General features: G+C 36.9%; 1 protein-coding gene, 1 long non-coding RNA gene and 1 pseudogene across 3 annotated transcripts; 2 read left to right on the top strand and 1 right to left on the bottom strand.

Moving 5' to 3' along the window:
* Positions 1-26,582: 26,582 nt before the first annotated feature.
* On the bottom strand, positions 26,583-41,069 carry LOC119036285 (uncharacterized). 2 transcript variants are annotated; one of them, XR_005079965.2, is made up of 3 exons: positions 40,927-41,069; positions 37,944-38,085; positions 26,583-27,340 (listed from the first exon to the last, which is right to left on the bottom strand). It is a non-coding gene; the product is annotated as an uncharacterized LOC119036285 (long non-coding RNA). The 2 variants fall into 2 exon arrangements; XR_005079964.2 differs by lacking the exon at positions 26,583-27,340 and adding an exon at positions 35,707-36,126.
* Positions 41,070-41,183: 114 nt separating this feature from the next.
* Positions 41,184-103,596, top strand: ABCA5 (ATP binding cassette subfamily A member 5). The gene is made up of 39 exons (XM_053656456.1): positions 41,184-41,378; positions 47,959-48,075; positions 49,881-50,085; positions 52,816-52,977; positions 53,840-53,928; positions 55,872-56,101; positions 57,673-57,814; positions 58,723-58,911; positions 60,351-60,498; positions 63,138-63,306; positions 64,398-64,456; positions 67,178-67,288; positions 68,470-68,645; positions 69,112-69,231; positions 70,289-70,427; positions 71,678-71,768; positions 71,958-72,097; positions 73,021-73,140; positions 76,179-76,380; positions 79,022-79,191; positions 81,397-81,524; positions 81,934-82,071; positions 83,360-83,473; positions 86,084-86,254; positions 88,434-88,547; positions 88,949-89,083; positions 92,017-92,091; positions 92,627-92,718; positions 94,563-94,689; positions 96,507-96,621; positions 96,724-96,815; positions 97,626-97,801; positions 98,152-98,227; positions 98,342-98,436; positions 99,226-99,345; positions 100,667-100,816; positions 101,429-101,508; positions 102,742-102,797; positions 103,297-103,596. Exons 2-39 carry the CDS (start codon positions 47,974-47,976, stop codon positions 103,402-103,404), a joined length of 4,926 nt encoding a protein of 1,641 aa, XP_053512431.1. The 5' UTR covers positions 41,184-41,378; positions 47,959-47,973; the 3' UTR covers positions 103,405-103,596.
* Positions 103,597-127,053: 23,457 nt separating this feature from the next.
* Positions 127,054-127,789, top strand: LOC119036254 (spindle and kinetochore-associated protein 1-like; annotated as a pseudogene).
* Positions 127,790-134,299: the final 6,510 nt, after the last annotated feature.

Here is a 134,299-nt window from a genome sequence, read left to right as displayed (position 1 = left end):
GCTATGTTGTAAGCAGAATAACAGAGATCCGTGAGATTGGACTCTACAGCCTCTGGATTTCTATTTTAGAGACCATTTCTGACAGCCTTACCTTACCGACATGTAGATGGGAAATGAAGATAATCTCAAAACTTGCAAGTTTGCTGAAGACAACTGGAGATTTCTATTTTATAGAGCCCCATTTATCTTTTTGTTTCTGACTTTTTAAATCCAAATTAATATCAAACTGCATTTATTAAATGGTTTTTGGGCCTATTGCCAAATTGGGTACTATTCATATAAAGAAACAGGAGTACGGTAACACCATCTGGCACTGTGAATAAATTTTGGGATTCTTGTGGAAATTTCAAAGACATTTTTCAAAGAAAAATATAGGAAATGTCATATAACTTTCTTAAACTTATTTCCATGAGATCCATGATTTAGGAAGCTTTTTCCACAGGTTTTCAATAGACACTGAATTTTTTTTTTAATACCCAAATAGTGCTTTATGTAAAAATACAATTCTTGGCTCTGAACTTTTAGTCACTCATTGATTCTGGTAAGCTAGAGCTTCTAGTTGAAGTTATTTAAAATGTGCTATGTAAAAAATCTTTAAAGGTGTTAGAAACTTCATAATATTAGTTCTTACTGCATCTTAACCAGGTAGCAAGCCAAAGTTCATCCTGGTTTACAGTTAGGAAAACTAGTACATCTACAATATACATCTGCAACTTTGTGGATAGAATCAAGAAAGGAAGCAGAGTATGACTGTGACATCCAACTATCTACCAAGCTAGGATTAAAAAACAACTATTGTAACACAGGACGTGAGTAAGAAGTCATCTTCAATGTAAATAAGATGTTCTATTTATTCTTGTATCTAAAATACCTGTCTCCACCTGGCTGGTGTAGCTCAGTGGATTGAGCGTGGGCCTGCGAGCCACACGATCGCGGTTCGATTCCCAGTCAGGGCACATGCCCGGGTTGTAGGCCGGTTCCCTGCAGGCCAGTTCCCAGCAGGGGATGCACAAAAAAGGAAACCATACATTGATGTTTCTCTCCCTCTCTCCTTCCCCCCCTTCCCCTCTAAAGATAAATAAATAATAAAAAAAAAATACCTGTCTCCCTGTTTATCAACATTGGAGGAGTCAAGCTGATTCAGATTTTTTGATTCCTGGTTTGGACTCCCGCCGCTTGTAATTACTAGTTCTGTGACGTGGGCTAAATAAACAGCTCACTACTCTGTGCCTCAGTTTCTTTTCTGTATAACGGCGACGAGAATAGTACTGACCTCACAGGGTGGTTGAGACAATGAAGTGAATTAATATACTCAAAGCTCTAAGAAGGGTGCCTGGTCTCTGATGTGTGCTCAGTGGCCGTTAGCTATTGAGGCTTTTGGTTATTATTATTTCTATGAAGTTTCCAGGCATTGAAGTAGAAGAACACTGGGATGTAAGAGCATTGTGTCCTACCAAGTGATAAGGAAAAAAAAACTTTTAAGATGGGAGCTAAGAAAGCTTTGAAATTAGAAGACTGTTACCACCACATAAGGAAATATAAATAGAAATGCCTAGTTTAATGGAAGGGAAAAGGAGAAGAAATATTTTAATATTATTGTAGGAAGTTGGAACACTGTTGGATGCTTGTTAAGAGGAAATGGAGGCCATCTGGAGAGAACAATTCCATTCCACATTGTGGAATGGATGTAAAGGACAGCTGAATAGCTAAGGCATGAATTATGTAGGCCTTTGGCCATACACTGTCACAGATTAACATAGCAAACAGCAGGGAGCATAGGGGTAGTTAATGAGAGGTGGAAAGAGTTGTCAGTCTTCAAAGGTCAGTTTTTATATCATTTTCCTCACTAAAGAAATAACACTGATAACATTATTTTGGTTCTTTCTAATTGTCTGAATGCATTAGAACCTTAATTATATAGATCCTTCCATTTTTTCTATATATTATATTTATTGCCTTTGTATTAACTTTTGTCTCATAACCATTACTAGTGGTTGCTGCATTTTAGCTCAATTTTAAAATTTATATTAGGCATATTTTTAGAATCACCAAAATATGTTTTCCCAGTAGCCTAGTAAACCTAATAACTAAACAGTAGGGAGGTTTAAGTGTGTTAACCTAAAAACTAAACAGTAAAGGGGGGGTTAATAATAAAATAAATTTTATTATTATTTAAAAATAGAGAAACTCTTATCAAGATTTATTGCCTGATCTATGTTTTTAAAAAATTGTTTAATGCCTATGAAAGATGATCCACTAGAACCAGAAAAAAAATTAGATAATTTTTTAATCTAAATTATTTTACTTTCCATCATGAGTTTAAAAACTTACATAAAAATAAATAGTCCTCCTTTATCAAAATTAAGAGAAGTCCAACCCTGGCTGGTATGGCTCAGTGGATTGACTGCTGGCCTGCAAACCAAAGGGTCACTGGTTCTATTCCCAGTCAGGGCACATGCCTAGGTTCCCCACTTGGGGGCAACCACAGATTGATGTTCCTCTCCCTCTTCCTCCTCCCTTCTCCTCTTTCTAAAAATAAATAAATAAAATATTTTTAAGGAGCTGAAACAAAAAAGAAGTCCAGAGTTGAGTAAGATTCTTCATCATTTCAAAAGGGTGGGATTATATTGAAATTTTAATTAGTATTCAATGACAGGCAGCCCGTAGGTAGTGCGTTCTGTTGCTTTCCTTCCACAGTGTTTCTCCAGTTGTTATGGATTCTAAAGCTAAGTTTTAACTCAACTAAAAGTGTATGCAGGGTGGGCAAAAGTAGGTTTACTATGGTGAGCATGCAGAACAGTTTATTCTTGTACCGCCGTGTAGTAATTCTTGTATTATTTTCCATACAAACAACTGCAAACCTACTTTTGCCCCTTCCTGTACATTCCACTTTTACCTATAATTCATCCGAATGAATTACTTTAGGAATTTATGATTAGTGCTCACTTTGAGCAGATCATATGTGAGACAAATTATTTCCTGTTCACAGTGACTGAGAATCCTTCAAAGAAAAAAGTCTGCAGCACGAGCTGAGCGAGTATCTCTCAGTGAACCTTCAGGGGGAAAATGAATAGAGCCTAGTGTCTTAAAACAACCTTTTAAAAATGTCATAAGGGAGATGAAGAGCTGTGCCGTGGCAGATGACATTCCAGTTATCTCTTCAATCAATTTTGTATAATGTTTTAGAAGCAGAACAACACGTAATATGAAATCATTTTTCAAGATGCTATATGTACACACTCTTTGTTCTATTTCTGTATTCATTAGAACAATTTAAGTGATGCGCTTATAATATTCCAAGAACAAAGACCAATTTCCCTGAAGGTTATGAGAACTCCTGAATTTTACAAATGCAAAAAAAAAACCAAATTATTTTCATGTTGTCACATTTAGATAATGGAGTGAGCTTGATTTACAATCTCCATGATGAATCTCAGGAAGTCTGCCCACTGCGTATATTCAGAAAGTGGATGTAGACAGTTCTTAACAACGTTGGCAAGTAGTAATTAACAGCGAGTCTTGTAGAAGATGGAGGGCTGAAAGGATTTGGGCATTGGCTTCTGAACAGGAGGCCTTTAACTCCTGGGAAAACAGGTATCCAGTTGATCTGTTAATGATCCTTAGTCTAAGTTTCAGGATTGAGACATGAATCTCTTTGTGACTGAAATGAACCACCTGTTGTCTTCAGATAAAAGTGAGGAAAAGGTCGAGTAAGGACAATATAGTCCTCCTTTTGGCACCTCCTAGCCCCTTTGCCTGTTTCGTTTTACTTTGGGGGGAGGCGTAGGGCAGCGAGTAGAAATGCCTCACATTTGGACCTCCCACGGTGACCGTACACATGCCCATGGCACGCATTTGAGCACACAGTAGCCACACGGAAGATCCCAGAGTTCACAAGTAGCCCCGTATTTTTGCTCCCTTGTTCTTTCTTGAATGTTTACATGGTTTTATTTGATCTTTAATTGTACCTATGGTGCCCTGGGGGAGAACTATTTCCCTCACAACATACACAGAAACAGTGTTCGTATTTCAGGGGTCAGAGGTACCTGACAAATAATCCAATGTGGAAATCTATGAATTTCAAGAGGCCCGGATACTTTACAGCTTTTCTCCCTTTTCACGGAATCTAACCTGAATGAACAGACTTTCTCTGCACACTCTAAGTTCCCCATCTTTGGGGGCACAGTCCTGCTTAAACTTGTTTCTGTCACATTCCACACAGAGGGCAGAGTTCTGAATGTGTACACACTCTACGCTTGCCCGGTTTCTTGTTATGTAATAGCTGGAAATGCCCTTGTGTGCCTGCATATAAACTACAAGAAGGAGGAGAATAGTGCAACACTAAGCCTTAATATAATTTCTACCAAAAAAAGAGAAAGAAAGAAAAACCCTTAGTAGGTACCTCTCAGTGGTTAAGCACAAGCAGAAAGGCACTTTGGCCCAATCTGCTAAAGCTTGGGACTCCATTAGAAGATCACAGAGGAAAAATCGAGAAAAGAAAGGGTCTGAGTTTATAAACCCTTGTCTGTTAAACCTCGATGCAGAGAACTAGGGCTGGTTTGAAGGTTTTCATGGGCTTTATTAGCTTAATAGTTGGAAAGTTACTCTCAGATTCCAGCTGCTCAGAAACCAATAGGCTCATTCAGATATATCCAACTATTGGAGTCGCCTCATTTAGTGACTAAATTTGGGGGCGGGAAGAAAGGAAAAACAAAACTGCAAGAATCTGCACTGGGACTGAAAGAATGCTTTTATGCCAGCTGGTATAAGACTTTAGTTATAACTTCACAGGTGGGCCAAACAGATGAAGAGGAGTATGGATGGCTGTAGAGATCAGGCCAGACTGCCTCTTGAGTTCTGCCACTGGTTTTAATGGTGTTTTCACTTAATTGTTCATTTTATTCTGCTTAGGAGAGAAGATGGAGTAGAGATAAGAAGTGAGTTCGGGCATCTCACTTGATAATCTTGTTCTTCCCGAAAGGTTGACCTATCCATTGTGAACAGGAAGGGACTTTGCTTGTAAGATCAATTTCAGCTATCTATATTTAGGTGGGTTGTGATCATGGCGATCATTTTCCTTAAAGTTGCATTTGAACTTCCTTTTCTTATCTATATACTTTGAAAATACAAGAGGCCCCAGCATCATGGTGTTGTAGCTGAATTGGACCTCGGGTAAAGGAAAGGATGGCTGAGGAGTGGGCGAGGGTCCCAGCAAAACCCTGGTCATAACATTAAGGCTAACTAATTCTTTCAGTTGTATACTCTCTTAATGCTTTGCTGGCCTTGTATGTTTTTTTGGAAGTAGGCTGGATAGAATGATAAACAAAGAAATAAGCATCCTCATAATCTATCTCTTCAATCACATTGATCTTCATCTCACTAATCCTGGCTGCCTCATTCTCTTCCCAGTCTCAAGGGCAGAGTTTCTCAACCTTGGCACTGTTGACATTTTGCATCAATAATTCTTTGATGTAGGGTGCTGTCCTTTGCATCTGTGGCCTCTCCCCACTGGGTGCTAATAGCAGCCACATAGACATGGCACCCAAAAATGTCTGGGGGCAAAATTGCCCCTGATGACCACTGCTCCAGGATGAACAGACTTTCCAAGACAGTCCCAATGTACACATGATTTCTCAAGTGCATAGCATTCCCTTTCATCCTCAGAAGTGTTATGATTTGGACAGAGAATTAAATGGCCACACAACATATCTCAGTAAATAGCAACTCCACGTTCCCAATTGCTCATGCTGAAACTTTGGAGATGTTCTTAATTCCTCTCATTCTCTCCATGCTCCTGGTCAAACATTAGCAAATCCAGTTGAATAAAAACTACTTTGAATGAAGTGTAGTGTCCAGCACTTCTTTGCAGCCACATCTACAGATACCACACTGGTCCGAGCCACCTATTCTGTCCCCTAGAAGAGTCCACACCCTTCTTCATGCTGTTCTCAGCACAGCCGCCAAAGTTACCGTGTTTAGTTAGGTCGCATCACGCTATTCCTCTGCTCACAATCTCTCCATGGCTTCCCATTCCAATCTTAGTGAAAGCCAAGGTGATTACACTAGCCTGTAAGTAGCCTTGCAGGATCTATCTGACCACCACCTTCTCACTCCGGTTAGCTTCTGTGACCTGAGCCCTTTGAGCTCACTGTCCCAGCTCTACTGGCTTCTGCTAATCCTTGAACACCCAGCATGTCCTGTTTCAGGGCTTTCCTCTGTCAGTTCCTTCTACCTACAGCCTTCCCCCTCTCCTACTCTAGATATCCACATAGCTTGCTCCTTCATTTTTTAAATCTATGTTATCAGTCTCACAATGATGCCTTCTTTGACTGCCCTATTTAAAATCACAGCCTGATTCATTTCCCTGATTTATTTTTTGCCATAGCCCTTATCATTACCTGACACTAAAATTCTATTCATTTATTGACTTACTTCCTCCTTGACTGTGTGACTCTCAGTATGCAAACTCTAAGAGACTAAGGACTTTCCTCTTTGTTCACTGTCCCATATTCAGTGTCTTTAGCAGTTTTCCAAGGTAATACACAGTAGCACTCAATAAATGTTGAATGAGTGCAATAGTGAATTTATTGAATACTTATTTTTCTTCTAGGCTATAAGCTGTGTTCACAAGTGAGTCAATACACTTAGGATCTAGCCGAGGACACATGCATGTAAATAAAAAAGCACTGAAGAGTGAGAGACATCTGCAATAAAGAGAAGAATATATGGATGTAGTGTAGAGAAATAGATAGGAGTTGGTGGAGCACAAGCCATTGCAGTGTGTTGCAGAGAAAGTAGAGGTAGTGAAGGAATAATACTTAAGACACCCTTTTTAATACTAATGTAGTATAAATAGCAATGCGAAGCCACAGTGTGTACCAGTGGCTCCTTGTGTGTACAGCTACATCTGCAGTGTGGCATTCTAAGTCTTTAGCATGGTAGGTAAAACTCATCATAATCTGGGCCCTGTCCACACTTATCTATTGCTACCTTTCTGCTAACCAGAGTAGTAGGCACAAGATGTGTTTCCAGCACTGTCAGGCTCTTCCTTGTCCTGGAATGCCCTCCCCCACTACATGGTCTTCCTGACGTGTGTCAGGACTCAGCTGAAATGGATTAGCCTCTGCGAAGCCTTCCTTGATGTCACCTTTCACGTAGGCGAATTATCACACAAAAGGCAGGAGGCAGCTGCATCAGACAGCCCGGAAGAGTTATGGGTTTATTTCTAAAGAGAACCTATGGTGAAGGTTTGAAACAGTGCAAAAAAAACAGATAAATACCATCAATCAACACTCGCATGAACTTTGAATAATTGTAGTCTAAGATCCATATTCCCAGACCAAGAAGAAGTAATAAATTTGTTGTAGGTCAATGTAAACAAGGAGACAGAACAGCACCAGAACCTAGACAATAAAAAAAGAGAAAGATTGGTACCAGATTGAAACATTTGCCTCATCTGCCTGAGGTTAAAACTGAGGACTGGAATTAAGTTCTAGACCACACTATGCTTATGACTATATCTTGGGTTGGCTAAAGTCCATTTAATTTTTCCCATAAAAGACACATTCTTCATTTTCACCAGTAACTTTATTGATTTGGATATTTTGAGTATGTCTGTTATCTCCTGCTATTGGCTTCTAGCAGGTAGAGGCCAGGGGTGCTGCTAAACATCTTCCAATGCATAAGACAGCCCTACAGCAAAGAATTATTTGGCCAAAATCTCAACAGTACCAAGAAACCTTGCAAACCACTTTTGAAATGTTTGATCAGTCACAGCACCTTCTCTATATACTACACAAATCCTTTTTTTTGCATTTTAGTTGCATTTTAAAGAATATTAGGTTAAAATGTTGTATATCTTCTTCCATTTACAACATTAAAATGGCTGCACAAAAATTCACTAATATTAATGTTTATTTTTTAAATGCATGCTGTTATGTCAACTGTCACAATACAATCTAACAAAATTGTTTCAAAGATAACTAAGCACTACTAGAGCCATTGTATAGAAAAAAACTAAGCCAACTTTTGGGCCAACCCACTATTAATTATAGTTACTGTGTGTGTACACACATACACATATGGCCTGTCCAAAAGGTTCCCAGCCACATAATAGGAAAAATAGAGACAGTTATTGAAGAAGATACAAGAAATATTGTACATAGGACAATGATACAGTCCCCTTCAAAGTAGGCACCTTGGGACCTCACACAGTTCTCCCAATCACCATCAGCTTCACTATCATATTTTCCTCATTGACGATCTGAAATCTCTCCCCTTTCAAAGGTGATTTTAGTTTGGGGAAAAGCCAGAAATTGCAGGGTGCTAAGTCACCTGTGTGATTTGATGTTTTGCCAAAAAACTCCATGAGATCTGATGCATGAGTGGCACATTGTTATGATGAAGCTGCCAATCACCAGTTGCCCAAAGCTGTGGCCTTCTGAATCATCCAAACAGTTTCCACAGAGGAATGTTCAAGCCTAATGCAAAATTTGATTCAGATTCATTGCCCTACTCAGTCATTTTGAATGCGACAGCCACACAGTACACATGCTCACTCAATAGCATCTACTGCCCCCACTGACTAGTGCAGTGAAGTCATCATTGTTCACACATGCACATTGCAGTCTACTATCCTTGGCTGCCAGGTTACTTCCAGGTTGCACAAACCATCCTCATTATATTAACAATGGCTGGACTTTTTCTGGTCAGACTTCATATTTATCTATCTACACAAACACATATACACTTGAGTTAAATGTCTAGTAAAGTTTCTTTTATGTTTTGAGTTTTATGACTTAAAACTACTAATTCCTATTATCATGATAAAGTTGTGGCTTGAAAGTGCACATTTGAGTATTAAAGGTGAATACAACCATTAAAGGTAGACCAGAGCAGTGGTTGCAATAGTGATTCCAGTGACTAGAGTTGAACCATTTGGGTCAACAGCATGCATTAGACTAGTATCTCTCTAGTACCTGCTAGTTTTTTAATATTTACTCAACAATTGAAGAATTCAATATTCACTTCAACATTCAGTGGAATAATTCAATAACTGAAGATATAAATGTCAGGCATTCTTTTGGTCATATAACATTCTCAGAAACCTATGATTTAAGTTGTATTTTTACCCCTGAAGCACCTTGACCTGTGAGCAAGAAGAGTCCAGATCCAAACCCAAGTCTTTCCAAGTCAAAACTCGTTCTTAACTGCTAGGTATATCTGCCTCTGTGCAACATCTCTGGTTGATTTTTATTTTGGACATTTGTGTCTTAATTACAGGTAATCTTTTGCATCAAATTTATATAGAGTTTGATGGTAATCTATGTATCACGAATGATGATCAGTCACAGAAGTTATCTATTCAATTTATAATTGTTACACCTTAGACTTATTGAGATCAGTGAAATGGCTAATAACAATGTTTGAGGCCTGTTACCTTGGGCAGTTGTACTGCAGGCTTGGTATTGAATCACATAATGTGCCTTTGTGAAACAGAACAGTTATAAGAACAGTATCAGCAATTCCTGAAGGAAGATTCCAAGAAGTAGCTGACAAGACCTAGAAAACTCCCCTGGGTACCATGGATTTTATTTAACATGAAAATAACAAAGCAATTAATTTTTGTAACTGAATTCCTTAATTACACATAATTTCTATTTTTTACTTTTTATTTAAAAGTTTACACCCTTGATTTTTTGCAAATATGTGAAAGTATTGGTGCAAATGGAAAAAGAGGCAGATGATCTGCAAAAACATAATAGTTTTGGTCCTGGGATAGCAAGACAGCTAGGATGATTTTTTTCTTGCTCAAGAAATGTTCAGGTTCTGGCCAAGGTGGAGGTGTAAATAGAAATGCTTGCTTCCTCACACAACCAAAAGCAGGATAACAACCAATTTAAAAACAACAAACAACCAGAGTGCCAGAACAATCAAACTGCATGGAACTCCAACAACCACAGAGTTAAAGAAACATTCTTCCAGACCAGTAGGAGGGGTGGACATAGGAGACAGGCAGCAGAGCAGAGAGGACTTGGTGAGGGGGTAGACCTTGAGGATGAAGGGGGGCGGGCTGATGGGAAACTAAAGACTCAAAACCTCAAGCTATAAAATACTGTGGAGGTTGCAACAGCGGGAGAAATTCCAGTCTCACAGGAAAATTCATTGCAAAGTGGGGCTAGAGTGGAGCAAATGAGAGGCATTTCCCCCTCTATGATCCTTCACTGACAGACAGTGCCACACCACATCAAAGAGGGTTGCCCCGCCCTGACAAATACCTAAGGCTCTGCCCCCTTACTACATAACAGATGTGCTGAGACAAAGAAATCTTGGTCAAGATCAAGACTCCAGAAAAATAACTAAGCAATGAAGTGATAGACAACCTACCTGATAAAAAGTTCAAAACACTGGTAATCAGGATGCTTGCAGAATTGATTGAGCTGAGTTGCAAAATGAAGGAAGAAATGAAGGCTACCCAAAGTGAAGTAAAGCAAAACGTACAGGGGGCCAATAGTGAAGGAAAGGAAACCAGGACTCAAATCAACGATTTAGAACAAAAGGAAAAATAAACATCCAAGCAGAACAAAATGAAGAAACAAGAATTCAAAAACTGAGGAGAGGCTTAGAAACCTATGGCACAACTTTAAGGGCTACAACATCTGAATCATAGGGGTGCCACAAGTAGAAGAGGAAGACCAAGGAATCGAAAACTTATTTGAAGAAATGGTGAAGGAAACTCTCCCCAATCTAGCAAAAAATATATAGACTTCTAGGAAGTTCAGGAAGCTCAGAGAATCACAAAGAAATTGGACCAAAGGAAGCACACACCAAGGCAGATCATAATTAAGTTACTCAAGATTAAAGATAAAGAGGGAATCTTAAAAGCAGCAAGAGAAAGGTAGGATGCAAGTAGGAACGCACCAAGGCACATCAAGATTACACTAGCCAAGATTTAAATGAAGGGGAGAATCGTAGAAGCAGCAAGAGATAAGGGGACAGTCACCTACAAAGGAGTTCCCATAATACTATTAGCTGATTTCTCAAAAGAAACCTTGCAGGCAACAAAGGGCTAGAAAGAAATATGTGAAGTCATGAAAAGCAATGACCTACATTCAAGATTATTCTACCCAGCAAAGCTAGGTAGGCAAATAAAGTCCTTCCTAGATAAGGTCAAGTTAAAGGAGTTCATCATCACCAAGCTCTCATTATATGAAATGTTAAAGAAACTTATCTAAGAAATAGAAGAATCTCAAAAACTATGAACAGTAAAATGACAGCAAACTTGTAACTATCAACAACTAAACCTAAAAATCAAAATAGAAAACAAAAACTAAGCAAACAACTCGAACAGAAACAGAACCAGAGAACTGGAGATCACATGGAGGGTTATCAGTGGTGGGGGCAGGGAATAGGAGGGGGAAGGTACAGGGAATAAGACATAATTGGTAGGCATAAAATAGATGGGGGGAGGTTATGAATAGTATAGGAAATGAAGAAGCCAAAGAACTTATAGGTACAACCCATGGACATGAACTAAGGGAGAGACAAATGCTGGAAGGGGTGGGGTGCAGGGCATACTGGGGATAAAGAGGAGAAAAATTGGCAAAACTGTAACAGCATAATCAATAGAATATACTTAAAGATAAAATAAATAAATTTTCAGTATTATGGTTTAATGGTTTTCATTTTTAAAAGAAACAAATGTAAAATAAATAACACTTATTGACTATTCAATGCATAGAAGAACATAATGGGTTGCAGTCTATATTACTATTTATAGGATGTTATGCAAGTCAATTTTGTACATTTGGAATATTTTACTATGCATTAAATATAATTAGAACTTTGGATCCTAAAATATATATTCTAAATGTTTTTGCCTCAGTCTTTCATTAATTTTAAAATAGGATTTTCCAACCTATTTTAAGTAGGCCTATAATTTGTGTCTTGGATGATACTTATGCTAAAGGCAAATTTGCTTTTATTCCCTCCAGCTGTTCTTTCTTCTTTGCCTCCTTGCAACAACAGGCCTTCTCCCATTATAAAACCTACGCAACTCGCTGTTACTTCGGTGTCTTCCCCACCTTCCAGGATTCTCCCCAACTTTCCTGAACCCCTCCCCCCAAAAAACCCTAGTAAGATAGACCAAAGATCCATGGATGACCTCTGTGAAAAAACTATACTACAAGTTATTACCATCTCATCTTCCAATATTATCTGTTGAGGGCAAACCACCTGTTACAGGTTGTTCTGAAAAAGAAATGTTCAAGTCTTCACCTCTGTGAATTTGAGCTTTTGTGGAAATAAGGTTTTTGCAGACAACAATCAAGGTAAGACTAGGTCATTTTGGATTAATGTGGACCTTAACCCAATGTTATCCTTAAAAAGTAGGGAAATTTGGATTCCCAGAAGACACACAGAGAGAAGAACGCCCCAGGAGAACAAAGGCAGAGACTGGAGTGATGGAATGCCAAGGATTGCTAGCAGCCCAGAGGCTGCGAAGAAGCAAAGAAGCGAATGTAGGGAGGGAGGGATCTTTCTAAGGCACTTTACTCCACATGTGCTTTGCTCCTTGGCCTCTGCCATTTGCCATCTAGGGCAACAGAACTGAACCCACATGTGAGGGGTCAGCACATGTCTTCTCTAGGTAAAAAAATATCTTTGGTGCTCTGATGTAAAGCTTGGCTAAATTTTTTTTGAAATTAAAAAATACATAAAAATCTAAAGAAAAAAACGTTATTTCTATCACCTACAACTATCTACTATTTATATCCTCTAACATTTTTTGCTACATTTTAAAAAATGATTCATGCCCCTTTGAAGTAATTGAGGCAAGAAAGAAATCTAGAAATCCAAGCATTTAAGAACTTGTGTTGTCAATATTAAACAACATTCTAGACACCACTGGTTCATATGCAACTTTTTTATATATGAGCAGATAAAATATCACCGATGGATGGGTACCTAGATAGAAAGATAAAAAATACCTTCGGAAAAATGGAAACTATAAATGCTATTGTAATTAAAATATTAAACTTTCTTGAATTTAATGTAATCAAGATAGAAGGAAGTGAAATTGAGGGAGTTGTCAAATTTTGCATGTCTCTTTATCAAAGGAAAACTCATTTCCTAAAATTTATCTCTAAGGTTAATAAAAACAAAACACAGGTGTCAACATTAAAAACATTAAGATATTGGAGTCGTGACATGCTTCAAGTTTAGAAAGTATTTATCAACTATCTGAGTGAAGGATAGGGATAGTCTTCCTCTCTTCTTTCCTGTTGTGAATGATATCATTTTTTTATCATCCAGGTTATTGCAAGCACATTCAGTTCTTTCCAGTTCTTATGGTCGTTTTGCTCTCTGTTCAAATAGATTCAAAGTAAACACCATGATTTCACTTCTTGATTCTCTGTTCCTGAATTCTTTAAACATCTGAATTTTATCAAGGCTTCAGAAGGACTCATGGGTGTTATTTCCCTAAGTAATTTCATGATTGAAAATATGACCTTTTAAGTCAAATGACATACTAACTGAAATGGAATATTCTTGACAACACTTTCTTTCAGCAAGAGATTTATAGGTTGCTAATCCTCAAAATTCAATATCCACAGACATCTCCTGGGAACTTGTTAAAGATGCAGATTCAATGGGTTTCGCATTGGGCCTGAGATTCTGCATTTCTAACAAGTACCCAGGTGTTGCCCATGCTACTCACTTGTGCCACTTTGAGTAGCACAGTTGTGGGCTTTGTTTTATTGTATTGGGATCCCAGATGCTGCTATAGAGTAGTTTAACACCAGCTTTATTCCTCCCTTGAAGATGACTTGCTTTTTCTGCCTGAATGCATGAAGAATTCTTCTATCTTTAACATTCAGTCATATTGGATTTGAGCATTCTCTATCAGACTAACAAGAAAAAATGTGTTCTTTTAAATTTGGAGATGTGTTCTTAATTTAAAGTATATTCTTCTTGAAGTATATATTCAAATACATCTTCTGTATCATCTGATGGGGTCCCTATTTCATGGAGAGAAGTTATTCTTATAGGACTTTTCTTATTTGTCTGCGCTGTGGATCTTTTAGGGTCATTTCTATTGCGTTATTCTCTGTATTTTTATATGCATGCAATCACTCTGATTATCCAAAGCTGCTCTATGTCACTAATTTTCAGTAACTCCTTCTCTATCAATTGTTATTTTTAACGTTTTTACTTAGTTTTGTTATTACCGTATTTTGCCACGTATAATGCACAACCATGTTTTGTGTTCCTTCTACACAGAATTATTACACTCATGGCATGTAATCATTATACCCATGTTTAAAGTGCATCCTATTTTCTCCTCAAAAAGTCAGACAAAAAAATATACATTATACACGGTAAAATACGGTATATTGTATTTGACCTTGTTATGGTTTTTCTTATGTATTACCCCTTTTATTCTGTTCTTGACATATTTTCCTCTAAGGTGTTCTGTGCCTTTTTATGCTGTGTCCCCTCTTCCCCTCATATATTTGCACAGTTACCGAGGTATTGCTTTGACTAAGGTTTGAGTGCCCCTGTTCCACTTGAAATAATGTGGTGAGTTCTCGACAATATTTTTTCACAGTGCATTACACCTGCTTATCCGATCGTTGGACCATGTTCCTCAAATCAGAGTGTAGTCCCGGAGTCTCATTAGAGAAAGTGGGATCCATTGTTCATTTATTGATTTCAGATTCTCATCAACAGCAGCACAATGTTGTGAGTCATGGAAAATATGTAGATTTGGTTATTCAGATAACCAAATATATTTTTCATATACATAGGTGGGCTCCATCCACAGTTCCTGGGTCCCGGCCCCCCCAGTCCCTGTGATTTCCTAAGCGATAAGAGCAATGGAAGCATCTTTTGTTTAATTTTGGTCTCCTGTCCTTCGTTTCTACAAATACTTTGGATTCACATAGATGAAATGGGTGTCTTGTTATTCATAGCAGGTCCCTTTTCACCAAAACTGGGTTTGTGCTAATGAGGTGACTTTGGGAACTAGTTCCCAGTGGAACTAAGAATACAGGGTTGGGATTTTTAGTCCTACCTCCTGATTTCTGGGGAGAGGAGAGGGGCTGGAGGAACCGATTACCAATGACCTATAATTTAACCAACCGTGCCTATGTAATGAAGCCTTCATAAAAACAAAAAAAAAGAGAGAGAGAAAGAGAAAGAGAAGGTTCAGAGCATTTAGAGGTTGGGGAACCGGAATGCTTCTCTCTTCCACCATATGAAGCCTAGAACTCCATAATGACAGAAGTCTCCTTGTTTGGTACCTTGCCTTCTGTATCTCTTTATTTACCTATTGACAAGTATCCTTTAATATCTTTTGTAATAAACTGGTAATCTAGTGAGTAAATAGATTTCCTGAATTTTGTGATCTACTCTAGCAGATTATTCAAACCTAAGGAGGGGGTCACGGGAACCTTTGATGCATAGCCAGTTGGTTAGAGATACAGGTAACCCTGGACTTGTGACTGGAGTCGGAATTCTAAGACAGGGTTCCTGGGAACCTCCAATCTGTAGCCAGTTGGTCAACACAGGTAACTAACACCCTGTACTTGGAGTTGGCGTCTGAAGTGGAGGGTGGTCTTGTGTGACTGGGCCCTTTACCTTTGGAATCTGATGCTATCTCTGGATAGAACCGAGATGAATTCTAAAACAACCAGCTGGTGTCCTGAGTATTGCTTAGTGATGTGGGGGAAAACATCACACACACACACACACACACACACACACACACACACACACACACGTTGGAATTGGGTACAAAACCCAAAATTAACCGGTTTACTAATCCTCAGTTCAAAGAAAAAAATATAAAGTGAATGATCCAACTCAAGTAGGCAGTCTCCAGATTTGGGGGGAAAATTTTCCACTAAGGCTTTTTTGGGTGGGGTGATGGGTGGGGCAGTCCTAGGAGCAGGTTAGAGCTGAGGCCTTCTTGGTTTTCCTCTGCAGACTCTTCTATCTCTTGTTGACCTTTTCGTTGTGGATTGAAGTTGACGATTTTTTTCTTCCTGGTGATCCTTTTAAAATTTAAGTGAGGTCCAACACCCTGGCTGGTGTAGCTCAGTGGATTGAGCACAGGCCTGTGAAGCAAAGGGTTGCTGGTTTGATTCCCAGTCAGGGCACATGCCTGGGTTGCAGGCCAGGTCCCCAGTGGGGGACACATGAGAGGCAACCACACATAGATGTTTCTCTCGCACTTTCTCCTTCCCTTTCCCTCTCTCTAAAAGGAAATTTTAAAAAATATTTTAAAATTTAAATGAGGTCCTATCACTTTGTTATTTACAATTCTCCAGTGGCTCCTGATCTCTCCGAAAATGAAAGCAGAAGACCTTACTCTGGCTCACTGGATCCATAACGATCTGTCTCTGTCCTCACTTCCATTACCTCCTTGACCTTGTCTGTTCTCATTCTGCTGAGGCCAGCCGGCCTTATTAGTCCTCAAGCACACCAAGTCTTTCTGCCTCAGGGCTTCCTACCTGGAACATTCTCCCCTCCCCCACCCCACTCCATATCCTGAGGGCTTGCTCCTTCTTTTTCTTTAAATCTTAGTTCAAATATCCCCTCAAAGTGACCTCTGTACAAGCTACTTTGAACTACAGTCCTCAATTCTTTCCCTTCTTATTGTTTTCATTTTTCTCCTTAGCACCTATTACTTTCTAATATGCCCTATCATTTATTTCTTCAATCTAATCACCAGCTGTCCCTCCTACTCTGCTCCCTGCGCTCTTCCAAGGTAAGCTTCATGAAGGCAGAGGTTTTTCTGGCTAAAATAGTACCTGGCACATGGAGAGTATTTAACGAATGTTGGTTGAATCTCTGTATTTGTTTTCATTGTTTATTTTGCTTATCATGACATCGAGGGAGAGAAAGCCTTTTTTCTCCTGCCCCTTTAACTCTTCTCACTTAATCTGTAGAAACTACAACTTAATTTATCTTGATAAAGGTCAAGTCTGGTTGTTCTTAGGAAACCTGTTCCAGTGTGTCATAAGCTCGTAATCAGAATTCCTTCCTATTTATTCAAACTATATCTTTAACCAGAGCCAGATCAGGTTTCTTTGTTCAATGGAGTAACATAGAAATACACACCTAAATAAAATATCCTTCATTTCTCTGCTTTGCAGGGTGGTAAGCTAGGCTAGGAGGGAACAATTAGAGGGCAGCGGGAAGTTATTTTGACTCCCTTGTTTTCATTCTTGTATTTACCACTCCTTCTTATATTTCCCCCATGGTGATAAAGGCCATTTTGTTAACTAATCAGCAAGTGGGTGACTTCTGTAAATGGCAGGACCGTGAGCAGAGAAGCCGGGGCCCTTCAGACACCACTGCCTGTTTTTCCAAGTGGTTTTCTTGAGCTTCTGCATCTCCAGGCACCTCAGGTGGTGCCTAAATCTCTGCTAACCCCTTCCAGATTTTTTAAGTATTTAACATGAAATCTAAACAAGATTTTAAGTGACATGAATATTTGAACATTTATAACAAAATATATGTAGTTAAATGAATCCTAAGTCCTCCTCTCAAGTATACCATAGTCTTAATTGTCATCAAACCATTTCGGCCGACTTTTATGTTCTTTTGGATTCTTACCAGTTAGCGGTGAAGAAGACACTTGTGAACTAGGATCAAAGCTCACTTGGTCCGTAGAATAAATATGAATCATTATCATCATGATGGCTCAGGCCCTTTGCCAAGTGCTTAACATGCATCGCCTTTTAGTCAGTCCTCACAGTCATCTACTGACTTAAGTAAATGAAAGGATAATTCTTAAAGGCTAAAATCATGACTCTAGTACAAATATAAACTGAACACATGCCCAAGGTTGTATTTAACTTATTAATTAATGAGGAAACCAATAAGATGTTATAACTGATTCAAAGGAAAATTCAAAGAACTACATATACTGAGGCGATCGGGACTGCTGCAATGAATTTATGAATGAATGAAAACAGATTACTATCCAAAGGCAGTGATCAACTGCATTTCAGTGGACACAACTTGCCTATCTAGGGACAAGGATCATTTGAATTATAATCATATTTCACATCTTCGGAAGTTATAAAACAGCTCAAAGACAAAGGTAGAGATAACCCAGGAGGATTTTCCAGACAGGACACCCAGTGCTTTGGCCATTTCAAAGTCTTTCATTGTTGTTGTTTCAGCATTTTTTTGACAGTGTTATTCCAACTTCATACACTTTAGAACTCAATACATAAAAATAAAAGATTAGTGTAATATATATATATATGATATTCTATATTTGGAAAACAAAAAATGATCTTTAAATAAAGCAAATAATAACATAATATTATATCTGGATCAGATATTCCAGATCAAATTGCACATATTATAGACAAAAAAAAAAAAAACAAAGTTAAATAATTTGCCAAAAACTCATAAATCTGGTGGTTGGCAAGACCAAGGGAAAAAAACAAAGAAACTAGGACTTTCTCTTAGAGTATTACCAATATAAACAGAAACACAAATTTTAAAAACTTGTATTAAAATTATCTTTAAATACAGGAGTGGACACAAGTAGGTTTACATTTGCAAGTACCTAAGTTTATTCCTGTATTATTTATTATTATATTAACCTACTTTTGCCCATTAAGTGTATACTATACTTAATGAATTGCCCCTCCTAGATACAAATGAATCAATGCAAACATCAGTTAGGAAAATTCCTTAAGATCATAGTTCAGGATAAGATCAAAGACTGCATTGGTATCAGAAAGCCTATCTTCTCCCAGCAGGGCAAACGTGACAAAGTCCCACTGCTTAAATACACAGATGGTATATTCATTTTAAAATTATGAATATGTTCTCTATCCATAACTTTTCACTGAATGGATTATTGTTTGATTCAGTATACTTGCAAGGAGACATTCTCTGAAAAGACATACTCATTAAAGCCATTTTCCTTTTAATTAAAATAAAGTACTCCCTTGCCTTAAGAATATATTATCAGAGATTACTTCAATTACAGACTTGAACACTGATGTAGTATATTAAGGATGTGTTTGACATTTAATCCAACAGACAGTTCAGCTAAGTGTTACAATATTCAAATTAAAAATCAAGTCACGATTTGACTCACATATATAAAAAATGAGTTGTTTTTCTTAGCTACTTAGACTACTGAAATGCAATATAGGTAATCAACATAGCTTCATTTAACATAGTTTAGCAAGTGGGAAATTCCTGGAAACCCACTGATCTGCTTATTCAGACTGGCATTTCCAAAATAGCAGTAAGCGAGTAGATATTATGACTTACCATTGAGGGAAATAAGCCAAGGCTCCTGCGATGGACTGAGTCACATAACTCTGTTCTTTGGACTCATCCAATCTATGTCCTATGTTCTATTATTCCAAAACCATTCCCTTTGACCCCGAGAAAGTATGTTTTTTCCTTTGATCCAAGTAGCAACTGATCAGTCAACAGTAGCCCTGAAGAAAGACTGTTTCACTATTATGTGATCTAAAGGCTCGCTCACATCTGGTGAAGGAAAAGGGGTGTTGCAACCTCCCTTTGGAACAGAGATTGCCTGTCCTGTGCTAACCCATGTGTGGCTCTCAGTGATTCTTAGAAAATCACTTGGGCTGGCAAGGGCACCAACTTTCCAAACAATGAGATTTTCTTTCCAGGTATATCTTACATTTGGAAAAACTGCTATGACATCTGTACAGCGGGTCTTCAAATAACAGTTTTATTGAACATTGTTTCACTGTAACGTTGATGAAATGCTGTAGAAACCTAATTCTTGTTTATATCAATTAGCCTACAGTAAAACTGTGTTAAATTTTATTTCATTAACTGTCACCTCACTGCAGTTCCAAGAACCTATCGACAACATTAAATGAGGACTAACTGTATTTGTAATTTTGATTGGTCTTCCATCCAGTAGCATGCTGAATTTTACGTACTGCAATTTGAATTTTATATTGAAAACTTGGAGTCTGTAGAAAAACTGTCATTAAAATTACAAACTGGGATTTGAGAGTGTAGAATATAGAGGTTTAATGAAACTGAGATTTAATCATGAGAAGAGAATCATGACTTTTAAGTCCTGGGTTACTGATTCAGTAAACACAGAGGCCTCCTGAGTTCTGGGTTCTGTGTACAGCTGGTGAAGGTCATAGGACTTCCTATTATCCTGAAGCTTTTTCTACATTGTTGTTACAACGACTGAAAAGGAGATACCTCCTTGTAGATTTAAATTTGCCTCGTAGTAGCTGTGAGAGCTTGGGGGAGTTACTAAAATGCTCTGTTCCTTAGTTTCCTCTTTTGTAAATTGGGGATAATAAGGCTCACTGCCTACTAGAAGGGTTATGAAGATTAAATAAGTTAATGTTTGTTATATGCTTAGGACAGAGTCAAGAACATAGTAAGCATCATGCAATACATAACTTAGACAAATAAACTCATAATCCTGAGGTAATGTTGGAATCCATCTGGTGCCAACACATAGAAAGGAAGTTGAGACCAAGGAAGAAGACAAGTAAGGGCTTTGTGACAGAAGTTAAAAGTCACCCCCATGTGACCTGAATCTTGCTCTATGGACTCCTATGCTCTACTCCTCATAAATTTACAAGCTAGAAATCCATCTTTGTGAAAAATCAGGCCTTCTAAGTTTTGGCATTGAAATCCTTGCATCTTTACTTTTTTTTTAAATATAATTTTCCCTAATCTTATTATAAAAAAGACAAGAGATAACAAGTGTCGGCGAGGCTGTGGAGAAAAGGAACCCTATGCACTATTGTTGGGCATGTTAACTGGTACTTCCTTCATGGAAAACAGTATGGAGGTTCCTTAAAAAGTTAAAAATGAAACCACCATATGATCCAGCAATTCCTCCTCTAGGGATATACTATTAGGAAATGAAATCATCTCAAAGATGTGCACCCTCATGTCCACTGCAGCATCATTTACATTAGCCAAGATACGGGAAGAACCTGAGCCCGTGAATGGATGAATGAATGAAGAAAATGGTTTACTACCTTAATTTATATAATGTATACGTGCAATGGTGTACTATGCAGCCATAAAAAGGAAATTTCTCCATTTGTGACAACACAGATGAATCTTTACTTTTTCCTATTTACATTCTCTCATCGGGTGATCTCATCCAGTCTTATGGCTACAATTTAATAAGATCTAAATTTATATCTCCTACCTGGATTTGTGCCCTGAGTTCTAGATTCCTACTTAACACCAACAATGTAAAGTATTTATTAATAAATACCAGTAATATGACTAATGATATTAATAGTTTATTAAAATTTATTGTTAATTTAGCCATTTTATTTTATTCATAAGTTTTGTTTTTTAATTTTAATTATTTATTTTTAGGAAGAGAGAAGACATTGAGAAAGATGGGGAGAGAGAAACAGTAACTAACATGAGAGAGAAACATTGTTAGTCGCCTCTTGCGCGCCCCCAAATAGGGACCTGGCCTGAAACCCAGGCATGTGCCCTGACTGGGAATTGAGCCCATGACTTTCCAGTGGTGGAATGATGCCCAACCCACTGAGCCACACCCATTTATTCCCATAAATGTCAGGGAATAACATATATGTTTTTAAAAATATTTTTATTTCATAAAATGCATGATTACACATATAAATGTATTATATTTTATACTATATATTTTAATTTATTGCATTTGTATTAATGGCATTGCCTTTTATTTATTAATAATTTAATATTCAATATTAAATTCCTTGTAGTCCTTCCTAAACCAACTGCTCCTGTGGTATTTCCCATCTCATTAATGGCATCTGTTCCACCACTTGTTTAAGCCAACAACCTTGAAGATGGCTTTGACTACCCTCTTTTGCTCACTAGCCCATATCCAATTCATGAATAAACCTACAGTCTCTACCTTCAACATTTACCCAGAATTGACTTTTGTCACTACCTCCACAGCAGCTTGGTCCAAGCCATCATCATACTAACTTATTACTGTAACCAGTAATATCAGAACAGAATAAATTTTTCTATTTCTCTATCACAGAACATTAAATAACTATTTTGTAAGTTTTGATGAGTGTAAAACATTATGGTGAATGATGACATTAACAGATCTCCAGACTTGCTGTAAAGCACTTGATTTCTAAAATATTCATGTCAATAACATTTTATTTATACATATTTAACCTGGGCCAGTCTGTGTATATATTGCAATTTGACACATTCCTGTGCAACTCTTACTGTCATAATACAACAAACAAACTTAAACTAATTATTTCTAGCATGTGTTTTTATAAAACAGTAAAATAATAAACTTTTGGCTTTTTCCATGATTTCCCTCTAGGAAATCTCAAAGATAGTTTTTGTATAAAAGATGTCCTGAAATTTAATTTTTTTTCTATATTTCATGTTGAGTTGTGGAGAGGCAATTTAAAATATTCTCAAAGGAAATTTAGGGACTTGATTAAGACCAGATAATGAACACCTAAGAAACTATCTCCAGAACTGTAAGAAATGAATTTCTATTTTTTATTTAAAAAATAAATATTTAAACAAGCATAGAATAAACACAGAATGCTAGTATTACTGCAAAGAACCTTAGCTCTTTAATAAGTGAGAACCTTTATTTTTCTTTTCTTAAATAATCAATAATATGATAAAGTCAATATAAAGCCCCAAAATTATTCTGGTAAGACACAGAGTCTTCGCCATGTAAGCAGATTACACATAAGGTAAACAAACTTTGACATTATAAGTAAAGGTACTAATCAGTAAACCAAGGAAGCAAACCCATCAGAATTGAGAAAATTTTGTTATAATTATTAATATTTCATAGCTTTTATCAAGACTCAGTTAAGTTTTCTGCTTAATTATGCTCTTTCCTATTGTGGAACCAACTGATATTTTATGATAGTAGTTCTCTCTTGGGGTATCTGTGATGTCAAACTAGTACTAATATAATGATAATACTAGGATGATATTAATGTCAGTATGCAATGTGCTCATCATTGCTTTCTTCAAGTACATCAATCGATAACTAACTTTTCAATTAGCAGACTAGCATCACTCATGAATATACATAACACAGCTTTCTGAAGCTACATAGTTAAAGCCCGAATGTCTGTGTTCCCCCAATGCCTATATCAAAGTCCTATCCCCCAATGTGATGGTATCAGTAAGTGGTGTCCTTCTGGAGGTTATTAGGTCATGAGGGTGGAGCCCTCATGAATGGGATTCACACCCTTAGAAAAGAGACCCCAGAGAGGTCTCCACCCTTTCTGCCATGTGAGGCTGCAATGAAAATGGCCATCTGTGAACCAGGAAGCGGGTTCTCACCAGACATCTGTCAGGGCCTTGATCTTGGACTTCCTAGCCCCCAGAACTGTGAAAAATAGAAGTCTGGTTTAAGCCACTGAGTGTATAGTATTTTTTTAAGATTTTACTTATTTATCTTTAGGGGGGAAGGGAAGGAGAGAGGGAGAGAAACATCAATGTATGGTTGCCTTTCATGCATCCCCTGCTGGGAACTGGCCTACAGGGAACCAGCCTGCAACCCCAGTATGTGCCCTGACTGGGAATCGAACCACGGTTGTTTGGTTCACAGGCCTGCACTCAATCCACTGAGCTACACCAGCCAGGGCTAGTGTATGATAATTTTTTTGGCATTCCTGAACAGACTAAGACATACATCTCTTACATATTCTTAAAGTAGCAAAAAAACTGACTATGTGTGTTAATATAACCCCAAACTATAGCATCTCCATAGAAAAATGAAAAGCCAGATGATGTAATGATTATCGATTAATGAACTCAATTTGATATCAGTCCTAGGTTTGAGGTTTGGATTTGGGTGGCTCTGAATTCAGTAATAAACTAGTGAGGTCATTGACTTTATTTGACATTTACAATATTAGATTAAATTTTCAGCCAGAGAGCAAAATGGGAACTATACAGAGAATAGTAAGTACTCATAAAAGTAAATTAGACCCACAAACACCTGAATTTAAGACCCTCTTATATCTGCTCTCTGTAATATATCTATTTATTTAGGAATGAGCCAACATACCTACTTGATTACCAGAAGATTCTCAACTAAGTAACAAAGTAGCAAAACTACTGATTAAATCTTATAAGCCTAAAATAAAATAACTATGAGATATTTGCATAGATCACTTTTTCCATGCAAATGCTTAGACATTCTTTTCTGAATATGCTCATATAGAAAGACTTAGGAGATTAAGGGAAAGGGTGTAAGATGAAAAGAATACCAATCCGCAAGAACAAAAGTCATGTTTAAGCACAGACCACATTAATAAAAGTTTATTTTCAGAAGGGATCATAACAAACTTAAGGAGAGGGAGCAGGAAAGAGCTTTCTTTATCAGAGTAAGATCTGGTTCATATTTATTTCCCTTGAAGGCTACAATTCGACTGTGTTTAGAGAATCTGAGGATTCCCTATACTGGAAATAAGGCAAGGTATTATTAGACACAAAAGAAAAACAGCTGTTTGTGTGTTCACTCAGCAGTCTCGTCTGTGAAGAAACACACATTAGGTTTACAAGTTGTAATTTAAATAATCCAATGTTAAGGACTAAATCAACACAGAATTAGTTCTCTGGATTTTCCTATCTCCAGCGTGTAACCATGGGCAGAATGAGGATATAATGCCCCATCTGGGTTTACAGGAAAAGATAGAGTAAAAATAAATAAATAAAGTCCTAAGTTATTTGCATAAAATTTTATTATAAAATTCTTTGATTACTCTTATTAAGATAGTTGGTGGGGCCCTGGCTGGTGTAGCTCAGTGGCCCTGTAGCTGGTGAGCACAGACCTGCGAACGAGACGATAGCAGTCCGATTCCCAGACAGGGCACATGCCTGGGTTGCAGGCCAGTTCCCAGCAGGGGACGCATGAGAGGCAACCATACATTAATGTTTCTCTCCCTCTCTCCTTTCCTTCCCCTCTAAAGATAAATAAATAAAATCTTAAAAAAAAAAAAGATAGTTGGTGTGTTTCCTATTAGCTCTCCTGTCTTTTAGTCTGCATTTATATATTTTGTACTTTGAAAAAAGATTTTTATATTATCAACATAACATATGCTTATTATAGAAAATTTGAAAGAAATGGTATAATCCTGCTACCCAGACATCATGACTGTTAAAATTTTGTTATATATTCCTTAATGATTTTCTCTATACATTTATACATCTGTTTTATGTATAGTTGATATCATAGCACATAACTAATTTTCATCTTACATTTAAAAATATAAGCATATTCCCATGGTTAGAAACACTTCAGAAAAAACCTTTTATTGATTGTTTAATTTTCTATTTATGTTTTACCACAACACTCTCAACTACTAATATATTTGAACACTGTGTTTATTTTCTTAGTCTAAAATTTAAAATAATATAATTTCTAACATAAAATGTCGTCTTTAAAGTGACTATTTTTTAAGCTTTCATCTAGGGCTACTTTTTCTTTTTTTTTTTTTAACATTTTGTTCACTTATCTTAGAGGGGAAGGGAAAGAGAGAGGGAGAGAAATGTCAATGTGTGGTTGCTTGTCGTGCATTCCCTGCTGGGACCTGGCCTGCAACCCAGGCATGTGCCCTGACTGGGAATCGAACCGCGATCCTTTGGTTCGCAGGCCCCGTAGGGCTACTTTTTCTCCATTACCTCTCCACACGCTGTACCCCCACCTATACCACACACAGGATGCATTCCTAGAAGTTGAATTACTGGGTCAAAGGGGATGAACATTGCTTTGAACTGAACTGTGTCCCCCTAAAATTCATAAACTGAAGCTCCTACCCCCAATGTAATCGCATCAGGAGACAGAGCCTCTAGGAGGTAATTAAGGCTAAATGAGGTCGTCAGGGCAGGGTGGAATCCCACTGGAGTTGGGCCTTATGAGAGAAGGACCTGAGAGCAATCTCGCTCCCCTCCGTGAGCATAGGGAGCGAGGGCATCGGCCCACCAAGCAGGCTCTCGGAGGAACCGATTATGCTGGCACTCGCCTTTCCCAGCCTCCAGAACTGTGAGAAATAGGTTTCTGTTGTTTAAGTCTCCTACTCTATGGTATTTTGTTATGGCAGTCTGAGCAGACGATACAAACATTTTAAAAGTTACTGACTCATATTCATAAATTACTTTGCTGAAAGGTGTTACTGGTATAGACCACTCCAGCAGTGTATAAAGAGCCCCACTGCTCTTGTACCCTTACTTGCATATTTAAACTTTTTTAAATTTTATTTTTTAATACAGATCTATTTATCTATCTATCTATCTATCTATCTATCTATCTATCTATCTATCTATCCATCCTCTTAAAGTTTTTTGAAGCTTGTTCTTTTAACATTTCATTTCATCAAATTAGACTTAGCTTCCATGGAATTCTTTCATGGATGTACCACTATATTTTGAAATTCCCAGTGTCAGTAATATTTCATAGAGATAAAAATGTCCATGCAGGAATCCCAAAACAAAGCCAACAAACACATAAGAAAAAAATTTAAAACTTTCCATCATTTTATTGTCTCCACTTTTATATTTGTAGGAAAGAAAAGCTAAGAACTAAGACTTGAGGTGGTTTTAGGGCCATTTATTTATAAGATCAACATTCAAAGACCTATGATATAGGTCCTTTTCAATTTAAAACCCTCACCTACTTTGCGGAAAAAAAAAAAAGATGGTCATTTTTGTTAGAAAACAGTAATACAGAAAAATGGCTATAGAAACAAAGTATATGCTCCCTCAGTAATTTCTCTTAGCATGCTTCTAAATAAAGCCATGGTAGCAGAACACCCTTTTCCCCCCTGTGCACCCTAAATTGCTATTTGTTCATGTAGAGTAATTTTCTCTCCTTCGGCACGCAACAGAAACCAGTGACTGAAGAAGCAGAATGAAATTAAGAACTAAATTCCTCTCCCCATCCACTCCTGTACTGAGAACATTATGCTGTGCTCTGTGGAGAATGCAAATATTTACAGCATAAGTTAATGTGCCACTAACTAGTGAAAGAAATTTGCCCATTATTGCCACTGACAATTACCTTGCGGATAAATTCAGGGTTGTGACTTCATGTCTGACTCACTTTTCCATTCTCACTCCATCCTTCACTCACCTGCTCCATTCAGTATTACTTTACAGCACATCGTGCACTGGTTTCCCAACTTTGCCCTGAGTTGGCACCAAGGGAGTGGGAATGAAAATATCTTTCACGTCAGTCTGTCTTGCCTCACAGCATTCTCAAGCTGTTTTCCCCCATTTTAGCATTTTCAAGGGCAGTTCTGTCCTCTGAAAGCTGGTTGGGTTTCCATGGAAGAGGTGCCTGCAGAGCCGATCATTGAAAAAAGAAGAGAGAAAATTAAATTCTCCTGTGCTGACTTAATGACAGAAGAGGGCAATCCAATGTCAAACAAAGGCTATTTCAAAAGTCGATCTTAATGAATATTTGTTTTATAGAAAACCCAGCCATAATGCCCTTAGCCCAGGAAATTGTTCTTATGGGCTTGGAGTTTGCATCTTAAGGTTATTTTTATAGCATCTATGTTGGTTTTCAATTGCCATAAATAGAGGAAAAAAAACCCAACAAACCACTGCGTTGAGGAATTGGAATGATAATTTGAGCAGACTGATGAGTGGGTAGGCTATGGAATAAAAATGCCAGCTCTTCATATAGAAAAAATGTTCTATTTCAGAAAAAACAAAACTTCTGTGGTTCTAAAAAAGTCATTTCGATGCTGCTTGTTTTGTTCAGCAGTGCAGGTATAGCGAGTCTAACTTCTCAAATGTCTCATGCTCTTTAAATTGAACAGAAAAAAATATGTAATTAGGTGTGTATAATTTACTTGGAATGAAATTCAGTTCAAATCTAATTTTTCCTCCATGCCCCTTGTAGTGGAAAATGCCAGTTTTTTTAAGTCTTATAGGAGAATGATGTTTCCTTATATTGGGATCCAATACAATTGAAGTCACTCTGGAAAATAATGTTCATGTAGTTTCAATGGAGACTTTTAGAAAAGACTTGTGTCTCATGCAAAGAACATTTTGATTCCTATTGGAAGTCAGGTGGTGTTTCTCATCTTTCTGTTGACAGGTATCCCTCTCCTAGAGGGTAGCCCAGGAAAGCTGCAATTCCCCTGCACTTGGACTAGGAGCTAGAGAGTGAGTGCACTGGGGATTCCGCCAAAAGAGGAAACCTCTAACAGCATATCAACGTGCCATAAAATAGTAAGTCACAGCTTTATCAAGACTGCTTAAGACAATGTGTTTTAGACAAATTAGAAATGACTAGGCCCTGATCTAAAAGAAAAATAATAACCATATTGCAAGATCACTCTGTGCCAGGCTGTATACTACCTGGGTCACTTGTATTACATCATGAAATTCTCATAACCACCCTGCAAAATAGTTACTATTATTATTTCCATTTAAAGGGTGAAGTTACTGAGACTGAGAGATGTTAATTTATTTCCCCAAGATCACACAGCCATGATGTGTTAGAACTGTGATTTGGATCTACAATTTGGAAACCACTTTATTGCCCCTGATTCTCCACAAAGTCTTTGAGGTTATAAGCAGCATGTCTGTGATGGAGGAGTTGAAATATAACATTTCTGTGACCCCCATATTATTAAGGTATATTTTGTTCCCTATAAAGGAGCTGAAGGTATAAATTTGACACTTTGGAATAAGTACATGTTTTAAAGATTTCACCATGCTTGATTTTTTAAACTGGCAAATGGTCTTAGTTTCCCTAATGTAGCTGTGAATGTAGGGCCCAGGGCCTCTTGTTGTCTTTTAAATGCTTTGCAGTTCTGTAAATTGCAGGAAAGTTGGGATAATGCAGATGCTTCTCGTCTCTATAAAGGCAAATGAATTTCATCCAGAGGAATACAGATGATCTTCATTTTGTATTTGTATATAAATTCATGATTGCCCCACCAAGGTTTTTTTTCCCTTTAACACTTCCTTCCCTCTGAGTATCTATTACAGGGCCAACTCCAGCCCAAACTTTGTCTTTGTCTGGTCCACTAAGAATGATGTTTGCATTTTTAGTGAACAAAAAATATTTTGTGTCATGTAAACATTGTACAAAATTCAGCTTTAGTGACCACAAGTAAAGTCTGATTGGAACAGCCACGCTAATTAGTTTACATATTTTCTATGGCTGCTTTCCCGCTACAACAGCAGAGTTGAGTAGTCACTACTACAGAGACCAGGTTCAACCTTCTTGGCCTTTACCTCCTCCCTACTCATCTACACATTTTGACTCTTTCCTGGATCTGCCCTGACCAGACTCCCAGCAACTGAAAGTATTCTGAAATCGCCTTTGTTCTTTGAGCTCCCAAAACACTGGACAGCCCCATCAGGAGAGGAGGTGTGGGTGGGGCTACCAGCAACCGCTGCTGTCTGTTTTGTTCCTGGGGTTATTTCCTCCCCCCCCAACATTGTCTCTGCTTCACTGACCTCTTTTGGCCAAACCATTGCTGCCTACCTTTGCCTCCTCCCTAATCCAGCTCTGTAGTATTACAAAAAAAATCACATTCATTTGCTACTATTCTAGTGTGAACCACATTAATTTAAAAAGTTACATAAATTTGATTTTGCTCTTTACTTATGTATCTATATAAAATCCCAGATTTTGCCCTTGGCCTACAAAGCCTAACGGGCCTATCTCTAAACCTTTACCGAAAAAGTTCGTCTACTCCTGGTCTATACGTGATGGGTACTATTCTAGCCCCTGGGGATAAAATAGTACTTGTAGGGACCAACAAAAAAAGTACATATTGTCCCTCTTAAAAGAAAAACTGAAAGAAAACAAATGGATAATTATGTATGTGCAGGAGACTATGCGGGTTCTTAGATAATACACACCACAGTGTTTGGGGTAAAGGTGTATGAAGTGTGCAACTTACTCTCAAATGGTTCAATTGAAACAGTGTATGTCTGTCTACAAAATTTTGAGGGCGAGTACTAATTTATTTAGCACTGAAAATTTTTCATTTCAATTTTATTTTTACCAGTGACATTTCTTTTGTCAATGTAGATACTACGTAGGTGTTATTTCTCACTCTCTCTCTCCCCTTCCTTCCTCCTTTTCTTCTTCTCTTTGCTATTGTAGTTTTCTCCTTGTCTTTGGTTTTCTTCATTTTTAATTAGAAGTATCCAGATATAGGTTTCTTTTTTAAAATGTATCCTGTTGAGGACTCATATTATTCCAAGGCTGTGTTTTTGTTTTCGAGGAATTCTCTGCCATTTCCCCTTTGAATAGTGCCTCCCTTTATTACCTCTTTTCTCTCTCTTTGGAACTTCTATTAGCTGTATGTTGGACCTTCTTATTTTCTTCCACATCACTTAACTTTGCTTTTATAATCTCCATTTTAAAAAATCCTCTGTGCTGTAATTTCCTTGAATTCATTTTCTGATTTAATAATCATTTCTCTTGATGTTTCTAGTCCATCTGTTTAACCTATTTGTTGAGGTAGTTCCTCTTTTTTATTTTAAGATTTTATTTATCTTTAGAGGGGAAGGGAAGAAGAGAGGGAGAGAAATATCAATGTATGGTTGCTTCTCATACATGCCCTGCTGGGAACTGGCCTGCAACCCAGGCATGTGCCCTGACTGGGAATTGAACTTTGATCTTCTGGTTCGCAGGCCTGTGTCCCATCCACTGAGCTACACCAGCCAGGGCAAGGTAGTTCCTCTTTTTAAAAAATAAAATATAAGCTCAATTTATATATCTTTATCATTTTATTTCCAGTATCTAAAATAGTGCTAGAATTTTGTAAATGTTCAATAAATATTTGTTTAAAAAATTAGCCCTGGCCAAGTAGCTCAGTTGGTTACAGCACTGTCCCAATACACCCAGACTGTACATTTGATTCCCAGTCAGGGCACATACCAGAATCAACCAATGAGTGCATAAATGAGTGGAACAACAAATTGATGTTTCTCTCTCTCCCCCTTTCTCTCTCTCTAAAAATCAACAAATAAATCTTTTTAAAAATTAATGAATCCACAAAGTTCTATTCTTTTCCAGATATTTCTATTTTCATCTAATCTGGTGCTTTCATTTTATTTTTTTATTTTCTTTTTTAAATGTATTTTATTGATTATGCTATTACAGTTGTCCCATTTCCCCCACCTTCACTCCCATTTGCCCTGCACACCCCCTCCCACCCACATTTCCTGCCTTTAGTTCATGTCCATGTGTCATAAGTTCTTTAGCTTCTACATTTCCCACACTATTCTTGCCCTCCCCCTGCCTATTTTCTACCTACCATCTATGCTACTTATTCTCTGTACCTTTTTCCCCTCTCTCCCCCTCCCACTCCCCTGTTGATAACCTTTCATGTGATCTCCATTTCTCTGGTTCTGTTCCTGTTCTAATTGTTTGCTTAGTTTGTTTTTGTTTTAGGTGTGGTTGTTAATAACTTTGAGTTTGTTGTTATTTTACCATTAATAGTTTTGATCTTCTTTTTCTTAGATAAATCCCTTTAACATTTTCTATAATAAGGGCTTGCTGATGATTAACTCCTTTAACTTGACCTTATCTGAGAAGCACTTTCATTCTGCCCTCCTATTCTAAATGAAAACTTTGCTGGATAGATCAGTCTTGGATGTAGGTCCTTGCATTTCATGACTTGGAATACTTCTTTCCAGCCCCTTCTTGCCTGTAAGGTCTCTTTTGAGAAATCAGTTGACAGTCTCATGGAAACTCCTTTGTAGGTGACTGTCCCCTTATATTTTGCTGCTTCTAGAATTCTCTCCTTCATTTTAATATTGGGAAGTGTAATTATGATGTGCCATGGTGCGTTCATCCTTGGGTCCACCTTCTTTGGGACTCTCTGAGCTTCCTGGACTTCCTGGATGTCTATTTCCTTTGCCAGATTGGGCAAGTTCTCTTTTATTATTTGTTCAAATAACTTTTCCACTTGCTCTTCTTCTCTTTCTGGCACCCCTATAATTCAGATGTTGGAACGTTTAAAGATGTCCTGGAGGTTCCTAAGCCTCTCCTCATTGTTTTGAATTCTTGTTTCTTCATTCTTCTCTGTTTGGATGTTTCTTCCTTCTAGTCCACTCCATTGATTTGAGTCCCAGTTTCCTTTCCACCATTATTGGTTCCCTGTACATTTTCCTTATTTCACTTAGTGTAGCCTTCATTTTTTCATCTAATTGCAACCAAAATCAACCAATTCTGTGAGCATCCTTCAAAATCAGTGTTTTGAACTGTGCACCTAATAGGTTGGCTATCTCTTCACTGTTTAGTTGTGTTTTTTCTGGAGTTTGATCTATTCTTTCATATGGGCCAATTTTTTTGTTTGTCTTGACATGCCTGTTATGTAGTGAGGAGCGGAGCCTTAGATATTCACCAGGGTGGGGCAACCCACATCATTGGGTTGTGACACTGTATGTGGGGGAGGGGTACAAAAGGGAACAATGGCACTTGCTCAGCTCTCTGCCAGATTTCAGTCACTTCCCCTGCTTTTCATAAGCAAAGTGGGCCCTCCTGATGCTGATCCCTGTATAGTTGGGTTTGTATACATTCTAGGACCCTGCCGGTCTCTCCAGCGAACCCTCCTGTGAGGCTGGAAGTTTCTCCCACTGCTGCCTCAACCCCCAAAGGTGTTTTCAATCAGTGAAAACCAAAGGTGTTTTGGTTTGAGGCTTTATTGCACCTCGCCAGGACCCAGATTGTGCAGTTCGTCCTGCTCCCTGGTTGTTTCTACTGGTTTATCTGCATGTGAATGTGGGACTGCCCGCTCCACCAGCCACTGCCTTGCCAGCCAGCTGCAGCCTTGTGTGCCCCGCTCCACAATCCGCAGCCTCACTGGGTCCACCAGCTGCCACCTCGCCTCGAGTCCTCTCTGCTCTGCTGCCTGTCTCCACCCCTCCTACAGGTCTGGATGAAAGTTTCTTCTTTAATTCTTTGGTTGTAGGACTTCCATGCAGTTCGATTTTGTCAGTTCTGGTTGTTTTTTTGTTTTTAAATTGTTGTTGTCCTTCTCTTGGTTGTTCAAGGAAGTACAGTGTGTCTACCCATGCCTCCATCTTGGCCAGAAGCTATCTTTTCTTTTATATTTTTAACTTTTTTTGTAGTCACTCCAGGTTGTTTAATTAACTGAAGTTATTGGGTACAAATATTTTTCAGTTTGATGTATCTGCCAGTTCTTCCTTGTGGTAGATTGTTCCTTTATGTGGTATGTGAAATTTTTTAAAGATTTTATTTATTTATCTTTAGAGGGGAAGCAAAGGAGAGAGAGAGGGAAACATCAATGTGTGGTTGCCTCCCATGCGTCCCCTTCTGGGAACTGGCCTGCAACCCAGGCATGTGCCCCGACTGGGAATCGAACCGCAATTTTTTGGTTCGCAGGCCCACACTCAATCCACTGAGCTACACCAGCCAGGGCTGGGGGTATGCACGTTTTGAGAGTTCATCTTCAGTGAATGCTACTTTCCACCTCCACCCAACCTACTACTGTGTAAAAGATAAGAGTGACAACTTCATTAACTTTCAAGTAGAAAACCTCTTTAGAGTTCTAACTTATACAGGAATTCCAGTTTTAGCTCCTCCCTAACTGGCTTTAGGGCCACATTTCTTGTTCCTACATGGGGTTAAAAACTCAACTTCTGGCCCCTACTTTGAATTTCTTCTTCATGTCTGGTATCTGAAGATTTGCTTTCTCAATTTTGAGCTCAGATTTATACATTAAAATAGGTATGCTATGTTCATTGTTTCTGTTAAGTTTGGAGGAGGTGGGAAGTCTTATGCCATGAATGTCATTTCTAGGTAGAAATATGATTTTGGTTCCATAGTTTTTGCTGTTTAATGTTAACCCAAATTACCCAAGACCTTATCACTAAGTAAGAATCATCATCTCGTTTTTTATTCTTAGAGTTTGGCAATGTTCTTATGCACATTACCATTCAAATCAACTCTGTGAATAATATTCTGTGAAATATTTTAGGAAATGTAAAGATGACTAAGATGGGCTCTGCATTCAAGAGGCAAACATTACTTAGTACAGAGATTAAGAAGTGTTCATATAGAATCATAAGGCAGAAAGTCTTTAAGTGCCATAGAGATGCACACAGATTTAGAATAATGCCTGCTACAATACATACATTATGAAACAGAATACTAAGCTTGTTAAAAGAATGAAAAGGAAATAGGAAAAAGGCATTTTTTGGTAGTAAGAGAAAAATTTCATGGAAAAGATGTAAGTTGAAATTTGCCTTGAAGACTGAGTGGGAGTTCTAAATGTAATATGGAGGGTAAGTGCTAGATGAGAGGGAGTGGTTCTTCAGGTTGAGGGAAAAGCATACGTTTAAATAAGAAAACAGGAGGGTGGAGAGCATAAACAGGGAACAACAAGTAGTCCAACTTACCAGATTAGATGTTAGAATGATAGTATTAATAGAAAGTAAAAATAAAGGAAATGAAAATAAAGCATGGGTGGGGATGACTTAGAACAGGACGGGCAGGTATGTACAGATAATTTACTTTTAAATTTATTACTGTCTTACATATACAAAAGGGAAGGAAGACTTCGGGCTCAATTTCTAAGCTTAAATTGAAGAACCAGGGTCACATAAACTTTGGTTTGGGGAATTCTCAATGTCTTGACCTAAATGAAAACAGCATTTTTTTTGTCTCTCAGGTGTACAAGTGCCATCTAGTGGTAGAAGAGCGGTACCACGTGAATGAAATTACAGAAAATATTACCTCTTTATTTTTTCACTTGCCACTTATAATTAGCTAATAAAAGTAGGCCATGTTAACTGGGCCTGGAAATAAAGTAATCTAAAACAATATTGTTTTATGGTTGGATTATTAAAATGTGGGGTCAGATAAAAATGGATTATAGACAAAGAGCTTATTAACTATAAAACAGTTGCAAATTTCATATCAGGGATTTCATTCACATCAAATTGCATTTTGGAATGAACCTTAAAGCAGGATTTATTTACTTTTTAACACTGATGAGAGAGAGAGAAGCTGAGATCTGGGTAGGATGCTCTAACCAACTGAGCTACCTGGCCAGGGCCTATTATGTTTTCAGAGCTAGGTGACAGGTGTAAATGAGGAAGAGGCTGAAATGCAGAAGGTAACAGTGTTCCACCAGAATACTCTCGACTTCCTCTTCACGTAACTCCTACTTAGCCTTCAGATCTTAATATAGATGTGACTTCCTCTGGACAATATTCCTTAAACTCTCAGGTCTGTATTAGATGAATCACTTATGTCTTCCTGCCAACACCGATCCCCAGGATGCTTCTCACCACAGTCCATTGTCACTTCCCATTTTTATCTACAGCCCTCATTACAGTCTAAATTTCTTAACAGCTGGTGCCGCATCTGTTTTATTTACTCTTTTATTCCTAATACTTAGGATAGTAGCTGACATACAGGGTGGGGCAAATGTAGGTTTACAGTTGTAAGTATGCGAAAGTTTATTCCTGAATTATTTATTGATTATTGTATTGTTTTCCATATGAACAACTGTAAACCTACTTTAGCTCCATCTGTCTACTAGGCACTCCACAAATATTATTTGCAGAATGAATGGATAAAACAATGAAAAGTTTCACTGTCATGGAAAATGTGCAAGGAACAAATATTGAAAGTTACTATCAATAAAGCTTAAATGAAAAAATATTTTCAGGAAAATTATTAGTAACCTTTTTTATTTATTGCATATCCATTCCCTATAGGATTATAATTTCTTTGTGATCTTTGGTGCTTTGTAGTATTCAGAGTACTTAATTTCTCTCCACCTGAATGAAGAAACAACAGTACATGGCTCACACTGTCACTGCAGAGATTAAATAAAAGACTACCTATAAAGCACACAGAACGATGTATAGCACGTGTTATGTCCTTAATAGTTGGCTTTTATTATTTCACACACCTCATCTCAAAAACTGTGAAGCAACACAGAGTCCAAGAAGGAAGGTATTTTAAAATCCAATTTCACAAATTAGAAAATTAGTGATTATAGAGACTAATGATGCATGAGTGATTGTGCAGCCTCATCCGCTATTAAATTTCTGAACCCATAATATTTAAGTAACAGTTCGTTGTCCCTTCTATGGCATAATGTTGCTAACCTACAGGGAGACAAGAAAATAAAGGACATTTCGATGTTAAATAATAGCAGCTCCTTTGCAAAGAATGAAAACAAAGTGGTAAAAGCTATATTATTTTTCTATTGCTGCTCTTAAAAATGACCACAATCTTAGTGACTTAAAACAACACACTTTTATTATATTATGGTTCAGTAGGTTAGAAGTCCAACACACAGTTCTCTCTAGGAAAAATCAAGGTGTGGCAGGGTTGCATTTGTTTCTCGAGGCTCTAGGAGAGGTTTCCTCATTTTTTCCACTGTCTGGAGGCCACCTACCTTCCCTCCTCCACCTTCGTTGCCAGCAATGATGGGTTGAGTGAGAACACAGCATCACTCTGACTTTCTCTTATGCCTCCCTCTTCTGCATTTAAGGACCCTTGGGATTACACTGGGCCCACCTAGATAATCCAGGATAATCTCCCTATTTAAACATCAGCTGATTAGCAAACTTCATCCACTTTTTCCATGTAAGGTAACCTATTCACAGGTTCCAGGGATAAGGATGCGGACATCTTTGAGTGGACAAGGGTCATTATTCTGCCTATTCCTATTGTAGAGGACTAGTGAAGTCTATGGGAGATACTGACCAGGGGATCCCCCAAATGAAAGGGCTGGTGATGGTGGGCACGGTTTTTCAACCAAAAGTGTTAGAGGTATCACTGTAAGCTACCTACTATATTATTAACTCACATTGATCTTGGCAGACACTAAAACCTCTGGATGTTTTTCACATGGCTAAACCAGAATCTATCCAATTTGGAGTTCTCAGTTTTATTTTTCAATTTGAATAAATGTAGGGATTTTCATATGTTTCTATTAAATTTTATCTTTAGATTTTAGCAGAGTTTAAATTGTTAGTATAATTTTGTTTCCTGATTCTGACTTCAGCCAGCCATACTTTCTAGGCTATATAGGTTTTATTCATCTTCTGATTTGACCATAATGATCATTATGGCCTCACCTATAAAACTGGTGAAAAATTATAAACAAAAAAAAATTATAAACAAAAGTTTGGCTACAATTATCCAACTAACTTTGACTTTACCTAATTGTAATTATATCAAGCCCTTATTTTAAAGTCCCACCTACAAATATCATGGAAGAATAAATGCTTTGCTGCAATTAATTTATATCAAGACTGTACAATTTCCATTTTCATTGAAAAATAAAATCAAACTCCTATAAATGTTCATAAAATATATTTAATTACATACTCTGGAATTTTACTTCTCTGTTTTAAAGTTTTTAGTGTCTATCTTCTTAAACAATTTTTTAAAGCAGGTGATCTATCATCTTTTTCATTTTTTATAGTTTCTTTGAACTTAACAGCAACGGGTCTCAGGTTACCTGTAAACAGCTGTGGGATGTAATTTGTGCCTGGAACACATGAACTTATTGGAAACAGATAGGTGTTTGCTTACTATCTCCTCGCCTATCTCAAGTTTCAGTTCTCTTTCTACATTGTTTCACCTTTACAACTTTAAAGTCTATTTTCCTTACTGAGTAGAGAAAGAACACACAAATAGTGTCAAGTCTCTTTTTGAGCCTTTGCATTATATCTTAGGTAAGCTAATAATTTTGTATTTATTAAAACCTATTCAGGCTTATTTCCCTCTGCCCACTACAGTTAAAAAATTCTCCCCATCTTTTCCTCTTGAAGATACCAGGTAATTCCAGCCCCGAGTAATTCCTCTGTATTACTCTATATTTTGCACCACATAGTTTAAAAGTGAAACAAATATTATCTCCTATTTGATACTTTTTTTTTTGGTCTCTCAGAATAAATGTTGATTTCTTTACCTGTTTTTGTTTGGCTGTAAAGTTGGGATTCTGGCTAAACCAGAAGGCTAGGTGCATCATGTACTCTTGTGGGTTGGTTGACTTTTTAGACATCACATTTGTCAAGGTAGTCTTCAATGATTAATCTCCTTGAATAATTTTTCTGTTTGGAGAAATACAAAAAAATATTTTGAAATCTTTTAAGTGTAATAAAGCAACAACAACAACATTAGTAGTAGTAATAAAAGCCAAACTAAAACTACTTTCAGAGGTCATTCTCTGCTTCAACCCTCCACCCAGTATTAATGAATCATTTCCCTAGGCAATTAAATAACCATCTCTGCCACATTTGAAATGGTAGTTTGGGATTCTATTGTTAACATTGTGGAATTCTTTTTCTACTTTCTCAGTCAAGTCTGTGTTGTTTTTTTTTATGTGTTTTGCCCTGTTCTAGAAAAAAGTACCAACTTGAAATTACACCTAATTTCAAGCCCTGAATTCAAGCCCTAATTTAAATCCTGATTTTAGGAACCACATCATTCTCTTGGCACTTTATTTTTAGCTTGCAGAAATGGCAAATGTTTAAAAACAATTCATAATGGTGTTTAACAATAATAAATTTTAAAAATGGCAATGGAATTTTCAATGTATTGATAATCATACAAAATAATGTATTGATTAGATATCAGGAATACATTGCCCCTACAATTTAGAAATCTTGCTCTTAATTTTGGCTAAAAAAATCATAAGAAACCCATTAAATAAGTCAAGTACAAAATCAACACAAACAGAACCCACTGTTCAGCAGAAGGTTATACTGTACATTGGTATTTTGGGTAGCAGATCTGATTCTCTTTTGCATTAAATACTGTCAAAATTTTGGTTCACTATTTATTTTGTCCCACAAGGCAACCTGTTAAATCTCAATCTATGACTTCTATGATCAATGTATTCCCATGCGATTTGTCTTAAGAATCTGTTAATGAGGTATGGGGATTTAGGTTGCCACCATGACAACCAGGCATCATGGCTTGTTTGCTATTTCCTAGACACAGAAACTCAGAGAGCAACATCTTCCCCGTAGATGTGTATTTAATAGTTGGACCTGGTAACTATGGAAATGTAGATTGGAATTATGTGGCTAAATTGTTTACAAGGTTCATGCAATCTGATAGGCATCCCACTCAAAAAGAAAGTATGTCATAGCCAATACAATACTCGGGGCAGTCTTTTTTAGCATTCTGTTATGTTGTTCCCACGGCCACAAGATCATTGTAGGTTTGTCACTCATTCCTTAAGAATTTCCTTTCCCTTATTTAAAGGTCTATTTTGTTGAGTTTGTGGGGATAATAATGACAACAGTATTTGCATACTCTTGTACATGTGCTTTCTCATCAGTAGTAAGATCAACAACATTCATTGCACACTATGATACATAAAATCTAGAAATGTATAATGGTATAAGAAAAAGCTCTTAATCCCATACTAGTTAAAATTTAATTGAAGAAAGTACATAAATAAAATGATATGGACAAGGCGTTGTGCTGTTGGGGGGAAACGGAAATAATTTTGTCTGGGGGGGGGATGAGATTTTTACAAAATCATTGGTTTTTGGTCCTGTTATCTTGAAGCAAGAGTTAGAGGCATAAGCAAACAGAATGAATAATGGAGAACAGCCGAAGAATAAGAAACTCGGGAAACAAATGCCTTGAATAGTGGTAGAAAAATGAGTAAAATACTGATGTTAAAGCAAGTTAAGGCTACAAGTCAGAAGTATAATTGGATGGCTGGGTGTGAATTAATAATTCAATAACATTTTTTACCAAGTTTATCTTTGATCTACATTTATTAATTTGCCCACAAATTTAAGGCCATTAGAAATGCATTCTTCTCATAGTCAATACTGTTGAGATAATGGAGTGTGGGGCCAGGTAGCTGGTTGGGGCAGGGAGGGGACCACAACTCTGTGGAATGTATGCTTTTCCACCACTTTGCTCTACAACTGAAACTGGTGCAGAATGGTAGTAAATGCAAACTGTGATGGAAAAATCTAAATAAAATGCAAAAAAGATAAATTCTGAATTTGTAACAAAAATGTTCTAGGTATTTCAAAAGAAAAAAAATAGACTATGACTACTTTTCATTACCTGCCTTCTGCCGTATTCTGGTGTAGTTTCTATGACAGTCTATTTCCTTTCCCCCAACTTCCACTGCCAGATTTTTAATCATCATGGATTCTTGCTAAAGCTCTTTGAATTTCCTACTCAATACATATTTGATAGAATAAACAAAACTTGATTTTTTTTTTTGGTAGAACTTGGCATTTCGACTGGTTGGGAGATTTGGCTTAAATTTGAGAAAAACAAGATAAGTTTAAAAATATGCAATGTACATAGAATCGACAGAAATTAAAGAAATAATAAATTATATTACCCAAAGTAAAAAACTGAGAAAAGAAATGTGGCCATACAGAAACCAGAAGAGGAAAGAAAATCAGTGATGCTAAACGTTGTGAGCTTTTCTTTCACGAAAACATTTGACTACCATTTAGGTCACTTTGGGTAATAAAACTCAAAACATCAGTTTATATTTTTAGCGAAAACAAGGTGATAGAGACCCTCTCAAGGATACCATGTGCCTCAGGCCGTTTTTGAAAGTCAGGATCTGCCACTTTCCCAGACTCTCAAGAAAACAGTTCAGAAACTGAAAGCATCCTCAACGTCCAGATGTTCTAGGTCGGTGTCTGATTCGAGGCCGACGCAGCAGTTATGAAAACGAGGTCACTGCACCCCAGACGCTGCGCAGAGAAGGGGCTGCGGAGTGAATCAAAATGCAATCCTGGGAGAGGACCGTTCAAACGCCCAGAAAACTTGTAAGAACGTATTCTTAAAACTAGATGGCACGGGGAAGCAGCTGTGGCGAGGGCTGCAGGCCAAGGCCACAAGGGTTCGGACTCACACACCAGCTCCAGACTACAAGCCAGTTGCTTCGGCCTGTGCCTCACCGGGGAGTGTGGGTAGGTCTCCACAGAGCAATCACATCACGCGGGACTCCCAAGGGTCCACGGCTCCACGACTCCAGGGCGTGCTGGATCTGCGTAAGCGCCTGCCCCGCTGGTTGCGCCCCTCAGAGCCCCGCCCCCAGGAGCAAGCCACGCCCTGAGTCAAGGCCTTCCCAGCCTGCGCTGGTCCCGGTGGGCGGAGCAGCGTCCTGGGCCACGCCACGTCCTCTAGGAGTCCCGCCCCCAGGTGAGTTCAGCTGGAGGCGGAGCCAGGCTTCCACCACCCAGCACCTCTTTCTCGGAGTGTAGCCAGCCCTGCAGCTCTGGGGTGCACGGCGGGGTGCAGCGGTGGGAACGCGCGCATGCGCGTGCACGGGCCTGCACCCTCACATACTTTTCTCGCAGACTGAGCGCGTCCAGGCCTGTCACCGCTGCTGATCCGGCCGGACCCTAAGGTGAGGGTGGATCCGAGGGCAGTGGTGTTTTTGCCTCACTGGGAAAACCGCTCCTGGGGGCCCAAAGGGGTTTAGCCTGGCTGTCGGAGGCGGCCGTTGAAGGGCTGTCGTGAGAGTGGAGGCGATAGGGGGAAGGTTCGGGGGTCTAAGGTGTGGAGGCAGCGGGCCTCGGAAGGAGGCCTAGCCAGCGAGCCCAGTCTCCGGGGAGCAATCCCAGTGCGCAGGAAGCACAGTTGGATGCGGTTTGCTCTTCCCAGGGGGATGGTGTGCGGATGCTGAGGGGGTCCGTCCAGGACTCAGGACCCGGGACCGGCCGTGGGGCACCTGCGAGGCTGCGTCTGGCTGGACGTGGTGGTGTCCATCCTCAGGAATTGGTGACTGATGGAAGATATTGTGCAGTCAGGTCCCCTCTGAGCAGCAGGATCATTAATTAGCGTATTCGTTATTCCTAAGGGTTCGTGCTCATCACCAGTGTGCATGCAGAGGGAGTTGGGTGATGTGAAAATGCGCACATCTCGTGACACGGTTTGGGGGGAAGATACCCTGATTCCGAAACCCCAAAGAAAGGCCCCTCGCGTGCAAATATTTCAGTATATATGAAAGTTAGGCAGGCTGGAGGCATTGAGCTCGGTTTAAGGCGATAGTAGCCCGAGGAAGGTTTGTCTTGGGCTCCCGAGGCTTAGATGTGCATTTTTAAATAAACAAGTCTTAAAGAAGGAAGACATTCACTTCTGCTTTCCATCAAGGACATTCTGAAGGAACAGAAGGGTACAAAACTATACATTGGACTCCCGAGTATGAGCCACACTTGATATTCACTCTTTTAATCACAACAGCAGCTTTGAGAGGGTGGAGGGGTTATTCTAATTGTGCAGATATAGAAAATGAGCCGCCAAGAGGTTAAGTTGCTTGTGGAGGTCTCAATCCAGGGATGCCAGACTCTAAATTCTTTATATTTTGTGTCTGCCCAAAGAGAGATATTACATGTTTTCAGGGAAAACTCCAGACAAGAGAGCATTAATTTAATTAGGGCAATTAGGGCTCTTGGGGTATTTGGGTTTAAATCAAACTAATAATGCATTAATTTTTTAATATGTGCTATTTAAGTGTATTTGTCTTTGAAAGGGTTTGTAGTATAGGGAAATCTTGCATTCAAGGTAAAAACAAACTTATTAGTAAATCCCATGTTTATTTGAACGTCTTACTTTGTAAATACTAAACTATGTGCCAAGAGTACCAAAATGAATACACTTTATAATCTCTGCCCTTGAATTTAATTCAGAAAATGATCTTACAAAATAATTCTGTAATATTTAAGTAGTAATCTTCACAGGTGTGTGGATTAACTGGATTTAAATAGTCGTAAGCACAAGCTTTTAGGATCCATTAAAAAAGGTGTTGGGTAGCTTATCATGTACCATTGCATTATTATTTTTCCATTCAGCAAGAAATGCTGCCATAAAATTTAGGTTAAATCATATTGACAATTAGTATTTTGTTGTACTCTTTACACTTCCTTCAGTGAATTTTAAAATAGTAGAGAACATTTTTAATGTATTCCCTGTTTAGTTGAAAGGCTTGATTTTATGTTGCTTTTATTTCATTAGTTGAGAAGCCAGTGTGGGCAGGATTTCTTTCAAGTCACCTGCCAAGTGTGTTCTTACCCTCTTACTCCGAAAAATAAATGTTAAGTTAAAAGTACAGGATGGGGCAAAAGTAGGTTTACAGTTGTTCTAAAGAAAATAATACAATAATAAATAAGAATATAAGAATAAACTGTTTCATGGACTCACAACTGTACACCTACTTTGGCCCTGTCCTGCATAGAAAAATAACAGATTTCATATAAGCATTTATGGCTCAAAGTTCTAATGGACAGAGTTTTCCGTTTAATAACATTACATTAGGCATAGCTTTAGGTAAATGGGTAGAAGGATTAGTAGGGTATTTGAGAAATTTCTAATAGCTTCACTTTTCTCAGTGGAATAGGAATCAGATCATAATCTGAGGGTGATTCTGCAGGTGGATGCTTGGAGGTTTGGGGGTTTGGGCAAGTGCATGGACCAGTGAAATGTGTGATTGCCAAGCAATGAAACAATCACACCGAGGTATGAAAAGCCTGATAATGGGGTGCTGTATACGAGTACACAAAACTGTGTCTGCTTTGGTTTGGCAAGATAGGTATTTCACAACCCATTTCCATGACCTGTTTTTACAGTTGTCTGGACCATACAAATTCGCTTTGCCTGTGCCTCTGCCATAGTGCAGGTATCCTTGTTCTTTATGCAAGTTAAGCCCTTCCAGGAGTTGAGCTTTTCCATTCTTTTTTCTCTGCCTGGAATTTGCTTTCCAGTCTTTTTCAAGCTCTTCTCCCCACCTTACACTGATCACATTATATTAAATTTTATGTATCTGCAAAATCAGTGACAGAGTCTAACTTAATTTTTGTCAGTATGTTTAGTGCATAAGTTTCTCAGTAAATGTTAAATGAATTTGCCACTTTTCTTCTTTCTTATTCCTTTAATCCATAACAGGGGTCAGTAGAGAGCCAGATAGTAAATATTTTAGGTTTTGCAGACCATCTGGTCTCTGTTTCAGTTACTTAACTCTGCTGTTTAGCACCAAAGCAGTCATACACAATAAAGAAATAAATGAGCATGTCTGTGTTCCAATAACACTTTATTTATAGATGTGAAATTGAAATTTGAATTTCACATAATTTTTACATGTCACAAATTATTATTCTTTGATCCTCCCCACCATTAAAAAATGTGAAGCAACACTCAACTCAGACTGTGCAAAACGGGCCGGATTTAACCACCACCTGCTCCACGGTAATTTGCAGGCCTTCGATCTATGTACAAGGACACTCAGCAAGCACTGATAAACTGATGTGCAGGAAGGCAATATTGGTTATAATATTGCCATCAGTGTTAGAGAAGCAAAGATAAATAAAGCAGGTTTTTTGTGTTTTGTTCTTGTCAAGGATCTCATGATCAAGTTCAAGATTAAGACATGTAAACAAATAGTGCTGACAATTTGGTAACTGCAGTTACAGTTTATTGGATATGGATGTGGAACAAAAGAGTGATTTAATCAGCTTTGTTTGTGTGGACTGGAAGTAACCACTTAACAGTCATCTGTTGGAGACAGGGAACAGGTTCAGCCTTTCTGGGGAGCTTTCAAGCTTGCTCAGGTGGTTGACCACATCTGTTAACCAGGAGGCTATGAACATCAGGATGATTTCCATTTCTTTGTATGCTGTAATCTGACTTCATTCCTCAGAAATAAAACTAATGCAGTCCAAATGATTTTTCCCCTAACAGTTATTTCTAAAGGTCATGTACATTTTGTATTGCTTTGAGAAAGGTGAAATATGTTTCACAGCACATCAGTGTAGTAAGTAATACTTCCTTAATAAATTAATAAATGAATTTGATACTGAATTTTGGATCATGTAACTTCTAGTCTTTAAATCCATTATTAATATATTACAAAAGGAAGGTGGGCTTTAGTAGGCTTTCAATTTTCTTGCAATTTATTGGGTTTATGGTGAATTTTTTTTCTAGGAAAACATTCACCTAGAAAAGTTACATATTCGATGAATTCTTCAATGATATTAGATGTTTAAAATGTATCTAATTATGATTTAAAGCTGTACAGCACACTTAATGCATTCCCCAGGTATGCTGTGAAGCAGTGAAAAGTAACTTAAAAAATTTTTTAAAATTTGGCCCTGGCTGGTGTAGCTCAGTGGATTGAGCCAGGCCTGTGAACCAAACAACCGTGGTTCGATTCCCGGTCAGGGCACATGCCTGGGTTGCAGACCAGTTGCCAGCAGGGGACGCACTAGGGGCAACCACACATTGATGTTTCTCTCCCTCTCCTTCCCCTCTAAAGATAAAGAAATAAAATCTTTAAAAATTTTTTTTAATTTGTATACTCTTATTTCTGTCTTTGTCATTGTTCTTTACCAGTTAAGCACTGGGTTTGTTAAAGAGTTTTAAAGATACTGCATTGGTAAGAGTTCGAGTTAGAACCATATCAAATATTTTAAGTTCTAAAAATTATGTTTAAAAAGCTATTAGACGTTTTACTGCATTTCAGTCCTGAACTTGTATTTCAAGGATCATCTTCTAGTGTATGTTGGAAAAGAGAGGGTCTCATGTATGTTCTCTGCCCAGAGAGCTGCTCTTCAGTGTTACGTGGTCCTCTCCACCATGTCTGACTCGGCCATGTGCTATGCGAACTGTATGACCACAGAGCGAACTCCTGGATATGGTCTGTTGATTCTGCTGCCACTTCCAGCCAGTGCTAACCTGTGGCACAGTCCAGGCATTCTTTACTACCTCCCCTTTTTACTCTTTTGAAAATCTCCACTTGCTGAAGCCCTTTTTAATAGCTGCTTTAAAGTTTTTGTCAGATAATTCCCAAATCTTGGCATTGGCTTCTATGGATTTTCATTTCTTAAAACACTCAATATGTTCCACATAATTCATTTGCCAAATAATTTTGGATTGTAAGGAACTTTTGAGCTTTGTTTTATTCTGGTGGAGAGTGTTGATATTTTCTTTTAGCCTGCCGTCAACCCAGTTAGGTTCAGGTTGCAGGTTTCTGCCCACACTCTTTCAGCTGTGGCTCTAATTTCAGTTTTGTTTTTCCCTTCTTTTTGTTGCACAAATATAATTTGCCTTTCTTGCATGAGAGCATACATGTGGAAGTGCTGGAAGTAAGGGGGCCACTTAGTTATCAGCTCTTGCTGCATCAAGTACTAAAATTATTTTCTGTGGAGATACAGGCATTCCTTGGCAAGTTTTGTATCGTGCTATTGGCATGTCACCAAAGACCAAGTTTGCCACCATCCATAGGCTGTTAAACACTTGCTAAATTAGTTTATCCCTTCGTCTACCCATTATTAATCTCAGAAATATTTCTGAAGAGGAGTTTGAAGTGGGAAACATTGTTCAGTGTAGGATTTTGGAGAATTCTCTGAGGGTTGGGAGGGAGACTTCACTCCCAATGTTTGCCTAAGCTATCTTTTTAATTGACTTTATTGCTGTTCAAGTACATTAGTCTGCATTCTACCCCCATCACTCCTCCCCCACCGCAGCTGTCCCCCCTCCCTCCCCTATTCCACTCCCCTTGTTTTTGTCCTTTATGGTTGTTCCTAAAATTCCTTCTCCCCTTACCTTCATTATCCCCTCCCACCTCCCCTCTTGCCTTAAGCTATTTTCTGTCCAAAATGCCTTCCATCCACGTCTTGAGCTAGTAGAATTCTACTTATCTTTCAGTGCTTGTTTGAATGTTCTTTCCTTTAAATAGCCATCCCTTGCTTCCATCAACTAAGGACCCCACCTGCACGCCCACCCCAGCTCCCTCAGCCAGCACTTCTCACGGCATCTGTCACTTGGATGGAAAGTAGCCTACTTCATATCCTCTCTCATTTTGCCTCTCAAACTGTGGTCCAGGTGCCACCATCAAAATCACCTGGTTGTTTATTAAAAATTCAAATTCATTGACCGTTCTCAGACTTAATCGAGGGGAACCCATATAAAGTGGATTTTACAAATTTCTTAGGTGGTTTTTATATGCTGTAAGGTCTGGAAACATTCTTTTATCTTCTCAGCTCCCTAAAGAATGGACAAGCACATGAAGTAGTCAGTAGGCATTCATGGAATGAATGAATGCATGAGTAAATAAATTCCAGTCATAAGAAATAAGCACTAAGACCATGTAGCAAGAACATTCCTAAAGACTTTGACTTATAGCTTTGTTGGTATAGATTTCACTCCAAAGGGTTTGCAGTGCAGTTTGGATCTGTCCCATGTATGACACCCCGTGACAGGTCTGGATCTGGGCAGTGGTCTAACATCTGTTCAGTTCCTCAAGTCTGTGGTACCCAGAATAGGATTAGATGCATGTATGCTCAGTTTGGGGGTTAGTCCAGGTGATAATAAATTACTGTTTCTTTCCTGAGCTCCTTTTTATTTTCCCCTCCCTACTACTTTCCTCTTTTCCATCCTCCAGCCAGAAATCTGTGGTTCATTTGCATCATTGGGCTACACACATCTGCAACCACATCCACTGCATGAACCCAGGGGCCTCTGGTGGGAAGTAGAGGAGAAAACAGTAGGATTTGGCCCCACCCTTTTGGAACCATAGTTCCACTTACTGGAGAGAAAGGTTCCCCTGCTTTCGAGTTTGGGCTGCATTAAACTTTTGTTACTGCAGTCTGGCACTACTGTCGTGGGATTACTTGGGGACAGGGTCACAAGAGAAAGTAGAAAAGAAAAAAGATGGGTGCCCTGGTGCTTGCTTCCAGTGCATTCCAGGGAAAAAGTATAAGTCCAGTAGTTATAATTCCGCTTCCCTCTTGTTTCACATGCTACACTACGATTTACTTTTCAGGGCCTTCAAATTGGCGTTACATGCATTCTGTCCAGGTAGGACAGACAACCTGCAGTGTGTTTAAGTTCATCTAACTTGAGATTAAGCCGTCTCTCTGTTTTGGCATTGAAATTGGCACATTCTTAACTATGTGGTTCCATTTTTTTTTTCAAATCTGCCCCCCCTTTCATAGACTGATTCAGAGAACATGGCTACTGCAATTAGGGAGGTGGGAGTTTGGAGACAGACCAGAACACTCCTGCTGAAGAATTACCTAATTAAATGCAGGACTAAAAAAAGTAGTGTTCAGGTAAGTTAAATGTTTTTCTTTTTTATGCCTTATTGCAGTTTATTGTGCTTCTGTCTTTAAGAGATGCTTATTTTGCTGTATATATTTTAATCATAATTTCATATTTTTAGATTCCTTTAGTTTGCTTGTGAAGTAAAAAGCAAAGTAAAGTTTAGCCACAGGAAAGTACCCAAATTACCAATTTTCTAAATGTTAAAAATTCTGATGGTTCTTAAATTTAATTAATTTCTGATATTAGTGCTTAATTTTGAACTTTTAGGCATGCATTTCCCAAGTTGCATGAAATGAAAAATAAATTTCACAGACAATATTACAATGTTGTAGAACATCATTTTATAGTTTTTTCCTCATAGTTTCCCAACTTTTGGCCTCTGGATTGAATTGTTTAATGTTACCAAAAGTATGTCATATGTTTGTTTAAAGTAATATTTTAAAGCATACATTACTCAAAAGTTAAAAGAAAGTAAGAACTCTGGCTAACCAGTTATTAATAATTTTAAAGGATGAAAATATATTGTTTATCTTTTCCTGAAACCCAACAGAACAATTAAATAGTAAGATGAAATAATAGATAATTCATCTCTATTAAAGTGGATGATTCAGTTTATTTAGGTATTATTACACCATGAGTTTTAACTTAGAATTAAATAAAGATGTTTTCATGGTGATCCTTATTAAGGATGTTTGGTAAGTTATTTTAAATAAAGTTATATATGAGTGAGTATATTATGTTTTATATTTTATTGTATTTTACATTTATATGTTTACATCTTAGTTTGCATCTTTTTATTCTGTAACTTCAATTTTAAAATATTGGGTTAGCCAAAAAGTCTGTTTAGTTTTTTGTCCATAAAATAAAAGATACATTTTTCGTTTTCTCCAATAACGTTATTGATTTTAGTATTTTGAGTATGTCAGCTGTGTCCTGCGTGGTATAATGTTGAATGTTCTCAATTAATGTCTTAATTCGATCGCTGTCAACTTTAAGGGGTCTGCCTGACTGTAGAGCATGGTCCACTGAGAAATCCCCGGCACGGAACTCTGCAGACCACTTTTGACGCATCCGATCAGTCACAGCACCTTCTCCATACACCGCACAAGTCTTTTTCCTGTGTTTCAGTTGGCATTTTGACCCTTCTTGAAATAATAAAGCATATGTGCAGAAAATGTAATATATTGTCTTCCATTTTTCGATATTAAAATGGCTACGTAAAAATTCACCACTTTTGATACTTTTTTTTAAAACACACACTCATCTGACAGCTGTCACAAGATAATCTAACAAAATTGTTTTAAAAGAAGTAAAAGATAACTATGTGCTGCTAGAGTCATTTTACAGAAAAAAACCAAATGAACCTTTTTGGGCAGCCCAATATTGCAGTAAAAGTAAATGGAAAGGAAAATTAATATGCCTGTTGAGTTAGGTGAGATGATCAACACAGTATTTCTTTTTTTTTCCATTTTTTAAAATTTTATTTTATTTAATTATTTTTCAACTACAGTTTTCTGTCTTTTACTCCCATCCCAGCCCACCCCTCCCAGTGCTCCCCACCTCCCTCCCATTTCCACCCCCCTTAGTTGTTGTCCATGTGTCCTTTATACTAGTTCCTGTAAATCCTTCCCCTTTTTCCCCTGAAATTCAACACAGTATTTCTTTTAGGATAGAATTGCTTTTACTTTTTGCACTTAAGAACCAAATTTCTCATGTTTTTTTCTTAGTATTAGTTATATTATTTGCATAGAAATCTTGATGAATTTTGTTACCATTGTTACACCTCATAATCATTTTCTTTTCTTTATTATAGGAAATTCTATTTCCACTATTTTTTTTATTCTGGTTAATATTAATTAGCATGATGCATCCAAATAAGAAATACGAAGAAGTGCCTGATATGGAACTTAACTCTATGGACAAATCCATTCTCTCTAATGTAATTCTTGGATATACTCCAGCGACAAATGTTACAAGAAACATCATGCAAAAGGTTTCTACTGATCACCTGTCTGATGGTATTGTGAGCTTCTGTATATATTCTGTTACAAAAAGCTTCTGCAGTATTTTCCCACTTGCTTTATTGAGTAAATAATATTCTTAACTCTTAGACATGCCCCTTCACCAAAGTATATTTTTATAAAAATATTAAAATCATTTAGTTCTCCTGCCTTATTTTTCTTGTGAAGCCCGTAATTTATATTTTTTATAATAGAAAGCATAATTTCTTTGTTTGCTTACTTATGTATTTAATCCTCACCCAAGGGCATGGTTTATTGATTTTAGAGCAAGGGGGAGGGAGGGAGAGGGAGGGAGAGAATTACCGCTGTGAGAGAGAAACATTGACTGGTTGTTCTTTACATGTGCCCTGACTAGGGATTGAACCCCCCAACCTAGGTATGTGCCATAACTGGGAATCAAACCTGTGACCTTTTGGTCTACAGGATGATACTCCAACCAACTGAGCTACCCTCTCCAGGGCTAGTTTTATGGTTTAGTAGTTTATATTTAATTCTTAGGCCATTTATAAAATAAGTATATTTATACAGGATAAAACACCGGTGGCAGACACAAGTCCCATGGACTGAATCTGGCCCCTACCTTGTTTTATCCGGCCTGGCACCTTGTTTCCACCCATCAGCAGTGTGGAGCTCTTTGCCCCTAGTTAAGGAATAGTTACATTTATACAGTCCTAAAATTACATTCAGCTCTTTGAAGACAATTGCAAGGCTGATGCAGAAAATGAATTTGACACCTCTGGGATAAAAGATTTGAAGGAACATTTCATTTTGATTCTGTCTCATATATAATTAAGAAGCTGGAAATATATGATTAAGATTATAAAGCAGTGACCTTTTCATACTGCCATGCTTATTTCTGGAGGTATATGGTGTAAACCAAAGAAGTACTTAGTTTTGGAGACTATGGCTGTTGCTAAGTACCTAAGTCTATTTTCCTCAGTTTGTACTTCTCACAAAGAAATGTACTAGAAAACAGTGTAATCAGTGAGGTCCTAATGGGTCTAAAGTGGCTGAGAAAGAACCTAAGACAGGAACTGGAGAAAGTGACAGAAATATTCATACTGTGGTGATTGATTTCATGAAATGCTCAACTGTAGAAAGTAACAGATTAACAGGTCTTCTATAGGGTAGTTATAATCAACTTCTAGTCTGTTTTATCACATTATTAGATAGTGTGTCATTGAATAGAAGATGTTTCTACAGTCAGGAGTCAAACAAGTTTTCCCCCCCTGATTTTTTTTGCTTATTGATACTTAATATTTTTTATCAAACACGTATCTTATTGGTATGTAACATGTTTGTTGGTTTATCATATGAAGCACAAGTAGCATGGATAACTATAAGAATTTAGCATACGAGCTCAAAAGCTGATGAGAAATGTCAAGGACAAAATTCATTGGTAAGTCTTAGTAGGAGAAAACACATACACCAAAGAAATTCAAGTCAATGTGTATCCACTTAAGTGCCAAAATAGCAGAAACATTTGTAGGTTTTTTAGAAGTTCTGTCTTTTTAATAACAGAACTGTCCAAAAGTGGGTTACACATACATACACGGTAACACGACTGAGCGGATGTTGAATTTAACACCCTTTTCATCCAAATCAGTCCTGAAGTTGCATGTCTTCCTTAAAAGTCTAGAAAATCACAATTTAACATGTAAGTAATACTTTATAAGTGACAAAGCATTTTCATATTTGCGGCTACACTTCAAATGAACATCCCACTGTGATCAGGTAGGAATTGTGGATGAGGATACTCCAGTTTAGAGAATTGTTTACCTGTGCTCGCACAGCGAATAAGTAATAAAATTACATACTGATCCTGTGTTCTTTCCATTTCACCACATGTTCTGAAGCCCTGTACATAAAACTAGTTTCTTATAGATAAAATCTCAAGAAAATATTTGAACATTAGGGTTATCTGATGTGAGAGGAGCTGAATGATGACTATGGTATATTCTTTATATATCTTCCAAGAAAAGAACAAACAATATTGGGTTTAAGTGGCAATTTTTACTCAAAGAAGGATTGTATCATAGTTACTAAATTATACTCTTAGTATCTGAGAAGGATTATGGGATTTTCTTCATAAGAAGAAATATTTGATAAGCCAATCAGAGAAACACAAGTACCATATGATTTTACTCATATGTGGAACCTAATGAACAAACTGAACTAGCAAGCAAAATAGCGACAGAATCATAGCGAATGGACAGCTTTGGGTGGGGGGTTAGGGGTGGAGGGATCCAGCAAAAAAGAAAAAAGAAGAACTTGGGGATGAGGACAACAGTATAGTGATTGGGGGGTGGCGGAGAGAGAGGCAGGTAAGTGTGGGGGGATAGATGGTAATGGGAAAAAATACAATTAAAATATTTGAAAGTAAAATATCTACTCATTGATCAAGGAGTTATTTGTATAGGTTTACCTGGAGGTAGGTAAGTGAACTGCTCCTATTACGTATGAAGTATGTACTTTTATACTAATAACATGTGTTACACTGACATAATATACGTAATTAAATGACAGTTAAATAGTATGTAAAATTTACTATTTGGTTTTTTTTTTAGTGTTTTTTAGAAGGGCTCTGATCATTCTCCAAGAAGCTAGAGCATAAAATAAATGTTTATAAAATATGACATAGATCAAATACAATGGTAAATTTGGTCTATTGTATTAGGTGAACTATTTCAATTTGTGAGTTAACTATATTGTTGTAATATTTTATAGTCATAATTACTGAAGAATATACAAGTGAAAAAGAGTTGCTAGCATCCAGCCTTTCTAAGAGCAACAACTTTGTAGGTGTGATTTTCAAAGACTTCATGTCCTACGAACTCCGTTTTTTTCCTGATATGATACCAGTATCTTCAATTTACATGGATTCAAGAGGTAAACAGCTCTAAAAAATAATTGAAAATCAGTTAAATGCATGTTTCTGCTGCTCTTAGTTCATATGCAAAATTTTAATGGGGTCCAGCATTGGCATTTTTTTAAACATACTTTTTCAGATAAGAAAACTGTCAAGTGTAGCATAAAAATATAAATATACTTAAATAACTACCTATCTATGTCTGCATATATAACAGTTTATATAGCATCCATTTTCATTTAATACATTTATATAATTACAGTAACAAAATGAAAATGTATCTTGAAATATATGATTCTATAAATCTGTATTTTTTCCCTATATAGTTATTTTCAGAAATGGTATATTATGTATCTAAAATTTCAAAGTTTTCCACTAGCAAACTTTATTAGTTTTATGTTTGAAGCATGGAAAATAGCCTTCAGTGCTTAAACTAATGAAGAGATGTTACTAACAATAAAAATTTGTTGAGCAATGTTGAAGTCACTGTGCTAATTACTGAATTTTTTCCTTAGAGAATTTTTTTCTATTGTCTTAACCCAGACTTGTCTTTGCATCTGGAAATGCTTCGAAGCTGTCATTGTAGAATAACTTATCTTAAAACAGAAAAGTGACTTATTTTAGATAACCGTGTTTACAATTAATTTCTTTCCACTTGTTTTCATTTACTATTCATTATCCTAACACATGTTAACATATTTCAGAAATTTCAAATAATCAGGAGTGTGATATTATTTGCCTTTGAAAGATAATTGCTTATTTTCTTTAGTCCTGTATAGATTGAGTGGTCCTTTTACTTTGGTAAGCCCCCATAAGTTATCTTTAAAAAATGGCATTTGCAAGTCTTGCAAAATCTTATGTCTCACATTTGCCCCCCCATAGCTGGCTGTTCAAAATCATGTGAGGCTGTTCGATTCTGGTCCTCAGGATTCACAGTTTTACAAGCATCCATAGATGCTGCCATTATACAGGTAACTATGATCAAGGAAGAAAAATAAAGCCAAACTGTTTTAACAATTAAGCCCTATGTCTTTACAACAGGATTTGGTTTGACTGCTATCAAATGTATAAAAGACATAACTTATTACAACTCTTTTAAGAAAAAAAAGATAAAAAGGGGGAGGGATTTGGAGGAACAAATAGGAAGGACACAGGGATGAGAATTAAGGGGGGTGGAAATGGGAGGAAGGTGGGGAGCAAGGGGCGGGGGAGGGAATGGGATGGGAAAAATAGACAAAAAACTATACTTGAAAAATAACTAAATAAAATTAATTATAAAAAAAGAAAAAAGATAAGGAAGAAGTGATAGTTTCTGTTTTAATGTTTTTGAAACCCACATTTATTGGATGGTTTCTAAGTGTATGATTCAGCATTCTACACATCTGTATTATTTTCATCTGGGTTGACCACAGGCAGTATTTATGAAAGATCTATATTTGCAGATGTTTCCCCTCAAATAAAAATAACTTAAAGAAAGTGCATATCTCTGTCTTAATTACAGTAATAGGTTTTATTTTTTAATTTAAGAAATGTGTCACTTATTTGCCAAACATTATTCTAAGTTATGTACTAATATTAACCAGTTTAATCTTTACCAACCTCATGAGATTGGTGCTGTTATGCCCATTTTATATGTGAAACTGAAGCACAGAAAAATTAAGTTATTTTTCCAAAACTTAGTTAATTAATTTCAAAACTAGTTCAAACTCTGGCTTTTTGGCTCCCAATACTTTTTTTTAAATACCATACTGCTAGTAGGATTGCATATACATGACAGTTATATTTTATTTTATTATTTTTAAAAGATTTTATTTATTTATTTATCTTTAGAGGGGAAGGGAAGGAGCGAGGGAGAGAAATATCAATGTATGGTTGCCTCTTGTGCGTCCCCTGGTGGGAACTAGCCTGCAACCCAGGAATATGCTCTGACTGGGAATCGAACCTCGATCCTCTGGTTCGCAGGCCCATACCCAATCCACTAAGCTACACCAGCCAGGGCATGACAGTTATATTTTAAAGACATTCTTATACCTGATCCAGTGTTTCACATTTTTGTAAAAATGAATAAGGGACCTTGAGCAGAAGACCTATCTCTCATATTTGTCAGATTCCTACATAATAAAATGATTATAATAATGCTTTGTTTAACAGGGTTGTTATAAGAAACAAATGAGATGATATATATAGAATTGTCTTATAAACTCTCACACATGGTATATGTATTACAGATATGTAATATTACACAAACGCAATAGTACAAAAGTTTAACGTAAAGACTATATACCACTTTGCAGGTGTTTTAGTGCTTATTTATGTTTGGGCCAAAGACCTTAACCATCTTCAAACCAGACCACCCTGGTTTGAATAGGCCAAGCAGATGTCATTTTAGACATTCAGTTGAATATTAGGTAGAAGTATCACAGGGCATAGCTTTATTCTATTTATACATGCTGAACATATGTATTTTTAAAACAATAGAAGGGCATACTATACACTTTTTAAAAAATACTATTTAAGAACATTTTTAATGAGAGTCATTCTTTCATGGTACTAACAATCATTCTTTAATTCCTCAATTTTATAAATGCATATTTTTGTTAATATACCTAAATAATTGCCTGCTTAAAATAATAATTGTGAAATTTTATTTTCTTTGACAAATTATTTTATCAAAACTTGTATACTTCCCAACTTTAGACTTTAAACTTGATGGTCTGTTTCCAGAATAAATAAAATCAATATTCTGCTCTGTTGTGATGTTGTGGTCAATTACTTTATTTCAGGTGTATAACTTCTTGAGGATTGTATATGTATTAGGTTATTGACTATATTTTTGTGTGTATTTATCACACTTTGTTAAGGACTATCGTCAGAACAAAATTAATCAAATGTATTTACCGTTTTTCAATTATAGTTGAAGACCAATGTTTCTTTGTGGAAGGAGCTGGAGTCAACGAAAGCTGTTATTATGGGAGAAACTGCCATTGTAGAAATAGATACCTTTCCCCGAGGAGTAATTTTAATATACTTAATAATAGCATTTTCACCCTTTGGATACTTTTTGGCAATTCATATCGTGGCAGAAAAAGAGAAAAAGTTAAAAGAATTTTTAAAGATAATGGGACTTCATGACACTGCCTTTTGGTATGTTATTAAAAGTTTACTCAATATGATTAATAACCATATTAAATATACAAATATTCAGAATTTTAATTTTGTTATTCACCTGGCTTGGTAAGAGGGCTACTGACCCTGTTTTCTTACAATGATTGTCTTTGTCTTAAAATTTGAAACTATTGAATAAGCTTCAGCAATTGATTGCCTTGTTTTAACATAAGAAAATTGAGATTTGTACCGTATGGTAACATGACATGTTTAACTTTATTTCACATTTTGTTTGCATAGATGAAGTGTGCACCATGCATTTCAGGGTATTTTACAGTGCATAGAATATATGAGGACTTGGAAAGCTAGAAATTAATTGCCTGGTGTAATCCTCCCCCAATATCATAATATATATGTTATTTAAAATTTAGTGGAAATGATTGAAGTTTGCATATGTAATTTATAGGCTTTTTTTCACCTGAGAAAAAAGTTATTTGTGTGAATTAAAATGAAAATATACAAATAATTTATGAAGAAACAAAGAAAAATGTTTTTACAAGTGAGCGATTTTTTCTACAATGATAATTTTATAGAGACATGAATTTTTGTTAGTAATTCTAGGCCTATTTTTCTTACTTTCCCCAATATGTTGTAAGATTTATTTTGACCTTATTTAGGGAGAAAAACTAATGTATTTTTGGAGAAAAATTAATAAGTATGTGAGTTGGCAGTATAGTCCATTTCACAAAATTTTATCCCATTTAGCCCAAAGCAACGATTAATTATAACACTTTACCTAATGGGAATGTTGTATACAACATATTTTCTTTGTTCCTTTTTTTCTCCTGTCATTTTAGTAGTGATTGGTTTTTAAGATGCGTTGGATTATTAAGGTGCTTTGTGAGGACACTGTAGCTGGACGAGTTTAGGCAAATCAATCTTTCAGTACCTCAGTTTTACCTCTGTAGAATAATGCATTCAGTGTTGGTAATTTAGATGTTCTTTCTCCCTGTTTCAGTGATTTTTATGGTAGCATACATTAAATCATGATCTACTAATTTGAACAATAAAGATAAAATGAAAATAAATGCTGTAGAAATTCCACTGAGCCCTAATTGAAGGAGAATTTTCTAGCAAATATAGTGAATCCATTGTTGATCTTCTTGATCTGATGTGTAAATATGTAGTCATTATATTATTGATTGGTGAGGTAGTACTTATTGTTTAAACTGCCATAAGTTATCAAAGGTTTCATTGTAGCACATGCCATAAAGAAAATTGTTAGTGACTCTTGCATTTTAAGAAAATCAGAAATGTTTTGTGTTATTGAACTTTTGAAATGTTAAAGTTAATCATGAATTGTTATTAATTTGTTTTTTGACACTTGCAAAGATAATTACCATTTCTTATATGTATCAGAATATAAATTAACTACTACTGTATTTTAATTATAAGAGCATCAATTTTCAATAAAAGAACAAATGAACAGATTGACTTAATTTTAAAGATAATGTGGCTGAAATAAAGATGAAATTTTATTTAATGTGATTTGTTTTTAACTTTTAAAACCTATGCTTTTAACTGTAAATGTGTTTGCATTCTCCTTTTAGGCTCTCCTGGGTTCTTCTCTACACAAGTTTGATTTTTCTTATGTCCATTCTTATGGCAGTCATTGCAACAGCTTCTTCATTATTCCCTCAAAGTAGCTGCATTGTGATATTTCTACTTTTTTTCCTGTATGGTCAGTCATCTGTAAGTATTTTAACTTGAGGTGGGAATACAGAACTGCCAAAATATCTGATTAATATAGCAAAGTCTTATTCTTTATTTATAGTCAATTTCCCAAGAAAGAAAGATTGTTACAAGGCTGCTGATAAATGACTTACATATAGCATCATTATACCTCCATATTTTTAGGAAAGGTACAAAATAGTCTCAGATTTAAATATTACGTATTTTCATCTAATTTATTTTCACATACAAATCCTTTGAGTCTGTCTTTTACTATCTTCACGTAACATGTGCTTTTAAGAGTGTGTAGTAGTGGACTTGTTACGCCTTTGTTTTCCTGAAATTCTCACTGTTTCAAGTTAATTTATTTTACAGGATGATGTCATATAGAGATATGTCTTTGTAAATACAGCTCTTAGGTATTCATTTGGTATATTGGCTGAATGCTGGCTGTTAATGACCAGCCTTTAAGTGGTTCCTGTTTCCATTCTGATTGGTTTATGGACCCATGCTGTACTAGTTGTTAAATATCTGACTATCACCTGTTTTCTTCAACATAATAATTTACATATTATGTGTATACTTCTCTATATAACTGCCCAGTTTTTAACTGGTTTTGTTTCATATCGATGCATAAAATTTTAAAGATGGTTCCTGTATTTAAAAGCTCATTTAAAGCTTTTAAAAAGCTTTATTGTTTTTTCGTGTATGTATTGCATCTAACCGCAGAAATGCATAGCTGTTTATGGTTTGTAGTACAGGTGATCATGTTTGCCTGTTATATAGATAAAACTCGTCAGTTTAAATTTTTAAATGTATGTTACTATTTTTATGAAAATAAAATACCAGAGCATTCAGAAATTAATTGTATTCATCTTAATACCAGTGTATGTGAACAAAGTATTAACCTTAACATTTATATTTTATAGGTATTTTTTGCTTTAATGCTGACACCGATTTTTAAAAAGTCAAAACATGTGGGAATAGTTGAATTTTTAGTCACTGTGGCTTTTGGATTTGTTGGCCTTTTGATAGTCTTCGTGGAAAGTTTCCCCAAATCGTTAGTGTGGCTTCTGAGTCCTTTCTGTCAGTGTACTTTTTTGATTGGAATTGCACAGGTAGGTGGTACGTTCATGTTGCCTTCATGAAACATTTTCCATTTCATACAACATGTTACACTACCATGAATACTACCTCTGATTTGGAAAAAATTGTTTTCTCGACATGAGAAAAGAATGATATTTGAATACTGTAGGATATTTTATATTGGTTTCATTTATTTCTTCTCCATTTTTAATTTATATTCTCTCCCTTTTTAATTTGTACCCTCTGTTTATAAATTCTCCACTTTCTACTTCAATGTATCTCAGCAATCTAGTCCATTGCACTAACTCAGTTGTTGGAAGTCATTAGTTTAAGCATCAGGTAGTTTAGATTGCTTTGTGGCCTCGTACCTTGCTGCCTGATGTAAAATAATCTCAGACATGTGCCTGGAGAAGATTCTGTATGGAGCAGAACAAATTTTTCATGACTGTAAGAGTAAAATAAGTAGACCTGGTGGATTATTGCCCAAGATTCATGGGCTTGTCATTCACCTAAATAATATTTAGATTTATAAATTTGATTTTTATTAGTCTTTAAAGGAACTGTCAGGTTCTTAGGGAGAAATTCTTATAAGGAAATGTTTTATGTAACAGAATTAATTTGGTTAATGTAACTACTTAGTATGAGATTATTCATGTCGGCTAGGTAGAATATTCTTATTTGTGAGAATTAAGATAGATTATTTATAACAATATTGAGTGAAGTGAATTTTAATTACTTATGACATAAGAGTTGATGTTACACATTTTGGAAATCCACTGAGTCCCCTTGACTTTGGAAGGTAGAATTATAGATTCATAGGTCTTTGTTGTGAGTGGAAGGGACTTTTCATCTCCCTTCATTTCGTAGATGAGCAGTCTGGAATTCAGAATGGTACATTCAAGTTTATTCACTTAATGACAGGTCTAGGACCTAAATGAAGCACCAAACTCTGGTATTTTTTTTCTGCTCTATCACATATGTTTTCTCTGAATAACTTAATATTTGTGTTAGTGATTATGTTAATTAATTATAGTGCCTTCTGTTTTTTTAATATTGAAAAGATGCTGACCATACTTTTGTCCTCTAATGCTTAATTTGTTTGCCTTCTTTATGGACCATAACCCTTTTGTTTGCATTAGTTAGTATTAACATCGTACTTTATATTTATTTCATTTAATAGTAATAGAATTAAATGCCTCAAAGAGGGGATGTATACGACATACTGGTTTTAGAAGCACAAAATTAAAGACATGATTGAAATGGATTGCTGTGATAAACTCATAGTTTGTTAACGTTCTTACTGTTTTCCTTATAAATTTATATTTCTAATTTGGTAGACTCGAATCTGTTAAGAGGCCCAGTTTGACTACTGTCACTCTGGCTATAAGTAGTAACTCTAGGCAGTGTTAACTTTTGCTTATCGGTATTTTATCATTTTTATATAATAAAGTTGCTCTTTCTGTTTTTTCAGGTCATGCATTTGGAAGATATTAATGAAGGTGCTTTATTTTCTAATTTGACTGAAGGCCCATATCCTCTAATTATTACTATTATTGTGCTAGCATTTAATAGCATAATCTATGTGCTCTTGGCTGTTTATCTTGATCAAGTCATTCCAGGTAGGCAGATGATTGGTTTTACCTTTAAAGATTTTTTTAGGATTTTTTTGTCCACATAGGGTCAAGTTCATTTTAATTTTTTCTAGCCAGAGTACCCAACTTACATTCATGTTAAAGCTTTTAATATGTATATTTTATACCTTATGTCTTAACTACTAGTGAACATAGGAAGATTGTGTAAAAAGAGAGCAGTTTGTGTTGAAAGTTGGAGGTCCCTCACTGAACTTCTTAACTTCCTTATGTCTGTCTTCTTTGGCTAAAGTGTTTCATAATTTTACCCTCTGAGGTCCAGAACTATGATGCAGTCTTGCATCTCCTAACATTCCCCTCATCTCCTTCCTGCCTCTGTAGCAGCGATTTTCAACCATTGTGCCACAAGAATATTTAAAACGTGCAATATTTGACTGTTTAATCAGGGGCACTGACCTCTTTTCCCTTAGATTGTCAAATAAAAAATGACTACAGACAATATAACAATAACCATATGGTGTGAATGAATCAAAATTAGACCTATTTTTTTGTCAAATCAGAAAAAAATTTTTTTGATGTGCTGCAGAATTTTAGTAATTAGTTTGATGTGTGCCATGAGATAAACATGGCTGAAAATCACTGATCTCCTACTAAATGTCCAGTACCCTGTTAACATTTTTCTCAAGTTCCTCATTACTTTTGTCTCTGTTCCAGACCTGCATTGTTTTGTACAGTAACTGATTGACACATGTGGCTTTTAATTTTTTTTTTCTTTTTTTAAATTCTTATCCGAGGACATGCTCATTGATTTTAGAGAGAAGGGAAGAGGGAGAGGGAGAGAAACAGCAATCAATTGCTCTTGCACGCATGCCAACTGGGGACTAACCTCGCAACCTGGGCATCTGCCCTGACCCGGAAGTGAACCTGAGACCTCTTGGTTTACAGGAAGATGCTCCAACGAACTGAGCCACACTAACCAGGGTTGTGGCTTTTGAATTTTAAATTAATTAGAATTAAATAAATTAACACTTTATTTCCTCATAGTACAAGTCACACTGCAAGTGCTAGTAGCCACATGCGATTGTACCATATTCATTGTAGACTTAGGACATTTGCATCATTACAGAAAGTTGTATTGGGCAGCACTGGTCTAGACTTGTAATACTGCTTATCTAATTACCTAACTTAGATCTAAGAACTTCACCATTCCCTTTAATCAAATTAATCACCTCTCAAAAAACTTAGTGGGCATATCCTTACTAGATAGGTGTACTAATTAAATAGAAACTCATTATATTTTAATATCTTCCACAATACTTTTATGTATTTAATCTTTCCTTATCATTATCCCCTTCCTTATTATATTTAATATTCATTTGTACAGTCTTACTAACCTATTTAAACACACTTCCGGCATATCAGGTTCTTTTTAGCTACTCATATCAGAAAATCTAATTGGCTTAAACAAGAAGGATTTAGAGGGTGTACAAGAAGGAAATCAATTGTTTGACTTAAAAGGAAGTTGAGAGATAGGATGGGCTTCAAGCTGTTTGACTTGCTCAACTGTGTCATTGAGGACCCACTTTCTCCATGCTTTTGGCACCTTTGTCTCAGAGTCTGGCAGATTTGCCTTCCTCGTGGCCGCAGGGTGTTACACTTCTGTGTTCATGGCCAGTGGGAGAGGGAGAACGCACCTTCCCCCCAACTAAGCCCTTTGCTTCTGTCTTATTGGTTACATGTTTCTATCTGGAGCAGTAACAGCTACTAGAGCTTGCCAAGAACCGATTAGGTTGATTAGAATCTTCTGTGTAATTGGGATCAGATTTCTTTGAAACAGGTGGCCATCTAGAAGAGTAGTAGATATTTAAAGAATGAGTGTTAACCCTGGCTGGCGTGGCTCAGTGGATTGCATGCTAGCCTGTGAGCTACAGGGTTACTGGTTCAATTCCCAGTTAGGGCACGTGCCTGGGTTGTGGGCTACGTCAGGTCCCCAACAGGGAGTGCTCAAGTGGCAACCACACATCGATGTTTCTCACCCTCTGTTTTTCCCTACCTTCCCCTCTCGCTAAAATAAACAAATAAAATCTTATAAAATTAGAGAGTGTTGGTTTTGGGGAAGAAAGGGGGGGGGAAATGGGTACATGCTATCTGGGCAACTATCACTGTCTGCCATATACATAAGTCTGTATCTGTCCTGTTGCTGTATTAGTCTCCTAATTCTAAAAAGTCTTCTCTATGAACTATGTTTATTTTTCTAAACAGCTCCTATTTTCAAAGATTAAGATGATATATTTAGGCTTCGAGGATATGTCTCCTATCCAGATATAAGCTTTTCCTCTTCTGGGCTCTTACTAGCATTTTGGATGCTATGCCTCATGTTCTGCGTTGTGTTTTAGCCACTTAGTGTATATGTACATTCATAAAGATTTAAGTTCCTTTGGGCAGGAAATTTACTCACCTGTACATTCCCAGGCACTCTTAGCAACTCTAAAACTATTTATGGACTGACGTATTTGTCAATAGAACTTATCTTTCACACAATATGGATTTAGTACTTTATATCTGAACTTTGCATTTAGGTTGTTATATATTTCACATACTGCCTTTATGATTTGAAAACTCATTTTTCAGAAATAATTTATGATAACTCAGTTTTTTAATTTTTTCAGGGGAATTCGGCTTACGGAGACCATCTTTATATTTTCTGAAGCCATCCTATTGGTCAAAGAACAAAAGAAATTATAAGGAGTTATCTGAGGGCAATGTTAATGGGAATATTAGTTTTAGTGAAATTGTTGAGCCTGTTTCTTCAGAATTTACAGGAAAAGAAGCCATAAGGTATGATTCAGTCTTTGACAATTTAGGCATAAGAATTGCTGATGGGACATGCCCCATTTAAATCCTGTCTCTTACATAACATATGTAAGTAATGTATGTTTTTTAAAACAGCATTAATAAGGGCTACTTGTACTTTAAGTTCTTATTTTCTTTGCAACCATTTAGAAAAAGGTTGCTGCTAGATTTGAAATGTTATGTGTCATAGAAAAAATTTGAAAGTAATAAAACTAGGTTTTGACTGAGTTATTTTAAATTTTCTCTGTTTTGTCAATCAAAACATAATAAATATTAAGTTTATAATTTGATTCAGGATATGTTGTCTAGATTATATAACATTAAATCATCCTCTGTTTTCATCCTAATTTCATAGACTTTTAGGTATTGTGACATAATTAGAGTATCAGTTTAATTTCTAAAGACCAAAGAAATTAATCACTATCTTTACCAGGTCAGTCAAAACCAACTTAAAAAATAACAATTAGAAAGCAAAAAGAAATAAAAATTACAGGAAAAGTGAAGTATCATTTATTATTTAAGTTTAACAAAAAATATATATATAAGCGAGGGAGAATGAAATACTTAGGATATAATTAGCGGGCCAGCAGTCTGCCCTCTCAAGACTAAAATTCAAACTGGTTAATAAAACTTATGTAAAACATTTAAAGTGGAATGAGAGAATCACTTCACATTTATAGACAGTTTGAAATGTGTACTGATGTGAATAAATAGCAATTGGTTTTTAACTTCCCTTAACTGATGTAATGAGTATTTGATTAGTTGCAAGCAGAAAAATATCAAAAGATGAAAACAAATCTCTAAATTGCTTGAGTCAAATGCTTCACTTTGTTTTTAGAAGTTGGCTCATGGAAAATGAATGAATGACATTTAAAATGGAGAGGCATACTGTATTTTTCTCTTGTAGTTTCTTTAAACCACTTTTATAATTATTGTCAACTCTGGTTAATTATTTTAGTAGGAAGGTACTTTATTAGTATTCTTATGAAATATCACAGATTTGATAAAAATGTACATGGAGACACACATTTATAAATTGCTTCAAATACTTAAAAGTAGAAAATGGTGTTTTTCAGAATCAGTGGTGTTCAGAAGACATACAGAAAGAAAGGTGAAAACGTGGAGGCTTTGAGAAGTAAGTAGCTTTACTATTCTGTCTACAGTATTAAAGTACAAATGGAAAAGCAATTTGCATAATTTGTGGGAAATTCAAACAACTTTATCACAATTTTCTCTTTTTCTTTTAGGGATAGTTATATTTATTTGTGTGATTAATATTCATAATAAAACTAATATCAAAGTAGTAAAAGAAAAAAGTAATATCAAGATGAAGAATATTCAACTATTTGAACAAATCTATGTCCATTTTCCTTTTATTATCATGCATGTGTTTATGGATTGGTTGCTTTTTTTTTCTTTTGACCCACAGAGAGTTTCTCAGCCTCACCACTACTGCTATCTTGGATCTAATAATTCTTTTTTGTGAGGGGCTGTCCTGTGAATTGTAGAATGTGAAGCAGTTTGTCAGTCTGGGTTCTTCAGAACCAACAATATGTATAGTTCTCTACACACATACAGAGAGCGAGTGAGCTGGTTGGGAGAGGGCAGGAGGGAAGAAGGGACATTATTTTTAAGGAATTGGTTCATATGATTGTTTCTGGCAAATTTGAAATCTGTAGGGCAAGCTGGCAACTTGGAAACTCAGGCAGTAGTTGAGGTTGCAGTCTCGAGTCCAAAATTCATAGGGCAGGCAGGTGGGAAACTCAGATTTCAGAGGAAATCTGTGCTACGATACTGAGTTAGATTTCTCCTCCAGGAAACCCGTTTTTGCTCTTTGGGCCTTTGACTGATTGGATGGAGTTCACCAGTGTTACTGTGGTTAGTCTTTTTTTAAAAGATTTTATGTATGTATTTTTAGAGAGGGGACGAGAGGAAGAAAGAGAGGGAAAGAAACAATGTGTGGTTGCCTCTCACATGGCCCCCACCTGGGAACCTGGCCCGTGACCCAGGCATGTGCCCTGACTGGGAATCAAACTAACAACCCTTTGGTTCACAGGCTGGTGCTCTATCCACTGAGCTACACCAGCTAGGGCTCTCCCACTGTTTTTTATTACATGCTATGACTTTTCATTTTTATCCCATTTGTCTTTTATTCTCTTTCCTGAGTTTTTTTTATACTTCTGTCTCTCTCTGCTGTAGTCTAGGTATTTTCTCCTGACTTTTTTGTAACCTTTCATCTTTTCTTTTTTTAAAATTTATTTATATTCATTGTTATTCAAGTACAGTTTTCTGTCTTTTACTCCCATCCCAGCCCACCCCCTCAGTGCTTCCCACCTCTCTCCCATATCCACCCCCCACAGTTTTCGTCCATGTGTCCTTTATACTTGTTCCTGTAAAGCCTTCACCTTTTCCCCTGAAATTCTCTCCCCTCTCGTCCCTGTCCGCCTGTTCTGTATTTCAGGGTCTTTGGTTGTATTTTGCTTGCTTGTTTGTTTTGTTGTTTAGGTTCCTGTTAAAGATGAGATCATATGGTATTTGTCTTTTACCACCTGGCTTATTTCACTCAGCATAATGCTTTCCAGTTCCATCCATGTTGTTGCAAAAGGTGGTAGCTCCTTCTTTCTTTCTGCTGCATAGAATTCCACTGTGTAAATGTACCATAGTTTTTTGATCCATTCATTTACTGATGGGCACCTAGGTTGCTTCCAACTCTTGGCTATTGTAAATTGTGCTGACTTTTCTTATTGTTCACTAATTTTCTCTATAGTTGGGTATAATCTGCTGATAAACTATATTTAAAATTTTTATTTCACTTTTACAGTTTTTATCTTTCTGCCATGTTCTTTTATATTGTTTTTAGTTCTCTGCCAGCATTCTCTTGTGAACATGATACCATATGATTTTTAAATCACCTCTAAATCTTTTTCTATTGGTTTTTGGTCTTACTGTGCTTTCTCCTACCTGGTTAATTTTGGCTAAGTGCTACATATTGTGTACAAATAATTATAGACATAATTCGATGCACTGGATAATATAATCTCTGAGAGAGGACTCATTTTTGCTTCTGGTCTGCAGAGATACTAAATCCTAGACCACCTTCATTAAAGGAGAGGCTGTATTTGCAGCGGTGGGCAAAAGTGGTTTACAGTTATAATACAAATACAATAATTAAGAGACAAAAACACAAAAATGAACTATTTTGTGCACTCACAACGTGACTACTTTTGCGCACCCCTGTGTTTGAAAATGGGTTTCCAGATCCCTGCTTTCTGTCTTCCTTCACAATTGATTCATCCATCCAGCGACATCTTTAAGTTCCGTTTTTCTTTATTTATATTAAACCATTCAGGCATTAACTTAGCTGTTTCCATGCTATTGGTCAGTGTCTAGTATTTTTGCCAATATATTTAACATGCCTATAAATATCCTTGGGGACAAACTTTTGTTTGTTGATCAGTGATAATTGCCATGGAAGTTCCCAAGACTAGGTAGGTGTACAGACCTGCCTCCAATATTTTATACACCCTCTAAATCAGTGTAACAAAAGGAAGTTTACTTTTATTACTTAGTGTTCATACTATTGACCAGAATAGAGAATTATTATGCAATAATATTGCATAATATGCACTTAAATATTATGCAGTTAAATATTGTGCATTATTATGCAATAATATTGCATAATATTATGCACTTAAATATTGTACAGTTAAATATTATGCAATTAAGTATGCTGGTAACTATAAATCTGGCTTTAAATTTATTGACTTATTTCAAGATTGCTCAAGTAGTATGAATGATCTTGTACAGCTCAACAGAAATAAAAATTGTATTTGAATCTTCTTTTTTCCTGAACTAGATTTGTCATTTGATATATACGAGGGTCAGATTACTGCGTTACTTGGCCACAGTGGAACAGGAAAGAGTACACTGATGAATATTCTTTGCGGACTATGCCCACCTTCTGATGGTGAGAGTTTTCTGATGTAAAAAAAAAACTCTGACTCGTTTTATTAGTGTTATTAACCAAGGTGTCAGTCACAGCATAATTATCCTTGAAATATGTACTGATGGATTTTTGTCAATGATTTGGGACCAACTTCTGTGTCTACAAAGGTGTTTTATCTTTTTTGGGTGATACACATTTGTTTCTCAAAGCAAGTAAAAGATGATTCAGTCATGTTTAACGAAGTAAAAAGGTTCTAATTTTGCACCTTTTTTATCAGACATTTTGTGTGTGTGTTGATTTTTCATTTTCAATGAAGGATAAATAAGTAACTAATTGGATATTAAATGAGACTTACAGACATTTCAGGTTGAGAAAACAGACACAGATTTCTAATTATACTATAGTAGTTCAAAAGGAAAGAATAATACATGTCAATACGATCTCCAAAATGAGGATTTTAGGAACAATATCTCAAACATGTAATTGTTACATGTGATTGCCCTACAGGTAAGAATTCAACCTGGCAGTTCCATATTTCCACAATAAGCAAAGAGAGTGGCAGTACAATATTTTACTTTAGAAAGGGTCAAATTTCCATGTATTGAATCTGCATCTTTTTAAATGTGGTTTAACTTTCAAAATTTTGTTGCTTATTTGTAACTGTGTCCCTCTCTCATGGTAGTATACATTTATATAAGAATGTATGATTTTTGTTTTGATCCTACATACATTATCACATTGGTTTAACAGTTCTTGAGTGGGATGTATTTGTATTAAGTTTATATAAGAAGAGGCTGGAATTCAGATTAAGTGATTTCTCAAGATCACTCTGCTAGTTATTAGGGGAATATGTATATCTCTTTGTTCTCTCTACTATTGTGTAATGCCTGGGAATGAAGGAAAATTGTTACTGGAATGAAAGTGTCAATAATGTACCAGTTAAACTTCTGGTTCCGTGCTCTTTCTATTGTGTATTATGTCCTGAAAATGAGGGAACATGAGATTGGAGTATAAGTGGGAGTAAATCACTAACAGTATGAAAATGAGGGTACATTGTATTTTCCAAATTTATATTAATTAATTCTTATCTTATATGTCTACTACATATAAGTAATTGGAGATTATTAGTATATATCAAAGCATGTATGGTTTTTAATACTTAATATGTTTAATATGAATTCATAGATACATTTCGGTTTCAGGGTTTGCATCGATATATGGACACAGTGTCTCAGAAATAGATGAAATGTTTGAAGCAAGAAAAATGATTGGCATTTGTCCACAGTTGGATATACACTTTGATGTGTTGACAGTAGAAGAAAACTTATCCATTTTGGCTTCAATCAAAGGAATACCAGCTAATAATATAATACAAGAAGTATGTCATTCATATTGAAACCTTTGCTTTTATTTCCTGTAAATCAATACCCTTTTATAGTAACTTACATAATAAATCTTTTTATAACCTGTTCTGAGTCAGTAAACAAAATTATTACAAAGAATTAGAATTTTAAGTAAAAGTTTTTACGCACGTGAAATTGTCACTGTTTTATCGGGAGGCTACTAGTGTTTAGGTATTTCTTTTCTTTCTCATCACCCACACGGCCTTTGCACTGATCCTCCTCCCCACTACCCAGGAACTCACACAAAGGTAAAACAGACCTTTCCAGCAGGAGTCTTTTTATCTGTTATTTCAAAATTACATATGAGTATTGCCGATGAAATTCTACACTAAAACAGCATTTTAAAAGTTGATATTAAAATTGGAACACTCAAACTAATATTGATAATTATGTAAATGGTGTGGTTTCAAAAATAACCTTGTTCATGCTTTGCTTTTACAGGTGCAGAAGGTTTTGCTGGACTTAGACATGCAGGCTATCAAAGATAATCAAGCTAAAAAGTTAAGTGGTGGTCAGAAACGAAAACTGTCCTTAGGACTTGCTGTTCTTGGGAATCCAAAGGTAAACAAATACTATTGTCACTGATGAGATCATTTTTAATTGTCAAATTAAAAAAAGGTAGGTTGTAGGAAGATACATACACACACATTACGAAATTTAAACATACCAAAAATGCTATATGTTATTATAAATGTAATTGTAGTCATAAGGTTTTAAAATTGTAGTCAGAAAGGTACATAACATCTTCGTGATAGTGTCCACCTTTAGGAAGAAGAATGGGAAGGATGGCCTTTAGTTATATCTACAGTGTTTTGTTTCTCTGAAAAAAGATCTGAGGAAAATATGGCCAGAAATAACATTTGTTAAATTTTGCTGGTGGCTATAACAGTACTGTTCTATTATTCTCTACAATTTTCCCTATATCTATAATAGTTCATAGTAAACTTTTTGAAATGGAATAAAATCAAAGGAATAGTTTAAGTTTTTCACCATCCTTCTGATTTAATTTTGTAGGTGTCTCTTTTGTGCTGTTCTCTGTCCTGTAGAAGTGGAACTAGTTGATACCCTGCTTTGCAAGGAGCTAGGAAGCTGCTGTGCACATAGGTGCCTGCAGCCGGGAGAGCTGATGGTCCCTACCAGCCTTTCACTTTGGCCCTTGCTGCTGCAGTTCGGGGCTGACTCTGGGTTCTGGCTTTACAAGTTCATTTATCTTCCTCCCAACCCTCACCATGATGCTTTGAAATTTAAAATGCACATTAAATAAATCGCTTCCCTTGGACTAATACAGGATATATTTTTCTAATAAGCAGTTGATATATTTACAGAATTTAATTGTTCGATAAAGCAGTATCCTTAATGTTTTGTTTTTATTTATCTCATTGTTAGTACATTTATATATATTATAGACATTAGTCTTTTATAATTAAACCAAGGAAAACATGCATAAGCCAAACTGATAATTTTTAAAATCTATGCTTATATGAGTGAAATACTCAGATCTAGTAGATTTCCAATTGGAAATAATAATTAGAAATGGGGAAACTTTTCAGTCCCCATAAGTTTTAGATATTTTAGTTTTCACGAGGATTCCCTGCCCTCTCGGCTCTGTTTCACGCAGATACTATTGCTAGATGAACCCACAGCTGGAATGGACCCCTGTTCTCGTCATATTGTTTGGAATCTTCTAAAATACAGAAAATCTAATCGAGTTACAGTGTTTAGTACTCATTTCATGGATGAAGCTGACATTCTTGCTGGTGAGATTTTTACTTTATTTTTGAAGGATAAGGCCATGGGGCCAAATGGAGATTGGACATAGAGATGCCAAATTTTGAGGAATGAAGAAGCTGATGCTTTTAACAAAAAAAGGTTTAAAATTTTTTTAATTACATTTATTTGTGTTGGGGAGGCTCTCAGACTACTCAAGGTTAAATCATTTGCTAGAAGAACTCACAAGAATCAGCACAGTCATACTCGTGCATATGAGTTAATTACAGTGAGACTAAAAGGTACAAAGCAAAGTCAGGACCTAGAAAAGGAAAGCAGGACAAAGTCCAAAGGAAACGAGACAAACTTCCAAGAATCCTCTCCTATCGGAGTCACATAGGATATGCTTAATTTGCCCAGTAGTACATGTTAAGAACATGTGTGAAATGTGTACTAGGGAAGCTCGTTAAGACTCAAGGCCTAAGGTTTTCATTGGGCGTGGTTATGTAGGCACCCTCTGCCTAGTGTTTACCCAGATTACAGACTCCGGGAACAAAAGCAGGTGCTACGAAGACTCTACATTGCTCGTGAAGTTTAAGTACAGTGAGCCACCCTTATCTGTTTTGGGAATGGTGGGAACACTCCTAAAATCCAGGTTTCCAGACACCAGTTAAGAACCAACATTGTAAGCAGGCCTTTCTAATAATAATAGTCTCAGGTCTGCTATGTTAACTGTTTTTTGCACAATTCTCAACACAAACACATGTATAACAAGAAAAAATCCAACACATGATTTTAATAACTGACAAGATCCAGGAGTTTGAAATTCAAGAGCAGCATCTTTCTGTTTATAATATATAAATAGAAAACTTTGGCATGCCATTCATTTTTTCAGTAGTATTTTTGTTTTAAAAAAACTAATTTATTTTTTCCCCTTTTTATTATTGTTTTTACCTTTGGTTACAAAAGAAATTGTGAAAGTGCTTGCATTAGTAAAGTCTTAGGAAAAGACAGATATTTGGAATAGTTTCAGGAAAGTAGACTCTAGTGTTAGACAGCCCAGGTACACTTCATGGCTTTGACATTTAATATGTGATACATGGATGAATTGGATATTTTCTCATTGCCTCAGTGGACCCATCTGAAAAACAGGTGATGCTAATCTAGTATCTCCCTCATAAGGTTGTGACAATCCAATCAGCCAATACATTGGTTCTCATATGCTAATCCATAAAATGTGAATGTCAATTATTAGTGCTGTAACTAATTTAAAAATTGACGTGCAAATCTCTGTTTGCAGATAGGAAAGCTGTCATATCACAAGGAATGTTGAAATGTGTTGGTTCCTCACTGTTTCTCAAAAGTAAATGGGGGATTGGCTACCGCCTGAGGTATCTATTCATTCTTTATTAGCTCTATTCTATATCATATTCTTGATCTATTGGTACTATATTTAGGGCTTGCCATAATGTGCTTTGGCCCATTTTTATGGCACTCACTTTAATTGGAAGCATTCAGAGTTTACTTTTGGTTATTTGCTGAGTAATCATAAAAAATTACGGTTTTTGTTTTTTTTCTAGCATGTACATAGACAGATACTGTGCCACGGAATCTCTCTCTTCTCTTGTTAAACAACATATACCTGGAGCTACTTTACTACAGCAGAATGACCAACAGCTTGTGTATAGCTTGCCTTTAAAGGACATGGACAAATTTCCAGGTATTACTTTCAATATCTTGGTTGTTAAACCAGGATTTGCATTGGGAATAGCCATTCTTGCTTTACCTTGTTTACTCTTCTGTGCAATATTTACATGCTCCCAGGTGGCCAGAGTTAATAATCCGTTTCTGCTTTATTTTGCTTTAGCAGATCAGAAGTACTACTAGCTAACATGTTTCTTTTTTCACAGACGGCATGCAGGAAGTTGTAACTAGTATGTTAAGTAAATAATTGTGTTTGCTTTGTTGTCAGGAGAGAAATTGCTCCATTTACTTGTGTGTATACATGTACATATATTCACACACATGTATGTGTATATACACATGCACATATATACATACACACATAAAATTGTGTATGTTCTCAAGTTCTTTTCCATTTTCTTGGTTTCAAATAAAATCCATGATTTTATGGTAAACCACTGAATTATTTTAACTGTGGCCCTAGTTTTCCCCTTTATAATGAGGAAGGAACTCAAACTCAGTCTCCTGTATCTGTTTAGGGATCTCTTAAAAACCAAAAGGATATTATTAATATGCGTATATGTGCAGAATTTCCATAGCATTTATCTTGTAGTCAGAAATGTTTTGTGTTAATTGGTTTCCTTCAAGGATTAAAACAAAACCATTAACTGGATTGAAGTACCTATGCCAACTTAGTATACCCTGCCTGTCATTCTGTCTGTAAAATATTTCCTTTAATTCATAATATGATAAATATCTAACAGGTATATTTCTACAAACAACATTCCTTGGAGTTCTTACCAATTAAAAAGAATGTTAAAAGGGCCCCAAGGCCAAAAACTTTGAGAACCACTGTGCCAGCAGAGTAAATTTAGACATATCCTGTTTTTAAAGAACATTTTTAGAATAATTCATGATAGTATGCTTAACTACACAACATTCTGTCATGTTCTCTTCTAGGTTTATTTTCTGCTCTAGACACACATTCAAGTTTGGGTGTTATTTCTTATGGTGTCTCCATGACAACTTTGGAAGATGTATTCTTAAAGCTAGAAGTTGAAGCAGAAATTGACCAAGCAGGTAAAAACAAAAGTAACAAAACATTTTAGGCAGTGCACCAGACAGATGGCAAGTGAGACAAGTAGTTATATAAACATGTGAAATTTATGTTTTAGGGAAGGAAGGGCTGAAATCAACAGGTAAATAAGTCATTGAGGTATTTACTAATAGTGATAGGAGTTATGAAGGAAATAATAGGGTGGTCTTGGGAGGCAGATAACTTAGATTGTTGAGATGAAGCTTAAACTGAGACCTGGAAGGCAAGAAAAATCCGGGTGAAGATTTTATTGCAGAGCTTTCCAGATAAAGGGAACCGCTACTGCAAAGGTGTTACTTGAGGAATGAGCTGAATGTCTTCCATGACTGAAAAGGGCACCAGGGAAGGAGTTTAGTGAGCCAGGAAGGTCAGAGGGGTCAGCAAGGGCACACATCATCCTTGAACACCTGGAAAAGAATTTGGGTTGTTTTCTTTGTGCAGCGTGAAGCTATCAGAGAACTTTAAAGCAAAGGAGTAAATGGTGATTGTTGAATGATGAGTGAATTATGAAGGAAGTGTGGGAGCAGGAAGACCTGTTCGAAAACTTAGCTTCAACTAGGATGGCAGTGAAAATAGAGAAACGTGAACAGATTTGGGTTATAGTGGTGATACTGGTGATGACTGCTGATGGATTAAGTGTTAGGAGTTGGGGAAAGGGAAGAATCAGGAACAATTTCTAGCTTTTGGCTTGAGAACTGGGAATGGAATTGCCATTCCCTAAGAATGGGGAAGGAGCAGGTTTGTGCAAAGATGGAGTTTGGGCATGAATTTTGGCTTATTGTTTGAGATGCTTATTAGACATACAAGTGCAGACGTATAGTGGGCAGTTGGGTTAACATACTTGTAGCTAAGTGAAAACTATAAATTCTGGAGTTACCCATATATAAATGGTGCCATGGGATTGACTGGAATCACCTAGGTACAGAGTAGAGATAAGAGTAGAGGGGCAAGCCCCGAGGTTGAACAATGAAGGGCCAAAAGGGACTGACTGAGAAGGAGCCAAAAAATGTGTTAAAAGGTGTTAAGAGGAAGTGGGCAGTTATGTGTTGACTGCTGTGAAGAGTAAGATGAGAACACAAGAGTTTTTGGTAAAATAGAAGACACTGAGGCATGTGGTAGTGTGAAAGCCAGTGGTAACCTGGACAAGAGCCATCTCAGTGCAGTCAAGGTCAAAGCTGAATCTGTATAGTTTAAGGTGAGATTGTGAGTTGAGACCTGTAATGATTGAAGCAGCAGGACAGTGCAGTGGAAGGTCGGGGGAGAAAAGGAAACAGGGGTGCTTCCCTCAAACATGGAGACAGTAGAAAAGTCAAGTTTATGATGAGGACATAATATCAGATCATAGTCAAAGGGAAATTTCACATAAAAATTTTGGATCTTATGCAGTTGGAGAGATAACAAGATCTTAAATGTGAGTATACATCCAGTTTGATGAAAGTGAGTAGAGACAGAGGAAATAAAGGAGGTTAGAAGTCAGGATGTAGAATGCATTATCAGTGAATATGTTTGTAGTGACTAGGATAACGGGAGAGAATTAGATGGAGAAGATGCTTGTACGTACAGTGCTTGTACGTAAGTATTTTGAGGTATGTGAGGTAGTTTTTAGAAATGTTTCAGTAGTGGGAATGAAGCTAAGAAGGATGTGTTCTATTTAGGTAGTACTGGTTCTTTTTCCCATAGTACCATTAAGTCCACCATAAAAAATAAATTTACTTCTAACACCACCTTGCCTTTAGTCTGGCCGAATTTAAGTGTTAGTATACATCAAATTTATGGAGGGTGAATTGGTGCTTACTGAGCACCGTGATTGTGATACGCAGTATTGAGCACCTGTTTTTAGTTTGATTAGTTGACTGAATCAGGGAAGAGAGGGGTCCGACTGTTCATCTTACTAAGTCATTCATCTAGACTGTTGGTTTGGTAAGGTGCCAGAACAGCCAGGTTGTGCGTAAATATTATTTTATGCATTATTTCATTCCACTGTTAAAATCTTTAATTTTTACTCATTTTTAAAATTTAGCATAAGTCTAAAAAGTCTTTGGCTCTCATACTGAAGCCAGTTTCCATCTTAATTATTATTTTTTTATCTGTTTGAAATGAAATCACTGTCATAAAAATTACACTGTGATTTCTGTGTCTCCTTGATTAGTTTGGTCTGTTTTTGGCCTACTGGAGTCACTCCTAGCATGTCTCTTTTGTATTTGACTTCTTTTTTTATTCCTAATATTTTATTTACTTATTTTTAGAGAAAGGAAAAGAGAGAAAAAGGGAGGGAGAGAAACATCAAAATGTGGTTGCCTTTCGCGTGCCCCCCTACTGGGGACCTGGCCCGCAACCCAGGCATGTGTCCTAACGGGGAATCAAACTGGTGACCCTTTAGTTCTCAGGCTGGCACTTAATCCACTGAGCCACACCAGGCAGGGTTGTGTTTGACTTCTTTTACTTAATGTTATATTTTTAAGATTCATACCACTGTACTTGAACAATGGTTTACTTTCATTGTCATATACTATTTTATTACAGGAGTATTTCACAACTTACTTATTCATCACCTGTTAATAGCCTTTTGAATTCTTCCCACTTTATGACTATTCTTCCCATTCTATGACTATATGGTGCTACTCGGAAATTCCTCTACGTGTGTTTTGGTGAACACACATACATATTTCAGTTGGGTCTACACCTACTAGTATTTCCTGGGTTGTAAGCAGTGCATCTGTTCAGGTTTAATAGTATGGCCAAAGTATATGAGGGTTCCATTTGACCTGCATCACTGCCATATGTGTGCTTCTTTATTTATTTACTTATTTTTATATTGAATTTATTGGGATGACATTGCTTAATAAGATTATGCAGGTTTCAGGTGTACAGTTCTATAATACATCATCTGTATTGCATGTTCACTACCCCAGGTCAAATCTCCTTCCATCACCATTGATCCCCCACGTGATTCCGAAAGATTTTCATCTTTTTAAGGAATGTATCATAATTTTCTGCCTTTTTCTTTTGTCTTGGCAAATAGATTATAGTGTATTTACTCAGCAGCCACTTGAGGAAGAAGTGGACTCAAAGTCCTTTGATGCGATGGAGCAGAGCTTACTCATTCTCTCCGAGACCAGGGCGTCTCTCGTGAGCACCGTGAGCCTGTGGAGGCAGCAGGTGCACACGGTGGCCAAGTTTCATTTCCTCACCTTGAAACGCGAGAGCAAATCCGTGAGATCGGTGTAAGTATGTCACTTTTACTTGATACGTTGTTTTTTTAAGAATACAAATGGGCTTACCATTTTAATTTGTAAAATGTAGACATATGTAAGTAATCTCTGTGGTTTTGAAAGATTAAAACTATAACTTCATATGTCAGAGAGAAAAATACACTATGGTAGTTTCATCAAACGCTGTTAGAGCCTTACCCTTTTTTTAAACTAGCATTTTTTGTCTTATTTATAAAATGAGGGAGTGACATAATATTCTGTAATTGTGTACAATTTTTGAATTACTGTCACTGTTTTTAAATTTTATTCTGTTTTCATACTTGTTTCGTACCTGTTACTAATACTTATTAGTAAACAGCGGGATGAACAAGTTTTACCGCCATTCGTTAGATGAAGAAACTGAAATACGAAGGAGACTCTGTAGCTGGCAGAGCAGGGATCTGAACACCCCCTTTTCACTTAGCTTTCCCTCTCTCTGTTAGGGCCCCGCACGGTGCTGGGGTGCTGGACACTGAATTACCTGAAATGCTATTAAGTACTCCCATATACCATGCACCCATCTTGGTAGATTCCAAATAGCAGTAGAAATAAAACTTAATCAAGAGTCAGAATTTTGTTCTATGTTTGAAATATGCTGAATTCACTTACGTTTTTCTGTCCAAATTTATTCAGTATCAAATAAATAGCTGATATATTCCTCTGTCAGCATTACTGAAAGAATATATATGTTTCAGTTTATTTGAACACTACTCTCCTATTTCCTGAAAAACAGCAGAAGTCTCCTACTTAGCTTGGGCTGCCATAATAAAATAATATAGACCGAGTGGCTTGAATAACAGAACGTTATCATCTTGGAGTTCCAGAGGCTGGAAGTCAGATTAGGGCACCAGCATGGTCCGTGTCCGGTGAGGGTTCTCTCTGCCTGGCTTGAGGGCGGACCACTGTCTTGCCGTGGAGCCCACGGGAGCTCTGCACACCTGCAGAAAAGGAAACAGAGAGGAGTGAGCCCTCTTCATGAGGTGCCCACCTTCGAGACCTCCTCTAACCCTGGTTATTTCCCAAAGGCCTCATTTCCAAATGCCATTACACTAGAGGCGAGGGCCCCAATGTGTGAATTTGGGGGGAGGGTGACGCATTCAGTTCGTGGCAAAAAGTTGTTCTGTGGTCAAATATGCATTTGACCATCTATACCATTAGGAGATTATTTTATATTTTCTTTCTTTCTTAAAGAGTTATTCATTAGCATAATAAAACAGAAGAGGTTGTATGGTAAAGAAATTACTTCCACTTTATTTAACCTGCAGTTTCCAAATTTGTCTTTTCTGTGTGTTGTGTTTTGTTTTGAAAGATGCAGGAAAATCGGTGTCTTTTGGAAAAATAATATTAAAATAGAGCAAAAAAGTTGGTTACAAACACAGGACACTTGAAACCCAGAGCTATAATACATCTTCCTATCGTCATTAAAATAGGATACAAAAAGCAAACTTGCCCACATACTTCCTTTTTCTTTCTGCTATGACACTTCTTCCCAAAGCAGCAGATACACTGTGACCGTTCCTGGGAACCCCACCCCATTAGTCCTACTGGAAATCCTTTTGCCTACAGAATCCCCTTTCACCATCACTAATGCTCTCAAAAATTCACTCTGTAGAATCACAAATACATGAAAGAAAATTGTTGGGGGGCGAGACTTAACCCATCCTCTGGACAGCAGTGAGGCCCTGTGGGCTGAGAGGGGACTGCCCTGCTTTTTCCTCTGAACCCCCAGCACTTCCCTAGAGACTCACTCACCAGCCCCAAATCCAAACCATGTCATTCAAACATTTTTTTAATCATGATTTTTTTAACATAAAACACCTATTATTGTGGAGCTGGAGTTTCATGCAATATGCTTTTGGAAATGCTAATGTAGGTATATGTACAACAATTTAAGAAAGACTTTTAAAAAAATTATAAGGTTTCTGAGAATGACAGAATATTTAAGCGTGATAGTCCAAGCTCTCTCTACCCACTTGGGACACACATCACATACAGTGTGGAGATATTGCACCCAGTGGGATAGAAAGATGACTGCCTTCCAGACAGAAGGGCGTTTGAATGGGTAACAGACCTAGGTAGTGGGTCACCTGCGAGCGATGGTCCTTACAGCTGACTCTAGCGTGTCTTGTTTTGCAGTTAGGATGAAATTTCGAAGATATCAATCATTCAGGGTTTCACTGTGTTTTTATTTTCTTGTATCTGAAATACTTTTGTATCACATTTTCTAAAATATAAGGACAGTAATTAGAATAGAGAGAGGGCAGGAAATAGTTTCTGTAGGAGAATAGAGGTGAAAATTTGACATAATGTCTGGTTCTTTAAAAGCTGTAACTGCATGTTTATTATATCCCTATAAAATTTCAGGGTAACTCTGACCTAAAATATGCTTTTATAGCTTTTAATTTTGCCATTAAATATTAAATTTCTGTTGGATATTGTCATGAGATCATTTTGGAGAGCAGAAATTCTACTCACAAGAGCTATTTTTTATAAGTTTTCCCCTTTAAATTTTAAAAATATATATGTACCTTTTAACTGTCATGTAAAGGAAGATTTTAAAAACAGACTTACATATTAATGTGCATTGAGCTGTATTATCTTTTTTTCCTTTCAGGTTGCTTCTGCTTTTAACTTTTTTTGCAGTTCAGATTTTTATGTTTTTGGTGCATCGCTCTTTTAAAAATGCCGTGGTTCCCATCAGACTTGTTCCAGACTTATATTTTCTAAAACCTGGAGATAAACCTCATAAATATAAAACAAGTCTGCTTCTTCAAAATTCTACGGGTGAGAGTGTGTGAAGGTCTGTGAATGTGTGTTGGCTGGGGCATAGGGGTGGGGGGGAAAGATGGGGCCAAGGTGCGGATTTTAGGAATGTATGTAAGTTAAAGATGTGTTGTGTCTGCACAAATCTAAATTTAATAAAAGTCTTTATTACAGCTGAGCAATATATTACAGAAGTGAAATTTTGGTAAAGTATAGATAACAGTTTAAAAAAATATTTTAATATATATTGCTTATGATCATAAAGTTTCCTTTTTTCATAGTAGCAGCATTATTCTGAAACATTCTAGAGTATCATGTTTCACTCAAAGTTTATGATGAGCAAAATAAATTTCAAAAGTTGGAAACACTCACTTTAGAGTTACTGCATGTAATATTTATGCAGTATAACCAAAGTTTTCAAGGGCTATCTGGAAAATCAGAATTAAGAATAAGTGCCTTAAGTGTAAATATTTATAATCAAATACATTACATTTGCAATGGCTATTTGGATTATTCTTCTTACATAATTGTCAAATATGAAAAATCATTTAAAAACATATGGCCCGAGCAACAAGCAGAACGAATTAAAAAAACAACTGGCATAGGATTCTGCTTGTCAAAATGATAAGACCTAATGCAGACTTTTATTCATACATGATCAGTAGTAGTTCCCTCAACATCTTCCATCTGCAAAGATGGTTTGTGCAATAGTCCCAGGAGGCTTGAAGAACAAGTCAAGATCAGCTAACCTGAAAACTTACAGCAAAACAGTAGCCTCTTCATCTGCTTATCTTGCTGAGATATGTTAAAAGTTGTATTTCATACAACCCTTTCTGTGCTCCTCACCTTGTTGGGGTTTGATATCTCCCAGCGCTTCACTTTTATTTTAGTATCTTTCCTTTCGATTCATTGTTAACTGAAGAACTTTGCCTGATGCTAAAATAATCATAGTTGGAGATGATTATAAATTACTCTTAGGATCATTACTCTTACAATATGGCTCTCAGCTTATTATAAAATTTTATTCTTTTGGAGGAAAAATGTGTTTAGTAATAGAATCCTACTTTTGATAGAATATGTTATGTTTTGTCATTTTTTTTGTAATTCTTGTTTTGGGTTTTAATATACATTTCATGTTACTAAACTATAGTACTGCATGGAGCCTTATGCTCTGATCCTGTGACATTTCTGTGTGTTTGGGGAATTGTACATGTACCTCCAATCATTCTGCTTTGAGTTCACTTTGAACTGATGTACAAAACTTCTAGTATTTTCAGTTTTGTCCCTTTAGTTATATTTTGCTACTTCAGGAGTTGCTTACATACATATCCCATATTTTTTTCGGCCTTACCATTGGTCCTAGACAAAGTCATGTTTTCTTAAGCCATCACTGGCTTCTGTGTATACACAGTTCCTTTAGTTACAATATAGCTCTCTTCTCAAGAGCACAGAGCTACTCAGGCAAGTTAGGAATAAATGTGGTGTCACCAGGATCATGATTCTGACTCTTGGGTTTGGTGCTGAGCCTGTTCCACCTGCCATACTACTTAGTTACTCATAGCGTTTTCCTTTGGTTGGTTTCAGTTTTTCTCAAAGCCACTTCTGTCCTTCCTTGAGTCCTGGCTTTTGTGATAATGAAATATTTTTCATTCATCAGGCATGCTGGTATGAATTTAAACCTTAGACAGAATTCAGAGTTTTTTCCTTGGCTCCAGGCAATTTAAAGAATACAGATGGAGACCTGATGATTTATGTGTTTTAATATTTTAAGGCAATTACAGCAGCCAATATTTATAAAACTTGTCTGTTCGGAGCACATGAAAATCTGCTAAGGAGTGATGTTACCTAACTTCATACCATGACTTCTCCCTTTCCGGCCTGCAGGTTATCTTGTTACATAAAATTGCCAGATTTTTATTGTAACTACGTAACCTAATTTCAGGTATGACAGACAGAATTTCAGCGTGAGTAATAGTTGTAGCACAGCAGCAGTAGCAGCAGCAGCTGCTAAAATGTTCACAGTTACTCTCTCAGGTTCTGTTCTGTGGCCCATGTACGTATTGATGGGATTTGAATCCAGGCTGACTGGCTCCAGAGTTTGTGTTCTTAGTTTACGAAGATAAAATACTTTGTAAAGGAGAGACAGCCTTTCCAACGTTATTAAAAGCTGGTATATGTTTCTCATTTGAACTGATTCTTTATTATTTGCTTGTTTTCCAACACCAGACTCAGATATCAGTGACCTCATTAGCTTTTTCACAAAGCAGAACATAATGGTGACCATGTTTAATGACAGTGACTATGTGTCTGCCGCCCCTCATAGTGCAGCTTTGAATGTGCTGCTCTCAGACAAGGTAAGGGCGATGTGCATGACTGAACACCCATCTGACGGTTACAAAAGGTTAGGATATTTCCTCTGAAATTAATCATTTGCTGATTTGGCCCCATTCATTGCAAATTAGAATTTATTCCTGAAAATAGTAATATGTATAATATATTTGATGCCCTGATGGATTGCCAATAAATAAAGCTTAAAGGAATTTAATTTCATGTTATATTTTTATTTAAAAGACTAAAAATATGTGTAGATTTTCAACCAGGGTGTCTTTATCATTGAGTATTATTTCTATGATTTGCTGCCTAGCCGTCAGTATAGATGGTGAGAATTAGCCTAGTGGGTGAGAAAACCTTGGTACCTAGCAACAGCAGATCTGTTTATATTTATATATGGCACATAATAAGTCTCTCTTCTTTAAATTGTAGGACTATGTCTTTACAGCTGTTTTCAACAGTACTATGGTTTATTCTTTACCTGTGTTGATGAATATCATTAGTAACTACTACCTTTATCATTTAAATGTGACTGAAAGCATCCAGGTCTGGAATACTCCATTCTTTCAAGTAAGCAAACTTAAAATGTGTTTGTGTGTATACCATAATTATTAAAAGCCAAATGAATGATAGTAACAAAATGTGAAGAAGCTCATCTTTTGACATCTCTTAGTCTTCTTAAAACATGAGTTGGGCCCTGGCTGGTGTAGCTCAGTGGATTGAGCACAGGCTGTGAACCAAAGGGTCTCGGCTTGATTCCCAATTCGTATTTTTTTATAATTCATCAGATTCTGTGTGATTGAATCCAATTGTAGTCTCATTAATCTTCACTTCTTGTACTAATTATCTTACACATTTGTTGGTTCTATCGACTGTAATGTATCACAGTTTGGGGGAAAATGCTATAATGTCATATGGCATGAATTAAGGAATTAGCTTTATTGCTAAAAGCTCAGAAGGCCGGGGTCAACGAGATGCACAGTTTCCACATAGTCCTGTGAAGGAGAGTGCCAGGGCCACAGTGTCTGCTAGACTCACATAATCGTGTTCTAGCGCAGAGTACTTTCCCTGTCCCATGGGTATACCTTACAGAACAAGGGCAAGGAAATGGCCTTGTTGAGGGTGGCAGGTAACAGTACACTTGGTTCTCAGTTGTTTGCATTTGGGCACCAGCTGTTTACAAGGTTGTTTGGGAAAGGTTGCCGTCTGCACCCCCCCTTGGGACAGCTAGGGACCTGTGGGGCCTGTGGCAGCTATAGTCCCCCCTGCTCGGGAGAAGCAGCTCCCGGTCTGGGGCCCTTTGGAGAGAGATAGGGCCCCAAGATCCCCGCTGGCTTACAGTCTAGGAAAACTCATGAAGGCACCAAAGATCATTCTGAGATAGTCATGTTCTTTGCAAAGGGCCACCGGTGGATATATTAACAGCTTTTCATGTAATTATTACTTTAAGTGGTAAAGCGTAATTTATATGCTGTATTCAGTGTTGCATATAAGAAAATGGAAGTACAGTGATTTGCTCAGGATCTTATAGCTATTTAGTAAGTAGCAGAGTTGGTTCTGGGGCTCACTGCTGGTTACCTCTGCCACCCATTTCTTCATACAGACTCTGCCTGGGATGGTTACCCTAATGTGTTGTTCAGAGGGTCTGACGGTCTTTTAGAAAGTGCTGTCGGTGACGGGCACATCATGCAGAACACAGATGACGTATCGCAGTCATGTGTACTCAAAACCTACATGACCCTATTAACCAGTGTGACCCCAATAAGTCTGACAAAAAAGGAGAAAAAGAAAACAGAAGGTCCTAAGATGATATCAAGTGACTCTCAATTCCATTTCTTATTGTGTGGTTCTTTTTCAGGAAATTACGGATATAGTTTTTAAAATTGAGCTGTACTTTCAAGCAGCTTTACTTGGAATCATTGTTACTGCGATGCCACCTTACTTTGCCATGGAAAATGCAGAGAATCACAAGGTAATGACTCAGAAAATTACAGGTATAGTTTGCTGATAAGAATAACATATTTGCATGAATGCAAGACTTAGTATAATTATTATTTCAGGAGTAAGCAAATGGTGTATAAATGCATTTATTATTTGTTATAGTAATACAGGTAGGGCAAAGCAGGGTTTTAGTTGCAAGTACAGGAAACACAGAGTTTATTCTTGTATTGTTAGTTATTATATTATTTTTCATAGGAACAACTGTAAACCTACATTAGCTTCATCTTGTAGTAATAAGTATCAGTTATCACTCAAATTATTGCCATCTTCTTTAGAAGTTATATCCTTTGATCCTTACAACACTGTAAGGTCAGTTTTTTGTTACCCACTGTCTAGGTCAGGAAGTGGAGGATGGGATGTTCATATAATGTGTCTGGCTTGACTCATCTTGTTTAACTAGTGGGTCTGGGAACTACAAACCTTACGTTTTTATGGGTACACAGCCCTCTAACCTTTAATGGAATGTATTGATTGTATAAGGCACTTAATTTGATGTTAAGTGATAGAAAACAAGGTGGAAAATGATTGTCATCACAAGGGCCGAGGAAAAATTGCAGTGTGTATAGAGGTCTTTCCGTACTCTTTCATCTTCTTTTCTGGTTCTTTCTCTTTTTAATATTTTCCATCCCAGGTGATGCAGGTGATCTTACACAGCTTTCGACAGTTCAGAGTCTTCCACGCGTCCACTGTGCTGAGATTGTCTCTTTCCTACTCCGCTACAAAAAGTTCTCATTGTGTCTCTTTACTTAGTTCAGTGGAAGCAAATTTGTCTAAATTAATTTATACAGTGAGATTAATAATGAGGTTGAGTCTCATATAAAAGTAATACATGAGTCTCAGTAGATATTTTAAAAGTATATTCAATTTGTTTGTTACACCTGTTCATTGTAGTTTAGAAAATATAGGGAAGTATAAAGAAATAAAAATTATCCATAATTTTTGCCACTCAGAGATAAAACTTACTGGACAATTGCATTTTTCTCTTTTTTGTTTCCACTTAAATGGTTTTAAATTCAACTTTTCGTTTTGAGGTTATTGTAGATTTATATTAGGTTGTAAAAAATAATACAGTGAGATCCTGTGTACACTTACTCAGTTTGCCCCAATAAAAACACCTTGCGAAACTGTAGTCCAATGGAAAGCCAGGGCACTGACATCAAGAGACAGAATAGTCCTGTCACCACGCAGGTCCCTTCTGATGGCCTTTTCAAGCCCACCTACCCACCCTGCCCACTCCCCGACCTCTGGAAATCAGTTACTTGTTCTCCATCTCTATAACTTAGATGTTTCAAAAATGACTTAGTGCAGTAACAGCATGTCTTCTTTTGAGCTTGGCTGTTGTCGCTCAGCATAATTCCCTGGAGATCCATCCAGTTTGCATGCATCATTCCTTCATTGTTTTATTGCTGGTTAGTATTTCATGGTATGGGTTTGGGTTGTTTCCAGTGTTTGACTATTAAGAATTAAACTGCAGTGAACATTTGTGTACGGTTGTTGTGCGAACATGAGTTCTTATGCCTCTGGCATAGACGCCCACAAGTACAGTGCTGTGTGGTAAAGTGACTGAAAGTTTACTGGTAGTTTTATAAACAATTGCCAAACTGTTTTCCAGAGTGGATTTCTGTTTCACATTCCCACCAGCATTGTATGAAGGACAAAAGCATTCACTTGGGTTATTGAAAATAATTGTGTTTGACTTGGCTTATGTGTTTATACTTATATTGGAATTTATATTTTTGTTTTTATAATTCATTGAACATGAAAGTTGTCCCTTTTTTAAAAATCATTTCTTCTCCTCTTCTTAACTCTATACCCCATGATTCCCTTACCTCATTCTGTGGCTAGTTCTTTCATTTAATAACTTTTAATATGAGAGGTGATTTTTTTTATAGATGACAGAAATGAACTAAATAAAAATGTTAGGCATTTGGATTTGTAAAAGAGTTTTAAAATTTCAAAGTAAGTAATGAGAGAGCATTAGAAAGAAAAACTATAATCATTCAAGTTACTCTTAGTACTCATGAAAATGCTATTTCCTTGTGGTAGCAGTAACAGCTTACAGTTATGTACTACACAAGAACATATAAAACGCTTTTGAGTGCGTCATCTGTACATAAGCTGAAGGCCTCATGTAAAACCAGAGGGTAGTTGTTAGTTTATTAGTGTTTTTGAGAAAGGGCATTTTCTAAAAGTGAGATTCCTTTTATTGTTTAGAGCACACCTTTCCATCTGTTTCCACAAGCAATCATGTTTCGACTACTGTGATGTAGAATCGCTACTGTACAGCTGTAACCCCAGCGACCTTTCGTTTTATCTTAGTTCTGTGTTTCTTAGCAGCACTGCCGTAATCTGCTTCTGACAATCTCATTGAAATCCTTACATCTCAGAAATAATGATCTAAGTTAAATGCTAAATCGAATCTATATTCAGCTATAAGGAGGGCTTTTTATTACCTGTATACCTGGGATATAGACTTTGGTTGTTGATATAAAAATTAAGAGTTCTACAATAATTTGCTAGAGTTTTTGTATGCAAACTATTTAAAAGTATAATTCGTTTTTTTCCTTTTATTTATTTTTAGATCAAAGCTTATACTCAACTTAAACTTTCAGGTCTTCTGCCATCTGCATATTGGGTTGGACAAGCTATTATTGATATCCCTATATTTTATGCTGTTCTTATTTTGATGCTGGGAAGTTTATTTGCATTTCATTATGGATTATATTTTTATCCTGTCAAATTCCTTTCTGTGGTAAGTGAACATCAGTTGTACTCATTCTATTTATAAATAAAATGCCACTTTAAAAAATGGAGTCTTTACATTCATAACAATTGGCTGGTTGAGTCATTTGGATATTAATTTTTTAAATAGAAAATAGAACCAGCTTCTATTTAATTATTGTATTGGGTTGGCCAAAATGTTCTTTTGTCTTTTCCTGTATAATGGCTCTAGTAATGTTTAGTTATCTTTAATTCATTAGAAACGATTTTCTTAGATTGTATTGTGACAGCTGTCACATCAGCGTGCATTTAAAAAAATTAAGAAAATGAGTGAATTTTTATGTAGTCATTTTAATATTGAAGATGAAAGAAAGTAAGCGATATTTTGGCATATTATACTTTATTATTTGAAGAAATGTAAAACACAATCAAAATACAAGAGATTTGTATAGTGTGTGGGGAAAGTGCTGTGACTGATCCAACGTGTCAGAAGTGGTCTGCGAAGTTCCATGCTGGAGATTTCTCTCTGGATGGTGCTCCACGGTCAAGTAGATCAGCTGAAGTTACCGGTAATAAGGATCAAGTTGAGACATTAACTGAGAACAGTCAGTGTTGTACCAGCAGGACATAGCTGACACACTCAAAATATCCACGTCGAGCAATGAAAATCATTTGCACCCGCTCAGTTATGTTAATTACTTTGATATTTGGGTGCCACATAAGTTAAGAAATAAAAACCACCCTTCTTGACTGTTTTGCATGCTATTCTCTAACTTAACCAAATGTTTTGTTTTTAAAACACATTTTGACAGTTGATGGAAAGTGGATACTTTACAATAAAATAATATAGGACAGAAAAATCAAAGGACACACAAAATGAACCATCACCAACCACATCAAAAGCCACTCTTCACCCAAAGAAGGTGATGTTGTGTACGTGGTAGGATTGGAAGGGAGGTTTCTATTATGAGCTCCTTCTGGAAAACCAAACAATTAATTCCAACAAGTACTGCTCCCAATTAGACCAACTGAAAGCAGCACTCCATGAAAAGCACCCGGAATTAGTCAACAGAGAACGCATAGTCTTACATCAGGATAACACAAGACTGCGTGTTTCTCTGATGACCGGGCAAAAACTGTTACAGCCTGGGAAGCTCTGATCCATCCACCGTGTTCACCAGAGATTCGCTTTTGCATTTCCATTTATTTCAGTCTTAACAAAATTCTCTTAAAGGAAAAAATTTCAGTTCCCTGGAAGACTGCAAAAAGCACCTGCAACAGCTCTTTGCTCAAAACATTTTGGAAGATGCATTTACAAAGTTGCTTGAGAGATGGCCTAAGGTAGTGGAACAAAATGGCAAATACATTGTTCAATAAAGTTATTGGTGAAAATGAAAACTGTGTGTTTTATTTTTAGTTAAAAACAGGATGAACTTTTTGGCCAGCCTGATACTTCTAATCAGTGTAATTTAAACAATTTTTAAAGCAATAACTTACAACCATTATAAAGTAATTCCTTGAAACTGAAGCAGTCTTTTATGTAGACTTCCTATGTACATATAATTAGAAATACTTAAGCAGTCCTTTCTTAAAATGTCTTACTTGTTCCTATGCCCGAAAATAATTTCGCAAGGAACTCCTTTGTTTCGTAATCTAAAATATGGTTTGAAATACTAAGGAAGCGTATGATTTGCACTCATGTTCACATGTAAATAAGTGACCGTTACTAGACCCTTTTATATAAATGATTTATGCGAGGAAAACAGAGCTAGATGAGGTCTGGGTTGCTGAAAGTAAGTTTCTCTATTTTGCCAGAGATCATACTGATTTTACATATTTCTGTATTATAAATTAATAAGGCATTTTCAAATGTACAAAATGCATTAAGTGCTGTATATTAAAATGGTAACCAATAGTTCATTGAGAAAAGTTTTAACCAGCTTCATCTGTTTTTGTAACAAAATAAAAGAGAGCATTGTACTTGATAAAGAAAACTGTTCAGTTTAAAGTAGTTAGTTAGTTAAAGGCATGAGTTTTACTGTTTAGGAGCATTGTATATGGTACCAGGGAACCAAAATTCCAATTTTTGGAGGGATTCATTAAGCAATAAAATTTGGAGAATAATTATTCTTTAATATTTTAATACTTTATATCTATGCATTGGTAGTCACTCATATTTTTATATAAAATTACGTATTTTTGTTTTACAGGTTTTTTGTCTCATTGGTTATGTTCCGTCAGTTATTCTGTTTACCTATATTACTTCTTTCACTTTTAAAAAAATTGTAAATACCAAAGAAATCTGGTCATTTATCTATTCTGTGGTAAGTCGCACTTTATATTATTTCATTTCAAATTTTCATAGCAGCTTATTTGAAACTCTTTCATGTTTACACTAGAAAAAAGGAGTCATGAACTCTTTCAGGTTAACACTGCAAAGTGTTTCTGTGTCTTTTCTAAGCACAGCACTTAGATTGCTGGCAGCATCTCACTGTCTGTATGTTTGTCTTCTGCATCGCCCCCCCATGAAGGGGTGATAGGAAAACACTTTAGAACTGCATGGTGAGGGTGCCAGCCAGTAGCACCTGGTGCCAGTGGACTGGGACTCCCTGCCAAGTACCATCTCTGGTTCCATGTTTTAATAGAAGATTGACAACATGGTTAATGTTGAGTATGAAATGTCTAAACACTTTTTCACTTGTTTTTTTATTCTTTTTTTCTTTAGACAGCGTTGGTTTGCATTGCAGTCACTGAAATCACTTACTTTTTGGAATACACGATTACAGCTGTTCTCCATTATACCTTTTGCATAGCCATTCCAATCTATCCACTTTTAGGTTGTCTGATTTGTTTCATAAAGGTAGGTCTATTAGGTGTTTTAATATTTTAAAAACATAAGTAATGCTTAACCTTTGAGATCTTAGTTCTTGCTCTGAAAATAATTTTTAAAAAACCCATATGTTAGCTGCTACTACTTGATTTCAATGTTATTAATGAAACAGTTTAAAATCACTGTGGAATCTTTTTAAGTGTGTTTTTAAACCTTAAAGTCTCAGAGGAGAAGGACTATGTCTATTACATGTTCTTTGATGCCCCAAACGGTATATGTACATAAATTGTAAGTATGATCTGACTTAAATTAGCAAGGATTAAATAATATATTTAATAAAGGGGTAATATATTTATAAGATAGAAATAAAGTATAGAGTTTTTTTCCAAAGAAAAAGCTACAGATTAGTTTTATTCAGCCTAAATAATTTTAAAATTCCATATGATTAAAAAAATTAAGTGACTTAGGATGATTGTTGATTAATTCTCTTCACTAATCTCTTTACCCCCCTCTTTTTTGATTGGTTTAATTTGTAAAAATTAATCTAAGAACAAATCATAGCTATTAATAGTAGTAGCTAACTTGTTTATACAGAATACATGTTTGCTGAACATGCATTTCTTTTTCCATTTTAATTCAAATATTTCTATACATTGCAGCTAAAATGAAACTGTTTCTCACACTTCTGACACCAAATGTGTGGATTGTTTTCCTCACATAAAGCAATACTTCCATGAACTGCCTGGAGTTAGCAGACTCCACTTAAAAAAAAAAATGAAGAGCTCAGTCCCATGAGACTGCCCCCCCCCTTCAGATGCAGTTACAAGTAGTGGGTTCCCTGTTCCTTATCCTTCTATCTGACTTGGCTGTAAACCCAGGGTTCCTATGACCCCCTCTCAGCTTCAGTAATTTGCTGTTATGGCTCACAGAACTCAAGGAAACAGTATTTCCTATCCAGCTTGTTATATGCGATTGAGCAGGCAGGTTAAGAGATGCACAGGGCCAAGCACAGAAGGCCCCAAGTACAGGAGCTTCTGTCCCTGTGGAGTTTGGATTGTGCCGTTCTGTTGCATGGGATGCATTCATCAACCTGAAGGCTCTTCAAGCCCTGTGTTGAGGGTTTTTATGAAAGTTCCATTATGTAGGCATGATGACTTAATCTCTAAACTCCTTTCCCCCCTACGGGTCAGTGAATGGATGCCACCAAAAGTTCCAGCCTTCTGATCACCTGGTTGGTTCCTCTGGCAACCAGCCCTCATTTTTTAATAGCCACCTCAACTTTGGTTGAGAGGGGCTTGTTTCATTATTATTAGTAGTATTTTAAATTTATTGAATTTATTGGAGTGACATTGGTTAATAGGATCATATAGGTTTCAGGTGTACATTCCTATGATACATGAACTATATACTGTACTGTGTGACTGCCACCCAAAGTCAGATCATTTTCCATCACCAAATATTTGGCCCCCTTTACCCACCACCCCACCACCCTCTTACCTCTGGTAAGCACCGTACTGTTGTCTGTGTCCATGGGTTTCAGTTTTAGATCCCATATATGAGTGAAATCATATGGTTCTCAGCTTTCTCTGGTTTATTTCACTTAGTGTATCTTCAGGGCCCATCCATCCTGTCACGAGTGGCAGTGTTTCATCTTCTCTTAGGGCTGAGCAGTGTTCACTGTAAACGCACCACATCTTCACCCGCCGTTCTGTCGAAGGGCGCTTTGGTTGTATCCATGTCTTGGCCGCTGGGAATAACGCTGCATGTATCTTCGCAAATAAATGTTTTCGAGTTCTTTGGGTAGATACCCAGAAGAGGGATTGCTGGCCCAAGTGGTTACTCTACTCTTAATTTTGTAAGGAACTGCCAGAGTGTTTTTCACAGTGGCCGGACCAGCCCACGTGCCATGCCCACTAGCAGTGAGTGAGCGGTTCCCTTTTCTTCACAGCCTCTCCGACACTTGTTATTGTCTTGTGGATAAACAGGTGTGCGGCGGTACCTCACCGTAGTTTCGATTTGCATTTTTCTAATAGCTAGTGAAATCGAACATCATATATATATATATATATATATATATATATATATATATATATATATGTGTGTGTGTGTGTTGGTCATTTGTATGTCTTAGGAAAAGTATCTGTTCAGGTCCTCTGCTCATTTTGAATTGGGTTGTTCATTTCGTGTTGAGTTGTGTGCGTTCTTTATGTATTTTGGGTATTAACCCCTTGTTGGATCTGTTGTTTGCAAAGACCATCTCCTGTTCAGAAATGGGAAGTAAAGTGTCACTGTCTGCAGATGACATGATTCGGTCTGTAGAAAACCCTAAAGACTCCACCAAAAAACTATTAGGAACAATAAACAAATACAGTAAAGTTGCAGGATACAAAATCAATGTACAAAATCCACAGCTTTCTTTTATACAACAATAAAACCTTAGAAAATAAATGAAAGAACAATTCCTTTTGAAATTGCAGCAAAAAGAACAAAATACCAAAAACACAGTGCAGTAAAGAAAGCCTCTTCCATAAATGATGCTGCAAAGCCACATGCAAAGGAATGAAACTAGATCACAGTTTGTCCCCATGTACAAAAATTAATTCAAAATGCATCAAAGACCTACATATATGATCTGAAACAGTAAATTACGTAGAAGAAAACAGGTACTAACCTTATAGACCTTGGTCACAGGCAACATTTTATCAGTTTGATCTCAAAGGCAAGGGAAGCCAAAGCAAAAATAAGTGAATGGGACCAATCAAACTAGAAAGCCTATGCACACACTGCAAAAGAAACAGACAACAAAACAGAAAGGGGCTTTTTTCAGATAATAAAAGATGCTCTTGTTACCTTTGACACAGGAAATTCCAGCTGTGTTAGATGGTCTGTGCCAGGAACCAGGGTCAGAAACTAATATGCCATGACATCACAGCAGTCTATACATTTTCAATAATTTTTCTTAGGTTTCTTGGAAGAATAGTCAAAACAATGAGGAAACCTATAATCCATGGGATAGGCTTTTCGTGGCTGTTATATCGGTAAGCAATAATGGAATGCTTCTGTGTTAGCATGTTACCTTAAGAAGAGTTTGGTTGTATGATTTTAACTGTCTTTAGTTTATATCCTGTTGCATAAATATGAATGCGCATAAAAAGTTAAGTGCATTAGTTAATACTAGTGGGTGTGCATTTTGATGGTAATACCTTTCATTTACTGAATATGTCCATTTTAATATTCTTGGCTTTTTCATGTTAATAATGCTATTTAATTATGATTCTGTCTTCCTGACAAGCTACAAAGGCTTTTTCTCTTTTTATTTTGTGAACCTGACAACCTATGAATTTTACAGAGATAGAAAGGAACTTTACAGAGAGAAAAATATGTGAAAGATTATCTTACTAGAAATCTATCTTGGTTTGTATTAAAATCTATTAAGAATAGATCAAGTGATAAGACATGCAAAACAATTTTGGTTAATTTTTTTGGCGTTGGTAAGGAAACTGAGGTGTGTGGTCTTTGTTCTGTTGATAGAGAAAAAAGAGATTCATTCATGAGCTGTTCTGTGTTTTTCAGCCTTACCTGCAGTGTGTACTATGGATTTTCCTCCTACAGTACTATGAGAAAAAATATGGGGGCAGATCAATAAGAAAGGATCCCTTTTTCAGGTTAACTCATTTTTCTTTCGCTTTAAAGTTTTTCCGCATGTTTACAGAGTTGTGCAGCTGTTACGTAATCTTATTGTAGATCATTTTCATCGCCCCCAAAAGAAACCCCAGACCCATTAGTAGTCACTCTTCCCCACACCCACCCATGCTCTCTAGCCCTATATAATCACAAATCTACTTTCTATTTCCAAATAATGAACTTGCCAATTTTGAACACTCATATAAGTGGAATTATACAATGCACAGTCTTTTTTTTTGGTTTGTCTTCCTTTACTTAGCGTCATGTTTTTAAGTCTCATCCATGTTGTAGCATGTAGTAGTACTTCACTCCTTTTTTTATGCTGAGTAATAATTACATTGTATGCTTATGTCACACTTTCTATTTCTCAGTTGATGGGCATTTTAGTAGTTTGCACTTTTTGGCTAGTACAAATAATGCTGCTGTGAGCATGTGTGTACAGGTATTTGTGTGGCTGTACGTCTTCATTTCTCCTGGGAGGATACGTAGGAGTGGCATTGATGGGTCACATGGTAACCAGGTTTAGCCTTGTGAACACTGATAGACTGTTGTTTTCTAACCTGGTTGCATCACTTTACATTAGCCTCCCCTTGTCTGTGGCAGACATGCTCCAAAACCCTCACTGGAGACCTGAAATCACAGACAGTGCCAAACCCTATGTATGATGTGTTTTTTTTCCTATATGTACTTAGCTTTTCACTTAAAGGAAGCACTTTATGGCTTCTCTTTGGCATATCTGAATTGCCAGTATTGCTACTCTTATGCTTTGGGGACATCTATGAAGTAAAATAAGGGTTAGTTGAACATAAGCACTATGATGCTGAAATGGTCAATTTGATAACCCAGAGGGATTTGATAGCAAAGGGATGACTCATGTCCCCACTGGGACAGAGTAGGGAGTAGGACAGTGTGAGATTTCATCATGCCACTCAGAACAGCATGACACTTAAAACTTACGGATGTTTGTTTCTGGAGTTTCCCATTTAATATTTTTTGGACTGCTGTTGATGTTGATGGCAAGTCACTGTAAGTGTGGAATGCAAAACTGCCTGAAAAGGGAGACCATTGTACATTCCCCATTTAGGGACGTATGAGGGTTCTGTTTTCTCCAAATTCTTGCCAGTGTTTGCTACTGTTTATCTTTTTGCTTTTAGCCATTCTAGTGGGTATGAAGTAGTGTCTTGTGGTTTTCATGTGCATTTCCCTGATGATTCCGGTGTTTCTATCCTTACCTCCCTGTTGACACTGTTTTCAGAAAGATAGCTAGTGACTTGCTCTTTGTCTTGTCAAGTAGGCTCAATTTATTTACTCTGCAGCCTTTCCTGCTTGACTTCTTCTCTGTATACTTTTCCCTTGTTCTGTTGTTTCCCATACGGCAGCTCCTATTTCCCTCGCTACTGCTTAAAGTCAGATTTTCCCTTGGAAGCATTTTTTTTCTCTGCCTACCTTTGCAGTGGTTTCTGTTGGTTTCACTGTCAGCTCTTGACATCTGCTCAGTGGAATCTGATTTATACCCAGACTGTAAATTCTTCTGAGTGAGGGCCCCGTCTTCTTTTGGTGGTGGTTGTTTTACCTTTTTATTTTTGTGTGAAGTAGTACTTGATGCACACTGACCATAAATAATATAGGTAAATGAATGAATTTAGATAATATCATCTAAATGGTATCAGTGAGTGAAAAATGGCTCTTTTTCCATCTTTCATTTATTCATTTCACAGATAACCATAGATCTCATGTTGATGTATTTTTCATATTTATCTCTTTGTAGTGCTTTAGTTTCTAACTATTTTAATTATCTGAAAATCTACTATCTTGGTATGTTTAGGACCCTTTCAACAAAACCCAAAACCAGGAAGTTTCCAGAACCACCGAGCAATGAAGATGAAGATGAAGATGTCAGAGCTGAAAGACTGAAGGTCAGGGAGCTGATGAGCTGCCAGTGCTGTGAAGAGGTAACACAGTCTTGATTGCTAAGTCCTGTTACGTGGGCAGTGGGCAGCTCCCGTGTGCAGGAATTAACTGAAAAATAGTTTCTTTCTGTATGAAGCAATCTGAAAAAAGTATTTGAAAAATATTTTGTCCACTTCTTTTGAATGATTTTCAAGGTATATTTTAAATTTTTTAAAAAAGATTCAGATTACTGTTAGAGGATGATACTTTCTTAAAGTAAAAAAAAAAATACATCCAGAGAATATCCTGAGAGGATATCCAGGAAACTGACAAAGGCAGATTAGATGCTGAAATGCAGGGATGTCATGACATTTACATTAATTTCATTGTTTTTTGTAATATTAATGTATAAAAGTAATACAGAAAATCAAAAGATAAAATATACACAAAAGTTGAAAAGTAAGAGCTCTGAGAAATTCTACAATAAGAAAACTTTCAACTTTTCCTTGACTCAGCATTTCTCAAACCCGTAAGACTAAAGGAAACAGATTCCCCTCTTTAAAACGAAAAAAACCCAAAACACAGCTATTCGATTTCAAGAAAAGCTAGTATTGGCAGGTACAGATGTTTTTTTAAAATTACTATTTGATTAATTGAACTCACTAAAAACAATACAAATACTACTTGGGTCATTTGAAATGCTGTTTTTTAAAAGATTTAGTCAATCATAGTAACTTCAGACATAATTGAAATTCTGCTGTTAGTTTAACAAAGTTGCACCCACTGAAAGTCGAGACTTAATATTTTCCAAGATATTCTTGAACTCAGTCATCAACCCATGGCTTGTTTATTTCAAAGACTCTTCACTGGGTATTTCTCACATCCCTGGCCAAACTGAGTGAAATTAATCATCTTCCAGCTGGTTGTTAGGACCTCGAACAAATCACGAAAGCCAGCATTTCCTAAATTTTGTTCTGTATCCACATGTGATTCATCAGCATAACAGGATCCATGGTCAAATGAGTTTGGGGAATCTTATACATTATATACATTCGTAGAAGTTTTATAATGTATATAAACATACCATGAGTTCTAAGAAGTCCTCTGAGTGTGCCCACCCCAAATTTGTAATTAGCTCTGTGTTTTGGGAAAAGGCTTTGGATCTAAAGGCCTGTAGATGGCAGGCCCTCCCCTTTCCGTAGCAAGCCCATTCAGTTCCCGTAGTTGGAGTTCTGTGTAGGCTGGGCTATTATTAACATTACTTTTGGATGGTTTCTGACCTGGTTTGGGAAGCGTGGGTTCAAAGCTTTATTAGCAACAGCTTGTTGGCCTTCTTTATACTTTTCCTTTTGGATTCCCATGTCTACTCACCAAGACTCAGTTGCACTGAGAGCATTTGTTCCAGACATGTTAAAACAATATTGACTGAACTCCTGTATCTTTTATCGGCTCCAAAAAGTTCCCCAGGCTCTTGGGCTGCCCCCCTCTGCTCTGCTGGGGACCTGCGGCCATCCCATGACCGCTGCTCTGGCACCACTGTGAGATTGTCCGCTTACTTTGGAATATGTCATTATTTCAGCAACAAATGGACATATATTTGTATAGTTTCCTTTATCAGCAAATATAATTCTTTTTTTCTACTTTATTTTTTTACTTTTTATTCTGTTATAGTCCCTTCAATTTTTTCCCTTTGCCCCGCTCCCACCAGCCCATCCCCTCTCTCACAGTCAGTCCCCTCTCCGCCGTTCATGTCCATGAGTCACTCACACATGTCACAAATACAGTTCTTATGATATGGATATGAGTTGTGTGCAGCCTGTTATTTAATGATAGGTTTCTGACTTATAACTCTCTTTTTAAATCCTGTTTCCCTTGTTAGAAACCAGCCATTATGGTCAGCAATTTGCATAAGGAATATGATAACAAGAAAGAGTTTCTTACAAGAAAAGTAAAGAAAGTGGCAACTAAATACATCTCTTTCTGTGTGAAAAAAGGCTGGTATTTAATTAGTTTTTTTCTTAAATAATGTTTTCAGAAGAGTAATTTCCATTTTAAATTTGATTTACATATGATGATTTTTCTTTCATTTCCTTTAGGAGAGATCTTGGGACTGTTGGGCCCAAATGGCGCGGGCAAAAGCACAATTATTAACATTTTGGTTGGTGAAATTGAGCCAACTTCAGGCCAGGTACGACATATAAGGCTGTGGGATATATTGACTATGATTGGTAATTTTCATTAACGTCCATTTTTAATCGCAAATTAGGATTTTGATGCTAAGTATTATGTTTTTAATATTAAATTTATAGTATAAAATTGTGATCTTGTTGGTTATCTGAAAATAATATGCACATAGTAAAACTTTTATAACATACATGTAGACACAGGTATGTAGTATGTCTGCTTTTATAACTATTACATGCACGGGTGCTTTGTCCACCAACTTAATGGAAGACAGTAGTATTAACTTGAGGGGCGTGGTTGCTGGTGTTTTCATTACCATCAGTTAGTCTTTGATTATAAGAGTATCATTCATCACTCTGTGGGAATGTCACAGAACTGCTCTGATCCTATCTCCTCTTCTCTTGCTCACTTTCACGCCAACCACAGTGGCTCATTGCTTTCCTGGAAAATGCCAGGCACACTTTTTTCTTCGGGTTTTTGCCTTACTTATCTCTTATGTTGGCTATTCCTTACCTTGTAGAAATCCCAATGACCAAATTTGCTTACTTTCCTGACTCCAATTTCACCCTCCAATTTAAGCCCCGGATCATCCCAGTTAAAATTGGGCCTGCTCTCCCGGTCAGTGTGGCATTCCTAATCACTGCTATTGGCCATGGCCCTGGACTCTGTTTAGCTGTGCGTGTCTCTTCTTCATCAAGAGGAGTAAAAATCTTGCCCTAGCTCTAGGAAGGAATTTGAATTAATTTACTTGCTGCTTCCTTCACAATGTAAATTAAGCAAAATAGTTATTTAAGATTGGTTTCTCTTTCTGTAGGTATTTCTAGGAGATTATTCATCAGACCCAACTGAGGATGACGATTCCATTAAGTGTATGGGATACTGTCCTCAGATGAATCCACTGTGGCCAGATATTACGCTGCAGGAGCATTTTGAAATTTATGGAGCTGTGAAGGGAATGAGTCCAAGTGACTTAAAGGAAATCACAAACCGGTAAACTTTAGAACCTTTTTGTTACCTGCATAAAAGTTGATGTTTCACATTTAAAAAATTTCACAACAGGCATTTCTTTGTATCATAATTTTCATAGAAAATGGTTATTACCTTTTAATACATTCTTTACAAAATTATGGCAGCTATGGAAATAAATAGGGGATTTTCCTATTTCTAATTATAGAATTAAACTTATTTTAATTGAAAGTGAACCTTTAATCAGGACATTAATTTGTTTAAAATGATGTAAATTGGAGGTCTCGTTGTAGAAAATTTCATGTTCTAGATAAAAGAATGTCAGTGATCACAGTGAGTGATAATGCACTTATTTTGTATTGTCTATTTTGCAGAATAACAAATGCACTTGATTTAAAAGAACATCTTCAGAAAACTATAAAGAAACTACCTGCGGGAATCAAGCGAAAGGTGCTTTTATTAAGCAACAAATATGTGTATGTTTTATTGATAGTTTAGTGCCTGATACTGTCATGATAAAATTCCTGGTTTTGAAGCCCCCTCCCCCGTTTTCTTTCCATTTAGTTGTGTTTTGCTCTGAGCATGCTGGGGAACCCCCAGATTACTCTGCTGGATGAACCATCAACGGGAATGGATCCTAAGGCCAAACAGCACATGTGGTGAGTGTAACATTAAATGCCCTGGTGACAGGTCAAGCTGAGATTGTCCTTTAGAATAAAAGAATACTTTATTTTATTATAACAAGTGGTTTTATATTAGCTGCATATGCCTGTTGATTCTAAATCCTATGTAAATAATGAAATAGTCATTAAAATTAAATATTTCAATTTGTAGAGAATCCCTTAAACTTTTAAAACTTTATCATATTTTTTCCATATTGTTCATGAAGTATGAATATTTTATATATTTCAGAACAAAAATGAGTGTATAGGTGATTATTCAAATAAAGAGTACTGCCATCTGAAGAGTTTTTAAAAGTCTTTTTTCTTGTCACTTGACATATAAATTACGGTTCTTTCTCATAATAATACTGTCTTGAACTTATGTTGGAACTCTTTCTAAGGGTTCATAGTGCCCATTAGTTGACCAACTTTTTGGGCTTAGGTATATAATATGCCTGTAAAATATAAGTTTGGTTTAGATTCATGTTAAGTGTTTTCTGTGATTCTGTGGCTATTTTGTTATAATATGAAAAGACGTTAATTTTTATAATTCATTTTTAAAGCATGGAAACATTTAAAATTGTGGAATTTCTGTTTATTTGACAAGCTTTTAAAAATAAGGGGAAAAAATAAATAGAAAAATCATAATTGGACAAAAATATAATTGTAGCAACTAAAATTTGCTACAGTTATAGCCCTAATTAACCAACTTGTTGGATTTTTAAAAACCCAGATATTTTTTCAACATTCGGATCCTTTCCTCTTTTTCTATTTTACGTTCTGTAGGCGAGCAATTCGAACTGCATTTAAAAACAAAAAGCGGGCTGCTATTCTGACCACTCACTATATGGAGGAGGCAGAGGCTGTCTGTGACCGAGTGGCCATCATGGTGTCTGGGCAGTTAAGGTAGATGTCTGAGTAGCCATTTGGAGAATGGGGTGGGGCTGGACTTTAAATGTCATCATTGAAAAATGCATATTAATTTAAATGTTAAAAATATTTATCTTGCCCTGGCTGGGTAGCTCTGTAAACAGCATTGTCCTATACACCAAAAGGTTGAGGGTTTGATTCCGGGTCAGGACACCTCCCCAGGCTGTGACTTTGATCCCCGGTCCGGGCGTGTGTGGAGGCAACTGATTGATGTTTCTCACATTGATGTTTCTGTCTCTCTTCTCTGTCCCTTCCACTTTCTCTAAAATCAGAGATATGTATATTTTTCCCCCAAAATATGTCTAGCTACTTTGCATTTGGAACTGGCTTAATTATTCAACAGTTTGGAGTGTTATTCTCAAATATAAGGTCTGTTATTTTAAAAAATTGCTAGGTAGTATATTGGATTATAATTCAAAGAATAAAATAAATATGCACGAACATACTCATATAAATAACTGATTCTGTAAATAAATAAATGTGGATGAAGAAGCAAATCTTCCTTGCAGGAAAGGGTGGGTAATGGAGACATCTTTAGTAGTATAAACAGTAAAAATAAACTTGAAAAAATACATGGATACTACCCCCTCTGGAAAGAGGGGGCTTAATCCCCCATCTCCTCAGGTGGGGTCTGCATGTAGCCAGTCTCTTCTAAGGTGCAGAGCGGGGAAGACACTCACTTTACCGTGGGCACACCTGACAAACACTGCTACCTGAACCCAACAGTGTCCTGCAGGTATCATGTATTGCCTGGCATGATATGATGAGAAAGGTACTTCAGATCCGTGGCATTTTCTCCAAAAACCCCATAACCCCAATCTAATCATAAGAAAAGATCAAAGTACTCCAAATCGAGGAACGTGCTACTAAAGCACTTGACTGGTTCTCAAAATTCTCAAAAGTCATGGAAAAGAAGGAAAGCATTAAAAAACCATCACAGATCCGTGGAGACCGAGGGGCCCTGACAACTAAGTGTGAGGTGGTGCCCTAGGTAGATCCTGGAGCAGAAAAAGCACACGAGTGGAGAGTCTGGTGAAACCCAAATACAGATAATAGCAATATACCAAGGCTGCTTTCTTATTTTGACAAATGTGCCGTGGCATCGTAAGATGACAATATTGGGGACAATGATACTGGGGGAGGGGCTTATGGAGACTCGCTGTATTATCTTCGCAACTTTTCTATAAATTCAAAAGTATTCCCTCATAAACATTTTATTTAAATCATTCTTTAGCTGAGAAGCCATCTTTTGAAACTGTCATCTTTTATCCGAGCTTTCTTTTAAAAATCACTACAGATGTATTGGGACAGTCCAGCATCTAAAGAGTAAATTTGGAAAAGGTTACTTTTTGGAAATTAAATTAAAGGACTGGATAGAAAACTTAGAGATAGACCGCCTTCAAAGAGAAATTCAGTGTATTTTCCCAAATGCAAGCCGTCAGGAAAGGTAAAGATTTTAAATTTTTAATTATATTTTTTGTAGAGTAATAATCATAAAAATTTGTTATTATGTTAAGGATAAGAGGGAAAAATTTGTCTTGGTACCAGTATTGGATTAGTGTGGCGTAATGACTGGAGTTTGATATCTAATTTAGTATTAGATCTTTCAATGCACGATGCCATTGGCCATGGCTGGGTGCTCACTGGGTTGGAGCATCGTCCCAATATGCCAAGGTTGTGGGCTTGATCCCCCCAGTCAGGGGGGCACATATCATACAAGAATCAACCAATGAATGAATAAATAAGTGGAACAACAAATTGATGTTTAACTCTTCCTTTCTCCCTCTCCCTCCTTTCTCTCTAAAATCAATCAACCAGTCAATTAATATATATGATACTACTTAAACTTTTTGAAGTTCTTACTTAGTAGTAATGAGAGTCATTTTATTGTGCATGGAAATTTTTAAGATTGCAAACACATTTTGTGTGTGGAAAATTTTAAGATGTCAAGCAATTGTAATCTAAGTGTTTATCTAAATAATTTTGAACTATGAAAAGAGTTTGAACTTTAACTTTAAAACACAGTAGTAGTAATTTAAAATTTCATCTTTGTTTTCAGTTTTTCTTCAATTTTGGCTTTTAAAATTCCTAAAGAAGATGTTCATTCCCTTTCACAATCTTTTTCTAAGCTGGAAGAAGGTAAGTAATATTTGAAGAACATGGTAAGATAACTTTCAAATTATAAAAGAATTTTATTTAGAGTGTTTAGAAGCTGGGACTCAGTTTACTGTAGGTACTGTGATAAATAGGAAAATACTGTATCCTTTTATTAATTTAACCTAAGTTACAGATAAGTATTAATACTGCAGGGATTTGGTAGATCACCTGTATTGCAACATGAACGTTTTACCATTTGGATAGACATGACCAGTTTGCATGCATCTCTGGTGGAGTTCAGCTTCAGTAGTCCTCACTAGTTCAGTCCAGAACTGGGAGCATTGAGTTCCTTGAATCCATAGAAGTAGAAATGGTAGCAATACTTCATCCCAGCAGGAGAGAGGAGATGAAAATTCACAGTGCAGGGGAGGGGGGCATTCCTGAAACCTTTGAAGGAGCTCAGTTGACTCTTGGCCTTTTTAAAAGAAGTGTAGGTAGTGCTGGCGGCTGTGGAGGGAGGTGAGCTCCTGGACAGGGCAAGTATTCAAATGCAGGCTGTGTTACTGTATTTATAACTACGGAACAACCTGTATTTCCTGGTGATTTCCTGTTTATTAAAGAGAACACCCAAACTACTTAGGGGAGGATTAAATGAAAGGAATAAATAGACCCATGGACGAAGGTGTGGGGATGGACTGTGAGAGCAGGGGTAGAGGGTGGGTGGGCCGGACAGAGGAGGATGAAAGGGAAAAAATTGGGAAAACTGTAATAGAATAAACAAGAATAAAAAATAATAATAATAATAACTTTTAAAAAATAAGTTAAAAATCAGAAAATTTTGCATCAGTTTGCAAAAAGACCTGAAATAAATATTAAAAAGTATATTAGATGTGAGAACAATGTCCCAAATCTAGTTCAAGAAGGCAAGAACAGGCTGTATTGGAATTGGGGAATGGGAAATAGAGAGCAGAGATCAAAAGAAATGGAAAAAGGAACAGTGAGGAAGAAGATAGAGAGGAGATGCTCGGAAAAGGCGACAAGAGGCAAGCGGTGTTAGTTATGGCGTGCTTCGGCCACGAGCGACTGCGGGGAGGAGATTTGGTGAGAGGAACCAAAGCCAGATAGCAGAAAGTGACATGTTTGGGTAGCTTGCAATTTAAATGAGTTCATTACAGAGATGTTTTTAAAAGATAGATTGTTAGTTACTTAGCAGTTGCTGCCATTTTGATTATTAAAAATATTAATAAATAAAATATTGTTTTCATATTTTAATAGCAAAACATACTTTTGCCATTGAAGAATATAGCTTTTCTCAAGCAACACTGGAACAGGTACTTGAAACATTTTAAAAGATTCTTTTATAGAAGGAAGTGTCTAATATGTAAGTGTGTAGGTTTACGTTGGAAAGGGAGTTCGTGAACCAGAGACAAATTGTTATACAGTATTTCTAAACTTTTGTGTAATTTAAAAAAACTCTAGATTCTCCATCAGTTTATTTTGAATAGCTCAAATTTTAGTAAAGTAAATGGGTCATGATGATGGTATTTCATATTGGCATATCAAGTTACATTATTTAAATATTTATATAATTTATGACAATGCTACTTAAATATATGAATAAAAATAATCCATTAATTGACCAAAATATTCATCCCTGTTATGTGATTGATGGAGATTTTTCTGTTTAAATGTATTAATAGTAACAAACATTTTAATATTTGCATCGTTAGTGTAACTAGATACAGCCTTATACCATTTCTGATTTAGTTAAGAAGTCTTTGAGGTCAATGAGATATAGAATACTGTGTTCACTTATTTACTTTCATCTAGGTTTTTGTTGAACTCACTAAAGAACAAGAGGAAGAAGATAATAGTTGTGGAACTTTAAACAGCACCCTTTGGTGGGACAGAGCACAGGAAGACAGAGTAGTATTTTGAATTTGTATTGCTCAATCTGCTCACTGATTTTATTTCTTTTTCACTTTATTTTAACTTTGGTTTAAAAAAGTGTATTATTTTAGTGGTAACTGAAGAACTGTGAAAACACTTGGAAATTTCCTAACTTCCTTAATTGAAATGCTGTGGTTGTATGTTTTTCTTTTCTTCAAATAAAACTTGATGTATAATTGATTGAAACTGCATGTTTATATCTAAAGTATATTGAACTATAGTCTGTATGTGAAGTTGAATATTGACCCTTTTTCCTTTCAAAAACAGTGCTTCTAAATTTAGGATTTCAAGAAATAGTGATAATTTTATTTCAATTTTCTTTATTTTTCAGTTTATATAATCTTGTTACACAAGTATGTAATGTTCCAAACTAAGTAAAAAACTAATATATAAATCATACATACAAAGGAGACAGAAATCAAGAGTTTCTTGCTTTTCCTTTTTAATTTTAAAAAGGAATTTTGAGTGAAAGTTGACATTCTAAGAAGCTAAACAATCTTATTGCAGATAGAAGTGTGTGGGAAGTGACATCCACTAGATGGCACTCATCAGCCATAATAAATCAGATCAGACTTTGTTCTGTTCGTGATTTTAGACCAAGTTAACTACAGTGTTTTGCCGTGTATAATGCACACCCACATTCTTGGCACAAACTTTCAGGGAAAAATTTTTTTAATTTTTTTATTTCAGTTTTTTATTTATTTGTTTTTTTGTATTATAAAGGAATTTTAGCATTTATTTTTGAATATATGATACAAGAAATTTTATGTAACAAATAATTACAAAACACAAGAACAGATACAAGATATTTCAGGTACGACCTATGTGTGTCTTTATTTTTCCCTCAAATATTTGGGGAGAAGTGCACATTATACATGGCAAAATATGGTAACTTAGCTCTTTCAAGTTACATTTCTTTTGCTTACAGTAAAATTCATACATACATAATTGTCTTTAGTAAGAAGGCAGAACTTGACTCTGTTGGAGTTGAAATGAGGTTATGGTTAATGTAAACTCAGAAAATAGAGCTGACTCTTGAGCAACGTGTGGGTGGGTGGTGCCGACCCCCTCCCCACCGTGCAGTTGGAAATTTGTGGATAACTTCTCACTCCTCAGAAATTTAACTCCTGACAGCCTACTGCTCACTGGAAGCCTTACGGATAATATTAGCAGTCATTTAATTCATATTTTGTATGTTATGAGTATTATGTACTGTATTCTTATAATAAATTCAGCTAGAGAAAAGAAAATGTTATCAAGAAAACCATAAGGAAGAGAAAATACATGTACAGTGCTATACATATTTATTGGGAAAAAAACTGTATGTAAATGGACCTGCACAGTTCAAACACATGTTGTTCAGGGGTCAGCTGTACTTCCGTGTAGAACCCATGTGTAGACCGTAGGTAAAATATGCTATAAATAATGCTAAGTGACATTATATTTCAGCCAGATGAATGAAAGCATTAACTTTGCCAAAGCAAATATATTGGGAGTGTGATAATGGCAGCAACAGAAGAATTTGGTACTAAATGATATACTTTGAATAGCCGAATGCTTTATTTAATATTAACTATTTAAAATAGGCAAACTCAATGAACTTTTAGTTCTGCTGTGTAATAAGACATCTGTGATTTTGGACTCTAGCAGCTGATGTAAAATAATGTTCCATTTCAGTCTCGGCACGAGGTACATGACCGGTAACCTCCCGCCCCCATTGCTTTGGTAGCTGCCGTCCACGTAGCTAGAGATGCCCCCTTTACCAGCTGTCTCAGAGGTCTTCTGACTAATCTCAGAGAGCTGTCTCACAGCTTCTGCTTGGAATCTGTAACCCACAGCTAAGGTAGTTTTTCTTGTAAGATGTAGTTGGCACTGGTTTTTAATCTTTTATTGTTAAGTGACAGTAATTTCCCTCATGATACCAAGCTGTTAGAGTCTTCATTTGAGAATCTTACTTTCAGGTCTTCAGTACCAAATGTAGGTAGTGCATGATGAATATAATTCCAGACACATTTGAAAGAAAAATCTTTACTTTTGTAGATAAATTAGTAAATAGCACATTGCATTTTTAAAAAATTGATTTTAGAGAGAGAGGAAGGGAGAAAGAGAAACATTGATGTGAGAGAGAAATGATGTGCCAGAGAAACTTGGATCGGTTGCCTCCCCTATGTGCCCTGACTAGGGATCGAACCCGCAACCTGTATGGAACAATGCTTTAGCCAACTGAGCCACCTGGCTAGGGCTGACACATTGCATTTTTTAAACAAGTCATTGATAACTGGTGTCATAAATTTAAAGAGCTGTCGTTTAGTGTCCAATAGTCATATAAATACTCAGGGGCTTCTCTTTTGGGATGTGTTTTTGTAGCTATATATTATCTTGAACACTTAAACTGAGGGTAAAGAATAAACCTACAATTTACTAGGGCAGTGACTAAAAAAGTTTTCTTGAACCTGACCATCCTTAGGAGGACGCATTCTTTTGAAGCAGAGTGTGACTAACGTAGAACGTGACCTGCTCTTACACAGTATTTGGTCACTTTCACTCACATCTGTGTGTGTGTGATCAATGGGAAGTAAAACCATTTTCTCGCAAAGTGAGAGTTGAGATTATGCTGACTAGTCATAATCACGTGCTTTTCTACTGTGTTGTTTCTTTCTTGTTATTGTGTCCCTGTATTTTTAAAAGTTACGTTAATTAATTTTTTTAGTTTTTACATACTTAGAGCAAATATTTTAGTCACGAATTAAATTATTATAGGAACGTTCTGTTTCCTTTTTCACGGTAATAAAATTTGTCCTCTTCCGAAGTATAATTTAACTAATTCTTAGGAAAGAAAGTCAAATATAAAGTTTATATTTATTTACAGAGTACTGATCATGTCACTGAATACATATTTATTTCAAAATGTCTTACATTATGGATCTCAAACATTTTTTCTATAGCAATACAAATACATATAAATGCATATATTAGGCAAAAGTTGGCAAGAAACTCATCACCTCGTTTATGTTTTCTGTCCATGATCAAATTTTAAAAGTAAAAGCTGACTTGAGTGATGGTCTGTGGGTACTGACGAATAAGGCAAACCTCTGCCTGCAACACTTAGGAATCAAGCTATTGGTAACAATTAAAAACGTGATTACGCGAACTTTGCACTTCACTTCGTGGGCTCTTAATTTTATTTTCCACTTTGTTCTTAGTAGTAAAGGGCTATACATTTTCTTTTGTCCTTTAAATTGATACAAACTGCTTTAAACCAATATTTTGATTTTAATCATGAAAATGTTTTTAGGATCATTTAATTTAACAGACTTAGCAGTGACTGTGTTTCGAGCAGTGGTTCCTTTGGGTAGGAAGACAACGGTCACTTTTGGCCCTGTAAGACCTTAGATCTAACAAGAGGAAGAGAGATCCTTGTGTAACTTGCTCCAATGTGACAAACACTTTGCTGGTTGTACTCACACTTTTATTGGAGACAATTCTACTTAGAATGTGTTGTCATTGTTTATTTGTGTCAATATTTCATACTGATTATACTCTGATGAAGTACCATACTGTATTTTCATGTAATACATATGTAGGCATTAATTATTTAAAAGTAGAAATGCTTATCTTTAATGTATTTTTAATATTGATAACATTGATTTTTTTCTCTTCTGAGAGAGCATTAATACAAAGTGAAAATTTATTCTTGGGTGTACAATTTTTATATCAGCTATTCTTATAAGGCAAAAGTTTACTTATTTTTTATTCATAAGATGTTGTATGTAGGTAAGTCTCAATGTTGCCCTTTAAGGAAAAAATAAATATGGTTAATAATAAGCTTTAAGAACTGAAAATTTAAGACAACACTTTATTTTGTATACCGAAATGAATTGTTTGTTATTTACTATTGATAAATGGAAATGAGTGGCTCATATTAAAAATGAAGAAAAAATATGGCCCTATAATTGTTAGTAATTTTGTTTTCAAGTACAGAGTAAATATGTTCATTATATCTAACATATTAAATTATCTCCAGATATTTAATGCTACTTAACATACTTATTAATTTTCTTAGAATTTTCAAATAGATTTGATTCGCTCAAACACCTAGGCCATAACTAACTATGGATGGTGTCAGATGGTTAGTAGATTTATCAAGCTGACTGCAAAGTGTATAAATGTCTAATCACTGTGTTGTGCACCTGAAACTAATATAATGTATGGCAACTGTAACTGAAAAATAAATTTTAAAAAAAGATTTTAAATTTAATGAACAACTTTTTTCCAAGCATCTAAGCAACTCTCTCAAATTTAATCACTTACCTTTTAAATTAAGCAAATTAATTTCTTAATAATTTTAAGCATTTTCAAAATAGCATACAGAAAAAAACTACTTGTTAGAAGGCTTGCTACCACACTTGCATAAATATGGGATGCCAAAAAATATCACTACAATCATTTTTATTACTTAACTTTACCATTTCTACACATGCCTTTCCTCGGGTTACACATATACCAGTAAAAAATCCCTCTTGGGTCACGAAGGTGACATTTGATAACTTGAGATAAGAAGCGAGTGCTGGTCAGGTTGTTCGGTTAATGATTGGAGTTGATCTGTCTGTGATGTGGCGAAGTGCCAATGTCAGCACGAAACCTGGATCTCCTCTCAAAGAGCACTCTGGCAGCTGTCCGGGCAGGTGGCCCTGGTTTTATGTTTGTGCCTCGACCTTTTGAGCTTTCAGCTGGGACTTACCTAAGTTCCAGATTTTTACAACCTAGTATTTTTCTTTTCACTTAAGTTTTATTGTTAGGTTTCATCTAAATTTATCATAGTAGGATCTTCCAAGTTCTGTTGTGACTATACCATAACTTTTTAATTTAAAATTGGCTAAACGACTCCGTCACTTGGGCTGCAATTGTATTTCCCTTTTTGTTTTGTCATGCTTCTGTGTTTCAGTAACCATAGTATATGGTCATTTTACTAACAAAATGATATTGTTTTGGATCACCTTATCTAGTTCTTATTAATACATCGTCTTTGTTACATAGTTATAGGGAAAGGTACTTAATGCTCATTGTTTTATTTATGTATCGGCTATAATTTGGTGGGCCAAATTATACTATTATTATATAATTATTATTTTGTTGATACTTGTTTCCTGTTGACTACATTCAAACATATCAAAAGTATGTGAAATCAGTTGAGTGAGGTCAAAATTATTCTTGGTCAAGCTTTACAAGTTGATACATTCTAAATTTTAATGTCATTACATATTTTAACTTTTTGGGATTACCCTTTTGTTTTAACCTTTTAATAAGTAGGTAATATATGCACCATAGTTTAAAAATTTAAAGGTGAAAAGTAAGTAAGTCATTTTGCTCTTCTGACTCTCCAAGAAAATAAATCTTTCCAAGAAAAGGGAAAGTAGAAAATGGAAGATCTAGTCTTCAAATACATGCAAATACAGCTTTTATTTGGCTGGTTAAATAAAAAAAAGGGTCCTGTACTCACTAAGTACACATGCTTTAGAATTCACCTTCCCCAAATTTAAGGCGCCAGCTAGTCCTTCTTGGGAACCATCCGTGATAGTGTCCAAAACCATTAAGGTCATGTTTTCTTGCTATGTTTGCACAGAGATTTTTTTTGCATGCCTATTATAAATTAAGCACTGTTACAAACACTGGGGATATATTATTAAACAAGAAACAAGTATCTTTGCCCTCACTGAACTTCTACTGTGGTAAAGTGATACAAAACTACTAAAAAATACATAATGTGTTAGATGATGAAAAGGGGAGATAGGAGTTCTGGAGATGGAGTGGATGTTGCAGGCGAGACTGCACTGAAGTAGCAGCATCATGCTGAGGAGAAGATGAGCTGGTGGAAGAGCATTATAGACAGGGAATAGCAAGTACACAGGCCCTGAGGTGGTGTGGGTATTTGAGGGAGAGAAACAGGATCAACAAGACTTCCGTGGACTGATCAAGGGGGACCCTTCCTTCTCCTCTCTCTGCCCTCCTCCCCTTCCCCTCTTCTCTTCTTCCTCCTCTTCCTCTTCTCTCCTTCCTCATCACACCTCAGTGACCAGGAGACACAGTGTCTTACTGTCAACAGAGTATATGCTTCGGGTGCCTAGTATAGAGGGGGCAAAGATGGACCCTCTGACCACCAGATAATAGCAGCACCTTGTTAGTACCAAAACAGGGGTGGGAGCAAGGCCGCAAGAGCAGTGGCTTAAGGAGAGCCCAGCTTGGAGCCAGGAAGGCTGTCTGGGAAGCCCAAGGCTGAACTCGACTGAGCTGAAGGTCATCTTTTGCTGGTTCATGTTGAAAAATAGTGAGGAGACAACAGAGTTCAGGATGTCAGAATAAAAAGGAAATGAAGGGTGAGGCAGAAAACAGTTCACACCATTCAACAATTAGAAAAAGAAGAGCCAAGGAAGGACCGGAATTATAGGTAGACAAGAGCTTTTAAGATGCAATTTTAAAACTCCAGTTTTAAGTACCTCCTCTGGTTCCCTTAAGGAGCCACAAAGTCTGAAACTTTTCAGATTCTCTCTCTGTCTCCAAAAGGCAGGCAAGGAATCTTTTTCTGTAATCATCTCTTATCCTGAAAGTAAACTTCACTGATACCTGGGAAGGGGATGGGCAGAGATGGTAAAACAAAAGCTTTAGGAAAGGGGTATTGTTAATAAAAATATAACCATAGTGAGCTAGGATGTGACTCCAGGCATAGTGACTTGAAGAGCGTTTATTTTTTATCTCTTCTTCTTGCACAGAGTGCTACTTAGCCTTTCCGTGGTATCTGGCTTCTAGCCTCTGGCACTTGTAAAATACTGCATTCTCTCAGTAAGAGCAGTGTGTGTAGTAGGCACATTGTTCTGGGTACCCACAGACCACACACACCTGCAGTTGTGTGTTGCCAAAGGGGGCTGGAGGGGGCTGAAGTTCCATTATTTTGTCTTCCTACCAAGTCAACTGAAGACAATCAAAGGTGGTCAGTTACACAATGCATGGTACAGTGAGAACTGATCCTAGTTAAAAAGTGGTTTTCCACACTAAATGTGTGTCTGAATCTCTTGCTTTGAGATCTTGAATAGAGTGCAACCTGAGGGGTCTGGACAAAAGTCATGGAAGAGCTAAGGAAGGTAAGTGTTCTTCATGGAAACAGAGTTTGGAATATTTAGCCTGGAAGACTTTTAGGATAAAACCTAAACATTTTATTGAAGATCATAAAAGTTATCCAAATAAACAATTTTGTCATGTTAGGGGAGGGAAAGTTCAACATGCTACAGAAGCAAATTCTCTTAAACGATAAGGCAAAAATCAGGTACTCTTAGAGGAGGTCATCAAGAGGATGTGACTGCTGGTTGACTCCCAAGCTGGATAGGCTACAGGGGACTCCTCACCCATTGCCTGTCCTTGGTCACCCTTCCCAGAGTAGGAGTCATTTGGAGGATGCAGCCTGGAGAGGGCAGTGTGCTGTTGACACCATCTGGACAGTACTGTGTCCACCCCGTTGAGACCTCTGTATGAAGATGCTGGTGGGAATAGAGATCTGTCTGCGGTCACCCAAGACCAGTCTTGTAAGTAACTTCCTTTGCTTCGTAAAACCACCACCTACTGGTCTGCAGTGTCTGCTTCTTCTCTCGGGTCTTTTCCTTCCCCTTGGTGTAGGTAGTACCAGGTTTCTCTCAGGATTTGTGAGTTTGTGAACCAGCAATTACTTTACATACCGTTTTCAAAATAGTAATAATCACTGTAGCAGAAAGTTTGCAAGGAGATAGGGAAATGGGAACTTTCATATGTTGTTAGTTAAAATTTACATTTAAAAATTTTGGAGCATAGGTTGATAACATTAATAAAGCCAAGGCTGTACGTACCTCAGGACAAAGAAATCCCACTTCCAAAGCAATGTCCTTGCATTTTAAAATTTGACAAGCTTTATTAGTAAAATAATTTTGATCATACACTCCTGATATGTGTATAAATTTAGTTTTTGAAAGTACAGTATGTACATGTATTACCGAGTTACTATGAAGCATTCACAACTGCAAACTAGAAAGGATGAGAAAGATGAAAGGGTTTTTAAACTAGAAACTGACTCGCGGGTACAGAGAACTGATTGGTGGTCACAGAGGGGAAGGGGATTGGGGTCTTGGTGAAAAAGGTGAAGGGGTTTAAGAACTACAAATTTGTACTTACAAAATAGTCACAGGAAGATAAAGTAAAGCATAGGGAAATAGTAATATTGTAATAACTATGCATGGTGCCAGGTGGGCACTTGAAGTATTAGGGGGACCACATTGTAAATTTGATGATTGTCTTACCACTACACCTGAACCTAATGCAAAATGATATTGACTGTAAACTGAAAAATAAAATTAGAAAAAGAATAATTAACCCCCAAAGATGAGTTTTTGTCAATTATAAATATGTGATCACAATTTTTACCTTGTAATATGGACTACCATTTTCTTATTTCCCACTTTTATGTGGGAATAATTATTAGAATAATTAGAATAATTTCAGTATACAACCCTTTGCAGAAATCCTTTTAAGTCATGTTGAGGGTAAATTGAAATGGTATAATATGTAAATATATATAAATACCCAACCTTATATGGTTAAAAGGTAAATGTGCCACCATGATGCTTTAGCATTATGGGGCTCCCACTTATAGTTCAAATATTTCATGTAGTATCCATGAGAGATTTTTAATTTGCAGGTGTACAGAATAAGGACATTGTTTTCAATCCATCTATTAAATACAAGTAATTGTTAATATTTTTGGTGAAAAATAAATGTGCACAGAAGTTCAAACATTTTCATATGAATGTATTCTCGGGGGTGTACTTCATTTTTAAAAAAGTTAAAACATTAACTAGATCTACGTGTATCAACATGGATATATAAAATATAAATAAAATATTAAGTGAAAAAGGCAAATCGCAGAATGATACACAAAGTTTGTCCAGAAAAATTCCAGCCATTGTTAATATAACAAGAACAGTTTGCACAACATCAATGTAACCTGGCAGCCAACGCGAGTGGACTGGAATGCACATGGGTGAACAATGATGACTTCACTGTACTAGTCAGTGGGGGTGATGTCATTGAGGGAGCATGTGTACTATGTGGCTGTCACATTCAGAATGACAGGGTGAGCAGAGGGATGAATCTGCATCACATTTTGCATTAAACTTGAACATTCCTCCTTGGGAACTTTGGATGATTCAGAAGGCTGCACCTATGAGCAACCGGTGATTGGCAGCTTCACCATGACAACGTGCCTGCTCGTGCATCACATCTTGTGGAGAGTTTTTGTGTAAAACATCAAATCACCAAGGTAACTCAGCCCCGCTAGAGCCCAGATTTGGTGTCCTGCAACTTCTGGCTTTTCCCCAAACTAAAATCACCTTTGAAAGGGAAGAGATTACAGACTATTGATGAGATTTAGGAAAATATGATAGGACAAGTGATGGTGATCGGGAGAACCACGTGAGGTCTCAAGGAGCCTACTTTGAAGGGGTCTGAGGTGTCCTTGTCCTGTGTACAATGCTTCTGGTACCTTGTATCTTCAATAAAAATCTCTCTTTTTCATATTATGTAGCCAGATACTTTCTTGACAGGACTTAAACAAAGTATCTTGCCATTTTTATGACAAAAACAAAATGCTATATTCTGTTTAGGAATTCATATATAAATGATAAAGTAAGAATGAGTAGGATGAGATGATCGGGGGTGGAGGAACAGGTATAGATCTGGACAGGGCTTTCAGAGGGCACTTTCAGTAGGTGCGTAACTTTTTTCCTTATGCAAATGTGTGTGAACTTTTTTTCAGTTTGAGGAGGTTGCATATGAAATTTGTTTACATTCCTCAGTTCTACATTTTTTAGATATTTCATAGTAGAGCTCATAATAAAAGTAAAAAGTAAGTGAAAATAAAAAGTATTAAGTGAAAGTAAAATAATAGATTCAATCATTAAAGCTAAAGCTGTTCTTAACACAAATTGTGTGGTCCATGTTAGGGAACAAGAAAGGAAGAAAATGAGCATTAAAAATGCAACTACTTCTTGAAAGATATCTGGACTATTTTTCTTTACTCAAAATATAAATCTGGGATGCAAAACACTTAACTGAAGACTTTAAAATAGGTCCACCCCTGCCAGTAGACAATTCAAGAAGCTCGTTTTCAGTGTTGCCATAGAAAATGGATGTGAGACAAGAACTGGTGATGTTATCCCTGCCTACAGTTCAGAAGAAGGACTAATCCAACAGGACAAATAAAAATAATGTCCTTTCTGGAGACATACATAAGCCCTAAAGAGCCAACAGAGCTTGCTATTTAAATTCATTTTGATTGTGAAGTAGAGATATTACATAATAACAGTAATAACAACAACCCGCCATTAAAATTTTGAACCAGTGTCTATTCAGAGAAAAAAGAGAAGATCAAGTGAACAAAGTATTAGGGAGATAAATAGTAAACCTGAGATGAGACATGTTGAAATTGTGCAGATGGATTCAATAGATCTAATAGAGGTCATGGATATGAATAGATCTGGGCTGAAGCTGAGAATGTATTAAAGAAAGGGTAAAGTTTGATGTAAAAAGTGTCACGGGACATACATGGAGACTTTTTAAAAGAGAAGTCGGGAGAAAACAGTCAATTGTATCACAGAGCTCCTAGCAATAAGTCTAAATAGTGTCAAATGCTGCAGAGTGGTTAGAAAATTAGAAAAAGCCACTGAAGATATTGATGTCAAGATGTCAGAGTCTCTGACAAGCTTTGAGAGCTTAATGTCCTTGGATTGGATGCAAGGGTAAGGAAAACTAGGATAACCATTAGATGTAATTAAGCTGTTGATGCTGAATCATATGTGTGATTGTTATAGGTTAAATTGTGTCCCTCAAAAAGATACATTGGCAGTCCCAAACCCTGGTACCCGTGAGTGTGACTTTATTTGGAAAAAGCACCTTCATAAATTACAGGCATCCTCGTAAGAAGAGGGGAAGAGAGAGACACAGGCAGAGGACACGCCCTGTGAAGACAGATACAGAGATGAGTCGACCATGTAATGGCAGAGGCGTAGGCAGAGGAGGAACTGGAAGGACTCCTGGTAACCACCAGGAACCAGGGAGAGAGCATGGCCCTGCTGACGCCTTGATTTTGGACTTCCAGCCTTTGGAGCTGTGAGAGAATCCATTCTGTTGTAATGCACCCAGTTTGCCAAAGTACCTTATTGTTACAGAAGCCCCGAGAAACTCATACCATGGACATTCGGGCAGTAACTGTGAGAAGATGAGCTAGTGTATAAGGTAGTTGATATGATAAAGTAGCTTAAAGGTGGCATGCATCACTAACAAAATTTTTCCCAGATTTAATTACTGGGTGTGTCTGAAAAAAGGGGGGGGGGTGAGAAGATAGAGTAGAAGTTAACGATCAAATAAAGAGGGAGCCAGATTTTACAGTTGGTTATGAGACCACACTGAGAGATTGTACAGTGAGGTTAAGTTTGGAAGGGATTGGCCCAGTTTCCTCTGGAAGTTAGCATGAGCCAGAGCCGCAATTTTCAGTCGGTGTGCCTCAAGAATTTTTAAAACATGCAGTACCTGACTATTTAGTCAGAGTACTTATTTTCCCTTAGATTTTTCCCTGACCTCTTTTCCCTTAGATTGTCAATTTTAAAAAATGACAACACTCAACCCAGCATAACCATCTGGTGTGCCACAGAATTTTAGTAATTACTTTATGTGTGCCATGTGATGCAAAAGGTTGAAAAGGAGATGAACTGGAGATGTGCCAAATGGTCTCTGACTGTTCAGTGGAGCAGGAAATGTATCTGCTGAGGGTGAAAGTGACACAGAATAGGATTAAGGACCCCAGGAGAGTAAGGAAGAATTAAGAGAACTATAAAAATTGTGATGAGGAGGGCTGGGTTCAGATTATATTACATGGGCATCCCTAAATCCAAGTTTGGAGGAGTTAGGCACTGTGACCCTGTAGCAGAGCTGCACAATTGTCAATGTACAGAGGGACTTTATGTGACCTGTCCAAGGCATAGAGCCACATAGCAACAGGTTCGAAATGTAGGTCTCAGACTCCTACCCCCATAACTGCTTCATTGTACCACACTGGAGGTTCAAATCTCTAAAACTATGAACATAAATTATTTTTAAATTTTTGTTACTAACATAGTACAAGCATGTATTATACAATTTTAGTTGTTTTCTCCCACCTATTAAAATAAATAGTATCACTGATATCTGGATTTAGAACCAGGTTAAATATTTGGTGTTTTCCAGTTCATGGACTTTTGCCTCTAGTAATGATTGGCACAAAGGGAAGAGAAATATGACTAATAGCGAAGGAGGGAATGCAGTTAACGTCAAAGGCAATGCTTATGAACATAGTCTTACTGAAAACCATAATCATTTAAACAGTCTCAGAATGCTTCACCCTTTTTCCGATTTTCACTTTCATGAATGAAAAGTGATTGTATATTTACACCAAGAAATGTGTTATAGTAATACAATAAAAATCACATAATAAGATTTTCTGGATTGATAAGCAGGGGCTATCTACAATTCTGACAATATCCAATTTATGAAGTTTTCCCTGTTTAGTCTAAACTAAAATATTAAACTGGGCATTAGATAGTGTTCTGATGAGAATAGTTTTCACAATGGTGTTTAAGAGTGAGGGGGCTTAGAGTCCAGACATTTTTCTGGATTCTCACGTTAGACCCGTTTTCATCTGAGCACCTGCAAATAACTTGACCTTTGAACCTCACTTTTCAAATCTGTGGAATGGGCATAAATATTGCACTAGCTTCATAGGTTTGCTCAGCATATAGATGAGAATTTGTTTTAAACCCTTAGCAGACTTCCTAGCCCAGAGGAATCAGTCAGGACAAGTGTCATTGAACTGAAGTGCAGTTAAGTCTTAGATGAAGCACTTAATTATTCTGATTTCTGACATGACTGATCCTCCCTTTTCCTCTCTCTGTTATACTTTCTCTCTTTTTAATCTGCTCCATTATGGGCTACCTCTCAAATTTTTAATCATGAAAGATAATATAGACTCCAGGACTGTAGGTTTTTCCCCCTTTTGAATCTGATCATTTTTTTAAATATTCCAGAACAGTAGAGCAATAAACAAATATCATGTGACACACTTAGCCAACCATCCTAAACTCTGCACTCCCTGCACAGTACCTGGAGAAGAAGGATACGGAAAAAAAGTAAAAAACTTATCAAGCAAAGAATGCATGGCAGGCTTTTTATACAGAGGTTATGGCCTGTTTTCGGAAGCCAAATTGAGTAAAATCAGTTTCAAAAGGAGAGTCCTTGAAGAATTCTCAGCCATTCTCCTGGACAAAGAGAGACAGATCAGTGACTCAAAGGCATTTCAAGTTCCTCACAAAAGATGACTTCCTGAAAGTAAGTGAAATTTTTACCTGTCACTTTGCATAAGGCAATTAAGGGATAAAGTATATAGCCAACGCCAAGCATCTTGACATTGTTAAAATCATTATATTGTCCTGATAATTCTAAATTATTGTGTGTTTTATATGGCAGGGGTTGGTGTGGAACTATAGGTAAGAATAGGTGGGTGAGACGTGAAAGAGATTTAATTGTTTTTTTAAACTGTACATAGCCTTCATTCCTCTCATCCTTGAAGTGCATGCCAGTGCGAGTCGTTATTATTGTGATATGCACTCCTAAGTGAGGTTGGAGTAGGATAAAAGGGCCCCTATTCTAGATCATTCGAGTCTGCCCTTCCCTTATACAAACACTCCAGCTCCCACGCCAGCCCGTCCCCATCTCAGTTCCTCTCTTGCCATCCCAATGCACGTTGTCTAACATGCTGTTGGGCACAGGTGTTCATGTTCTGACCGTGACAGTGTTTGTATCCCCCTAGAGAAAATCGGGGAAATCAGCATTGTCCTCTAAAAATTTCACATTTTTCTCCATGTTTAGAAAGATGAGTGGTTTTAAAAGATGTGGCCACACTATAAAAAGTAATACCTTTTCCTCCTTCATGTAGCTATCATCCTGAGTGAAATTTAAACAGTGTTAAAATTAACAAAAATTTTAGAACATAAAATACATGAAAATGTAAGAAAGTATTCAGAAAAAGAGCTTGAAAATTGGACTTCAGAGGTTTCCAAAACTTCCATTAGTAACAGATTTATTCACCACCTACTGGTTGGATTATTTCTGCAGATTGTAAAGTCATCTATGATGTTGTTATCTAGCATGTTATTTATTATGTTGTGGGCTTAATTCTTAGAGTGTATTGACTCCAAACAATCTTCAGGTGGAGTGATGTGGAACCTGGCCAGCAGGACCCGTGTGTCATGGAGTCTATGAACAAATTCACACGGACTACAGAAGTCCTGTGGGGAAAAAGGGATGGCATGGCCGCTTGCTGAGAGAGAGAGGGCCCTGACCCCCACCTAGACAGGCTTTTATTGTTTTTCTGGGCACATTAACCTCAAAGATGGTCCTCATTTACTATGTACAGGTTCGCTGTAGGTGATTGCCTTTTACAGATAACAAAGGAGAGGATGTTGCTAATAACATCAAAGAAGAAGCATATTTGCAGATGTAAAGGGAAAAGTAGTTGGACTTTACACTCTATGCTGGGGAAATTTGGCTCAGATTTTAGGAAGTTACAGTAAGTACTTTCTGCCTCAATCCACAGTGAGGGAGTTTTAGCAAAAGCAAGTCTCACAGCAGGCTAGGTACAATGCAGGCCTGATTCCCCACAGGAGAACTGCTCTGTGGGCGTGGCTCCTGTGTGCTGGACCTTTCTTCCCACTGGCCTTTCCGAGTGGGGGCTGTGCTACATTCCCACGCCATGCAGAACGGTTCCCCACAGTGGAGTGTAACTTCACTTCTGATTTCCCACTCCCAAAGTCCCATTTATTATTTTTTTGTTTAGAATATTTTTAAAAATTACAGTTGACATACAATGTTATATGAGTTTTGGGTGTACAGCATTGTGATTAGACATTCATACAACTTAACAAAATGATCACCCCATTAAGCCTGGTGCCCATGTGACGCTGTACCTAGTTATTACAATATTATTGAATAGATTCTCTCTGTTGTACTCTGCATTCACATGATTGTCTTTCTAATGGCGACTTGTGCATCTTAATCCTTTCTCCCTTTTCACCGGCCCTTCCTACCCCTGTCCCATTTGCAACCATCAATTTATTCTCTGTATCTATGAGTTGATACGTATATTATGTTGTTTAGGTTCCACATATAAGTGAAATCATATGGTATTTATCTTTCTCTATCCACCGTATTTATTAGCATAATATCCTTTAGGGCCATTTGCTTCTGACTTTTGTACTTGATTCTTTGCATAGAGCTTATCTTTACTGGCATATTATTTTCATGTGATATAAAGCAGTTTGTAGTCTTGGCAGAAAAAACTCCACCCAGTTCTCAGGTATTTCTGTTAATTATTTGAAGTATTTTTCTTTTTAATTATTAATTACTTTAATCACCAAGTCAGTAGCCACCCTGAAAAAAAAAAGCAGTACAAACTTGTAGGAAGTAAAATACGAGCATCTTTGCTTTCATCCTCACCACTACTTCCTCCCTCACCATACCTCCCATTTAAGTGTGTTTGTATCTTGTTAGGATAATAGGTACACACTCATACACACAGTCACACATATAGATATTAATGTTTGTGTATGTGTATAAAGGCACACAAATTCATTGTTTCTTTACTAAAAAAAAAGCATGCTAAAAAATTCTGCAATTTAGTTGTTAAAAACAGTACATCATTCACATCTTTTTACATGTTTACACTGAACTTAAAGACAATAGATAAGACTTTCAGCCCTTAACTTAGGAGCACCTAGTTAGGCATAGTCTGAAACACCAATAATTTTATGAAGACCTAAATTGCAACTTGGTTTTGGCAGTAAGTTTATATGAGTATTTATATGTTTCATGCCCGGCGGGAAGGACAATCCTTGGGACTCCTGATGAGGAAAACATGGATGCAGTACTTCCAGAGAGCCACTTTGACATGGTGTGAATTGTGTTCAGTGATACTTTCTCATGCAGGCTGGAGTTTAATCAGGGATATAGAGTCAAAGTTATAAAAGAACACCTTTAATACTCAGGGAAATACATGATAACTGACTAAAATCTGTTTTACTGCTTCATCAAATCCCTACTTGGGAATGACTGATTGGAAACTTAGGAAAAGAACTAATACACTTCTATTCCTGAACTTGACTGGTCTTTGCTACAGGATGGGCAACCATTCAACAACATTCTTTCATTTTTGCAGAGTGCTTTTCGAGCGCTCTAGATTGTGCGATTACCGATTCTGAGCAGACATTTAGATATTCTCCTATAGAGCCAAAGTCAAGGTTTCAGTTCAGTTCATTGATTCCTTTGCATAACAATGGGCATATTTTTCTTCTTTACAGAGCACTGTTGGGCTACACAAGATGAATTTTTTGTTCCTTGACAAGTACTGGGAAAGAGGGTTTGTGGCTTTTCGAACTGCACTTAATGCTGCAATTATAGTGGTAAGTGCTTAACATCAAAGATCCCTTTTAAATTGTCAGTAATCTTTCTCTTTCTTCCAACCTCTGCCTCACCCTCCACCTTATCACTACACTCTTAGGAGATGACACATTGCCTCTCGGTTCCTGTGAAACTGCAGACCTACATGCTCACTACACCCATCCTTTCCCTTCTGAGTCACCCCTCACATCCTTCCTCAGTTCATAGGCTGGATCCCATCTCTGTCGACATTACTAGGGAAGCCACACAATGAATGCTCCCTTCTGTTTCCTGTTTCTTAACTTCCCCCTTTCAACTAGATTCTTCTCCTCAGGATTTAAAGCTATTAATTTCTGCACTTGTTTTCGAGACCCTCCCTCATCCACATTTCCCCCTCAGGTACTCCAGCTCCCTTCCCTTAACTGCTAACTAAGCTCAGTATGATTTCCATCCCCATGCTACCCCCACATTGGCTTTTCCTAAGGCCAGTGATAACTCGCATGCCAGTTAATAGCTGACCTTTTTCATTCTTAGTCTTACTGTGTCTTTTAGCTAAATAACAGCAGGCACTGGTTTTCTTTCACTTTTCTAGCCCTTCCTTCCCGGTCTTCTTGCCAGCTGCTTTTAAGTATTTTTATACTCCTGCTTCTTTAAATTGTAGTTCCACAAGGTTCTATCCTGGGCATCTTTCTGCATCCTATGACTTTCTCTCGATGATGTCATTCATTTACATAACTTTAATTACAGTTTAATGCTTATTACTCCAAGAACCGTACTTCAACTTGCAGACTGGTGAAGTTTCTCTGTAAAGGGCCAGGTAGCGAATATTTTAGGCTTTGAGGGCCACTGTCTCTATAGCAACTATTCAACTCTGCTCTTGTACCATGGAAGCAGCCTTTAGATAAACACAGTAATGAACGAGTGTGGCTGTGCCCCAGTAAAACCTTATCACGGATCAGATGGTGGACCAGACTTAGTCGGTGGGCCATAGTTTGCTTGCACTCATCCCACCCACGTATTTGATCATGTACTGGTGATCAGTTTTTGATGCCTCATACACAATTAAAACCGGCACGTTCAAAACTGAACATGGGTACTTTTCTTTAGATGTGACTGAGGTTAAAAATGTTTTTCTCTATGTTAGTAAATGCCAAAGCCACCCACCTTGTGGACCAAATAGAAACTGGGAAATCATCAGTGATAATTTTCTCTGCCTCACCCATTACCTCTGATCTCTCATCTGGCCCTGTTAATCCTAAACTCAAATCTATGCACTTCAACACCACCGCAGCACTCGTCCAAGCCATTGCCATCTCTAGCCTGAACTCTGGGAGTAGTTTATCTCTGCAGCCTCATCTACTCCTAGCTGTACAGCCATATCTACTTCTATTTTTGCTGCAGACCTCTTTTCCACGCCTCCAATGCACTGTACTGCGCTGCTTTTTCCCTTGGCACATGCTGTCTCGGCTACCCAGACTTTTCCTCTCCATTCTCTACTCTCTCCACATAATCTTTGTTCAGATAAGGTCACAGCTTCAGCTGTCAGTATAAATGTCATTTCTTCAGAGAAGCTTTCCCTGGCTTTGCTCCCATAGTACTCTCTACTTCTCCTTTAATGCAGTTCTTCAGTTGTAACGAAAGAGCTGATTGTGCAATGGGCTACTTACTGTCTCCTTTCTTCAGCTCTATCGTAAACTGTGGAACTTCATGAAAGTGAGAATATTCATGCCCAAAGTGCTGCTCTCTCTCAATCACCTACCACGATACATTGGTCATGATAGACACCCCTCCCCATAATTTTCTAGATGGCTCATAGTTAATATCCATTAATACCAAAAATTGTCAAGATTATTCAGATAATACTAACAGTTTACCATTTTTTAATGAATGGAAATATGTAAATACTGAACATGAAAAAAAAGAAAAGTTGAATTGTTTTCTAATATATTTTTTTATAGTCAACATCATAAATTTTTAACATCCCAACTGAGGTCACAACAGATCATTCTATGATGGAGGAGGTGACATCAGTTATTGGAATAACTATGAGGACACTAATTTCTAAGGGAAAAACTATAAATGAGTGGTTTATTTTTATGCATATAGTTTATTCTCCCCTTTTAGATACTTTGCACCATAGATGTTACAAAAGAAAGGAAACAATTTAAGAGACTGATGACAGGGGTAGGTCTCTGAGAGTCAGCATTCTGCAAAGTGCACTTTATCTGTGTATCACACACTAATAAATAGAGAAACTCACTAGGTTATAAGAGAAACTGGATGCATTTGCAAGTTGTTCTTGCAAGCATTCTAATTAATTAGTTTCCCTGTGTTAGATTTTAAGATGTTAGCAGTAGAAAATAAATCAGGATTGTGCTTCTCTGACTTGAAGAAAAAAAATATATATATATATAATGCCTGTGTGATTTAGCTAGTGCCAGAAAAATGCTATATATAAAACTACCTTAAAACCCAGTGTCTTCAAGCAACAGTTATTTTATTATACTGCAGCTAGGAGTTGCTGCTGGCATCGAGTGGGCAAAGGCTAAGAATACTGCCAAACACCCTACGATCCACAGAACAGCCCCCAACAACAAAGATTATCCAGCTCAAAATGTCAATAGTACTCTTATTGAGACACACCCTGATTTTGTGGAACCAAATCAAATATGTGGATGTTTGATTTCTCAACATCTAGCATTTGAGATCGCCTCACATCCCTGCTGTAGTCTTGAGACTTTTTTTAATGAGTTTTTCTTCCTGGTCTTAACAATTTAACCAGCAGAGAAGCTGACGGTTTCAGGTTTGCCACATATTTATGACCCATTATGACAATTTGTCAAAAAGAGGAGCTCAGGAAAAACTAAGGCCTTCCACTTTCCACCAATGTTCTCATTCCTGTCAAACAGGATTTGCCTTGACCCGCCCCCCCCAAAAAAATGATGCAACATTGTTCTGTGATTTCTTCTGAGGCAACCAGCGGGCAATGGACACTCTCAGCTGTCAGATGGAAGACTTCCTCTACTTGATGTCTTTAGCTGCGTTCAGTAGGGCATTTTGGACTTAAATTTGTGAATTTTCTACTTCTATAAACTAAAAGCATTCACCTCTGCATTGTTTCATTCTTCATACCCTTAAGGTTAGTTATTGCCCATTGCCTCATCATCTGTGGTCACAGGTATGACTACCAAGGAAACACGTATTTGGAATAGGTAGAATGTTCTCAGTGCTTTCCAATCATGATGTCTTAACTGATTGCAAAATCTCCATGATCTTGGTGATTTCTTACTTCCAAAATTCTGTTTCTGACAGTTATTTCTGCATTTTTGTAGTTTCTCTGGTTGCAAGAAATAGACTCACACGTGCTAACTCAGGCAATGAAGGGCTTTGTGTAATTCCAGGCGTATCCAAGAGTAAACACAGGACTGAGAGAGATAGCCTGAAGGTCAGTGTGAATTCAAGAGAGCAACAAGAATCTTCATGACCAGAGACTGTGAAACTTCAACAGAGTAGTCCACCAATAACAGAATCTCAGCATCTTGTTCTATGGTGCTTATCAGTACAGAGAGTCTTACTTCTCCCCCCAGTTAACTGGCTACAGCACCCACTGCTTGGGACCTCTTTTCTCAGCCTGCATCTTTTGCTGACTAAGCTTAGTTTACTTTTGGCTTTAACCTTCTGCATGACCTACATTGCTCCTCCTGCCTCATCGCCTCTCTCTGTGCGCAGTGTTGCAGACACTGTATTTCCCAGTTTAGTTTCCAGAGAGCCAAACCTCTTGATCAACTTTGTGTGTATTTGAACTGAGCATCAACAACACATAGGATGAATGTTCTATAGCCTGTATCCATGATACAAGTTATGGTCAGCCCTACATTAGGAGCAGCCTTGGCCCTTATCCCTCAGAGGGCCGTTTCCCATGAAGCCTCTATGAATCTGGTAAGCCCCGTGCCTGTCATACTTAATAAAATCCATATATAGAGTTTAACCCACAGAGTTCATGACTTTTAACACAGATTCTCCTCCCACTGTAAACACATGAAATCCTGGATAAAATAGAACAAAACCACTTTAACGCCACCAGAGCAATAAGCTTCAGCTTGTTGCTTGAAGAAGCCTAGTGCGATATTGAACTCTTCTGAACAGTTGGAGGGAATGCAAATTGGTGCATATTGGAAAAGAACATGGAGTTTCCTCAAAAAATTAAAAATAGAACTGCCATATGTTCCAGCATTTCCACTACAGACCATGTAACCAAAAGAAATGAAAATAGGAGAGTGAAAAGCTATCAGCATTCCCATGTTCACTGCATCCTCCATAACAGCTAATGTGTGAAAACCATCTAAGTGTCCTGCAGATGAGTAGAAAAGAAGATACAGCATTTGTATTATCTATACTGGAATATCATTCAGCCATGAGGTGGAGGGAAGTCCTGCCATCTGTGACAGCATTATGGGGGCAGTAGGCTGAGGGAAATAAGTCAGAGAAAGATATACTGTATGATATCACTTACATGTGGAATCTGAAAAAGCTGAAGAGACGGAGAGGAACAGAGATTCAAATGGTGGTCACCACGAGCTGCAGGGGTGGGGAAGGGGTGTGATGTCGATCAAAGGTACACAGTTCCAGTTACAAGATAAGGAAGTTCTGGGATCTAACCCACAGGATGAGGATAATAGTTAACAGGGCTATTTTACGTATTTGAAATTTGCTGAGAGAGTAAACCTTAAGTGTTCTCACCACCAGAAAGCAATGATAACCATGTGGCATGATGGTGGTGTCAGCAAAGGACATGGTAGTCCTCATTTTGCAACATGGAAGCGTGTCAAATGAGTGGTTGTACCTCTCAAGCTTACACAGTGTGATACGTTAATTATATCTTAATAAAGGTAAAAAAAAGTCAGCCTAAAAATGACCCATGGAATACCTATGAGGTGAGGAGGTCAAGAAGGCAACAACGTCTACGCAGAATGTGGCTTCTTCAGAAACGGCAAGAGAGCCAACTGCCACAGAAGCCACCTTGAAAGCAAAGTCAGAAGCAGCAGCAAGATGGTGCTGGTGGAGGCAAGGTCAGAGGTCACAGGCAGTTGCTGACTTGTAAATCTCTGCAGGAGGCAGCGTCTGAGGCAGAGCCATGCCACGCCCTGATGGCATGAGTACAGAAGCATGTGCCATGGAAGATCTGGCAAATGAGTGGGAAACGTACAAATGAGTGGCAAATGAGTACAAATGAGTGGCAAACTCACAAATGAGTGGCAAATGGTTGTAGAGAAAAGGAAGGGCATCCATTGCCCATAAATTCTCAATGTCTCAATCCAGTTGATTTTTTTTAAATTGTGGTAAAATATAGCATAAAATCTGCTTGAAGTAAACTAGGCATGCATGCTGTATTACTAGGAACACTTCGATGAAATATTGAGAATAGGCAAGTTCATGGAGATGGAAAGTGGCTTAGAGCTTCCCAGGGCGAGGAGACTAATGGTCAATGGGGAAGGTATTGCTTAATGCTTACAAAACTTCTAATAGAAGAGTTTTGAAACCAGATAGTCATGGTGGTTGTATAATATTGTGAATGTCATTAATGTCACTGAGTTGCAGACTGAAAAAATGGTTAAAAATGGCAAATTCAGCCCTGGCTGGTGTAGCTCAGTGGATTGAGCGTGGGCCTGCGAACCAGACAATCGCGGTTTGATTCCCAGTCAGGGCACATGCCTGGGTTGCAGGCTGGTTCCCTGCAGGCCAGTTCCCAGCAGGGGACATGCGAGAGGCAACTATACATTGATGTTTCTCTCCCTCTCTCCTTCCCCTCCCCTCTAAAGATAAATAAATAAAATCTTTTAAAAAAATGGCAAATTCAATCCACTGAACTTTTGAAAATATAATTTTAAATAATTCTGACATCATACATGTTCTCTGTTAAAAAAAATCATACAATTTACACAGGTCTATAAAATATAAGAATTATGTTGCTCAGCTAGTGCCTTTTCCATCATATATATGCACACAATAACATCATATTTACTGTTTTGTGATTGCCTTATTTCACAACATTCTGTGAACATCAGACCTCCCTGGTTTATTATAGATCTGTGTCATTTTTTGTAATGTCCATGCATTATTTCAATGTTGGCATGTACCGAAAAATTTTAGTCAAGAATCAATGGACAGATATAGAGGGTCTTTCTAAACTCCCCTGCCATATACAATGCTACAGCCAAGAATATTTCATGTAGATCTTTGGCATCTATCTACTTGATCACTTAGAATATGTTCTTAGAATGTGTTCCTAGCTCAGAGGCCCTGTATGTGTCTGAGCTTCTGACATTAGTATCACTTGGGAGTTCCACCGGTCCACGCCAGATTGTCCCTGGACTTTATAACAGGCAGCTCCTCTGAAGCAGAAATCTATCGAGAAAGGAAGGAATTAGAGACTGCCAGCTGTGATGGGAAGGAAAGTGCCATTTCCATAGTGCCCTCACTCTTACCTACTAAAATGAACAGAACAAACAAAGAAGCCCCCGGATGATGTCAAAAATGGAATGAAGAAAGATGTCAACCTCTTATAACCCCTACATAACTTTGTTAGCTTCCGGAACACTTACTTACTAAACTAAAGGAAGATGCCGACAGCCAGCTTACATCTCTCTGAGAGCCATGTGACCAGTGGAAAGTGAAGTGGGATCTGAAAGCACCCATTCCATTGTCCCTCCTCTGTTGGGGGCATCTGCAAGCATGATCAAGTTCAAGGAAAGCCCGCTCCACCACTGAACAGATGGGAGAGCTTAAGCCAAGGCCAAACATGCTCAGGTCGATGCTCACTCCACCAGGTACTGCCACATTACTGTATTTCTCCCCCTTAGAGTCAGCTTGAAGTTCATGTGGTTGAAGAAAAAATACTAGGGAGGACTTTGGATACTCAGCTAAAGCCATCCCCTGGCTGTGGTATTGATTTAAGTAAAGAGGGACTTTGTTCCTGAGGAATCTTGAATTTTCTCATCTTGCAGAGCAAAAGGCAAAGAGAGGGATTAAGAAAATAGAAGAAAAGAAAGAGAAATACTGTTGGCTTTTGCTTCTGGGCTGGCTTGAGAAGCATAAAGAATGGCTTCCTCAGATCTGGAGCAATTATGCTCTCATATTAATGAGAAGACTGGTAATATTTAAAAAACTCTATCATTAAGAAACTGTGACCAAGAATTTACCTGGAAGACTACCTTAAATACAATAGGAGATGAGATCACTTTAGACAATGAACTTCTAAATAAATTTGGACTGGGGATTCAGTATGAAGAACAAACTAACAGTCTACTCATGGACTTCTGTGAATCTCTTGAAAAATTGTATAAAGATTCGGCACGTCTCAAAGAAAACAGTCTTCCCATTTGCCCTGAGGAACAGTGTCTTAGAGCTGTATTAAGAGATCAGTTTTCGACCCTGGATAACCAGTGCAATGTGAGGAACCTGAATCCACACAGAAATATTTAAGAAGTGCCATTTATAACTTCTAACAGGATCTGTGGTGTGCCTGCATGTATGAAGTCTCACTGAACCTATTGTCAAAGTAATGATGTTATTGATCAACAAGGTACTAGTGAGTAAACGTAAGATCCTATATCAACCAAAAAGTGTTCAAGTTCAGTGGCCAGTAATCTCTATCACGAATTTATTGATGAAGAAATAAATAGAGGATAGCAAAAGTCATTATTTTATAGTAGAAGCTGACATTAAAAAGCTCACAGCTTTAAAATTCGACAAGAGGTCTCATGTGATACAGAATATTTAATGACACTGCCTGAGGCTATCAGAGAGGTTCTTGAGGGGGAGAACTTACCTATGAGGTTATAACCTGTGGCTCTTGTGAACTTTTGAACCACCAACAGTAACATTGGGGTTAGAGGGTATACCTTGAATTTCCATACATATAGGTATATAACTTCATTAGCTTTTTCATTGTCTTATTTCTTATAAAAATACAACTTTTTTGATAAAGTATATACACTGTAAAATTTACTTCAGCAAACATTTAACCACCTACCATTTGCAGCTCTGTGCTTGGCACATGATGTAAATTATTTAAAAGTTCATGTCTAGTTTTTGTGTTTCGTAGACGATGCTGCAGACACCAGGAAGATGGGCACATATGTGCCAATGGAAGACAAAGATTAGAAAGATAGATAACATCAGTGATGCCCAGACCCTTTGGAATTAAAAATCATGGGTGTCCAGATCTTGGCTATTGTAAATAGTGCTGCAATGAACGTAGGAGTGCTCATGTGCTTTTGAATTAGTGTTTCACAATTCTTTGGATATATTTGCAGAAGTGGGATTACTGGCTCAAAAGACAGTTTCATTTTTAATTTTTTAAGGAAACTCCATACTGTTTCCAATGGTGACTGCACCAATGTGCATTCTTACCAATAGTGCAGTAGGGTTCCCTTTTCTCCACATCCTCACCAGCACTTGTTTGTTGATTTATTGATGATAGCCATACTGGCAGGCATGAAGTGATATCTCACTGTGGTTTTAATTTGAATCTCTCTAATGATTAGTGGTGTTGAGCATTTTTCTATGTCTGTTGGCTGTATGTCCTCAAGTTCCCATCAGTAGATGAGTGGATAAAAAAGCCATGGTACATTTACACAATGAAATACTACTTGGTCATAAAAAAAGAAGGAAATCTTACCTTTTTGCCACAGCATGGATGGACCTGGAGAGTATTATGCTAAGGCAGTCAGAGGAAGACAAATACCATATGATCTTGCTTATATGTGGAATCTAAGAACAAAGTAAACTAATAAACGAAATAGAAACAGAGGCATAGCTACATGGAACAGACTCACAGCTGTCTGAGAGGTGGAGGAAGAAGGGGACTGGGTGAAAGAAGGTGAAGGGATTGCCAAAGGACATGTATACATGACCCATGGACACAGACACCAGTGTGGTGATGGCCAGAGGGAAGAAGGGCCAGGGGCTGGGTGGAGGTGGGCAAAGGGGAGGAAAATGGGGACATCTGTAATAGTGTCAACAATAAAAATAACATTTAAAAATCATTACTGTCTAAAATCCATCAGTGGCATTTCAGTCTACAGGCCAACTTCTTAGATTTGGAGGTTATCCATCTGGTTACTCTGCTGTCCCAGAAGTCATTAGGGAATAGCTGACCCCGTCAGAAAACATCAGCCTGTAATGAAACTGCACAAAAATTATCCCAGGTGAAAAAGATGGTAACATGTAAGCAGGCTCGGAGTGGTCGTAGAAAACTGGTGCTTGGATTGTAAGAACTCAGCCATTTCTCTTCCTCAGGGAGAAGCCATCTGCTGCATCTCTGCCGATGCTATTAGCTTGGCAGGTGTATTTCTGTAGTGGAGAAAAAGTCTCACCAGCCCCCTGTGGCCTCATGAACACCATCACTGTGATGATTACATGGTGCATTATGGGCAGTGGGGGGAAAAATTGACCTAAGTCAGTCGCTGAGAGAGTTGTCAACAACCAACCACCACGCTGGGCAGTCTAGATCTCTAAACTATGGATCATTAATGAAAAATGTTTTCAGCCAGATGAGGAGAATTAGATGACAGAAAGAGTGAAGCTAAATAGCACAATCAGCAAAGTTCTCTAGAGAAAGAAACAATTCCAGAAACAGAGAAGATTTTAAATATACTATGTAAAATTCTGTGTTGGTTACATTTGGACGTGTTTACTGAGTTCACAACAACTTCCCCTTTTCTGGGAACAGCTTTATCTCCTTTTTGGAAGCTCATAGGAGCAGCACCTGCACCCACGTCATGTGACCCAACTGGGGATAACAGAGATTGGAGGCGGAGCAGTGCTGTCCCGGATGGATGGTTGGTTTGGGTAGGTACTGAGGAGCTGGCAGCTGCCATAGCTCTGTGGAGAGGTCTGCCAAACACTTGGTGCTGAGAAGTTGATCCTAGTCCCTCTGGCCGCGTCTGTTCATGTTCTTCAAAAAGCACATGAGCAAAATTTTGAAGTTTGTAAGAGAAAAGCATGCAAAACAGAAGAAATAGGTGGATAAAATTACTGCTGCAGCTGAAATTCCAGAAAACTTGTGGTTTGCTCTAATATGCCAGACTGCTAAGTTCTAGTTTACTTGGAAAGTTTCTTTATTTAGAAACTGAACCATGACCACATATTTTGTTTGACCTCAATAAAGCCTTCACATAATCTTTGGTAGCCAAGCCCAAAGTTCACTAGAGAACTAAAGATGGGTGACTTCCTGGACACGAGTCATCCAACTGCCATGGGCTTGAAAGCATAATTCAGGAGCTAGTGGACCAAAGGATGTTGGCAAGAGTCATCTGCTATCTTTACTTAGGAGTCCTCAGCTTTTCAGAGAGAGGCTTACCTCAGCCAGTAGTCTCTCTATGTATAAACATGAATGTATGACCCTCTCCCCCTTCCTTATAATGGCCTGGCAAATCCCCAGTTTGGGCTGTACATGTGGCAGGTGAATGCTGGTAAAAGATCCACATGGACAAAATGACTAGTCTCACTTTGAAATGACCACTGCCTTCCAGGGGAGCCTTGGTTCTGCCTGCCAACTGCACTACAGCCCCCTAATTGAGTCACTCTTTCACCAAATTGAATAACTAATAACTTTATCCCATCTTCTTGTTTCTCAAACTCTAACATCTCCTTCTCCTCGCTCTCAGCAGATCTTGCTTTTCACGTGAGTGTGGAAATGGAGAGCAATGGATGAGGATGTTGTCATAAGCTTCCACAACCCAGCAACCAACCAACTTGCACCTACCTATATGCTCCAACTTTCTTCTCACCAGCGAAAAGGCACGATATTCCTGCGTTAGACTGTCATCCGCAGCGGCACTCCTGACCCCATCATCATTCCCTCTCCCTTATTCGAGAACGTACTCTGTCAAATGCCTCCCTGATCATTATTTTAAGATTCCAGCTCACCAGGGCTGCCTTTTAAGGAGAATGAAGGATTTCTAGTGACAAATACATTTAAAAAAAGACAATGCTATTCAGATAACATTGGGTCCTGCAACAAACTCTGAGGAAAACAATGACATAGGACACTTTGGAAAACCCCTAACAGTCTCCACTGTCATACTGACTCGTTTCTTAACCAGCAATTTAAGTTCTACAAAAATTATAGAAACCCCTATGATTCTATCAGCACAAACTGAAAGAATGTGTTAGTTGGTGGTTCTGCTTTCTTTCCCACAAAATTATTGCTTACAACAATGAATACTTAGTTTGGGCAACTCATTTACCAAATCCTTCTGACTTGTGACTCTTCCTGTCAGAGTTAAATTTTCTTTTAGATAATTATTTTGTTTGTAATGTGAAATACATTGTTTAGTATTCCTTCAGCCTGGCTATGGAAGAGAAGATATCTTTATCTCATTCTGTTTGTGATGTGAATGAAGTACATTTAGCTGGGTATAGAATTTGAGGTCAGTGGTTCATTTTTCTCTCAGCTCTTTGAGGACATTATTGCATTGTTTTATGATGTCTTTTGGTTAACCATTGAGTCTTAGTTGGTAATCTATGTTTATTACTTTATTGGTTTTTAAATATTTCCCAGTTTCCTCTCTCCTTTCTCTCTTTCATGTTTTGAAAGACTGCTGTAAAATGGAAAGACTACTGGATATTTGTATGTTTTTTGGAGCTGAGGTTTCATGTCTTCTTTCTGGAAAATTCTTATACAGTTTATTTTTAACATTCTTATTTATTCTCTTTATTTTTCTCAGTAAAAATGCCTATTAAATATGTTCTAGATGCCCTCATTCTGTCTTTTATATTCTAACCTGTCAAATATTTTCCATCTCATTCTCTCTTTACACTGAATTTTCTATGATTTCATCAGAAGTATTTCTGGTTTATTAACTTTCTCTTTACCTGTGTCTCATCTGCTATAAAGCTTTCTCATTAAGTTTTTAAACTTAACTTTTATTAATCCTTATAAACATTTATAAATTCTAATGGATCATTTTCCTATTAGTCTTCCTTTTTATTACCTCCTGTTTTCACTTACATTACTTCTTTAATTACATATCTTTATAGTCTTTGTCATACTATTTATTATTATTAAGTTCTTGAGGTTGGCAATAGTCCCATTATTTTGGTCTGCTGATTCTCTTTCACAGTGGACTTTTGATTATAGTTGCTAGGAGAAATATATATATTTGTACCTTGTATTCTCAACATACCTCTATAGATTTTTTTCTGTCTTCTCTGTAGGGCTCCAGGATAATAGTAGCAATAAGAGGAGGAGGAAAATTAGCAGTAACAACAGCTAGTTTTGTGAGCTTTTATAGTTTTCCAGGCATGTTCTGTGAACTTTCCTTATATTAATTAATTTAATCCTCCAAATAGCCATATATATACAGTTATTATCTCTATTTTTTTATCCTCATTTTAGTACATTTTCCATTGCTTTTAGAGAGAGAGAAAGGGAAAAAAGAAGGGAGTGAGAGAAACTCGCAGTGCGAGAGAGAAGCATCAATTGGTTGCCTCCCACATGTTCCTGGACAGAGGATCAAACCCATAGCCTTTCAGTTATGGGATGACGCTCCAACCAACTGAGCCACACTGGCCAGGGCGATTATCTTCTGGATGAGAAACCAAGGGGAAAAATGAAATAGATGGTACAAGGTCACACATCTATGGCAGAGGCAGAATTCATACCAAAGTTTGCCTCTAGAGCATGTACATTAACTGCAACGATGTTGTCCTTAAACACGTTGCTACACAGGGAGAATAAATTCAGGTCCTGCTCCTGTGTCCTGGTATCTGACATGTGCTACATATGCTTGGGGTTTTTTTGTTTTCTGTGGAGGGTATGTATTTTTTAATCCAGAGACTGGCAAATATTGGGTTGGCCAAAACATTGTTAGACTGTATTGTGACAGCTGTCATTATTAGCATGCACGTAAAAAAACTTACCTAAATTGGTGAATTTTTGTGTAGCCATTTTAATATTGAAGATGGAAGAAACTATGCAACATTTTCAGTGTGTTATACTTTATTATTTCAAGAAAGGTAAAAACACAATTGATACATGAAAAAAAAGATTTGTGCAATGTATGAAGAAGGTGCTATGACTGATCGAACATATCAAAAGTGGTTTGCAAAGCTTCTTGGTACTATTGACATTTTGGCCAAATAATTCTTTGCTGTGGGGCTGTCTTATGCATTGGAAAATGTTTAGAAGCCAATAGCAGGAAATAGCTAACATACTCAAAATATCCAAATCAATAAAGTTATAGGCGAAAATGAAAAATGTCTTTTATTTTAAGGAAAAAAACTAAACAGACATTTTGGCCAACCCATTAATGCATCCTTACTTTTCATTGGGGTAGGAAGTGAAGTGTTTCTTGTCTCTATTTCTACAGCCAAACAGTTCTGTGAAGCTTCTGGATTCAAGCAGAGATAGGAAGTCCAGCTTCAGAATCTATCAAGCACCAAGTTCAGGTCACAGGCATCTAAAAACACCTTTTTAAACTACCAGATTTCTGACATACTACTCACAGTTCCGGCTTTAATTTCCCTTCTCACTTTTAACACCTGGGTATGTACATATCTTTCTCTTTATTTCTTTTGTTGATTCTTATTCTCTTCCATCTTTTTCTTCTTTTCTTTTAAGTTTGGTTATATATCTGAACAGCTATTTTAGATCTATTTTACCCACCATTTCCATAGATGAAAGTTGGGTGCATCTTTAACACATTAGGTCAGATTTATGGGCTAATCTCCAGGTGTAAACATGAAAAGCGGCCCTCCAACTACAGATAAATCAGAGTAAATAAGTCAAGAAAGAGGAACACAAAGAATACATTAAAAATCAATGATGAAAAGTGAACCTAGTAAAATATTTAGTCTAAATAATTATTGAAATTGCGGTTGTGAATTTCAATGTAATTGTAAGAAAGTCAGAGTGGGAAAATGATTTTTAAAATAGAGAATATAGGGTCTAAAATACCAGTATCAACAAGAAAAGTAATGAAAAGCCTGACATATAGTTCAGGTGGTTGAAAAGAAACTTAGGATTTTTGTTCAGACCCTCGACCTATTACTGATAACACAATTTTAACAGTGTTTATGGCCTTCTACTCCCCCACCAATGATAAGATGTTTAGAACATATTTATTACCTTTGGTTTTGCCATATTTAAAAGTAAAAAACGTAATATTTCACTGTTGACTATTTTTTTTGAAAAATAGAACTAATAACCAATGAGAGAAATGTATATACATAATTTCATGGTTTTATTTTTTTTTAATTACCCCCCTTGTCTCCACGACATCTCTTAGTTTTATGATTATAACATCTGTGGACCAGGAGGAGCCATGTCAAATATTTG

The sequence above is a fragment of the Artibeus jamaicensis genome, unplaced genomic scaffold (genome assembly GCF_021234435.1).
Source record: "Artibeus jamaicensis isolate MK-2021 breed Jamaican fruit bat unplaced genomic scaffold, CSHL_Jam_final contig_1998, whole genome shotgun sequence".
Classification (NCBI taxonomy): domain Eukaryota; kingdom Metazoa; phylum Chordata; class Mammalia; order Chiroptera; family Phyllostomidae; genus Artibeus; species Artibeus jamaicensis.
The sequence above is the reverse complement of the archived record's forward strand: the minus strand, read 5'-3'. Positions and strand labels throughout refer to the sequence as shown.

Coding starts and splice junctions, on each gene's coding strand:
- ABCA5 (XM_053656456.1), top strand. CDS start 47,974: ATGGCTACTGCAATTAGGGAGGTGGGAGTTTGGAGACAGACCAGAACA. Junction 79,192..81,396: donor GCTTCTTCAAAATTCTACGG/GTGAGAGTGTGT, acceptor TTCCAACACCAG/ACTCAGATATCAGTGACCTC. Junction 83,474..86,083: donor AAAATGCAGAGAATCACAAG/GTAATGACTCAG, acceptor ATTTATTTTTAG/ATCAAAGCTTATACTCAACT.